This window comes from Cucumis melo, chromosome 3 (assembly GCF_025177605.1).
Source record: "Cucumis melo cultivar AY chromosome 3, USDA_Cmelo_AY_1.0, whole genome shotgun sequence".
Classification (NCBI taxonomy): domain Eukaryota; kingdom Viridiplantae; phylum Streptophyta; class Magnoliopsida; order Cucurbitales; family Cucurbitaceae; genus Cucumis; species Cucumis melo.
This window is the reverse complement of record NC_066859.1, coordinates 22,583,109-22,727,287: the sequence shown is the minus strand read 5'-3', so window position 1 is coordinate 22,727,287 and position 144,179 is coordinate 22,583,109. Positions and strand designations below refer to the sequence as shown.

Genomic DNA, 144,179 nt, shown 5'->3' with positions numbered 1-144,179 from the left:
AAGGTAACGTGATTGTTAGTTGTAGCCTATGTATTTATATACATTAATGAGTTGTTCTGTTGACGGCCACAGATGCCCAGATGTTTTCTGTAATTATGTTGATGGGAGGTGCCGTTAACTAGAATAGTAATGTCAATGGATTATGAAAATCTTAATGTTATGTAAAGTTGAAGTCTGTTATCAGGATACTACTTATGGAGTTATGTCGTGGAGGGACTAAGAGTTCGAAAACCTCATGTGTAGATAATGTATACGCCGTTGAACTGTGTTGTAGGCCGAATGCGACTTTATGCATAATATGAACGTTACGCATAAAATAGATTACCTGTAGATGGGCTAGGGTTTGAACTGAGACGAATTACCGTCAAGTGGATTTACAAAGTGATGATTTGCCTAGTTGACTGGATTTAAGGAAATGTCGCGATGACGTGTGACTTAGATATACATATAGTGACTGAGGAGACAGTTGTTTAAACCTAAACTGTCTGAATGACTAAGCTTATAACTAAACCGTTAACTTGAACGTTATTGTGATGTGACTATTGTAGACGGTTTAGTATGGACTTTGGGGTAATGTTTAGCTTTATCTATGGGGTAGCATACCTTACAGGCACGGTGTCCTTCAGGATTCCTCGACTGATATGTGTATCCTTCGGGATCACGAGACTGATATGTGCATCCTTCGGGATCACTAGACTGATATGTGCATTCTTCAAGATCAAGAAACTGATATGTGCATTCTTCCGGATCAAGAGACTGATATGTGCATCCTTTGGGATCACGAGACTGATATGTGCATCCTTCGGGATCACGAGACTGATATATGCATCCTTCAGGATCACTAGATTGATGTGTGCATTTTACGAAACCACTAGAATGTTTATGTAGGGTACCCCTTAATAGGAAGCTTATTGTTATTACCCTAATGGGCCCAGTAGTGGGTCCCTTACTGGGTATGTCTTATACTCACCCTTTTTCTCTTAAAACTTTTCAGGTAACTGTATGGCGAGGGGCAGACCGGCGAGGGGCAAGAAGGGTGCGTGAACGCCATATGGACGCTTAGTTTCTTTATGCTTCCGCTGACGCATTTTTTAATTTCTACTTCTTTTGAGAATTAAATGGAGTCATGGTTAGACATTTGATTGGTTATTTTTTTTTTGATGATTTTGTGAACTATATTTTGGAACTTTTGAGAACGTGATTTAAAATAGGACCCGAAACTATTTTTCTGATATTTCGAGTGTTTTAATGAATCGTAATAGGTCTTTTATGAGTTGTGTGTTTTATTGTCGAGTCGTAGCAGTACGTAGTGACCTTAGCTTAGTCCGGAAAGTTAGGTCGTTACAGTTGGTATCAGAGCCTAAGTTTTAGGTTTTGTAGACTGACTTATGATGTGAGTCTGTGTTTTTGTGTCCCTATGGCTAAAACGATTCTTTACCACTCGTCACGTACGCTTTCATGGAATTATATGTATCACTCTATATGTATGACCTTACCTAAGTTAACCTGTGAAGTTAATTATCGTATGAGACTAAAGGAATGATTGGTGGTTGTTAGGAAAATGCCACCAAGGAGAGGTGTGCGTAGGGGTGGCCGAGGTGGCCGAGAAAGGGGAGCAAGATGTGTCCAAACTGAAGTACAACCTGTAGCTCAAGCTACCGACCCTGCGCACCAATTACTCATGCGGACCTCGCTGTTATGGAGCAGAGATTCAGGGATTTGATTATGCAGATAGGGGAGCAGCAGAAGTCTACCTCATCAGCTCCTGCTCCGGCTCCAATTGTACCCCAGGGCGTGCCAGACCAGTTGTCGGCAGAGACCAAGCACTTGAGGGATTTCAGAAAGTACAACCCCACGACATTCGATGGGTCTTTGGAGGACCCCACCAAGGCTCAGATGTGGTTGTCCTCTTTGGAGACCATATTTCAGTATATGAAGTGCCCTGAGGATCAAAAAGTTCAGTGCGCCATTTTCATGTGGACAGACAGAGGCACTGCCTGGTGGGAGACAACAGAGAGGATGCTAGGAGGTGACGTGGGTCAGATTATTTGGAAGCAGTTCAAGGAGAGTTTCTATGCGAAATTCTTCTCTGCCAGGTTACAAGATGCCAAGAAGCAAGAGTTTCTGAACTTGGAGCAAGGCGATAGGACAATGGAGCAGTATGATGTCGAGTTTGATATGTTGTCCCGTTTCGCTTTCGAGATGATAGCGACCGAGGCGGCCAAAGCTGATAAGTTTGTTAGAGGTCTCAAGCTAGATATCCAGGGTTTGGTTCGAGCCTTTTGACCCGCCACTCATGCTGATGCACTGCGCCTGGTAGTGGATCTCAGTTTACAGAAGAGGGCTAACTCGTCCAAGATTGCAAGTAGAGGTTCGACTTCAAAACAGAAAAGGAAGGTTGAGCAGCAGCCTATTTCAGTGCCACAGCGAAACTTCAGATCAGGTGGAGAGTTTAGCTGTTTTCAGCAAAGACGTTTTTGAGACAGGGGAAGCTGCCAGAGGGAAGCCTTTATGTACTGCTTGTGGGAAGCACCATATGGGCCGTTGTTTGTTTGGGACCAGGACTTGTTTCAAGTATAGGCAAGAGGGGCATACAGCCGATAGATGCCCGATGAAACTTACCGAGGTTGCACAGAATCAGGGAGCAGGTGCTCCATAGCAGGGTAAAGTCTTTGTTACAAATAAGACTGAGGCTGAGATAGCAGGCACTGTAGTAACAAGTATGCTTCTAGTTTTGGGGCATTATACATTAGTTCTGTTTGATTCTGGTTTGTCACATTCCTTTATCTCTTCTGCTTTTGTGTTGCATGTCCGCTTAGAGGTAGAGCCCCTATACCATGTTTTATTAGTATCTACTCCTTCTTGGGAGAGTTTGTTGTCGAAAGAAAAGGTGAAAGCATGTCAAATTGAGATAGCAGGTCATGTGATTGAAGTAACGTTGTTAGTTCTTGATATGCACGATTTTGATGTAATTCTGGGTATGGATTGGCTAGCTGCTAACCATGCTAGAATAGATTGTTCCCGTAAGGAGGTAGCATTTAACCCTCCCTTGATGGCCAGTTTTAAGTTTAATGGAGAAGGATCAAGGTCGTTACCTAAGGTAATCTCAACTATGAGGGCCAGCAAACTGCTTAGTTAGGGTACTTTGAGTATATTAGCGAGTATGGTGGATACTAGAGAGGTTAACGTGTCCTTTTCATCAGAACAAGTGGTGAGGGACTATCTGGATGTCTTTCCTAAAGAACTTACAGGGTTACCTCCTCACAGAGAGATTGAGTTTGCCATAGAGCTGAAAGTGCAGTTACATGAGTTGCTTGTTAAAGGCTTCATTCGACCGAGTGTGTCACCTTGGGGTGCACCAATCTTATTTGTTAAAAAGAAGGATGGATCGATGCGCTTATGTATTTACTACAGGGAGTTGAATAAGGTAACGGTTAAGAACATATATCCCTTGCCCAGGATCGACAATCTTTTTGACCAGTTACAAGGAGCTACAGTGTTCTCTAAGATCGACCTTCGGTTAGGATATCATCAGTTGGGGATTAAGGATAGTGATGTACCGAAAATAGCCTTTCATTCTAGATATGGGCACTATGAGTTTATTGTGATGTCCTTTGGTTTGACGAATGCGCCAGCAGTGTTTATGGATTTGATGAATAGAGTGTTTAGGGAGTTCCTAGACACTTTTGTGATTGTGTTTATTAACGATATTTTGATATATTCCAAGACAGAGGCAGAACATGAGGAGCATTTACGCATGGTTCTAGAAACCCTTCGAGCTAATAAATTGTATGCAAAGTTCTCAAAATGTGAGTTTTGGTTGAAACAGGTATCTTTTCTAGGCCATGTGGTTTCTAAAGCTGGTGTTTCTGTGGATCCAGCAAAGATAAAGGTAGTCACCAATTGGCCTCGACTTTCCACAGTCAGTGAGGTTCGTAACTTTCTGGGTTTGGCAGGTTATTACCGACGATTTGAGGACAGTTTTCAAAACCTTAAACAGAAACTAGTTACTGCACTGGTTCTTACCGTACCTGATGGTTAAAGGAGTTTTGTGATTTATAGTGACGCTTCTAAGAAAGTCTTGGGTTTTGTTTTGATGCAGCAAGGTAAGGTAGTCACTTATGCTTCTCGTCAGTTGAAGAGTCATGAGCTGAATTACCCTACCCATGATTTAGAGTTGGCAGCAGTAGTTTTTGCACTGAAGATATGGAGGCATTACTTGTATGGTGAAAAGATACAGATCTTCACGGATCATAAAAGCTTGAAATACTTCTTCACTCAAAAGGAATTGAATATGAGACAGTGAAGATGGCTTTAATTAGTAAAGGATTACGATTGTGAGATATTGTATCATCCAGGCTAGACGAATGTGGTAGCTGATGCTCTTAGTAGAAAGGTATCACATTTAGAAGCACATATTACCCGACAGGCACCGTTGTATCGAGATTTTGAGAGGGCTGAGATTTCACTATCAATAGGGGCAATCACTTCACAGTTAGCTCAGTTGACGGTGCAGCCGACTTTGAGACAGAAGGTCATTGTTGCTCAGAGTAACGATCCTTACTTGGTTGAGAAGCGTTGCCTAGCAGAAGCAGGGCAAGCTGTTGAGTTCTCCATATCCTCATATGGTGGGCTTTTGTTTGAGAGGCGCCTTTGTGTGCCAACAGACAGTGCGATTAAAACAGAATTATTGACTGAGGCTCATAGTTCCCCATTTTCCATGCACCCAGGTAGTACGAAGATGTATCAGGACCTGAAACGAGTTTACTGGTGGCGTAATATGAAGAGAGAGGTGGCAGAAATTGTTAGTAAATGTTAGGTGTGGCAGCAAGTTAAGGCACCAAGGCAGAAACCAGTAGGTTTATTACAACCCTTGAGCGTACCAGAATGAAAGTGGGAAAACGTATCCATGGATTTCATTACAGGACTGCCTAGAACTTTGAGGGGTTTTACAGTGATTAGGGTTGTTATTGACAAGCTTACCAAATCAGCACACTTCATTTCGGGGAAATCCACTTATACTACTAGTAAGTGGACACAGTTGTACTCGTCTGAGATAGTGAGACTACATGGAGTGCCAGTATCAATTGTTTCTGATAGAGATGCCCGTTTCACATCCAAGTTCTGGAAGGGTTTACAGGCTGCTACGGGCACGAGGTTAGAATTTTACACAGCTTTCCACCCACAGACGGATGGTCAGACTGCGCGTCTGAACCAAGTTTTAGAGGATATGTTGTGAGCTTGCGCATTAAAATTCCCAGGTAATTAGGATTCCCACTTGCATTTGATGGAATTTGCTTATAATAACAATTTTCAGGCTATCATTGGCATGGCACCATTTGAGGCCTTGTACGGCAAATGTTGTAGATCCCCTGTTTGTTGGGATGAGGTTGGTGAGCAGAGATTAATGGGTCCTGAGTTAGTTCATTATACTAACGAAGCGATACAGAAAATTAGATCACGTATGCAGACCGCATAGAGTAGACAAAAGAGTTATGTTGACGTGAGATGAAAAGATCTTGAGTTTGATGTGGGGGACAAAGTGTTCTTGAAAGTAGCACCTATAAAAGGTGTCTTACGATTTGAAAGAATAGGAAAACTGTCACACCCCCTCCCAGACCACCTGCTATCATAGCCCGAAAGACGGCGTAAAGCAAACAGACATCGTATCCTCTAACGATCCCTGCTGACCCTATTGAACGTTAAGCCCGATAAACATACCAATCTAAGATATAGAATATTCAACATGGAACACCACACAGAGGAAACCACGAAAACCTTCCAAACATACATAAGATGCATCCCTGACATCACTTGGTTTGTAAAATAACCTGATATAAACATCACAACCAAAACCTATACAACTAGAGTTTTATGACCACGACCTCCAGGACGATATTATTTAAACCTTACACAACATTTCAACATGAACGGACTCAAAATACAACTCCAACCACGTACTGGAGTTTCATTCGGAACTTTCAGCAAACGTTGGCAGTGTATCAGGCACCGGGAGCTCAATCTCTACCTGAAAAGTGGGAAACATTTTGAAAAGAATGAGCTACGAGGCCCAGTGAGTGACTAAATTTAAAACTCTAAATACGGACGTCGAAACATGTGATAAACCTTTAGACGTATAAATATGTTCAAACAAAGCATTTAACATAAACGTGTAATAAATAAGGCTTTCTAAAATATCTTCCAAGTTCATCATACAAAAAAATCTCACAAAGCATAACAAGTACATCAAACGTTTTAACTAACATGACCGATCTACGTGGTGTAGGGCACATCCAGTACAACCAACGTTTACTAGTCCTACGATGTAGTGGGGCCCGCCCAGCACTCACGACAGCATCGTTGTCACGGAGTACACTCAACGTCGACAACGGAAATATAACATGTGTGCACATGGTACCATATAGTTTCAGGCTCAATATCCCAGTCACGTAATCAATGGAAAGCTCCGCGAAGTCACATGAAAACATTTAAACATGCCTGTTTATCGTTATCTTTTGTAAAACTCAAGTTTATTCAGTTTACTCGTGAAAAACTTTAAATCATTATACAATATTTGCTAACACATGCTTTACTTTAAAAGATATCGTTTCAACTACTTTTCATTAAGCCATTAGCCACGTGCTCGAATATAACCCTCATTAGAAAATCTAAGCTCAAAACTCATGTTTTAAACCGTTCACAAAAACATGTATCATTCATAGAAAAACATGTAAAACATGTAATTACGAACAACTTTTTAATAACATTTTAGAAATTGTTTTGTCACTCACAGTCTTATCCAGTTCCTCGGTTTGTAGACTCAGCCTATTTCCTCTTGGCCTGTCAACAACCAAAATCGAGCATTAGAATCATAGATAGGTTTTGTCCTTCCATGCTCATGAATTTCTAAACAATTAGATTAAGAATCACATTACAACCCACATTTCCAGATTTTTCAGATTCGATATTCTAACTTCCAACACCCATAACTTCCTCAAAACATAACCAAAGTTAATGAAATACACATAAAAATCTTCATTTTCGAACACTCTACAACTTATCTGAAGAAATGAAAACGAGATTCTCAACTACTTCGTCCAGAATTGCCCCGAACACAGACAATACATAATTCGAGGTTCTCTACCACTCCTTATCTATCTCCTGCAATTAACCCCACTTAAAGTCATTTTTGGCTCACAAAATCTTCATAAAAGTTGTAGGATATTGAATAAGCTTTCTAACCATACCAATAGAGCTTCTGATTCGACTCGTGCACTTCCAGAATACTCAAAGCATCAGAGAACACCAGAAATCCTCCTGGTTTGCTCGAAAATCTTGTGCTCTGTTTTCCATTTCAAAAACCATTAACTTCTCATACTATTCAACTCAAGCTTCCTTCATGAAAGTTTTTGGAAAATGAACTAAATTTCAAGAAAATCAAACCTCACCTCTTAGTTCCTTCTAAATAGCTCAAACCGAACAAAACAACAAGAGGTTGACAGTTGCACCCAAATTCTGCAATGGTTGGCTTTGCATGAACTTTTTCCTATCTTCTTCAACCTCAAACCACGAAATTATTCTTCTTCTTCTTCCTTCACTCTTTTCTCAAAGTGCTCTGAAAGTTTGGATGGAAAATAATGGAGGAAAGAAATGAAATTGAGCTGAAAAAACAAATGAGCTTGCGGTGGTGGGCTTGCTGTCCAATTCCACTTCCTTTCTTTTCTCTTTTTTTTTTCTTCTTTTAGCTTAGTAATCCCAACTATGATGACAAGAGAAAATGTTCCTAGGGAAATCTCGGGTTTACAACTTACCTATCCCTTATGGAATTTCGTCCTCGAAATTTAGAAGTCCTTAGGTGAAGAGTGTCGAGTAACTCCTCCTCATTTGATCTTCTGATTTCCAGGTTGCCTCCTCTATTCCATGATGTCTCCAAAGAACTTTCACGAGCCAGATCGTTTTGTTCCTCAAAACTTGCTCCTTCCTATCGAGGATCTGAACTGCTTCCTCTCTATAACTCAAGTCTTCTTTTAGTTCAATTGGTTGTACTTGCAACACATGTGATGGATCTGAAATATATTTCTTCAACATGGACACATGAAAAAAATCATGTATTTGAGCGAGTTCCGCTGGCAATTCAAGTCTATAAGCTGCTGGTCCAACTCGTTTTATTATCTGGTACGGACCAATATATCTAGGACTCAACTTACCTTTCCTCCCAAAACGAAGAACACCCCTCCACGGAGATAACGTTAAGAAAACTTATTCTCCAATCTGGAATTCTAAGTCTCTTTGTCGCTTATCTGCATAGCTCTTCTGTCGATCCTGAGCTATTTTTAGATTTTCCCTAATCAGCTTAATATTGTCTGACGTAACTTGTACTAACTCAGGACCAACTAGCTTTCATTCTCCCACTTCGTTCCAGCACACAGGAGTCCTGCATGGTTTGCCATACAAAGCCTCAAATGGTGCCATGTCGATACTAGACTGGTAGCTGTTATTATAAGCGAACTCCATAAGTGATAAGTGGGTATCCCAATTTCCCATAAACTGAAGGACACATGCTCTCAACATGTCTTCTAAGGTCTGGATGGTCCTCTCTAACTGACCATCTGTCTGGGGATGGAACGTGCTACTGAACTTCAACTTTGTTCCCATTGCTTTTTGCACACTAGACCAAAACTTAGAAGTAAACCTCGGGTCCCTATCTGAAACTATGGACACTGGCACTCCATATTGACTCACAATCCTGTCGACGTATAACTTAGCAAGCTGATCTAGTGTAGATGTCGCTTTAATCGGTATAAACCGCACTGTCTTGGTGAGTCTATCTACTATTACCCATATACCATCATATCCTCTAGATGTACGGGGTAATCCAAACAGAAAATCCATGGTAATATGCTCCCACTTCCACTCTGGGACTGGCAGGGGATTAAGGAGTCCTCCTGGACTCTGCCTCACTAGTTTAACCTGCTGACAGATCAAACATCTATCGACATATTCAGCTATCTCTCGCTTCATACCAGGCCACCAATAAGTCTTCTTCAGAGTTCTATACATCTTGTGCTTCCTGGATGCATAGCGTAAGCTGAATTGTGAGCTTCTTTTAGTATAGCACCGTTAAGCTTACTAATATTTGGAACGCGTAGTCTTCCCTGCTTAACTATGGCTCTGTCCGTTCTTAACTCAAATTCTACCTCTGGGCCTTGCTTGGCCTTTGCAAGCATCTTCTGCAAATTACTATCCTCTTATTGTCTTCCTACAATCTCTGCTACTAAGGAAGACCTAACCTGAAATTGAGCTAAAAGACTCCCTGAGCTTTCTGCAGTCATAACTGCTTTAAAGCCTCTTCTCAAGAATCCCTAAGTGGGTTCAGGAGCGAGCCTCTGCTACCACGTTAGCCTTACCAGGATGATATTCTATGGTACAATCATAGTTTTTGATTAGTTCTAGCCATCGCCTCTGTCTTAGATTTAGCTCTTTCTGATCAAAGATGTACTTCAGACTTTTATGATCTGTGAAAATGTGACACTTCTCGCCAAATAAATAATGTCTCCAAATCTTCAGTGCTAGAACAACTACTGCTAGCTCAAGATCATGGGTAGGGTAATTACACTCATGCTTCTTCACCTGCCTTGAAGTATAAGCTATTACTTTCCCTTCCTGCATGAGCACACAACCTAATCCTTGTCTCGAAGCATCACAATAGATCACATACTCCTTTCCTGTTACAGGAAGTGTCAGAATAGGTGCTGTCACCAACTCTTCTTCAGCTTCTAAAAACTTTGTTCACATTTATCCGACCACTCAAACTTAGCATTCTTCTTTGTTAGAGCTGTCAAGGGTAATGCTAATTGTGAGAAATCCTCAACAAAACGTCTGTAGTATCCGGCCAAGCCTAGGAAACTACGTACCTCTATTGCACTGGCTGGTCTCTCCTAATTGACAACAGCTTCCACTTTCTGCGGATCAACACTAACTCCGCCTGCTGAAACCACATGCCCTAAGAACACCACTTAATTCAACCAGAACTCACATTTGCTGAACTTGGCGTATAGTTTATCACGCAGTGTTTGTAGAACAATCCTCAAATGTTCATCATGGGCTTTTTTGTCCATTGAGTAAACTAGTATGTCATCGATGAACACTATTACAAACTGATCTAAATACTGATGGAAGATCCTGTTCATGAGGTTCATAAAAACTGTTGGCGCATTCGTTAAACTGAATGGCATTACTAAAAACTCATAGTGCCCATACCTCGTTTTAAATGTTGTCTTAGGAATATCTGATTCCCTAACCTTCAACTGATGGTATCCTAATCTCAGATCAATCTTAGAGAACACTACTGCTCCCCTTAACTGGTCAAACAAGTCATCGATGCATGGTAGAGGGTACTTGTTACGTATCGTGACCTTGTTTAACTGCCTTTAGTCAATGCATAATCTTAGGGTACCATCTTTCTTCTTCACGAATAACACTGGAGCTCCCCAACACTACTACAACTTTGGGTTTCAACGACGCAAAATATGTGTCATAAAGAGTTTCAACGACACACTTTTCGCGTCATTGAAGCCACTGTCAAGAAAAGCTCTTTAACGACACTTTGGAAAATGTGTCGTTAAATATGATTCGATGACACTAAAATTGTGTCATTAATACCTTCACCTTGACGCAATAAATATGTCGCTGTCATCTATAAAACGACACCAATATAGTGTCATTAATACTCTTACATTGACGCAAATTATGTGTCACCGTTATCTATACCTTGACAAAAATATATTGTCATTAATACACTTACATTGACGCAAATCAAATGTCGCCGTTATCTATACCTCGACACTAATATACTGTCATTAATACTCTTACATTGACGCTGTAATTGTGTCATCGTTATCTATACATTGACACAAATATATTGTCATTAATACACTTACATTGACGTAAATCAAGTGTCACCGTTATCTATATCTCGACACTAATATACTGTCATTAATACTCTTACATTGACGCTTTAATTGTGTCACCGTTATCTATACCTCGACACGAATATATTGTCATTAATACCATTTTATTGACGCTTTAAATGTGTCATCGTTATCTATACCTCGACACGAATATATTGTCATTAATACCCTTATATTGACACTTCAAATGTGTCACCGTTATCTATACCTCGACCCGAATATATTATCATTAATACCTTTATAACGACACTAATATATTGTCATTGTAAATGTTTCGTTACACATAGTTTTTGCCAAGAAATGTGCTTTGACGACACTGTTGCTGTTTACTAAAGGCTTATATGTCGACACATGTTTGGTGTCGTTATTATTCTTTTTCGCAGCACGTATTTCCTGTCATATATTTCTTCCTTCAAAATAATTAATTACTACATTTTAACATTATGCACATTTGTTTGGAAAGATATTTATATTGATAATAAAAAATGTAAATTACATTGTCGGTAAAGGTTTTCCAATAATCCAAAAGATAAATTAACTGTAATATATGTACGACCTAATCTAATCAAACTAATGTAGGAATGAACTTGATCGATACCATGATCCATCTATTCTTCAATTACCTACAAAGTTGAAGAAAATGAACCTTAGTCAACTTTCATTACGGAAAATGCATAAGCATAAGCATAAACATTAAGTACATTCCAAATAGGAACTTTTTAACATAAACGTCCAAAGTTCATACAACCAAGGTTCTTTATAAAAGACCCATAAAGAACACAAAAGATAAAAGAAAAACACCGACTACATAAGCATAAGCATAAGCATAAACAGAGAATCAAATAAATATGTTTCAATTCAATCTTTAAAGACCTAACAATATTCTGATTTAAATTTAAAACTTAAGCATACACGTATCCTTAGCCCCCCTTCAAAGTCATTTATAAACTTAAACATTAACTTAGCATCTCACTCACTCCTTCCAAGGTCATTATCAAAAATAAATGTATCACTCCCCTCCCACCCAAGTCATACAACCAAGTTTCTTAGTAAAAGATTCATAAGGGAAGCAAAAGAGAAATAAAAACACCAACTTCATAAGCATAAGCATAATATATAAGTAATGCAATAATTTGTTTTGATTCATTCTTTACAGACCCAACAATGTTTCAGTTTGCATCAAAGAACAACTTAAGCATAAACGTACCCCTAGTCCCAACCCCCCGCCCCCCCAAGTCATTTCTAACCTTAGCAACTCACTCCCTCCTTCCAAGGTCATTATTAAACATAAATGTATCTCCCCCCCCCCCCCCAATTTCCCACTCCCTCACCCCTTCTAAAGTCAAAGTTGAGCTTAAACATGAACTTAGCACTCCCACCGTCCCGCTCCCCACTTCCAAGGTCATTAATAAACCTAAACTTACAACATGCCTCCTCCATTCCACAAACACCTATGCTACGAATAAAACTACATTTTATTCGTAAAACATGTGTAAGCAGAACCAACAAAATAGCTAGCTTATCAATGACTACCATAACTGCAGGATAGTCAACACAACTATGAACAGAGATCCAGAGTACATGTCAACATGATTCCTCAAACATATGTCTAAAAATCAACAAAATAGCATTTCAATGACTACCATAACTGCAGGATAGTCGACGCAACAACACGTGTTGTAATAAAATCCACACAAAAATTCATATAAAGTTGTCTCGTTTACAAATTTTACCTTTGAGATTGGGAACAGAAAATATATTTGTTAACGAATTCAGCCCACTCCGTTCTTACGACATCTAAATCGTCCTGTGAGTATGTTGAGGTTGATCCTTCCATCTATTCATCATTTAAAAATGATTTAATATGCAACAATTGTACATAACATAAGTAGTTCAAAAAGGTAAAATGAAATACTTACTACTTCAATGATTGTCCTGTTGCTTGACAATATTATATCCCGCATGAATCGCATCACATAATACCCGCACTCCACAATGCCACCTTGCTTCGGACACTATCCATCAGAGAAAAAGAACAAAATACCCATGATACAGTTGCAAAACATAAAGTATGTTTACCTATTTCTTCTACTAAATCCCCATTCCTCATACCTTGATTATCCTCCAAACAGGCTTCTTCTTGTTCGAAATGTCGAAAGCCCTAAGAATGCATATCAAACAACGTAAGTTACACAATCATTGTCTCATATGCAACATATTAACTCATTATTGTTTTATCATAGATAAAAGTTCCAACATACATCCGGACGACATCAGAGGCATCATTGTTAATTCGATTTCTCAAAGGATCCATCCAATATGCAGTGCCTCTTGAAAAATCGATGGCTATTAGACACCAATGGTTTCTATATTGACAGGTAAATGTGAGTTAAACTTAGAATGAAGGTCATATAGTTCATTAGATGCATTAGCTGAAAAAAGTTTTGCACATACCCTGAATTGTAAGGAAACATCAAAATCTGACGATGGTCGGTCCCAAGCAATCTAGCATTCAGGATCTGTGCTCGATCTTCTTTACTTATACCAACTGAAATAGAGCCAGCGTCTGCAAACTTGTAGGATCCCAACGTTCCATTCTCTTCCATCACTTTGTAGAGGTGACTACAAATATGAATAGCATACTCGACTTTACTGCGTGGTACACGTTATTATACTATGTAATTGATGTACAAAAGAGGTAACTTACAACATGAATGCATCAATGCATTGGGTTGATATAGGCTGCATTTGACAAAATTCTTGGAGTGCCTCGAGGAATATGCAACATTTTCGTTCATACCCAAAAACTTTAGCAGGTACGTGAATTTGAATTTTTGACCCAATATAATCAAGTTCCCATAGCAATAATCGTAGTGTAACTGGTGCTCTCTTTGTATTCAGTGTCAACGACGGTAATCGCGGATCAGCTTGGTACACGCTTTTCATCTGCCACAAACATAAAATCTCATCCATATGAAAAATATTTAAACCAAATCTATTGTGAAAAACACATTACCTTTTCGTCTAGGGGAATGACTAAATGACGAGGCCATAACAACTGTGAACCAACTTCTTGGGAAAGCATAGTCCTACCTTCCCTTGTTGGAACAGGAACGAAGCAATTACCATCGGTAACCATGTCCACTGATACCTTCACGTTGTCACCGTCCATGTAGTAGTCGAAAATAGTTCCAGCACCGACAACATTGTCCTTAGTCCCAATTGCAAGTCGACAAGAAGTGCCATCCTACAATATACATTGAAAGAAAATATGATCATATTACTATATTGCATCTGAGAAATTGGAAACTATAGGAATCAAATTCATACTGACCTTCACTTTTTTCAAAGTCTCAATCGATGCACAAACATATTTGTTCTCCTCACCAACCTTCGCCGCACATAAGTGTTAATTGATAAGATATTTAATCATTAAAAAAATAACGTTTGAGTTAAAAAAATAAAAGTAGATGCTTTCTACCTTATCTTCTTTTTCTATTGTCAAGTCCTCTATTGTCAAGTCTTCTAGAACTTGTCTATTTTCTTCTTTTGCGTCATGATCATTTGCATCATCTGATGTGTCAATGCTTTTAGAAGCCATTTGACTCTTGATCTTGCTCTCGTCAGTTTCTCCCTTTGTGGCCACTTCAGGAACCTTCTTATGCTTCATTAATTCTGCTTCCAGTTCTAAGATACGAGCAGCCATTCTCGCTCGCTCTTCAGCATAATCTTCTTCTTTACCGACCTTCTTTCGTTTTTCTCTTGCAGTGTGGAAGTATTTACTTGGTGTGACGTATTGACCCACCCCTCGAATCCTTCCTGGTGGATCATTCCCTCCGATGGCTTGCGATAATATATCACAAGTTACGTTGTCCATTGAATGAGACGCACGTTTTGAAACAAGTAGGTTGTCCTATCATGAAAAGGTTATAGTATTTTTAGTAACTACACAAAAAAAAAAAAAAAACAGCCTTAGAAGAGGAAAGTACTTACAATTTTATTGGCCACCTCCTTTGTGTCTATGTCTGGAATTTCTCCATCTTTAGTAGTTCGTGCTTTCTTCCATACTAAAGCACGATCAATTAACTCACCATTAGATGTGCTTGCTTTCTGAAAAAGGAAAGAACATTATGATTAGTTATAACGCATTACATGTTGCATTATGTTAACAAGCATATATACTATTCTCTGCGTACCATCTCTTCGGTAAGGTTTGCATAACCTTTTCGCGACATTCGATGGTTGTACTTGTTGTTCTTTCTCCGCTCACGTCCCTTGTTGCTAACCATCTTCACACATAAACTACATTTTAGTATAATTACTGTCATATATGAATGAAGAGAATGGTGATTATAGTTACCTCAAATTGTTCGGTTAATCTGGAAGCGACAAATATGTTCCAATGCTCACGATCGATGAAAGAGTATTCTGTTGGTGGGTCTTTTAGTTTCTCCAAATCTTTCTTATATGGTAATACATGCTTTGTAGTTAGCGACGACTTGAAGTTTCGAAAACATACACTCGCATTTTGTAAAATACTCTTTTTGGATCTGGGGTCTACTACGAAGCCACCCTATTACATTACATTATATAATGAACGTTAGTGACAAAATGCGAACAACGTTACTAACTAAAGGTCAGAAAATTACCTCAATTAGTTCGTAAATTTTATCTTTGAGCTCTGTAGGTACATCCTTCCAGGATTGGTAACTGATCGGAACATGAACCCGCACGGTTGTGTGAAATTGGAATTCATAGGTTTCCGCATAAGAGAAGTTAGCCAGCTGGGTAGGTTAGAATACCTACAAGATCTTTTTAAAATATGTATCTTCATATTACAACATGAATGCATTGGTAAAGGAAAACCAAACATCAATGGCATATTGAAAGAGAACAACATTGGCATCCAAATAAAACCTACTTGAACACCTTTAACTTATGCAGGACATAGTTCTCAAAGAGCAGAAAAACCCAAATGAAAAAGAGGAAAAAGCGAGATCTTAATTATCAATTACTCAGGCTAACTATTACTACTCAAGGTGGCAACATTCTTCTCTCTTATCTCTATCATTTGCAAGTGCTAGGATAAAGAAGAAAGTCAGTTTTCAATATTTAAAAGTAAACGTATATGATAAACATCGTTTAGTAAACATATATGAACTTAACTTTCAGCATAAAAAATGCCAATGGGAGAAAAGAGAATGATGGAAACGGACTGAATTATGTTAGGGCTCACGAATTACCTCAAATAGCTTTCATTACGGACTGAATCTTGATTGTTTTATTTTTGCAGAAACATTTGCGCTCCTCACTATTTTTGTGTCAAGTGCAGCCTGTGAAATCGAAAGTATAATAAAAAATAATCCTTTTGTATTTGTTGCTTCATGCATAGGAATCGATGATCATATATAGATATGACTTCTATCATTATACAAACAATATCTATATCAACCATTTAACCTTTGGAATTCTAACAAGGCAGCTTTGAAAAAAAAAAAGTGGCATCCTAGTAACTTCAATACATTAAATATTTCAATGATTAGAGTTAAGCTTGTTTACAATCATAAATCTTACACATATATATTTAGATTCAAATAAAAACAACATAGATCAAACTGCTTCATTATGAAATATATTGAAATTGATAACAAAAGTATACATATAGATGCAATTTAAAAAACTGAAAATCCAAAGGGACCTGATTAGAAGTTGTTATCTAAATAGCTATAAAGTTTTTCTTCAAACTGATCAAAAGTCACCAATAATGAATTGGATTAAGGAGATAAAGGGATGAGTGTCTGAAGAATATCTGTGAAATTTGTGAAAACAAAAAAGTAGTACCTGAAGAATATCAACGTCGAGTATGAACCTTAGAACTTGTTCCTCCAAATAGACCTGCTGTCAACGGAGTAAGAAATTAAATATATTGAATAACAATTGAAAAGGAGTGGGTAGACTCTTATAACAAATAAATACTTAAACAATATTCTCGTAAACTGCTCTAAAGAGGCTATATCAAACATGATACAGCAAAAATTGTACAACTATCAAATCGACTAAATAACAACAGTAGCAAAAGAATTGACAGTTACTGTTGAAATTGCAAAAGTGGTGAACGTTTTCAGATACTTTCTATAAACCATGTAGGCAGAGCAAAGTGTTTTTCATATCCTTAGTAGTTAAGCACATGTCTTGCATCTGATAGATTTAACTCCACAAAAGGAAAATACCAAACTCCACTATTCGCACTAGATTATTCCCATAGATTCACACGATGCCTTTTAAGTTGAGAGTTGGTGAAAGGTAGAATTCCACCAATATAAAAAAAAAAACAACAATATCAAACTGAAGACAAGAGAGGTAATGAGTTAACCATTATAAAGTTTCTCGATTAACATGCTAATAGAGATTATGATGTAAACACTATAAAATAGCTTTTACCTAAATCAAATAGTCTATTCACACATTCTGGAATAGCAGCTAGTTTTGGGTTATGCATTTCTTCAACTATTAGAACAACCTTCCTTGGTGTTCGTATTGGAAACATTATGGTTATTCATTAAGTAACAACAGAATGATGAAACAATGCAATTGGATAGCCTTCATTTCTGAGATCATGATTCCATTTTCCATTACCATTCCTTCTTAAATCTATAGCTTTGCCATTGCATCTGATGTGATACAACCCAAACCTTTCCCCCACTCTAAATCTTTTTTCTGATTTTTCTTTAGAGCTCTGACCAAGTAGCGATAATGGGATTTGGATACCGACCAGAAATGACTAGAGGAAATAATGTGGACCTACAACCTCAATGTTGGTGCAACACTTCCATCTAGCTATTATTGGAGATAATGCCTTGTGGCTTTTGCTTTTTTCTCTACACTGCAGGCTTGGTAAGTGAAACCATTAAAAGGGTTTAATTTCTAACCATCTCAATTGTCTCTCTGAAAGTACTAATCCAATTTCTGTCCTGTCAAGGTCAACTAGCATTTCAGGTTCAAGAAGAAGTTCCAACCAAGACATCTTTGTCTCATAAAGAGGGTTTTAATAATTACTCGAGTAAGAACAGAAAGCGAAGGTTCTTCTTAATGAAGAGTTTAATATACAATATGCTTCAAAGAGTACGGTTCTTGAAAGGTTAAAGAGAAATTATATTTTTCACAGAAAAGAACAGTACATTTATTAAAATCAAGTGTAATTATCATTCAGCTTCCACATTAGATAATAAAGAAACTCAAAACTCGAGATTGAGTTTCCAAAAACAAATTCTTTGAGAGCACAATGACAAAAAAAAAACCTCTTTTGACTTTCAACCATCTCAAATCAATCATAAATCATAAACTTAAATCGATACCCACGTCTAAGACCCAATAACATTTTCTAAGTTACACAAAACAATGCTCAAAGAGTTTACCGGAGCTATCATTTACTCTGAAACCATCTCAAACCTCATTCTTATAATACGAACCTAAACACAACAAAAGTTTAAAAGTTGGACCGAAAACCACATCAACAATAAACTCGAAAGGGATCAAAGTCTCGATACTCACCGAGAATTTACTAATTGAACCTTAACCAGGACAATATACTAACACCATTCAAAACTCGATAACTCGAATCTTAAGACACAGTACCATATGTAAATAAAACGAGTCAAATGGACTGTAGGTAACAAGAAAATAGCGAGAATAATGCTGAAACGCCACAACACGAGCTGGACATGGAAGATTAAATGAGATTATGAAGCGCGAGGAAGTTAAAAGATAGCAATTATACATTTACATATTGCCATCTTACTTTTAAAAATGAAAGGAAAAATAAAACACGCATTTTAGAATACTATGAAAAGTTCACACTGAAGCACCAAAGTTTAGAAAAGTTTCAATAGTCTTATTCTTCATACAGAAGAGAAGATAATCTTTGCATGCATCAATCACATTAGTTTCCAAGATGGTAAGTTCAATATAACATCAAATAAAAAAATGTGTCTAATGCATGAGCTGATGAGCATGATCTTGGCAGTTACTTTCTCTTGGATGGAAAATTAGAGTTTCCTTGGATGCTGGGAAACTATAAGAAACTATAAAAAGAAAGTTCCCAAAGAAGTAGAGGGGTAAATTTAAAACTGAAAACAAAACCCCGTATTAGCGTAGTTCATACGGTTAATAAGTGATGGTTAAGTTAACTATACAAGTTTAAACCGAGAATATTTCAGTTTATAGCTAGGAACCAAGCTATCATATTACTATACACCCTTTTGAACACCAGATAAGCAGAAAAACCATATCCATCTCAAGATCTTTGACAAATGTAACAACCAAGTAAATTTTCGCCTTTTTGGTGATGGTAAATTCAATAACACATTAAACCAAAATACAATGAATCTGTGACAAAGCTTTAGCATAATCTTCGAACTTGGATCATAGAAAACAAAATAACAGACCCAAAGGATGAAGCCAAAATAAGAATGATGACAACCACAATTGATCCACTAAATATGAGTGATGATCTAATGCAACCAAACACCCTGCATTCCAAGGAAGCCTTAACATGTTTGTGTAACCTAATTCCAGTCACAAGGAAGCCTTAACATTCCAAAGAAGCTTACCGGGTAGTCGGAACCAAATGCTAAGGATGCTTTGCAACTTAAAAGTGATCTAAACCAGAAGATGTTCGGGCTGCCAAGAAAAGATTAGATCATCAATAACCACATCTACTTTCATCAACTTTCATGTTTGTGTAACCTAATTCCAGTCACAAGAAAATTAAATAAATCAAGCAAAAGTATTTGAGTCATTCGGGCCAACTTCTCTTAAATCTAATTCTGGGAGTTGAAGATCTTTTTAAAATATGTATCTTCATATTACAATAGCATGCATAATTAGAGATATGAGCCGAAAGAGAACATCAATGGCATATTGAAAGAGAACAACATTGGCATCATAACATAACCTACTTGAACACCTTTAACTTATGCAGAACATAGTTATCAAAGAGCAGAAAAACCCAAATGAAAAAGAGGAAAAAACGAGATCTTAATTATCAATTACTCAGGCTAACTATTACTACTCAAGGTGGCAACATTCTTCTCTCTTATCTCTATCATTTGCAAGTGCTAGGATAAAGAAGAAAGTCAATTTTCAATATTTAAAAGTAAACGTATATGATAAACATCGTGTAGTAATCATATATGAACTTAACTTTCAGCATAAAAAATGCCAATGGGAGAAAAGAGAATGATGGAAACGAACCAGCAAAAAGGAGCGTTCTAGGAATGAGGATGAAAGTAGCACAGCTACAGGGAAATCGAAGAGAGGATGAACCTTATTATCATGTTTGTTTTCAGTCTCCTTAAAACCAAGATTCTGAGAGTTTGAAATTCCACTTCAAGTGCATTGTCAGTTAGCTATGTTTATTATATTGTGGTTTCGGGGAGAGGGAGGGAGGGAGAGAGGAAGGGAGGGAGGAAGGGAGGGAGAGGGAGGGAGAAGGAGGGAGTGAGAGGGAGGTAGGGAGAGAGAGGGAAAAAACCTATCTTCTTTTGGATTTATGAAAAAAGGTTTTGCATACCAAAGGTTCCTAGAAAGTACAAGGTGTTCCTTTAGTCTGCTTTCTTCAAAGGGTTTAATTCGATATGATTACGTTCAAGAAGTATCACCTCTTATTTGTATCCAACATAACCATTCTTTCCCAAAGTACACACCTCTTCTTGAACTCCCATATCTCTAAGGCTATAGGCAAAATTTACAAAAGTCTCGAACTTTAGTTTTGTTTGCCCTTATAATGTTATGGATTCTCTTCTTCCAATGTTGGTTGTTCAAAGATTAGGAGAACCTTACTTCATGCACCTTATATTCCAACTTTGAAAGACCAAGGAGAAAGCTTCCAGCCAAAGCACAAAGCCAAGGTTCGACACCTAGGGCCTCAATCGATGTGGCCATCCTTGCTACATTTTCAGACCAGCAAGATATAATAAGATTATTTCAACAAACAACTTTTCAATCTACAGAGTTATCTTCCTAAATGAGGTGAAAAGAGAGGGATCAAACGTACTTCTATTGAAATTCTTTTAAAATATAATTATTCCCTTTCAATTAATGGCGTGACTAAATCGAAAATATTAAATCTATTTGTGTGTAATGGTGTGACTAAATTGGAAATATTAAATCTAATATGTGTAAAGTGTGAACTTTGTGGTTCCTGACAAATGAAAAATGTACTACACTAACATTATAAATTTATTTTGTAAATTTGTTATTATGGTACAGTTAAATAATCCCCTCCACGTATTTAGAAATGTTTGTTTTCTTCACAGGAGAGTTGGGAACAAGGAATGAAAGAGTGGTCACAGCAAAAAATTATCCATAAGCAGAACTTTTCTGTTCCATCTCGTGGAAATACAAATCTTAAGGCTAAAGGTCTTTTTATTTTAATAATATGTGGCACATAGGAAGTGTGTTTGTTGAGCTATGTTGATCATTTTGCCAATCTTGATATCAAAAGTTCAATTACCTAACCCAAGTATTGCCAAATATGTGCATACATATATATATATATTGTCGTGAATATCCTAAGAGCTACAATCTTTTCTTCATTTTCTGAACGAGATTATTGATATCAACCATGACTACAAGAGATTTTAATAAGAAAGAAGGTTAGAAAACATGATCATAACTAATCGATTGACTCGATCTTAAACAGAATATCTATACAACAAACCTCAGCCGAACCACTTAGTTTTAGTTTCACACAAAACAAACACAAGTCAAAACCGAGCTCCTAGCTAGACCAAACCCACTACGAATTTTGGTCCATGTGATCGGATGTTACTCGCACTCTAAACTCAGCTATTGAAAATTGCATTAATTAGAAAAGGGTGTCAATAGATTTTGAAGAAATCCAAAAAAAAAACAACGATGAAAAACAAAAATTGCAGCCATAAGAGAAAGGTAACTAAGAAGAAGGGGAAGAAGAAGAATAAGAAGAAGAATAAGAAGAAGAAGAAGAAGAAGAATTGTTAAAATTATTATAATTTACCTTAGAGTTGAGTGTGGGATTACGAAGAAGTTGATAGAGGATTGGCATTTTTAATTTGCGGGATAATATTATGCTCTATACACAACCTTATAATTTACCTTTGCTTCCTTTTATACACAAATTTATAATTATGTATATGTGAATGAGAAAGGTGCTGTCTCACAAAGAAAACAACCACTAACTTACAAATTAATTAATTTTGCGATGCCTTGATATCTACATGGGATGAAACTTTGAATAAAAGATAAAGCATCGAAGTTAATTCTAAAAACGACAAAACAAGCAACTACACCAACCTTAGTTCCAAAGGGGCCAACAGGATGATTTATGTCAAGTATGTCTTTTCCCTGCAAACGTTAAACCAACTAAAATGAGACTTGCATCCAATACGAAAAACACATCCATCAGAAGCCAGCTTATAAAAAATATGAACATAAACCGCTCAGTTTTTGGATTGAGAGAGACGACGTCGGCGGCCGGAAATCAGATGCGAGCGGGGGATGATGGAGGGAGAAAACGGCAACGATCGATCGGGTGGTGGAGGGAGAAATCGGCGACGATGGTGGAAGGCTTATACGGCTGAGCTCGATCGGTTGGTGGAGGGAGAAAACAGCAACGATGGTGGATGGGAGGGAGAGAACGGCTGAGGTCGGACGACTTTGAGAGGTGGGTGGCGGACGGAAACGACGGCTAAGGTATGCGAGTGGTGGAGGACGGAGGGAGACGACGGCGGAGATTGGATTGAGAGAGACGGCGTCGAAGGCAGGGAGGCGGCGCGAATGGTGAAGTTAGGGCTTTTTTTTGACACTTGTAATTTGTGTCAAGAAATATTTTTTTTTTTACTAAAATTTGAATAACCTTTTAATGACACTTTAATTATGTCGTTAATTAGCGACGCAATATTTTTGTCAAGGAAAATTGTGTCAAGAATTAATAAAATTATTTTTTTATTTGAATAAGTTTTTAATGACACATAAATTTTGTCGTTAATTAGCGACGCAAATATTTTGTCAAGAAACATTAAATAACAACGCAAAAAATGTGTCGTTAAAAAGTCTGCATTTGTTAGTTTTAACGACACATTTTTCTTCCACCCCACTCTTTTTTACTTTTAACGACACAATAATTTGATTACTAGTGTCGTTGAAACTCAAATTTGTAGTAGTGCAAGGTGATACACTAGGCCTGATGTCTCCCTTGTCAACTAGTTCTTGCAGCTGCACCTTCAGCTCCTTAAGCTCGCTTGGAGCCATTCTGTATGGTGCCTGTGAAATAGGTGTTGTTCCTGGTAACAATCCAATTGTGAATTCCACTTCTCTACCAGGCTGCAAACACGATAAATCAGCTGGAAAAACATCTAGATATTCATTCACTACAGGAACATCTTCTGGTTTCAACTTTTCTTCTTGCACCTCAACCACGTGTGCAAGAAACGTTGTGCAACCTTTCCTCAACAACTTCTCAACTTTCAGAGCTGAAATCAAACTCGTAGGGATAATCTTTCTCTCACCCCTAAAAACAACTTCAGTCGAACCTGGTTTCCTAAAAGTCACCTCTTTCCTATGGCAATTCATCGAAGCATAGTGAGTGAATAAGAAATCCATTCCCAGAATTACATCCAACGCCTGCAACTCTAGGGGAAGAAGATCCACCAACATGCATAGACCTTCCACTACAACCTCACAATCACGCAACACTTCACTGACTAATAAAACGTCACCAACTGGTGTGCATATGACTAACTCTTCAGATAAAGGCTCTAGCATCCTATTCAGCTTGGTTAAAAACATACTAGAAACAAAGGAATGCGTAGCGCCAGAATCTAATAAAACACGTGCAGGTACATTACAAATCAAAATCGTACCAGTGATCACATCTGGTGCATCCTCTGCTTCCTGTTGAGTCATGGCGTAGACTTTTCCCTGCTACCTAGGTCTCCCCACAACTCCCTTTTGTCTTGCACCACTAGTTCCCTCCCCTGCAGCTGTTGAGATTCTCTACTACTCAACTGTGTGGGACTCAACTCCCTGGTCCCTCTGAACTGCTACTCTCAGCTGTGGACAATCCCTCTTGAAATGCCCTGTTTTCCCACACTGGTAACACACGTCGGCGCCAATAAGCCACTGACCCTGATGACTCTTGCCACAACTTACGCATGGGGTTCTCCTGGATTCACTAGCAACAGACTCTTGACCCATCCGCAATCTTGATACTGAGTTCGCAGACTGACTGGAAGCTCTCTGACTCTGCCTCTGATAAGCACTACCTAAACTCATCTGCCTCAATGGTTTGCCACCTGATGACGCTTAAAGTCTTGACAACCTGAAACATTCACTCCAGGTGTGAACCTCCGTTGCTCTGGACCTCGAATACCACTAGTTGTTGAAACTCCTCGACTAAGCTCCATTGCCGACTTTTCCTCTACAATACTCTACTCCACACGTAAAGCAATCTCTACTAGCTGGGAAAAATTCGTCCACTTGGCAATAGCAGTCACTAGGGTACGTATCTCAAAACGTAGCCCTCTCTCAAACCTGCGACACCTTTCACTCTCAGATGCCACAATCATTTCAGCATACCGTGAAAGCTCGGTATACTTCATCTCGTACTCGGCCACTGAAAGTGACCCTTGTTTAAGCTCTAGAAACTCATCTCTCTTTGCCTCACAATATGTGGTGGGATAGTACTTTTCCTCAAATATGCCTCTGAACGTCTGCCAATCTAACGTACGTGCATCATTGCACCTGGCTATAATGGATTTCCACCATCCCTCGGCCTCTTTCTGTAACAGAAATGTGGCTAATCTGACTTTTCGCTCCTGAGGACAACTCATTACGTCGAAACATTTCTCCAGCATATTTAACCAGGCCTCGGCGTCAGCTGGATCCGTGGAACCCTCAAACACTGTGGCTTCTAATTTCTTCTACCGTTCAATCCCATACATCTTTTCCGGATCACTAGGCCTTGCTCTCTCTGGCCTACCGATCTCCTGTGCAGATCTTGCAAATCGCTCACTCCCTACCTCATTCTGTCCTCTCGGGGTACTAGTTCCTTTTCAGATTGACCTTGGGTAGGATACTGCATCCCGTCCTGATTCTGCCTTCGTCGTCTACCAACGTGGTGGCATCACTCCTAAAACATACCAACACATTAGACATGCTATAGATACTTAACTCAGATATTTGATACTAAACTTATAGCCACATTTTAGTTTTGACTGGACTCCCTCTCAATAATACTCGAACCTTACTTCGCTAGTTCTATATGAACTGACCCAACGTCTAACTATTTACTTCCTAGATTTTTTTAACACTAACTACCATGTCTCTTTTCCCATGGAGCTAACTGCTCTGATACAAAGTTGTCACACCCCCTCCCGGACCACCTGCTATCTTAGCCCGAAAGACGGCGTGAAGCCAACAGACATCATCTCCTCTAACGATCCCTGCTGATCCTACTGAACGTTAAGCCTGATAAACATACCAATCTTATATATAGAATATTCAACATGGAATACCACACAGAGGAAACCACGAAAACCTTCCCAACATACATAAGATGCAGCCCTGACATCACTTGGTTTGTAAAATAACCTGATATAAACATCACGACCAAAACCTATACAACTAGAGTTTCATGACCACGACCTCCAGGATGATATTATTTAAACCTTACAAAACATTTCAACATGAACAGACTCAAAATACAACTCCAACCATGTACTGGAGTTTCATTCAGAACTTTCAACAGACGTTGACAGTGTATCAGGCACCGGGAGCTCAATCTCTACCTGAAAAGTGGGAAACATTTTGAAAAGAATGAGCTATGAGGCCCAGTGAGTGACTAAATTTAAAACTCTAAATGCGGACGTCGAAACATGTGATAAACCTTTAGACGTATAAATATGTTCAAATAAAGCATTTAACATAAACGTGTAATAAATAAGGCTTTCAAAAATATCTTTCAAGTTCATCATAAAAGAAAAATCTAACAAAGCATAACAAGTACATCAAACGTTTTAACTAACATGACCGATCTACGTGGTGTAGGGCACGTCCAGTACAATCAACGTTAACTAGTCCTACGATGTAGTGGGGCCCGTTCGGCACTCCCATCATCTTTGTCGTAGTGGAGCCCACCCAGCACTCACGACAGCATCGTTGTCAGGGAGTACACTCAACGTCGACAACGGAAATATAACTGGTGTGCACATGGTACCATATAGGCTCAGGCTCAATATCTCAGTCACGTCATCAATGGAAAGCTCCGCGAAGTCACATGAAAACATTTAAACATGCCTGTTTATCGTTATCTTTTGTAAAACTCAAGTTTATTTAGTTTACTCGTGAAAAACTTTAAATCATTATACAATATTTGCTAACACATGCTTTACTTTAAAAGATATCGTTTCAACTACTTTTCATTAAGTCATTAGCCACGTGCTCGAATATAACCCTCATTAGAAAATATAAGCTCAAAACTCATGTTTGAAACCATTCACAAAAACATGTATCATTCATAGAAAAACATGTAAAACATGTAATTACGAACAACTATTTAATAACATTTTAAAAATTGTTTTGTCACTCACATCATATCAAGTTCCCCGGTTTGTAGACTCGGCCTATTTCCTCTTAGCCTATCAACAACCAAAACCGAGCATTAGAATCATAGATAGGTTTTGTCCTTCCATGCTCATGAATTTCTAAACAATTAGATTAAGAATCACATTACAACCCACATTTTTCAGATTTTCCAGATTCGATATCCTAACTTCCAACACCCATAACTTCCTCAAAACGTAACCACAATTAATGAAATACACATAAAAATCTTCATTTTCGGACACTCTACAACTTATCTGAAGAAATGAAAACGAGACTCTCAACCAATTCGTCCAGAATTGCCCCGAACATAGACAATACATAATTCGAGGTTCTCTACCACTTCTTATCTATCTCCTGCAATTAACCCCACTTAAAGTCATTTTTGGCTCACAAAATCTCCATGAAAGTTTTAGGATATTGAATAAGCTTTCTAACCATACCAAATAGAGCTTCTGATACGACTTGTGCACTTCCAGAATACTCAAAGAATTAGAGAACAACAGAAATCCTCCTGGTTTACTCGAAAATCCTGTGCTCTGTTTTCCATTTCAAAAACCATTAACTTCTCATAATATTCAGCTCAAGATTCCTTCATGAATTTTTTTGGAAAAAGAACTAACTTTCAAGAAAATCAAACGTCACCTCTTAGTTCTTTCTAGATAGCTCAAACTGAACAAAACAACCAGAGGTTGACAGTTGCACCCAGATTCTGCAATGGCTGGCTTGGCATGAACTTTTTCCTATCTTCTTCAACCTCAAACCACGAAATTCTTCTTCATCTTCTTCCTTCACTCTCTCTTCAAAGTGCTCTGAAAGTTTGGATGGAAAATGACGGAGGAAAGAAATGAGATTGGGCTGAAGAAACAAATGGGCTTGCAGTGGTAGGCTTGCTGTCCAATTCCACTTCCTTTCTTTTCTCTTTTTTTTTTTCTTCTTTTAGCTTGGTAATCCCAACTATGATGACAAGAGAAAATGTTCCTAGGGAAATCTCGGGTTTACAAAAGCTGAGTCCTCGTTTTGTTGAGCCATTTGAGATTCTAGAGCGAATTGGCCCTGTGGCATATCGCTTAGCGTTGCCGCCATCACTCTCGGCGGTTCATGACGTGTTCCATGTTTCTATGTCAAGGAAGTATGTGACGGATCCATCCCATGTAGTGGATTACGAGCCATTAGAGATCGATGAAAATTTGAGCTATTCAGAACAACCAGTTGAGGTGTTGGCTAGGGAGGTAAAGATGTTGAGAAATAGGATACACAATCTACACATGAGGTTTTCGAATTCTTAGTCCCTCCACGACATAACTCCATAACCAGTATCCCGATAACAGACTTCAACTTTACATAACATTAAGATTTTCATAATCCATCGACATTACTATTCCAGTTAACAACATAGCCCCTCAACATAACCACAATACACAGAACATAAGGGCATCAGTGCCCATCAGCAAAACAACTCATTAACGTATAACTGATAAGGGTTCAACGATGACATCACCAAAATCCACAGTACAAAACGTTCCAAAGCAACATCTACCGACTAACCCAAGTAAAGGAGAGTTGGCTTCCACTGCGCTTGCCGTAAAACCCCAGAACTTGAGCGTCACCTCTCTAAAACCTTCAAGAGATCAACAGTTAAACCAACCAATAAGTCCAACATTATAATCCGAAATTTAAACCCGCATAGACTATAGAAAACGTTAGGAATTCCTTACGTTGTCCTTACCAAAACTCACCGGGACTTAGTACGGAAGGAAATGGCTTAAGTGGTTTGTTGAACAGGGAGATTGGCTTGGAAAGCCGACATGGCTTGGAAGGCAGCTCGATTTGGCTCGGCTCGACTCAGTGCTTGGCTCAGCTCGGCTCGCGGCTCAGTTCGGCTTGGCTTATGGCTTGGTTTAGCTCGACTCATGGTTCGGTTCTCGACTTGTGACTCGCTACGGCTCAGCTTGGATTCGCGGCCCAAGTACGGCTCGACTTGATCGGCCTGGCTCGGCTTGGCTCGGCTTGTAGGTTGGCTCTTGAGGTTGGCTCTTGAGGTTGCGTTGGCGGCGGCGTTTCACGAATAACTGACAGCGGCACAACGAAGGAAAGGAGGGGTGGCTCGCACGACTAAGAGCGAAAGCAGCCGGCAGCCACCCAGGTACACGAGACGGAGAGAGAGAGCATTGGAGATGAAGGTGCTTGCAAACGAGCGGATGACCGATTTAGAGGGCTCGTTGGCGGCTGACCGTTCGCAGGCGGAAGAGGGAAGCGCAGGGATGGTGGCTGCTACCCTTGTGTTTCATCCGTCGTCAACGATGGAGAAGAGACGCGGTTGAGGACGGCGACGCTCGGTTGAAGGCGAGGAAGGAGGTTAGGATGCGAGGTGCGGCTGAACGAAAGAGAAAGAGAAGAAGATTGAAGGAGGCGGCACGGTCGGCTATCGGGTGAAGGAGATGATGAAGAAGAAGAAGAAGCCGCAGGGAGGGCTGGCAGTGCGGGTAACCCCTTTTCTTTACGGTTTAAAAAAATAAATAATATATATATATATATATATATATATATATATATATATTTAAATTAAATAATAATAATAATATAATTAATAATAATAATATAATTTATATTATATTCATATTATATCATTTTATATCATATTATATTATTAAAAACTTATACCCTTCATTTTCTTTTTCTTTTCTCTTCTAAACCAAACAAAATTTAACGCCAAAAATTTTAAATTCTCGAAAATTAACATAAAAAAATGTTAAAACTTACCTCGAAATCTGGGGCGTTACATTATTCCCTCCTTAAGGAACTTTCGTCTTCGAAAGTTCTATTCCTCGAACAATTCTGGATAACGAGCTCTCATGTCATCTTCTGTCTCCCATGTAGCCTCTTCAACCTTGTGATTCCCCCATAAGACTTTAACTAAAAGGATCTTCTCTCTCCCTTGTGATTCCGTCATAAGACTTTAACTAAAGACATCTTCACCTCCTTAGCCAACACCTCAACTGGTTATTCTGTATAGCTTAAATTTTCATCGATCTCTAAAGGCTCGTAATCCACTACATGGGTTGGATCTGACACATACTTCCCCAACATTGAAACATGGAGCACGTCATGAACTACCGAGAGTGATGGCGGCAACGCCAAGAGACACGCCACAGGGCCAATTCGCTCTAGAATCTTAACGGCCCAACAAAATGGGGACTCAGCTTTCCTCTCCTTTCAAATCGTAAGACACCTTTCATAGGTGCAACTTTCAAGAACACTTTGTCCCCCACATCAAACTCAAAGTCCTTTCGTCTCACATCAGCATAACTCTCCTTTCTACTCTGTGCGGTCTGCATACGTGATCTAATTTTCTATATCGCTTCATTAGTAGACTGAACTAACTCAAGACCCCTCAATCTCTGCTCACCAACCTCATCCCAGCAAATAGGAGATCCACAACATTTGCGATACAAGGCCTCAAACGGTGTCATGCCAATGGTAGCCTGAAAACTGTTGTTATAAGCAAATTCCATCAAATGCAAGTGAGAATCCCAACTACCTGGGAATTCTAATGCGTAAGCTCGTAACATATCCTCTAAAACTTGGTTCAGACGCTCAGTCTGACCATCAGTCTGTGGGTGGAAAGCGGTACCAAAGTCTAACCTCGTGCCCATAGCAGCTTGTAAACCCTTCCAGAACTTGGAAGTGAAACGGGCATCTCTATCAGAAACAATCGACAATGGCACTCCATGTAGTCTCACTATCTCAGACATGTACAACTGTGCCCACTTACTAGCAGTATAAGTGGATTTCTTTGGAATGAAGTGTGCTGACTTGAAAAGCCTGTCAACAACAACCCAAATCATAATAAAACCCCTCGGAGTTCTATGTAGTCCTGTAATGATATCCATGGACGCATTTTTCCACTTCCATTCTGGTACGCTCAAGGGTTGTAATAAACCTGCTGGTTTCTGCCTTGGTGTTGTAACCTACTAGCACATCAAGCATTTACTAACAAATTCTGCCACCTCTTTCTTCATATTACGCCACCAGTAAACTCGTTTCAGGTTCTGATACATCTTTGTATTACCTGGGTGCATGAAAAATGGGGAACTATGAGCCTCAGTCAATAATTCTGTTTTAACCGCACTATCTGCTTGCACACAAAGGCGCCTTTCAGAAAAAAGCCCACCATCAGAGGATATGGAGAACTCAACAGCTTGCCCTACTTCTGCTAGGCAACGCTTCTCAACCAAGTAAGGATCGCTACTCCGAGCAACAATGATCTTCTGTCTCAAAGTCGGCTGCATCGTCAACTGAGCTAACTACGAACTGACTGCCCCTATTGACACTGCAATCTCAGCCCTCTCAAAATTCTGATACAATGAGGCTTGTCGAGTAATGAGTGCTGCTGAATGTGATACCTTTCTACTAAGAGCATCAGCCACCACATTCGCCTTTCCTGGATGATACAATATCTCACAATCGTAATCCTTTACTAATTCAAGCCACCTTCGTTGTCTCATAATCAACTCCTTTTGAGTGAAGAAGTATTTCAAGCTTTTATGATCCGTGAAGATTTATATCTTTTCACCATACAAGTAATGCCTCCAAATCTTTAGTGCAAAGACTACTGCTGCCAACTCTAAATCATGGGTAGGGTAACTTTGATCATGACTCTTCAACTGACGAGAAGCATAAGAGACTACCTTACCTTGCTGCATCAAAACACAACCCAAATCTTTCTTAGAAGTATCACTGTAAATCACAAAACTCCCTGAACCATAAGGTCTAGTAAGAACCAATGTAGTAACGAGTTTCTGTTTAAGGTTCTGAAAACTGTCTTCACAGGCCTTACTCCAAACAAAAGGAGTCCCTTCCTAGTCAACTGAGTAAGAGGAGTAACTATACGGGAAAAGTCTTCCACAAACCGTCAGTAATAACCAGCTAAACCCAGAAGCTACATACCTCACTAACTGTGGAAGGTCGGGACCAACTGGTGACTGCCTCTATCTTAGTTGGATCTATAGAAACACCAGCTTTAGAAACCACGTGGCCTAGAAAAGATACCTGCTTAAACCAAAACTCACATTTTGAGAACTTTGCATACAATTTATTAGCTCGATGGGTTTCGAGAACCATGCATAAATGCTCCTCATGCTCTGCCTCTGTCTTGGAATATATCAAAATATCGTCAATGAACACGATAACAAAAGTGTCTAGGAACTCCCTGAACACTCTGTTCATCAAATCCATAAACACTGCTGGAGCATTCGTCAAACCAAAAGACATCACAATAAACTCATAGTGTCCATATCTGGAATGAAAGGTTGTCTTCTGTACATCAATATCCTTAATCCTCAACTGATGATATCTTGACCGAAGGTCGATCTTAGATAAGACTGTAGCTCCCTGTAATTGGTCAAATAGATCGTCGATCCTGAGCAAGGGATATTTGTTCTTAACGGTTACCTTATTCAACTCTCTGTATTCAATACATAAGCGCATCGATCCATCATTCTTTTTAACATATAAAACTGGTGCACCCCAAGATGACACACTCGGTCGAATGAAGCCTTTATCAAGCAACTCCTCTAACTGCACTTTCAGCTCTTTCAACTCTACTGGGGCCATTCTATATGGAGCTCTAGATATAGGAATGACAACAGGCTCCAACTCAATTAAGGAATCGATCTTCTTTTGAGGCGGTAATCCTAGAAGCCCTTCTAAAGAGACATTAGGATACTCTCTTACCACCGATTCAGATAACAAATAAACCTTGGCCCCCCTAGTGTCTACCACGTTGGCTAAGATACTCCAGGTACCTTAGTCCAACAACTTAATAGCCTTCTTAACTGAGATAACTTTAATAGGACTACAGGTCCTGCCCCGTTGTACTTGAAACTAGCCTCCATCAAAGCTACTTGCTTGCTTAACAGTCTAAGCTTGCATGGTTAAAACCACATTTCATTTTCAAACTTCAAACTAGTGTGGTAAACTCAAAATAGTTTCTTAAAGTTGCATTGAAACAACTATGCACCAAAGATTTCTTTGTTTCTGCTCTAATGCCTCAATTTTAAGCATAATCCAATCCAATTCCAATCACACCGATCACATTGTGATGTTAATATTTTAAAAATTAAACTTCATATTATTCTTTGATAAAAACCTCAAAAGTACACAGCCCTCAAAGAAGATTGGATATAACCAAAATAATGTTGCATATGTCTTTTAATGTTGCATATGTCTTTTAGAGTCTTGTCATTCTTCAAAAGCAACGACGTAATCTTTGGTGGCTGCACAAACTTATCCTGACAGTCGTCAATCTCTGTCATGGCATCAGAAGTTACAATATTGACACTATTAAAGTCACCAATGGCCAAGTCCTTTTAGGCATTTTCAATATCACCAACAGCTCCATCGTAGCTCTCAACACAAGACGAATATCGTTGCTTAAGTTGAGGATTGGTGGTGGTTTTTGCCAGTGAGTTGGCTAGGGTCAAAAAAATTTTAGCATTTGCATGGGCGAGGTTTAAGATGTATACAACCAAACCTTTTATATTTGTAGTGCCTGCAGATTTCAACAGACTTGAACAAAATGGTGGGTTTGAGGTTTTTAGATAGATGGTGCAAATGACGTCGGTAGATGATGCTGCATTGGAAATGATGGTGAACAAAAGAACTTCAACGAGAAAGACAATAATGAGGTAAGAGTTTTTGGCCATTTTGATTTCTTTGTTCTATTCCAATATTGTTGTGCCCTTAATTATTGATATAGGTCATTCGATCAATACATATATATATATATACAGATGAATTTTAGAGATGGTTTTTTCGTTCAAGAGAGGAAAAACAGAAGTTGTTATTAAATAGCATATTTTTAGTCTTTTGTTTGTCTTTTTCTTATTTGTATCTTCAAAAAATTGACCAAAATCATTTCGTGAATAATCACATACAAAATTACAACTAAAAATCTTTTTCGTATAGAAAGATACAACTAATTAAGATGTTAAAATTTGAATTTCTTCACCATGTATGATGCCAAAAACTTAGTATATAAAGTGTAACTAAGTATACCCGTCAAATTATGAAGTAGTAAAATGGTTAAGAAACCAAGTATTATCTTCTCTAGAGATAAAATGTTCAAGTTGCATGTAACTATTCAAGAATTTTTTTGAATTTTATTTAAAGATTGAAACTTGGATGATGTGTTTTGTAAAATAATGAAACATAAGAAAAAAAAGTAAAGTTTTAAATTCGAGAGACAAAGATGTTCAAATGTATTGACTTTCTTAATAATTTCATTTCAACCATGCACAATTCCACATAATATGGAAAGTAGACGACACTTTCCATCATTTATTATTGTCGCCATGCGCCCGAGACAAGACAACGCGCAACGACTGACATCCTCAAAATGGTTAGTTTTAAAACAAAATAGGAGTCGCCACCAATCCTTTTTACGGTGTGACTGTGCACCAACATATAGTGAATGCTTTTTAAAATAAAATCATTAAAAAAATGATCTGTGAAAGTTGGAGTTGAGTTTAGGAGTTAAATGTGTAAGGGAAAGATGTTAGCACCCCTTAACACCCGTAAAATCGGTGGCTAATATTTTTTTCTTTTTCCTTCAAAACCTAAATTTAAAATGTGTTGTTTGAAATGTTTTTACATCCTTTTTTAAAATGATGTCTTATTTTATTTTCATTACTCCCTTATTCGAAGCAACGATCCCCTAAAATGAATGGATGAAAATTCATCAATTAGACTATATTGAGAAAACATTTCCTTTTCTTCTCATCTCAAGAAAGTTAGAAATTAGTACAATTTCTCAAAATCCGTCAACGGAATAGCCTTCTAATAAAGAGATGTGTTTTTTTAAACATTAATTAAAATCATTTTTTAATTGGGATCAAAGCTTTTATGTTTAATTATAGTCCTCTAGTTCCTTACTTCTGTTGGACAACATTTCTATGAGATTTTGTATATCCTCCCATATGTTGTTTATGCTTCTGTAACGCCCCAAAAATTAAGATAATTTTGGAAGTTAATTATCTTAATTTTTTAATTAGATTTAATTTATTAGGCGTTATTTTGAATTCATTTAATGAGAATTATTGGATTTATGTGGGAATTGAAATTAATTAAATATTTGTTGGATGAATATTTAATTAATTAGAGGTTTTGGCATGTGGTGTTTGTTGAGTTTTTGATTAAATGGTAAGTTAAGAGAATTGAGTAAAGTTGTGAATTTTTAGTGTTGTTGAGATTGAACTTAATTAAATAATTATGGATGTTATTTAATTAAATTGTGGGGTGAAAAGTTTGTTAAAGATTTGATAATTATATGTATATGTGGAAATATATATATAATTATTATGTGAAAGGGAAAGATAATTATATTTGTTGAAATATAATTATTTAAGAAAAAGATCATTGTATTTTGGAGAAAAGATATTTATTAAGGGAGAAAAAGTAAAATAATTATATTTTGGGAAAATATAATTATTTGTAAAAGGATAATTATTTTGGAAAAAGATAAATAATAATTAATTATTATGGAAGATAATTAATTATCCTGCATAAAGATAAATATTGATTATGGAGTGAAGTATGGTTGGGTTAAGATAATTCATGTGGGAAGTTATAAGTGATTTATTGGAAAAGATTTGATTGATTCAATTAATTGAGGATTTAAGTTAATTTGGGATTTTGGAGGGAAAAGCTAGTTTTGGTGGAATTGGATTTAATTGAGTATATATATATATATGAATATATATTTAATTAATAATTTGGAAAGTGAAGTTAATTATATGATGGAATATAATTATATTTGTTTGGAAAAAAAGATAATCCATGAGGAGAGAGATGGTTAATTTGATTGGACGAAAAAGATATATATTTATTTATAAGAGAGAATAATGATTTAAATAAATATATATGTTTATTGTAGATTTTTTGTGAGAGAAAAATAATAATAATAAAGAAGTATTATTATTATTATTAATGGTTATAAATGTCTAAGATTTTGTGCATTTAAGGCATTTATTTAGGAAAGATAATGGGAATAAAGACCGGCACCTACCAAACACTGACCCCGATGGTTCCTGCCACAACTCATGCATGATGTTCGCCTGACTGTACTAGCAACGGACTTCTGGCCTGGTTGCGATCTTACTGTTGATCTAGTGGGTTGACTAGGTATTCTCTGGCTCTGTCTCTGAAAAACACTACCATAACTAACGTTCCTCGATGCTTGGCCTCCAGAGCAATTCTTAAAATCTTGACGGCTTGAACAATTTATCCCAGGCGTGAACCTCCGCTGCTCACGGCCTCTAAATTCACTAGCTGTTGAAGTCCCACATCTAAGCTCCACTGCTGATTTCTCTTTTGTTATACTCTGCTCCACACGAAGGGCAGTCTGCACTAACTGAGAGAAATTCGTCCACTTAGCAATGGCAGTAACTGGGGTACGTATTTCAAAACGCAACCCTCTTTCAAACTTTTGACACCTGTCACTCTCAAAAGCCACAATAACGTCAGCATATCATGAGAGCTCGGTATACTTCCTCTCATACTCAGCCAATGAAAGTGATCTTTGTTTCAACCCCAGAAATTCATCCCTCTTGGCTTCGCAGTATGTGTTGGGATAATACTTATCTTCGAATATGCCTCTAAAATTCTGCCAGTCTAAAGCACGTGCATCACTGCGCCTTGCTAATATAGATTTCCACCATCCTTCGGCCTCTTTTTGCAACAAAAATGTGGCCAATCTAACCTTTCGCTCCTCAGGACAATTCATCACATCAAAACACTTTTCAAGCATATTCAACCAGTTCTCTGCATCAGCTGGATCTGTGGAACCCTCAAACACTGTAGGCCCTAACTTCTTTAGTCGTTCAATTCCATATGCCTTTTCTGGATCACTTGGCTTTGCTCTATCTGGCCTTCCTATCTCCTGTGTAGATCTCGCAAACTGCTCATTTCCTGCCTCACCTCGAACTCTTAGGGTACTAGATTCCCCTACAAATGGACCTCGGGTAGGACCTTGCATCCCGTCCTGATTCTGCCAGCATCGTCTGCCAGTACGTGGTGGCATGACTCCTGTAATATGTCAACACATTAGACATACAATAAATACTTAACTCAAATGCATGATACTAAATGTCTACTCACATATTAATAATAATTGGACTCACTTCTACCCTTACCTAAACCATACTCCACTAATTCCCTTTAAGCTAACTTGACTTTCAATTATTTACTTTCGAGTTTTTTCTTAGAGCTAACCGCTCTACCTTAATTCCCATAGAGCAAATTGCTCTGATACCAAGTTGTCACACCCTCCTCCCGGACTCCCTGCTATCTTAGACCGAAAGATGGCGTGAAGTCGACGAACAACGCTTTTCTGTACCTGTATCTGTCGACTCTGCTTAAAACTTTCATGTGATGAACTTGCCAATCTAGTATATAAACTATTATACATGCAACAAAACACAGTGGATCCTAGGCTAGTCAAACACATACATGAAGTGTACCTCGAAATTTACTGATTTCACGAGTCAACCTAAAGACACCTTAATCAAAATATACCAACAAAAATTTACACAACTACAGCTCCTAAAGCTTATACAAACTATGGAGTATCTATAACATACAAGGGTGTATATACATCATAACACAACAGACTCTATGCCCAACTCAAAACACGTACTGACAATCGATAACGGAGCTTCAGCAAACTAAGGCAGTCTATCAGGCACCAGGAACTCAATCTCTACCTGGAAAATGGGTAAAACATTTTGGAAATGGTGAGCAATGAAGCTCAGTGAGTGACTCAGTTTAAAACAATGAATTTAAAGATAAGAGCACGTGAAAACTTTACACATATAAATCTTTTTATACAAGTCATAAATGTAAACGTGTAGTAGTAAGAATAGCTTCCTCAAATATTCAGCATGTTCATCATTGAAATCTAGCAAGGCATATCAAGTATATCAAAGCATTTTAACTAACATGACAAATCTACGTTGTGTAGGGTACACCCAGTACAACAACGTTTACAAGCTCTACGATGTAGTGGGGTCCGCCCAGCACTCCCATCGTCTTTGTCGTGGTGAGACCCACCCAGCACTCACGATAGCATCGTTGTTACGGAGTACACTCAACATCAACAACGGAATCTAACCAGTGTGCACACGGTAATCTCTAGCCTTGGGCTCAAGATCTCAGTCATGTAGTTAATGAAAATTTCATAAATCATCTAAAAATATTAAAATATGCCTGCTTATAAATTTTATACAAAGCTCGAACTTTACTCAGCTCTTTCGTGCAAAACTGTAGTTCTTAAAACAAAACTTCTTATTAATTCATGCTTTGCTTAAAATATTGTGGTTTAAATACTTTCCAAACATTTAATATCTACGTGCTAGCATAAATTTCTTTAAGAAATCTAGTCTCCAAATGTATACTTGAAAATAGTCATGAAATTCAAATACCTTTCATGGCTTCGTAAGTAAACATTTATCGCATTCAATCATAATAACAGTTATGGAAAATATTTCAAAGTTGGTTTTGTCACTCACCGTCTCGGACTAGATCCTTGGTCTATAAGCTCGGTTTAATTCTTCTCGACCTGCCAACAACCCAACCGAGTATTAGAACTCTAAACATTCTGGTTTTCTAAAGATATACATAACATGTCGCACCAAATATGACGCTCACGAAAACAAAGCTTAAGAAATAAAATCCTATTTCAACAACTCTCTGAAATTTCCAGATTTCTAACATAAACTTCAAATGACCATAACTTTCTCAATACTTAACCATTTAATGAGAGATAAATATTACTAATAGACATTGCCTCTAATAGACACTAATAGACTTATATTAATAGATAATTACGGCTTTTTATTTTGCCAAACTTAAATTTTGGGTAATTATGTATATATAAATACCACCTAAAACAATTTACCGTTGATAATTATATTTATACCATGAATAATAATATAAAACGTGGGTTTTCTTAATTTACTCGTAACAAATTATTTTGGGTATTTTTTTTTTTTTTTTTTTTTTGCCAAACTTGAATTTTTGGTATTAATCATGCTAAATTAGAAACAATCAATTATTTCTTTTTTTTTTAGTTTTTTCAATATATTTTTAAATATACACTTAACTATTTGAAAATTTTATTCTTAAAAAAATATTTTCATCGAATTTTATATTTAAATTTTTTTAAAAAAAAATTGTAGGATAAAGGTAAGTTTACAAACTTACAATTTTTATTTTTATTTCATTTCTAATTTATAAACTTCATAATTTTCTTTTACGACAATATATTTTAAGAAATCTAGAAATGTTTTAGGTCACAAAAACTTTAATTTCATAAAGAAGATTTACATAAATTTTATTTAATGGGTTCACTTTGAATGATTTATAAAAAATTCAAGATTAAAATTGTAACTTTTGAAATAAGTTATACATTTTTAAAACAAGTAACAAAGTTTCGACTTTTTCTAATAATTGGTTAAATTAGTATATCTACTTTTCAATTTTTAATTAATATTAATAATAGTAGTAGTAATAATAATTGTAGCCACCTATTTTTTACGGTTTAATTTTGAAGCTATTTTTTTCACTTATCTATTTTTTTCACAAATTTTTAGCATTATTATTATTATTATTTTAAATTGATAAATGATGGAAAGTTGGAAAATAAAAAGTAAATATTTATATAATTTGGATTTTGGCCAAAAAGAAAAAAAAAAACTCTAATTTTCCCTCCATCTTTTGGTTCCTTTACTATTGGGGAAGATTTTTCAAATTTAAGTAAAAAAGAGAGCATAGCCTTAAAAAGCAAAATTTTGCCTTTATAAACAAGTTATTTTTACATGCAGATAGGGTCTTTTTTCATTTTTGAAAAAATTAAGAAAGAAAGCGAGTCCTAAAAGAAAAAAGAGAGAGAACCACAAATCTCAAAACCCTAAAAATATTTCAAAGCGAGTTTCTTCTCCTTCTTCTTTAGCTCATTTCTTGAAGTTGAAGGGTCTCAAAAACTTCCAACTTGAGGAAAAAAGCTCACATTTTTCTTTTATTTATAAGTTCTATTTTTGAAGTTTATAACAAAAAAAAAAAAAGCAAAGGTAGTATATTTGTTTGATTCATGCTACTTAATATGTTCTTTTTACTCTATTATATTTTATTGCTTTTTATATTTATGTACTCCCTACATTTTTTATTTATTTATTACTTAATATGCTTATTTATTTATTTGTTATGATTGTTAGCCTTCATATTTATGTATTTTATTTACTTATTTATGTTTATTTATTCACTTCATTCCTATTAATATTATATCCCACCTTATTTATCGTGATTACTTCTTTAGTTCTGTTGTACTTATTTATTTTTCTTATTAAACATCATTTTGTTTCCTATTTAAGTTTTTAAACCCTTTCTAATCAAAATTTTCAAATGTTTTAAAATCTTTCTAATTTAAAATTCTTCAAATTTTAAGAACTTTCCTAAAGACTCTTTTTTATTCTTTAGAAATTTTGTCTCTAATGTTATACTTTGTTTTCATGGCTTTCAAACTTTCAAAATTTAATCTATAATTTCATAAGGTTTTCCTAATCAATATTTTCTAATAAGGTTATGAAAGATCTTGGAGAATACAGCAGCCAAAGTGCTCCTTAGAGATCAATCGCAAAACAAATAAAGTGGTTTGAACAACAATGAAGATGGAACATTCATAATGGACGAAATCTCTGATTCTGGCATGGAAATTGGAACAACAAACAACCACTTAGCAAGAACTTTCCTCGACTATTTGCATTACAAGAAAATCAAGATGCAACAATTGAAGACCTTTGGGACCAAACATCACAAGAATGGATCCTAAAATCAAGAAGACCACTAAATGAAAGGGAAACTAGGCTATGGAACCTCATCAAAAGAGAGCTCCCCAAACCAGACACTACTAAAGGAGACAACTCCTTGATTTGGGTTCCTAATTAATGACGAGAAATATTTGTCGGTTGCATCAGTCAAAGAAGTATTACAAATAGATCAAGACCAGAACAACCAACAAGCAAATGATAGAATCCTCGAAATGACCTGGAAGACCAAACTACCAAAAAAACAAATTTTTTGTTTGGTCCACAAGACAGAAGTGTATCAATACGATGAGGACTCTACAAAAAAGACATCCAACCTCACGCCTAATTCCAAACATGTGCTATCTGTGCAAGGAAGCAAACAAAGATCTTCAACACCTTTTCATACAGAGTGCAATTTCACAAAAGAGATTTGGAACAAACTCAAAAATAGCACAGGGATCAATTCCAACAGAGAAAGTATGGATACAATTTTCGAAGATCTTTACTCCTTGAAGCAGAAAACAAGAACGGACATCATACATCTCAATGCAGGGATCGCAACTCTGTGGAGCTTGTGGAAGGAAAGAAACAGCAGGATCTTCAAAAGCTCAGAAAGAAGCATAAACAACATATGGGAGAATATACAAAATCTCAAAGGAATGTGGTCCAGTAGAAGTAAGGAACTAGAGGACTATAATCAAACAACAATCTCCCTAAACATAAAAGGTTTGTTAGACTAAAATATATAGGTTGTCCTCATGCCTATGTATTGATAACTTGGCTTTGTTTAATAAAAGGTGGTTCCCGCCACATTGTTTCCTGATCAAAATAACTTATACCGTTTTCCTTAAAAAAGTCCTACGACGGAATCTAGAAAATTTGGGAGTCCAATTTCCGAGAATTCTTAAGGTGAGGGATCACATCTTTGGGAGTCCAAGATTTAATCCCAATTAAAAATGATTTTAATTAATGTTTAAAAAAAACACATCTCTTTATTAGAAGGCTATTCCGATGACGGATTTTGAGAAATTGTACTAATTTCTAACTTTCTTGAGATGAGAAGAAAAGGAAATTGTAACGACCCAAGCTAAGACAATTTATTTTAATTGTCTTAAGTTTAATTCTAATTGGTGTTGGAATTAATTTGGGTGCTAATGGGATTTTGATTGGAGTTGTTTGTTTTAGTGAGATTTGTAGTTGGGAGAAATTTGATTAACTATATGAGATTTGGCAATTGATTAACTTTGGAGTTGGGATAATTATATTATATGGATAATATGGTTATGTGAGGATATTGTTTTGGAAAAAGGAAATATATATATATATATATATATATATATATATATATATATATATATATATATATATATATATATATATATATATATATATTTGTGGAGAGAGAGAGAATGAAATTTAAAATAATAATTATATGATAGAAAATATAATTATTATTTAGTAAAAGATAATGTTGATATTTTATTTGGAGAAAGGGTGAGGTGATTGGTGGAATTTTTTAGTAAAAGGGAAATTAGCGGGTTTTAAATGAAGAGAGAAAAGGTTTGTTTTGGAAAAGAATTTAAAAGAAAGATATTTGGGAAAGGATAGAGAAATAATAATAATAATAATGGTGATATTATTATTATTATTATAAATACCTCGTATTACGTGCCATCATCTTCTTCCTCTTTAGAAAAAAAGGAACCCTAAATGTCGCCACCTCCTTTACCACCGGCAGCCACGCACGATCTCCATCATCTCCCCCCATCTCCGACGGTCGGCTGCCTCAGCGTCAACCGTCAAGTCGATTCTCGCCTCCGCAAGCCGTCGACGTTTCACGTCACCCATCTTCTCGCCTTCGCTCGCCGATCGTCCACTCTCTGTCACGATTGTCACGCCACCACCGATCCATCGATCGTCGTCGTTCGCTGACCCAAGCCCGCCGTTGTGCAAACGGCTGTTTCGGTCAGTCCGAGCCAAGTCATTCCGATCGGAGCTTCGTTCAAGCTGAGCGTGTGGGTGTGACCCATGCCTCCCAGTCGCACGATTTCACTCAAAGCCGTACACGAACTCACGCCCAGCTGCGGTTGAGTTTCCAGCCATGCGCGCGTGTGAGCCATGTCCCCAGCACGTCCGCCAGCCGTTCATCTAAGCCGCGCGCAAGCCGCCTTTGCGTGCAAGCCACCTATCCGAGCTGCCCTTCTCTTTAGCCTTGAGCCGCCAAGCCTCTTTCAAGTCGCCTAGCCTATTTTAGTCCTTTCAATTAATTTTGGTAAGTTTTTTATTAGGTTTTTGGCATACCCATCAAAGGTTAATTTTGACCCTAAATAATTTAATTATGGACTTAATTGAATTATTTTTCGTGGTAGATCAGTTGGGAGTTGTGCTGTAGAATTTCCCTAAACTATGGACTAATTGGGTTCGTCTTCAACTTTAGGTAAGTGGAGATAATTGGAATTTGGTCCCTAGGCGACTGTTATTTATTTATTTATTTTAGATTTTGGATCCACTTATGTTTAGGATTTTCCTTGTGAAGCGTGACTGCGACTGTTAGGAAAAATATCAGTGTAACTAATCTCCAGGTAAGAGATTCTACTACTATATCTTTTACTGAATTTAAGAGACCGCATGTATTTACGGTTATGTAGTTATGGTAGCTAAGATGCATAGAGGATGTTGTAGACAATGATTGATATTGTGTTTATGATGACAACTGATGTTATAGTTGATGATGATGCTCGTTATGTTATGTTTGATTTTGATACATGCTATATTAATCACGTGAATAAGAACATTAAGACTAATACTCAGGTCGTGTTATGATGCTTATGATGACGTTACATGCTTTGGACTATGGTGTGTTTGTTAACTTTATATGATGAGTTTTCTTACCCCACCTGTATCGTGGTCCTACCTATGGGGTCACTCGTACGACTAGGGGTGTTCCTACGGGATCACTCGCATGATTTAGGGGTGTACCTACGAATCACATACACGGTTAGGGGGTAGTTATCTTGTGTATACGGGGTCACTTGCACGACTAGGGGTGTTCCGACGGGACCACTTGCATGATTAGAGATGTACCCTCGTATCGCAGATATGTTTATGGAGTGTGTACCTGCGATCACTCGCACGACTAGAGGTGTTCCTATGGGATCACTTGCACAATTTAGGGGTGTTCGTATGGTCTCGCTCACTCAGATGTGCTCCATTGGACACACGATACTGTATGTATGTTTCTAATGAAAAGTTAACAGACTACCCAGTGGGACTAGTAGTGGGTCCCTTACTGAGTATATTTATATACTCACTCTTTCTTATGTTTAACATTCAGGCTAAGGTAAAGGACTTAAGAAGCTGGCGAGCGACAGCAAGGGATCCGTGACATGGCGTATGGGGACCCAGTTCAGCTTCCGCGGTTATTTATCATTTTTTTTCTTTTTGGTATTTCAAAAATTTAATCATTTTACTCAAGATTTTATTACCTTTATTCGTTTGTATTTTCTAGAAAGTGATAAAACTCGTGGGTCACCTTTTCAACTATCTTTGTTAATTTTTATAATCTTACACTTTTATGAACAGCTTGGTATTTATTTTATAAAAATTTAAGTTAGCCCTTTTTTAAAAAAAAAATAAAAAATGTCTTTAATGTTTATCTTATAAGTAATGATCTTAGCTTAATTTAAAAAAGTTCGGGTCGTTACAGTTGGTATCAGAGCCTAAGTTTTTAGGTTCTGCAAACTGACTTACGATGTAAGTCTTTGATTTTGTCCCTATGGCTGCACGATCCTTCCTTGGGAAGCGTGACCGTGACTGTTAGGAAAAGTATCAGTGTAAAAATATCAGTTTAGGATTTAGGGGTGTACCTACGGATCATATACACGGTTAGGGGGTAGTTATCTTGTGTATATGGGGTCACTTGCACGACTAGGGGTGTTCCGACGGGACCACTCGCACGATTAGGGGTGTATCCTCGTATTGTAGATATGTTCATGGAGTGTGTACCTGCGATCACTCGCACGACTAGGGGTGTTCCTATGGGATCACTCGCACGATATAGCGGTGTTCGTATGGTCTCGCTCACTTAGGTGTGCTCCATTGGACACACGATACTGTATGTATGTTTCTAATGAAAAGTTAACAAACTACCCAGTGGGACTAGTAGTGGGTCCTTTACTGAGTATATTTATATACTTACTATTTCTTATGTTTAACATTTCAGGCTGAGGTAAAGGACTTAAGAAGCTGGCGAGCGACAGCGAGGGATCCGTGACATGGCGTATGGGGACCCAGTTCAACTTCCGCGTTTATTTATCGTTTTTTTTCTTTTTGATATTTTAAATTTAATCATTCCACTCAATATTTTATTACCTTTATTTGTTTCTAGTTTCTAGAAAGTGATAAAACCCGTGAGTCAAATTTTCAACTATCTTTGTTAATTTTTATAATCTTACACTTTTATGAACACCTAGGTATTTAGTTTATAAAAATTTTAGTTAGCCCTTTTTTAAAAAAAAAAATTTCTTTAATGTTTATCTTTTAAGTAATGATCTTAGCTTAATTTAAAAAAGTTCGGGTCGTTACAGAAATGTTTTCTCAATATAGTCTAATTGATGAATTTTCATCCACTCACTTTAGGGGATCGTTGCTTCGAATATGGGAGTAGTGAGAATAAAATAAGACATCATTTTAAAAAAGGATGTAAAAACGTTTCAAACAACAGATTTTAAATTTAGGTTTTGAAGGAAAAAGAAAAAATATTAGCCACCGATTCTAAGGGTTTTAAGGGGTGCTATTCTAAGAGTTTTAAGGGGTGCTAACACCTTCCCCTTGCACATTTAACTTCTAAACTCAACTCCAATTTTCACAGATCATTTTTTTAATGATTTTATTTTAAAAAGCGTTTACTATATTTTGGTGCCCAATCACACCGTAAAGAGGATTGGTGACGACTCCTATTTTGTTTTAAAACTAACCATTTTGAGGATTTCAGCCGCTGCGCGTCGTCTCGTCTCGGACGCGTAGCGACAATAATAAATGATGGAAAGTTGTCTACTTTCCATATTATGTGGAATTGTGCATGGTTGAAATGAAATTATTAAGAAAGTCAACACATTTGAACATCTTTGTCTCTCGAATTTAAAACTTTACTTTTTTTCTTATGTTTCATTATTTTAGAAAACACATCATCCAAGTTTCATTCTTTAAATAAAATTCAAAAACATTCTTGAATAGTTAGATGCAATTTGAACATTTTATCTCTACAGAAGATAATACTTGGTTTCTTAACCATTTCGCTACTTCATAATTTGACGGGTATACTTAGTTACACTTTATATGCTAAGTTTTTGGCATCATATGTAACGACAGCTCGGCAGGCGGCTCGCGCGTATGACTCGGCTACTGTGTAGGCGCTGGCGCGGCTCGCGATCAGCTCAGGAGAAAGGCGCAGGTAAGATCGGCTTCACGCGAAGAAGAAAACGCGGGCGCACGGGTCGAGTTCCGGGTCGAAGGCGAGAGCGCAGCTGTTCCGAACGGGTACGCGTGTGAGACTCGGGTTGCGGAGGCGCGGGCGGGGCTGGGATTTGCAGACTTCGATGGACGGCGCTCGATATGCGATGGCGTGGCTGAGCGAGCGGCTGGGCGACGTGGGCTTCGCAGACTTCGACGGACGGCGCTCGATGTGCGACGGCATGGTTGGGCGAGCGGCTGGGCGACGCGGTTCGGCTGCGCGATGGAGGCAGCGAAGAGCGGCGAATCGCGGGCGGTTGGGTAGGCGACGTGGCAGCTAGGGTTTCTTTCCCCTTTTTTTCTTTTTCTTTTTCCTTTTTTTCTTTCTCAAAGAAGGTTATGATGGCTTGCACGGGTCCTAATGGTCCTTTTTAAAGGGAAAATAATAATAATAATAATAATAATAATAATAATAATAATAATAATAATAGGCTTAATATTATTCTTCTTTTCTTTTTCCCTAATTTAATCAATTAAAACCACTTAATCTCTTTCTTATTTAAGCCCAACAATCTCCATATAAAAAAAATATCAAAAATCACCCAATCGCCTTAAGCTCGTCGGAGAAAATGTCGGGGTAATCCCGTACTACTGGCTCGGAGGACAGGGAAACTTCTGGTTCTCGGGTATCTATTACGCTTGCCAAGATGCTCCAGGTACCCTGGCTGAGTAGTTTACTAGCCTTCATGGCTGAAATGACCTTGGGTATACATACGATTCCTGCCCCCTTAAATTTGAAACTAGTCCCAGAGGGAGGGTTAAACACGACTTCCTTACGGAAGCAATCTATACTAGCATGGTTAGCAGACAGCCAATCCATGCCTAGGATTACGTCGAAATCCTGCATGTCTAACACTAGTAAGGTCACGTCTAACATCTGGTTTGTTATCTCTACCCAACATGCCTTTATCTTTTCTTTAGACAACAGAACCTCCCCAGAGAGAGTAGAAACAGACGAAACACCATTCAACAGTTCTACCTCTAAACCAACATGCTGAACAAACACAGAGGATATGAACGAATGGGATGACCCAGAGTCAAACAGCACAAAAGCATAGTGTCCCAAGATTGGGAGTGTACCTGTCACCACTGTATCAGCTCGCTTGGCCTCCTAACGGGTAGTGGCAAAAACTCTTCCCTGTTGGGAAGTGGGAGACTGGTGAGGGGTAGTCTCAATGGGTTTCCGAGGACAAGCGTCAGCGGTATGCCCTGGTTACCTGTACCTGAAGCAAACTCCACTCCCAGCCAAGCAACGACCTCCATGAACTCTCTCACATCTAGGAAAAACGGGTAGCTCTCTCAAGGTTCTCCCGGCTGCTGCAAGCTCCCGACTATGCCGCTGGAAAACACCTCCTGACCTCAGATTTTGCTGCGGTGTCAAGTCAGGCTGCAACTCCACCGTCCTCTTTTTTCCAAGGGTTGACCCTCTGCCGACAGCCTTAGACGAATCAGCTCTCTCATGCAGGCTCAAATCTAGTGTCAGGCGTAATGCATCAGCATGAGTGGTTGTTGTACGAGCTCGAACAATACCCTGGAGGTCTAGTCTGGACCTCTGACAAACTTCTCGGTCCTGGCCTCCTCATCCTTCACTACATCAAGGGCAAAATGGGACAGCATGTCAAACTCAGGGTCGTACTGCTCCACAGTCATGTCGCCTTGTTCCAAGTTCAGGAACTCTTGCTGCTTCGCGTACTTTACGTTGGCAGAGAAGAACTTAGTATAGAAGCTCTCCTTGAACTGCTCCCAGGTTATCTTCCTGACATCTCCGCCCAGCATCCTCTCAGCAGTCTCCCACCACGTGGTGCCTCTGTCCTCCAGGAAGAAAACTGCACTGGACCTTCTGGTCCTCAAGGCACTTCATGTACCTGAAGATCTTCTCTATAAAGGTCAGCCACATCTGGACCTTGGTGGGGTTGTCCATGGATCCGTCAAACGTTCTAGGATTGTGCTTCATAAAGTCTCTTAGGTGTTTGTTCTCAGCCGACAGTTGAACCGATGCGGGCTGAACTTCCACAGGGGTTGGAGGAGGGACGGTCTGGGCCTGAACAGGGGCGGCCTAGGTTTACCGGGCAGCGAGAATCTGCAGGCACTACAAATATAAAAGGTTTGGTTGTATACACCTTAAACCTTGCCCATACAAATGCTAAAAAATCTTTGACCCTAGCAAACTCACTAGCAAAAACCACCACCAATCCTCAACTTAAGCAACGATATTCATCATGTACTGAGAGCTATGATGGAGCTGTTTGTGATATTGAAAATGCCCAAAAGGACTTGGCCATTGGTGACTTTAATGGTGTCAATATTGTAACTTCTGGTGCCATGACAGAGATTGACGGCTGTCAGGATAAGTTTGTGCAGCCACCAAAGGATACGTCGTTGCTTTTGAAGAATGGCAAGACTCTAAAAGACACAAGCAGCATTATTTTGGTTATATCCAATCTTCTTTGAGGGTTGTGTACTTTTGAGATTTTTATCAAAGAATAATATGAAGTTTAATTTTTAAAATATTAACATCACAATGTGATCGGTGTGATTGGAATTGATTATTTTGGTTAATTTTTAGATGATAAAAAAATCAAGTAATAGATAATTCTAACAAATGAAAATAATTAAATAAAAAATCAGATTTAAAATACAATATTTCTAATAGACTTGTATTAATAGATACTTGCAGCAGATAGAAAAATTACCGAACTTTAATATATTTGATAAATAAAAAATTTCACTTAGAAATTCCCAATAGAAAATTTATTTTTGGATTTGGTGCTTAGACAATACGTAAACACTAATAAACCGAAGTTGTAGCAATGAAATTGGAGATTTATCACCAAAATAAGTTTTTGATTTTTAATTGCATAGAGATACAGAAGCGAACTTCTAAAATTGAATACTATGTCCACAGTTAAACATGATGATTTCTACCACTAAATTCTTTTAAAGATTAGATGTAATTTATGGATATAGAAGGTTTGTAAAATCATTAATATTTGGAAGTTAAATAAATTCATTATTTCATAATTGAAGTTGTGGATCCAGTCCACGACTCCGATCAAAGATTTCACAGTCATGTGTCCTTTTATCATGTGTAATTATATTTATATTCCATAAATAGTAACGTAGAATGTGAGTTTTTTTAATTTACTAACAGATTATTTTTTGTAACTTTTTCTTTTGCCAAACTGAAATTTTGGGTAATTATATATATAATTATCATATTTACTTTCTCATTACCTAAAATAATTTACCATAGTTAATTATATTTGTTTCATAAATAATAACATAAAATGTGGTTTTTCATAATTTACTCGTAACAAATTATTTTTTGTAACCTTTTCTTTTGCTAAACTTAAAATTTGGGTAATCAGGCTAAATAAGAAGCAAAATCAATTAGTTCAATCTTTTTTATTTTAAAATATGTACACAACTAATTTAAAATTACGATCTTAAAAAAATATTTACATCTAATTTAAAATTCAAAATTTCAATCAAATTGTAGGACAGGGATCAGGTTACATTAAACTTACAATTTTTATTTTTATTACATTTCTAATTTATAAACTTCGTTTTTCCTTGATTATTAAGTAAAGTATCTTTTCTGAATGGCTCATGCTACAATAACTTTATTGTCTCAACGAAATCCATCTGCAACTTAACTACACTTGGAGTTTGGCCATCCCTCAACTAAGAGTGCATTGAAGTTTGACTAACACATGGTAACAAACCAAGTCATTTCCAGCCGTCGTTCACTCGATCTATGTCATCAGAACTCATTGAAGGCTACTCTCTTCACCTAACTCCTTCGGTCCCATTCAATAGCAGTTACAAACTTTCCTTTTTAAGCAATAGCTGCCTCCCAAAAAAGGTACCTCTCAACTTTTTACTCTCTCTCTTTTTACTCTTTTTATACCCATGGCTTTTATCGAACAACTACCCAAGACTTGCCAAATCGAGCAAAAAGAGTTCATACTATTTTTGGATAGTAAAACAAGCTTCATCTGAATGTGGCTGACTGAGGTATGTCAACACCAGTCCTTTTTCGTGGACATCACACCTGACACGTTGGACTGGGTTCGAAACTGCTTTAAAGCCTTGTTGGATACTTCAACAACAAAATATTTCTTCACTAAAAGAAGACAAGAAGATAACTTCATGTGGTTGAGAAAGACAAAAAATAAAAGTAAAACCGACATTACAGCAGAAATATTCAGAATCGACAACAAAAGAAGGAAATGAAGCATTTTACATCTAATTTAAAATTTAAATTTCAATCAAATTGTAGGACAAGGATCAGTTTACATTAAACTTACAATTTTTAATTTTATTTCATTTCTAATTTATAAACTTCATTTTTTTCATTTGCGACAACATATTTTTAAGAAATATAGCAATGTTTTGGGTCACAAAAACTTGAATTTCATTAAAAAAAATTATAAAATTTCTATTTAATGGGTGCATTTTAAACTATTTATAAAAAATCAACATTAAAATTGTAACCTTTGAAATAAGCTACACATTTTTTAAACAAATAACAAAGTTTTGACTTTTCTTCTAATGGTTAAACTGGTGCATCTACTTTCCAATTTTAAATAATAATAACAATAATAATAATAATAATAATAATAATAATAATAATAATTATAATTATTATTATTATTATTATTATTATTATTATTGTTATTATTATTATTATAAATATTCGAAAGTCCATAATCAGATACTGACTTCCTTTTTCTCATCTTTTAAATTTCTTTTGATACTATCATTTTGTTCTTATTAAAAAAAATCACCCTTTACTAGATAGAAGAATTTCTTTCTTTTTCTAAGATGATCGGAGAATATTAAAATAAAATTTGTTACGTTACCTAATTTAAAAAGTTGATGGTAACTAAAATAACATTAAATATTGTATAATATTTATTTATTTATGTTAAAGAAATCCATATTTAAAAAATAATTTGATTTAGAGATTTCACGTGAAATCGTGCACGTGTTTTTGAACTAATTTCATTGAAAAGATTGAAACAATAGTTACATATTATCTTTTCCTAAAATGAAATGTATGCAACAAAACATTTCCAAAACCAAATATGCATTTTAATGATTATAGAACCAAAACTCATATTACGATGTTTAAACGAAATTATTAAGAAAATCAATACATTTGAACATCTTTGTCTCTTGAATTTAAAACTTTAACTTTTTCTTATATTTCATTATTTTAGAAAACATGTCACATCTAAATTTCATTCATTAAATAAAATTCAAAACATTCTTGAATAGGTTAGACTCAATTCTAACATTTTATCTCCAGAGATGACGATACTTGATTTCTTAACCATTTTATTGCTTTATAACTTGATGGGTATACTTACACTTTACACCAAGTTTTTGGCATCATACATGGTGAGAAAATTCAAATTTGAACATCTACTTAGTTGTATCTTTTAAATAAACAAATAAATAAATAAAACCCATCTTAGTTGTAATTAAGTCAAAAAAATTGACAATGTGATTATTCATGAATTGATTTTGGTTAACTTGTTGAAGATAAAACAAACAAACAAAAGGCTAAAATAGGTTGTTTAATTATGTAACTAACAAACTTCCTTTCTCCTCCCACAAGGAAAAAATTGTTTCTCTAAATTTCATCCATATATATATATATATATATATATATATATATATATATATATATATATATATATATATATATATATATATCTGTGTGTGTGTGTGTGTGTGTGTGTGTGTGTGTGTGTGTGTGTGTGTGTGTGTATTGATCAAATGACCCACATCAACGAGGACACAATATTAGGAAAGAACAAAGAAAATAAAATGGCCAATAACTCTTGTCTCATTATTGTCTCTCTCGTTGGAGTTCTTTTGTTCACTATCATGTCAAATGTGGCATCATCTAACGACGTCGTTTTCACCATCTGTCCAAAAATTTCAAACTCGCCATTTTGTTCAAGTGTGTTGAAATCTGCAGGCACTACAGATCTAAAAGGCTTGGCTATATACACCTTAAACCTGGCCCATACAAATGCTCGCAAATCTTTGACCTTAGTCAAGCTACGTGCAACAACCACCACAAATCCTCAATTTAAACAACGATATTCGTCTTGTGCTGAGAGCTACGATGAAGCTGTTGGTGACATTGAAAATGCCCAAAAGGACTTGGCACTTGGTGACTTTAATGCTGTTAATATTGTAACTTCTGATGCCATGACAGAGATTGACGACTGTCAGGATAAGTTCGTGCAGCCGCCAAAAGATACGTCGTTGCTTTTGAAGAATGGCAAGACTTTAAACGATATATGCAGCATTATTTTGGTTATATCTAATCTTCTTTAAGGGCTATGTACTTTTGAGATTTTTATTCAATAAACAAAATGAAGTTTATTTTTTTAAAATAATAACATTTACAATGTAACTGTAACGACCCAACTCCTTATACTAAGTCGAAGCCATTACTAATTAAAAAGGGTAAATAAATTTGTAAAGTTTTTTTAAAGAAAAATAGAATAAGACAAAAACCTCAAATTTTCATTAAAAGAAACATAAACAAGGAAAACGTGAAATAAGTATAAAATAAAGTCCTAACTAAGGCCCTATCTAGTTTTAAAGAAATAAAATAACCAATAAAGAATGAACTGAAAATGCAATACTAAAATCCGAATCTTGACATAAGCGGAAGCAAGCGTATCCCTATGGCCCGCCACGATCACTTCGTCAGCTTGCCCTTGTTCTTACCTCTACCTCTGCCTGAAAAAAAATGGAAATGGAAAGAGTGAGCATAAAAATACTCAATAAGGGACCCACTACTAGTCCCACTAGATGCCTGTTAACTTCCTCTTAGAGTCCTGAAAAGTGGTACCCCTGAACTGACACGTCTCCGAACACGTGCAATCTGTGCTCCGTAGGAACAAGCTAGTCTTTTGTGATTCCCAAGGAAACACCTAAGACGATCGGGCTGTGAGTGGTCTCATCGGATCACTCACGTCATGTCTATGTCAATGTCAATGTCAGACTGGTAATCCCGTCAGACTACGCAGTCATAAGTGTGAGCAACCCCGTCGGGTCTCTCCATCATGTCTGTGTCATAATAGTGGTGGTCCTGAAGAACACCCATGTGGGTACGACTCTAATAAGAAGCTAACATCCACCCTACCCATAGCATGTACACAACATCTCAACAATCACATCATAACTTATCATAACATGTCATTATTACGTCAAATCATGCTATAACATATCAAACCATAACATATTATATCACGTCATTCTCAACCACAAAAACTATATCATTAGAGCGAAGGCGATAGCGTCGACGTACTAATCACGCTAACCACAAAGTCAATCGGTAAGCACGATTTCAATATCAGTCTCTCTCTCAATAACCTCGAGTTATATACTTAGCTATCAATCGTGCGTGACCATATATTCATACATGCGGTCTCTGTAATGTAATTCGGAGGTCTAGTAGGAGAATCTCTTACCTAAAGATTTGCCCAACGAGTCCTAACCGCAAGTCACGCTTTCCCAGCAGCGAAGTCCTACTGGTTAGAAACACCAATTTTAATAACTTAATCACCAAACGACCAAAGACTCCAGACATTCAGTTGAAGTAACTTACCCTAGGTCGATGTTGCAACACTTGAGCCCTTAACTGAAGAAATTCCACACTCCAAAAATCAGTTGGTCCAAGATGTTCCTTAAGAGAAATAATTTAATTTAACCCCAAAATTAAATTATTTGATATCCAACAAATTCAAATCTTAGTTGGGTATTCTAAAACCCAATCAAACTTACCAAACTAGGTGAAAAGGATCGAAAGCAGGCTGGCGGCTCAAAGACAGGTGAAACGGCTAGGCGGCTCGGCTAGAAAGCAGAAGGCGGCTCGCGCGCGTGCAGGGCGGCTCGGATCCTCCAGGAAGAAAACGACGCACTGAACCTTCTGGTCACCAGGGCATTTCATGTACCTGAAGATCTTCTCTATAGAGGTCAACCACATCTTGGCCTTGGTGGGGTTGTCTATGTATCCGTCAAACGTTTTAGGATTGTACTTCCTAAAGTCTCTCGATGTTTGGCCTCTGCCGACAGTTGAACCAGCGGAAGCTGAGCTTCCACAGGGGCTGGAGGAGGGGCGGTCTGCGTCTCCTGGGCAGCATGAAAAGGCGCTAAAGCAGCCTGTAGCATGTCCTGGTATCACTGCTCCATCGCAGTGGGATCCGCCTGGGTGACAGGTGCGATAGGGTTGGCTGCCTGCACAGCAGGTTGCTCCTCCGGCTGGATACGTCAAGCTCCTCTGCCTGTCCTACCACCCCCTCGACGTGCACCTCTACGCGGCGGCATTTTTCCTAAATTTCACCAGTAGAAACTTTTCACCACAATAATCAAAACATTCATACTATCTATTTTTATTCAGGCAAGGTTATAATCATAACATTAGCAAAGTCTTAAACATACCTGGCGAGTGACGAAGGACCGTATAGCCATAGGGGTAAAACGAAACAAAACAAAGACTTACATTGTAAGTCAGTCTGCAGAACCTAAAACATAGGCTCTCATACCAACTGCAACAACCCGACTCCTTATACTAAGTCGAAATCATTACTAATTTAAAAGATAAATAAAATTTGTAAAGTTTGGATAAAAATAAAACAAAACCTCAAAATTTTCATTTAAAAGCATAAACAAATGTGATTAGAGATAAGTATAAAAATGAAATCCTAACTCAGACCCTATCTAATTTTAAAGAAATAAAATAACAAATAAAGTATAAAATAAAATCCAAACATTAAAACCTGAACTATGACATAAAGTGGAAGCAAAAGATCCCTATGGCTCGCCACGGTCACTTCTGGTCGCTCGCCAGCTTGCCTTCGCTCTTACCTCTGCCTCTGCCTGAAAAATAGAAATGGAAAGTGTGAGTATAAAATAGGGACCCACTACTAGTCCTGGTGCCTGTTAACTTCCTATTAGAGTCCTAAAAGTGGTACCTAAGAACTGGCACGTTCCTGAACACGTGCAACATATGATCCCGGAGGAACATAACTGGTCTCGGTGATCCCAAAGGAACGCCTAGGACAATCTGATCTGTAGTGTACCCGGAGGTCGAACCACTCGAATCATGTCTATGTCAATGCCAAACTGGCGGTCCCGTCGGACTGCGCAGTCCTAAAAAGGTGGTGATCCCGAAGGACACCCATGCAGGTACGACTGTAATAGGATAAGCTAACATACACCCTAACCATAACATGCACGTAACAAATCATCATCACATCATCAAGTCATGTCATAACATCATGTCATATCATATCGCCATGTCATATCATATCATCATTAATTTGCCATGTCGTTATGCAATCTAGTTATCAATATGCACAATTAAAAATGCATACGACCCCTTAATTCCACTTGTAGGTAGTAGTAGAATCTCTTACCTGGAGATTAGCTCACAGAAGAATTTTCCTAACAATCACGATCAAACTCCTCAACAGTCAAGTCCTAAGCACAAATGAACCCAATGACTAAAATTAATAAATTAATTATTAATTTCCTAAGGTCCAATTCCACTTATCTCAACTTACCCAAAGTTGAAGAATATTTCTGATTTAGTCTTGGTTTGGGAAAATCTTCAGTTCAATCCCCCAATTGACCTATCACGAAAATAATTCCATTAACTCCATAATTAAATTATTTAAGGTCTAAAATTCTTTATTTGACGGGAGACAACCAAAATCCAAACAAAACTTACCAAAATAAGTTAAGTGGCTCAAACGGCTAAGAAAATAGGGGTGGCTCGGTTGAGGCTGTGAAGCAGCTCGGGTAAGGCGGCTGGCGCAGGCGTATGGCTCGACTAAGGCACGCGGGCGGCTGGAGCAGGCTCGGATGTAGGCTCGGGTGCGGGTTCGGTTTGCAGAGAAGAGACGCGGGTCGGGTTTCGGTTTTGCGGAGACACGGCTTCCGGCTGACGTTCGACAACGACGGCGGCTAGTTGTTCGTCGGTGGCTACTCCTCAACGAGACGATGCAGCAGGGCTCCACGTGAACGGCTTGGAGACGCGACTCAAATCCACGAGTGACGGCTGGCGCGGGAATGAACCGGCTGAAACTTGCGGGCTGAAGCTTGGTGGCGTACGGCGGGCTGCGGGTCGACGGCGGTGACGGCGCGGCGTAGACGACGACGAAACCAGCTCGGACGGCGAACTGAGGACGGTGCAAGGAAGGGTGTGGCGGCTGATGGCGGTGGTGGAGTGGCGGCGGCGTTTAGGGTTTCTAAAAAAGATTTTGGGTTTCCTTTGTGCGCAGGTCCCGATGCCTATTTAAACACAATTAATAAACCAATATTATTCTCTTTCCTTTTCCTTATTTTATTTCAAAACAAACCAATCTTCTCCCTCCTCATTTAAATCTCAACGAATCTCTCTTATATCTTCTTTTTATCTTTTCCCAAATAAATCACATAATCTCTCTCCTCAACTAACCAATCATCTTTATCTTATCAAATTTTCATAAGTCATTATATTATTCTCACAATACAATTGTTAAGTCCTTAGGTCCAAAATACCTCCAAACATACATAACCAAAACAAACATAAATTCCAACTTAACAAAAATTTGATATTTTCAATTATCCAGTAGAATCAAATCTCCATAAGATAAAATCTTCAACATTTAAATACCCAAAATCTCAAAATTATACTTAAGATAATAAAATTAAATTCCTAAATTTTTGGGGCGTCACAATTGTTGTTGCTCAAATCTCCTTTGTTGTGTTCACTCCCTCTTGAATGTGATAATTCAATGCTAATTGTAGTTTCTTGGCTTTTGGACGTGTGATTGATCCTAGAGGTAACACAAAGGCATCTTGGTTCATATCACCAACAACATAACGAACAACACGATGATCATTGATTCCTAACACAAGGGCAGAAACAGAAGTAATGATTTTCTAGCCTCTCATCAAAACAACGATTTCAACTACATCTTAGCCTTTATAAAATTCAATGAGCAGCTGTTAACTAAATTTATTACTTCCCAAAGATGAATGCTCCGTTGAAAAAAGTTATTAATTTTAATTATTGTATACTACCTAATATTTTCTTCCACATTTGATCCACAAGATTTCAATAAATACTTTCTTCTTTTCTTACCTTTTCTTTTAATTTACACCATCTTCAATTTTTTTTTTTTTTATAAAAAATGTTACTACACCTTATACCATATATATATTCAAAACTATTTCAAATGACACATTTGTTTAGTACTTAACATATTAAAAAGTAATTGATCTGTATACATATATATCCATCTTACATATAAAACATGTTTTAGTTAATTTTATTTATTTATCACTACATTTAAAAAGAAGATGGATGAAGATCATCATGATCAAGAAGGCCCAGATATCTAACAGCTTTTATCACCAGACTCAGCATAGGTAACTGCTTGGGGGGGTATATAAACCTTTCTATCAATAAGACTATCATCTGGGGGGTATATTAACCTTTCTATCAATAAGACTATCATCAACAGCCAATACATGGAAATGGTGGTGGTGTTGTTGTACTTTCTCCTCAACTTCTGTTTTCTTCAACTCCATTTTCCTGGAGGTTCATGAAGAAGTGAGTGAAGAGAGAAAGAACAAAGAACAAATAAAAAAGAAATACTTGTAGTTGTAGATGTCATGTGTGTTTGTCGCGTTGAATGTAAATTGTAGCAAAATCTTTTAAATGATAAGATTGTTGAAAATATTTATAAATATAGCAAAATGTTACGAAGATCATTATGATGGACTACCCTATCAATAACTTCTATAACTGCTCTAATAATAGTCAATTGCGGTTGATAAATAGTAAAATTTTATTATATTTTATAAATATTTTGGTCTATTTTGCTATATTTGAAAACAACCGTAAATTTAAAATATTTATTTCAACATTTTGTCTTTATATTTTTTCTAACATATCTATTGACATTGACATTTCATAAAATCGAAATCTTTGGAATTTTTATCTATGTCGACATTTTAAACATTACTTTCAATAAATTTTAAATTTAGTTATGCAAAATCTATATGATAATACTTTTTCAGACAAGAAAATACACATCGTATGAATACATTTTGGGAGAGAAATTACTAATGAAGGTTAAATCATGTTTTTATACGATAAAATCAACCAAGTGCATGAACAAGATTTAAATTTAGTTTAAAATATATAGACTAAGACAATGTACATTTGAAAGTTGATAGACTAAAAACGAATAGAAAAGCTTATCAATAATGAAAGGACAATATTTTAATTAATATTTAATTATTTTCTTTTATTTGTTCTCCTTTTTCCCTTTTATTTTTCTTGGTTAAGATTTTGTTTGATTGCCAAGAAAAAATCTAAATATCTTTGTTCCCATTAGGTTATCATCAAAAAGAGTTGATTTTAGGTGTTATTTTGGATTTGATTGAAAGTTTGAGAATTTTCTTTTCACCTAATTTAAATAAATACCCTTTAGGTTCCGAACATTAAATTCAACCACTAGAGATGGTGAGAGAGGAAAGATCAAGTTAAAAGGAGAAATTTAAATTCTCGATTATAGTTTTAACTTCTAACAACTCGGTAAACCACTCTCGAAAAATCAATTTAAACACCGTCTCTCATAAGAGGACTTATAGAGCCATGACCCCACCCACTTGTCCACTTGGCCACTTGACCCCTACTTCACTTTACTTTCCATGATTCCAAGAAGCGTCATCATTCATCCTTTCATTTGTTTGGTAGGGTACCTTGAAAACTTAACTTGATAGAGACTTTTTATCCAATATTCGTAACCAATTCCAGATACATAATTAATTATTTTTTGTATTTAGCTGACCCATTAGTGTGTATGACCCTAGTTAATTTAGAGTTCCAAACACACCACACAATAATGACAACAATGGGCTTCTGTGTGACACTCCTTTTGGAGCTTTACCATATCATATACATATCCCAAATTTCAGATTGAGACCGTAAGTCTAGTTCCACAAGGCATTCTAAACTATTACACGCAAAACAAAATAATCATGTTTTTGTTCTGTGTTTTTCTATCTTGGTTTTTTATGCCAATCAATGCTGCTGGGTGACAATACTAGAAATTTCTAAAGAAATAATTAAATATTTCATATTATAAATAATCAATGTTAATCCTTCGTAAAATATGAAATTTTGCTATATCTAAGAAAAGTCTATTTTCATTTCTATACTTCCAATAAATCTTAATATTCTTTTAAATAATAGCAAGGCAATACGGGTTTAGATGCATCAAAACATCTCACCTTAACACATTCATCATGTCCCACTCTAACTCTTATATTTAGTCTAAAACACAAGTGTATTAATGATTTTTTAAAAAAATATTCTATTATCTATAGCCTTTGCTATAAAATTTAGAGTTAAAAATAGGAGAATTATCAAAAATGATAAAATGGACAAACTATTTGCATTTTATGGCAAAATTAAGTATAATAACTTTTTGTTCTTTAGTAATTTTTATCATAGAGTGCAGTTATTCTTGAAAAAATCTCTTAAAATATTCATGTGTTTTATTTTGTTGCATGAGAATTAATGTTATTATTTAACTAATTTTTTGTAGAAGTTAATTTTGAAGATTAAATTTTATATTTATTCAAAGAATGAATACAAAAATTGGGCCGTTTAAGGTATAAAAGACAAAATTAGTATTTTAACCATAATATAATGATTTAAATTAAAAGTTCAAATATCACTTAGACAATTAGATTTTCGAAATTTTAAAACTTATCGTATTTATCATTTTGATAATAAAATTACCTTTGTTTTAAACAAAATTAAAATAAAGTTAAAAATAATTTTTCTAAAAAGAATGGCTTAGAGATTCAAACAAACGTTTAAAATAGTTCGAAGACTAAAATATAAATAACAAATCGTAAAAACCAACTTCTTTTGTAAACTTTTAATTATATAAAAATTAAGTTCTTAAATTTATAAAACGTTACGATTTGAATCATTAAACATATAATAACGTTAAAGATTAATTTCGTATATAATCAAATTAGAATGATGAATTTTAATCTTACTCTAATATTAAAATTAATAATACAAATATTACGTTAATAGAGTAAAGTGGATGCCGGTCCACAATAAAACCTACGAAATTCTTACAATTTCTACCTACAGAAACAATTTATTCATCCGGATATTTTGTTCAGGTCGTACGACGTGTCGTTTTTTTCCCCATTAAATGCAATTAGTTTTCCACTATACACATTCGATTCATCGTCGCATGCCGGTCCACAATAAAACCTACGAAATTCTTACAATTTCTACCTACAGAAACAATTTATTCATCCGGATATTTTGTTCAGGTCGTACGACGTGTCGTTTTTTTCCCCATTAAATGCAATTAGTTTTCCACTATACACATTCGATTCATCGTCGCTTACCGTCCCATCAGCCTGTGGCTGTGTAATTGCCGCCATGAGCCTCCTGGCTCTTAGCCGCCGTGACTGGATTTCGACCACCGCCGTCCTTTTTTCCCTCTCCGTCGAACTGAAACAGCCTCGGATTCTACCTTTCCGAACTCTCCACCGTTTACCGCCGGTATTCCGGATTCCTTCTTTCTCCTCTAGCCGCGTTTCACCTCCAGTACTCGCAGTGTCCAGCGACGTTTTGCATGATGCTGGCGCAACAGCGGCTGTTCTCGTCGGTGCCTACTCGCTTGTTCGCGGATTCGACAATCTCACCCGGCGGAATTTGATTCAGCAGGTTCGTCGTCAATCTCATATTCTCTTCCTCGATTGCATATGCAACTTATTTTGGTGATAGTATTGAGCTAAGTATATGCGGTCGAGTGGAGATCTGGATAGTACATTCGGAAATAGTTTATTAGGCAAAACGATATGTACGTTTTAGTCTGTGCCTTAGAAAGGTATATTTCCATTTCCACAAATGGAAGAGTGATGCATTGTAATGAAGAAATGCATTTCTGGTTTTCCTTTCTCAAAATGAAAACGTGGAATTAAATTTTCTTGGAAGCCGCTAACCTAAATATAGAAATTCTGGCAAGATTCTCTACATTTTGAGTTAATCGAAAACCTTACGCATCTCGCTTGATTTGGCTGACGAATATGGGTATAAACAGAACCTGCATATAATTAGTAAGTAGTTCATTGCATTTAGCTAGTAGGAAAACTATCAGAACCTGAATCGGGTAATTTTACAAAAACAGAATCATAGTTCACCATAGCCCTTTTTGAAATGTTTTGGAAGCATCACTGCCATGGTAACTGATTGGTTTTAAGTATCTTCCTCTTAGATTTGATCCTCTAAGGTGTACGCTTTAGCCCTGTTAATGGATCTGTTCAGGGCCTTTTACTTTTCACTTTCTTTGAAGTTCATTAACATCTGGGTTTCAGTTGATAATCAGATTTTCTTTAATCTACTTCCTCTTGGCCTTGTATTTAATGTTCTGTTTATTGGGTTTCAAGGATGTCGATTACAATTCTATTGGATATGAATTTTTTATAATACCAACAATTAATTTGTCACTCCTCTCTGCACATCAACTAATTTTCATTTTATATAAGTAGTAGTTCATTAGTAATTTGTGGCCATGGAAGAAAATCTTATAGAAAGCATTGTATTCTTTGTTACTTATGATCATGAATAACATCAATATTTTTCTCTTTTGGTAAATGGCCTTCAATGAAACAGAATTTGAGCAGAAAACTTGTCCACATATTGTCCGGATTGCTTTTCACAATGTCTTGGCCTATATTCAGGTAATTCTAAGCTTGCTTTCCCTTGCAGAGAAGTTTACTCCCCTCATTTATTTTGCATACCAATGATTTAACTCTGGTGCTTCTCTTTCTCACCACTTCAGTTTAACGTTTTGATTCTAGAATAGCACCTCAACGGAGGCTCGGTTCTTCGCTTCAATTGTTCCTAGTGTGAATTGCTTGAGGCTTGTTATCAATGGCCTCTCATTAACCAAAGATGAAGGACTTTTGAAATCACTTACTCGGGAAGGAAAACCAGAGTAAAGTTCCCTATATCTACCTTCATCCTTTTCAAAATCCCTAAACTCCTTAAATTATTATATATAACCTCAGTTTATAACCCCTTTAATCTAAATCTACAGGGAATTGCTGAGAGGGCCTCTATATTATGTTCTAATACTGATTTTGTCAGCTGTTATCTTCTGGCGTGAATCTCCAGTTGGTTTGATCTCACTGGGAATGATGTGTGGAGGAGATGGTAAAATCTTCACCTTCTTTTTAATTAAATCCCCATTACTACTTCTATTATTAGAACTGCTAACTTGTTTCGATTTAACTAACTGCAGGTATTGCTGATATAATGGGAAGAAAGTTTGGGTCCAAAAGGCTTCCTTATAATCAGGAGAAGAGTTGGATTGGTAGCATTTCTATGTTCATCTTTGGATTTTGTGTTTCCATTGGGTGAGTTCTTTTTGCTTTACTTCCCCGGCATGATAATAATTTTGAAATGGTTAAAATTACTGTACAAATTTTTAATGTTTGGGAGTGATTTTAACGGTTTTGGTACTCTGATTTGTGGAAGTAACTCTGAGGAAATGTTTTTGTTGCTATGTGTGTAGAATGTTGTACTATTACTCGGTTCTTGGATATTTAGAGCTGGATTGGGTAAAGGCAGTGCAAAATGTTGCTTTAGTTTCTCTGGTGGCAACTGTGGTGGAGTCTCTTCCCATTGCAGAAGTTGTAGATGATAATATATCAGTCCCACTGGTCAGTATGGCTGCAGCCTTTCTAACCTTCTGTTTTTATTAGGACTTTCCCCTTTGCCTCATCACATCTCTCTCTTCTCTCTTTCTAATTTCACTTATTTAAAATCATTTTTAAAAAATAAATTAAAACAAAGTTACATGTTTCATTTGGGGATAAATGAAAGTGATATTGTAATTGCACCCTCACATTTTAAATAATAAAAATTGAACTTTCAAACTTCTGTAGGTTAAAACTAGATCTTTCTAAAGTTTTCGATGATAGTTAAAAATTCAACCCTCAAATTTATACAATTATACAAGTATAGTCCAATTTTAGCTCTTTATAATTTTGAGGGGTTGATTTTTATAATAAAGAATTTGAAGGTATAATTGCTGCGTCACGATTCTAGCTCATGGTGTGGGCTTTTGCACTTCGTCCTTTTTATTTAAAAAAGTAGAAATAAATACCTCATTTTTAGAAATGGAAGCAAAATGTAACCATGGATTTAGTGAAGTCTATGAGTGCCCTAACTTTTGAATTGAAGCCTTAGGTTTAGTTCGGCTTTGCAGTTTTAAACAAAGTAAAAACAACAACAATAATAATAATTTTGTCGAAGACAGAGATGCAGATTATCAATCCATGAATTCAAACCTTAAGAATGAAAAAGATAAAAGAATTAGCAGCTTTATGTTGGACACACCTTTTTTATAACTTATGTTTAACATGTCATAGGGCAGCACTTCTATTTTCTCTGCTTGCTTTATATGAAAACACTTACGTGGATCTTACAAGGATTCCTGTCCTATAAAAGAAGACTTGTGTCCATAGCTTTTGTTGACAAGAGGATTTGAATCATAAATCTCATCTTGTGGTTACTAATACACTCGAATGATTAAGCTTTTGATAGCAATACCATTTCAATTACTAATTAGTTTAGATAGTTGGGCCTTTGAAGTTTTATTTTCTTTAAAAAAGAATTAGTTATAAATATAACAATTAAATTCAAAATAATAGCATATAAAACAAGATCTTTGAAAAATTGTAACTATGACAACATTTGTCAAAATCTATTAATTATAGAAGTCTATTATTAATAGATCATGTTTAAAATATTGGTCTATAGATTATAGAAGTTTATCATTGTTGCAATCTTTTTTAAATGTTGCTATGCTTGATTGTCATTCCTAAAACTTTTACCTATTATAATTATCTTTAAAAAATCGTAATGAATTAAACTTTAGAATTTTGGTATTTTTGTTTATTTAGTCTCTTAAGAATTGTTAGATATTAAGTTTTTAAGTTGTTGAATTTTGTAAGACTGATCACAAATTTATAGGAGTATTATACATAAAATTTAAACCTATAACTAATAGGTTAGTTAATGCTGAAATATTTGAAGATTTATACATCTTACACACACAAAATTGATTTTTCAAAAACGTAAAATTGAATCTGAGGGACTTAAAAGCACAAACTTGTAAAGTTAAAAATATAATTTTGGGCTAATTTTTACGAGTTTTAATTGAAACAAATTGTTTTTTTTTTTTAACAAAATAAATAAATGGTGATGTATAAGAGTACCTAGGCCATGTCAAGTGGCAGAAAAGGCATGCATAAGTCAGACGAAGTCAGATGTTCATGTGATAACATTCGCATCATTTCTGAGAGCATTCTCTGTTTTTGTCAACCACGTTGCTTTTAGTAATTTGGGCAGTCATTGCAAAACACGTTTCTAAATATGTTAGCTCGTGCAGTACTTTCAATAATATCCTAAATTTTTAAAAATGCTAAAATTTACTTCATATTGGAATCACAATCACAAACAATAAAAATAGAATTTTGTAAGTTATATAATCAAAATAATTTATATCTTTATATAAGCTTAAAGGTCCAATTTTAAATTTTGGATAGTTTTTAGTTTAATTTTAAAAATTCAAATGGTATAATTGTAACCATCACTGTATTTGAGGTGGTTTTTGCAATTTGTAACATCTTATGTTTTCTCGTCCCTTTGAACTTTTTTATTTTTTTTATTTAAATGTTTGTCCGAAAAAAATGTTTATTATTTAATTAAATTATTTAAATGTTTATGTCGGGAAAAATGCTTACCTAAACTTTAAAAAAATAATAATAACAACACATGCATATATTTAAAATAGAAGAATTTTCATGAATATAACAAAACACTAAAATATTTACGATCTAGGTAACAAAATCAAAAAGCCTATAAAGTTGGTTATTTTTTAAAATATTTCATATTTGCTCTTCTTTTTCATCTTTTTAATTTTTTTTCCTTTCTATCATCTTCTTCAACAATTTATAAAGGATTTATTATTTTTTTTAACTGTTATTTGATTGTTGAAGATTGTTATCAAATATAAAAGATCTTGAAAAAAAATCGTTAGGATATTGAGTAGTCAAATCTAAACGATCGTGTACCAAAAAATCTTTTAAAAAATCGTTTAGATTTGATACGACCGTGTAGCCAAATTTAAACGATCTTGGTACGCGCATTGAGTGTCAATTAATCGTATGTTGACAGGGATATTTTTTGTATTTTTTATTGTGACTGTGGGTCTTTTACGCTTTCGAAATTATTCTATAAATATTTTGATGTTTTGTTATATTTTTGAAAAAAACTTCAATATTTAAAATAATTTCAAAAATGGAAAAAGTTCACAAACCAACAATGAAAAGTATCAAAATGTCTTATTCAACCTGTGATTAATTGGCCACTCGTTAGGGTAATTCAAATATCCAAATTGTACCAATGTCCCAACGATTTTTTTCAAGATCGTGTACCAAATAAATATTCAATGTTTTTTTTTTCAAGATCATGTACAAAAAATAAAAGAATCTACAAGATCGTGTACCAATATCCCAACGACTTTTTTTTAATATTTTTTATATTTGGTACACATAGCTAAATCTAAACAATAGTGTACCAATATCCCAATGATTTTTGTTCAAGATCATACATCAACATCTTTTATATTTGGTATACAATCTTGAACCAAATAACACTCTGAAAAAAATAATACATTATTATGATTGATTGAAAATAAAGAATGATTTCAAAAAATATATGTAAAAGAAAAATTGTAGAAGAAGGAGAATAAAGAATATGGAAAGAAAAGAAAAAGTGAAGAAAAATAAAAAGGAAAGACAAACCTGTAATACTTGAAAAAATAGCCGACTTTACGAGCTTCTTGATTTTGTTATAGTTATTTTAAATATTTTGATTCAATTCAATACTAAAAACAGAAAACATATCATTAAAAAATTATCAAACAATTTTATAACATTACAATTTTCATATCTGGTTATCATTGGGTTTTTCTTTTTTAATTCTCTCTATGATTTCTTTTCTTTTTAAATCCTTGTTGATGTTGAGATGATAAATAGTAATCTTTTTATCGCTAATTGAGAGGCAGAGATAGTTGATGAAACGTACACTGGATAGTTAATTAGTACAACTTGGAGTGAGATCAAAGATGTATTTTATGAAAACTAGTTGTAGAACATATTATAAATTATGTTCAAATAAAATGTTGGTCCTTGTACTTAGAGATTTGTCCAATTTATTTTCTATATTTTCTATTGACCGATGTTAGTTCATTAAATTTCAATAAATCTTAATTTTAGTGCTTGGTCTTAATTTATTATCGATTTCTTAAGAATTTTTTTTTATCTATTTGTATTTTTATATAAAATTTGAAAAAATATTTGCATGTTATATTTATTTTCGCAAAAAATATTATTATATCATTGAGGGTATATAGACTACTATTAGATAATTGAATGTACATATATCAAAATTGAACCAACCTCAAACCGTAGGGATAAAAATAGTATTTTAATTTTTATAATACATTTTAGAATATATATATGGGTGTATGTATGTATGGATATAGATATATGTAGATGTATATGTATATACATATGGATGTGGATATGTATATGTATATATGTGTACATAAATGTATATGTGTACAGATATGTACCTGCGTAGAGATATGTAGATATAGATTTATTTTAAAAAATGAATTGCATCTATTTATATCGAGACCTATTATCTCTCTAAATATTTTTATTTTTATTTTTTTGTTTAATATAATTTTATATTTATGTTGTAAAAACATGAAAAGAGAGAAAAATACAATTTAATAAGATTGTTTTCTTGAGTACGATGACTAGAGATCAAACCTTCAATTAGCTTAGAGGACTATGCTAATTACTATTTAGCTAAGTTTACGATCTACTAAAATTAAAATTTAAAACTATGAAATGTAACTTTTTTGGGACATTTACTCCAATGGCTAAATATTTTAAAATATTACATCGATATATATATATATTTAATTATTTAAAATTAATTCAATACTTATTTTTTATTATAAATGGTATATTATTGAAATTATTTTTGAATGTGAATTTGTTCTTAAAATAACAAAAGATGGTTTTAATAAAAAAATTACTTCAAAACATATCCGTATTCTTGCTTTAATGGTGCCACTGGTCAGCATGGCAGCAACCTTTCTAACTTTCATCACGTAAACTTTATGGGTGGATGGTGTCCCTGATATACTTGCTCTCCTTTTTATGTTTTTAGTTCGAAATTTCCAACACACCACCTTTTATTAGCTTGAATTCTTTTTTATTTATTTATTTATTTTAAATATTACAATATTGTAAAGTTTTGGAAAATTATGTAAATTTTAAAATGGTTAGAGAACTATTGCAATATAAAAAAAATCATGGCCTTTTTACATTAGAACACGTCTAATATGTCTGTAAAATTTTATAGTTTCAATTAGTTTTTTAATAGTAATTTTTTAGCGTAATAATAAATAAAATTAAAAATTAGATGATGTAATAATCTTTATTTAATGTTTTCATATCATTATCATTTCAAACAAAAAAGAAAAACCTTCTGTCTATTTTAAAATATCGCAGTAATTAAATTATCGAATTAATAGGTTATCATTCCACTATTGTAGTGTATATAATGTTTTTAAGCTTGAAATGATGCATTGTTTTGTCGTATCAATTATTATTTTTATTAATTAAATCATTTGTTTTTAATGTTTTTTCTAAAATTTATATCTCAATTTAAAGAATATAAATGTAATGTATTGCTTTTGTTTTTCTTTTGCACATTCATCTCAAACAAACATTTGAAGAATCAATGTCTTAACGTAACACATTTTCACCTCGAATAGATGCATCCTATCTCAAAGAGTCGTGTTCTATCAACATTAAATGCACTAAGTCACTTAAGATTCCACTCTAAAAGTCAAGACCACTCGACGAGGAGTAGTATAAGAATTTATGAAAAATGTAGGGATAAAAGGAGCATGTAAAGATTCTTCCTATATAGCCTTTTTAATACAGTAGAGACTCGAGAGAGATAAAGATAGAGACTAAAAAAATTATTGCAATTTTTAATATGCGACTTTCTTAAAATCAATAATGCACAGGAAAAATCTAGTTTCTTGTTTGAAAAAAAATAATAGTTGCAAAATGGTATCTTTTTTATTCTCAACATAACCTGTCGTTAATTTCAAACTACGTAGACCATTTATAGTTAGTCACATGAGTATATTAGTGAGAATGACTATCTCTATTGGTGTAAGGTCTATTTGGGTTAAACAAAAAGCAAACTATGAGAGTTTTATGTCCAAATTGAATAATATTATATCATTGTAGAGATAATTAGATGGTTTGTTGTCCGTTGAGAATCTCACATTGGAAAAACCAAGTGAATTCACACTCCTTATAAGATAAATGAGTTAATCCTCTCATTTGCTAATTGGTTTTGAGATTAAATCTCATATTATCAAATATGGTATCAGGTTTCCTAAAATCCAAACAAGTATTTGACTCGATAGAAAGAAATTGAGATTTCACCTAGATTGAAAAAATGAAGGAGAATTACTCCTCTACATTGCTATTGGTTTTGTAATGATAACTCTACTATCAAATATTATATTGTCAAGTTCGTTTTAGATCATTGGACAACAAATGATAATAATAATCGGTTAACCACAAGTCAATGATATATTCAATGTGGAGAATAGGAAGCATAATAGAGTATCACAATAAAGCCTTAACAAAATTATTAATCTAGGTTGGGAATAACTATCATTGTAATAGTTTATAATTAATGTTTCAATTGGAAATATGACGATAATAATAATAATAATTATTATTTTGATCATTGTAAATATTGTAATTGTTTTGTGGTTATAATGATACATTTTAGTGCATTAACACTTATAGATATAAAATTACGTTTAGATCTAAAACCACTATTCTTTTTATATTATTTGAGGAAATTTGTGTTTGGGGGTTGTTCTTCTTCTTTTTCAAAACTTTGATTTCTTCTCTTTCTTTTTCAAAACTTTGATTTCTTCTCTAAGCAATATTTATTTTTGATTACATTCCTTACTTCAGCGAGTGCACACAGTTGAGAAGTTGTGTTAATCTTAAGAAACAACCGACATATGCGATTTAGCACGTTGAGGTCGCTCTGAATTTTGTGTTCAAGATAATGGTTCAGCAAGGCACAACAATCATTGACATTTGTTTTTCCAATAATGTATACTATTCGACATTAACTTGCAATGTATATTAAAATTACAAAATTGATAATTTGAAGGATATCTGCCCTTGTCTTACACAAAGATAACTATCATGGGAAATAGTTTAAATTTTGAAATCTATAAAGATAATTATATATTGGGCTTTGAGTTAGAAACATGTGAATTAGATTTTAAAATATGTTGGAATTTCAAATATCTCATGAGTTTTTATTTTAAATATCTTTTGATGATAGAAAAATTCATTTAATGACAATCATCTAACTTTCGCGTTCCATGGAGGACGAAATCACCTACAAAACAAATGAGAAAAACACATTACGGAATGTTTGTCACTACACCTCCAAATGGAGAGTAAGCTAAAAAAAATATGTGGAACCTACCTCTATTTTGGAGCCATGATCTCTTTTTTCACAATGGGGTGAACCCCCAATTCCCAACCTAAAAGGTATGAAGGCTAAAACCATGAGGGAGCAAGAAGTTTGTCTTTGTGACAACAAAATTTGCCTCCATTTTGGTTGCTAAAGTCGAGATGTCCATATTGGACTGATCTACCTAATTTTCTCATTTATTTTGATCATCCCTTGATTTTATGTACTCATTTGGCACTCATATGACTTTATGTACTCATTTGGCACTCATATGATTATTATTATCCCAATTTTCCTCGTAATGTTATGTTCTTTCTAACTTGTGTCTTTGTCCAAAATGATCAATGAACAAGATATCTCTTAAATTGTTATTATTATCTTTCAAACAAAATCAACTACGTAAAATTGAGCTGTAATTATTTTTAAAAAAATTAATAAGTGACTTAATAAAAAGTGTATAAATTTTGCAATTTTAATATCCATAAGTTGAAATTTAAAAGAAAAAATCAAGTGAAAATTGATGCAAGAAATTTATAGGTAAAAATTAATTTTCATCAAATTTACAATATGGCATTGAAAAGAAATGCACACAAATTTATTTCCTTTTTTTTATTTTATGTTTTGAATTTTCTAAACATATTCCGGAATTAGAATATGGAACATTAAAAAAGCTTTGTCTAAGACGAAAAGTTTGAGCTTAAGACTCCTGATATGTTCTTATGCTGAATCTATATTTTATTGAGAATCAAATTCAATCGGAAATTCTATTCACAAGGCGCCGTCCGGTGACTCTGCTCCGACCTCCGCCATTGGGGTCTCTCAGTTTTCTTCATATTTCCAAGTCAAAATACGCGATTTCTCCATCTGAATCTCTTCTCTGAAGGAGGATCACTATGTCGCTTCATCGGCTTCGCGATCCGGTTATTGGTCGCGCTCGCTCTCTTCTCCAGGCTCGCCTGGGAGCTTTCCATCCGTCTTCTCCTATCTCGTCCAGATACATTTCGCGGTATGGCTTTTAGACTGAATCATTTTTTATATGCTCGATATTCTTGGTTCAAGTTGTTTTTTTTCCTGCGTGGACTTTGTATGCGGTTTGCTGGTGTGGTGGTTGTGAAATTTGTTGATGTTTTGACTCGTTTTGGGAAAATTTCGTTTGATTGAGTGTAAGATGTCAAATGTCAGTTTGGTTTAATGGTGAAGGAACCGTTGAGGAACAGTTTAAGACATAAGGAATTTGTATGATATCTTGGTGGTCAATGTCACTGTCCTCCTTGAGATGCCCCAAATGTTGAAGCTTCATCCTTCCTTTGATATCTTTCCTATCATAGCAGAATATCTCTCCAATTCTTTCCTGACCACGTGGTTGATTTAATTTCAGTTCAATTTATTCTGATAGAGCTATTGTTCCTAGACTGTGTTTCGTTTTCTTGTGCCTTTTTGAATCTCTCTAATAGCTCTTCAACCAAGAACAAGCGTTGGTTAAACTTTAAAGTTTGTGGAAAACTTGTTGGTGGAGATGAGTAACTTGAATGAATTGTGTCCATTGGAATTGGTGTGAACACTTGAAACTAATTTCACTGATGACAATCTTAATGGTGAAGCCTGGAAGAACGGCTGAAACTAACAATAACCTATACAAATAGAAAGTTATATTAAATACATCAAAATATTTTTAGTGCACCACTGAAACGTAAATACAGGTCAACTTGTATGGTCAGATTTTCTGCTAGAATGCAAGTCACTTCATCCTTCTTAGACATTATTTTGGCAATAAAATATACGAAATTGATCTATGAGCTCTGAAGGAAAATTATTGGAAAATCAAATGATGCAATTGTCGAGTAACATTTTGGAAAGCTTAATATGATTCTGTTGATATTTTGATTCTTACTAAAAAGAGGTTCAAATCGAAGTATCAGAAAATGGTCAGCTCTAGCAAACTATTAGAGTATATGGAAAGCCAAAGAAATAGCATTCTAAAGTACATAACATGGGCATATTCAATTAGATAAAAGTTAAGTTGCTAAAGTGAATGAAATCTGTTGGGCAATATCTTATAGTCCTCGACTTGGTTTTTCTCTTCATGCAGTGGTTTAACTCTTCTTCTTCTTTTTTTTTTAGAATTATTCTCTAAAATCAGCAAATGGCACTACCTTTTTCTGATGCTGAGTGCATCAAAAAATGGGAAATTTTTGTTACTAGTGTGAAAATTGATTTATCCTTATGGATATAACTTTGAGTTTGTATAATCACGGTCTTGCAGGTATAGCACCTGGAATGTACAAAGGTTTTCGGCTGGTGATGGCTCCCACTTTAGGTTTGCATATCTACTGTTTATAATTGTCTTGTGCTGAAACTAACCCATATAATTATACCAGGCATTGTAGCTGCCATAATCTTTTTACTCTTCACCTTTTTCTCAACATTTTGACTCACCAACTGAAAATAAACGTGATAGGCCTGTGCCCTTTTCTTGTTTCACTGGAGCTTGTGGTCGAGCATTGCATCTAGAGGTTAGCCTTTAAGGGGCATAATTTTGACTTGTTTAGTTGAACCATTCTCTAATCCGTAACCATGTTTTCATTTTCAGCAGTCAGTTGGTATCAGGTTTTTCTCATCCACAGGTATTGCCTATATATGTGTTATTCACTTCATTTACCAGTTCCGAAATGCTTAAAATGTTGCAAGAGTGTTGGTATTTACAGTAACAGTTTATTCTCTCTCTAGCTTTCATAACTTTCTGTAGTTTGACATTCTACATAAGCCATTAGTATTTTGCTCAGAGGACTGCTAGGATAACGTAAATTGATGAGAAAATTCTATAATAATCTTGTTGCTTCAATGATTCTTTTGCAGCTCTATGTCAAGAACTTGGGTTGGGGTCATTATCAAAATTGTTCATAAACCCCTTAGAAATTAAAAACCTAGAAACGTGTTCATGATAATTGTACATTGATAGAACCCAAACTGCTGAAACAATATTGAAAGATTAAGAAATACAATATCTCCCATTTTATTCATGATCCTTGGTCCCTACCTCTCTTGAGTACTCTTACTCAAACCTGAAACCATTATTCAATTGTCCCTCTACTCTCGATTTCATGTTTTTTAGCAAGGTTTTTTGGATTCTGTTCATTATGTCCATGGATTATCTTCTGACTCTAAACTGACTATTACTTCAGATTCTTCACATGCCGTTCTTGAAATGCCCGCACTGTCACCTACAATGGTATATATCAGAAGTTACGAATAGTTACAACTGATTTTTTGGATTGAAATTTCCCTCAATTGTTATCCATTCATTACCAAATAATTTCTGTTTTCCACAGAATCAGGGTAATATTGCCAAATGGAGGAAAAAAGAAGGGGATAAGGTCAGTTTAACATCCTTCTATGGATAAACTTGTGTTATTGGTATATCTTTGTATGATTTAGAGACGACTGATGAAAGTGAAAATTCATCTTTCAAGACTGAACATCTTTGTTGACATCATTGGCTAATTTCTTCTTAACGTGACAGATAGCTGTTGGCGATGTCCTGTGTGAAATTGAAACCGACAAAGCTACTCTCGAATTTGAAAGTCTCGAGGAGGGGTAATCTTAGTTATTCTAACATTGTTTCAAAAGTTAGACAAATATATGGATGGGAATTAGAACCTCCATATGTTTTCATAGTAAGAAAGTAATCCTTGAATAACCCTCAACCTCAACAATTTTATAATTATTGTAGATTTCAAAATTCATCATCAGTGAATTCAGAAAGTAATTTTTTTGGTACTTGACCTTCAGACAACTGAGCATGCGTCAAATTTGTTTTTTAATGGTTTATCTCCTGTAGTTTTTATTTTGAAATTATACCAACTGCTTTGATTTTTTTAACTCTTTCCCCATTTGACTTAATGCTCGAGACATAATGACTTTTGGTTATGGCCATTCTTCAGGTACTTGGCCAAAATATTGGTTCCTGAGGGTTCCAAAGATGTTCCAGTTGGACAACCCATTGCAATCACGGTAATTGTTTCTATTTCAAACATGTCAGTATTTTTATCAAAGCTTACCATATAATTTTGTTTTCATTGCATCATAACGGGGGTAGTCGCTTTACTGTAATAGATTTGATTAAAAAGTTTGGACGCAAAATATGGTTGAAGTTTTCTCCCTAATTATTTTACAACTGTTTGGAAAACCGTTCCTTTGTGAAAATTTGGAAGACAAAAGTTATGTATACCATTTTATTGTTTGTATTAAAGTTGACTCATGGTAGAGTGAAACTTGGAGGTTAGAGCTCAAAACTAGCTTCATCTCCATTAGGTGCCTTCCGCATATTCTTTTTCAAGTATATGTCATTTCTGAGTATTTTTTGGTACATTGAACGACAATAAGATTGTTTGATAGGGTTTTTTTTTTTTGTATTTGAATCACTGTTTTATGGTGATTTCAAGCATACATTTGCAATGTATTTTATTTTAAGCATTAATCAATTATGCAGTGTGTAAGGGCTAACGCCGCTAACCAATTGCAATATCATCAAGGTTGAGGATCCAGATGATATCAATAGGGTCCTTGCCAATGATGTATCAGGTGCAACTGATGTTAAAAGGGAAAAAAATGAGGCCAGCACACAAGCAAGTTCCGTAGAGATAAATTCGGAAAAACTTCCTCCTCATATTGTACTCGAAATGCCAGCTTTATCTCCAACTATGGTAATAAATTTGGTTTCCCGTTTCTGCTAAGTTTATCAACTTATTATCCCTTCCTCCTGTTGAAATTTGAGATTGCTGCTCACACGTCATTTCTTTCAGAACCAAGGTAATATTGCTACATGGAGAAAGAAAGAGGGAGATAAGGTTTGTAATGTGCTTCTCAAGATTTTTTTTAAAATACGAATGCTGATGAAATTTCTATTTGTTGTTGTTCCTCTTGCAAAATTTCACTCTACTGTATTCCCTTAATTATCTCACAGATCGAGGTGGGTGATGTAATATGCGAGATAGAGACAGACAAGGCAACCCTTGAATTTGAAAGTCTTGAAGAAGGGTAATATCATTTCATATGATGGGTTTACCTACTTTCAGTAAAGCTTGTGCGCATGACTTTGTATAGAATTTTGAGTGTAGTTTGTAGTTTCAACAGCATACGGTTTTTAGGACTTCAAGTAACCATGATTACATTAGAGTATCATTAATCCATTTTGAATAATCATTAAAGTATAACCTAACACATTACGTTTCTTAATTTAAAAAAGAAAAAGTATTTCCCAAGACGGAAAATTACACTTTTGGTCCTTGAGGTTTGTTACTTACGAAATCATAAGTTGCCTTCTCGTTCCGTTTTCTTGAATTTTAAGCAACTTTTTTTTGTATTTTGTAGTAACTGTTTCTTATTAGTTGGTTCATCTTATAATGGCACTGTTACATATTCTCATTAAGAATAAGAGGGGCTTTTTTAAAAAAATAAATAAATAAAAAGAGGGGCTTTTCTTTCTATGATAAAACTCCTCAATTATTTTTGTGTAACTTAACCTGTAGGTATCTGGCTAAAATACTAGCACCTGAAGGCTCAAAGGATGTGGCTGTTGGAAAGCCGATTGCAATTACAGTAAGTGTTAAAATGCCTGCTCCCTATAACTTAACTTTGCTGTTTCTTGAGGATGAATTTATATCCAACGCAATCAAATTATACTGGTGATTGATGATGAAGTGTTATTCTCATTTTTTTTACATATTTAATGTATGAGAAATTGTACACATGTTCTTAATATTGTGGACAACTCTCTTCTTTCTGAATCAGTATGTAACATTAAGTTGTCTGTTTGGCAAGGTTGAAGACCTGGCAGATATCGAATCTGTAAAGAGCGCTGTCAGTAGTCGTTCCGGAATTAAAGAGGACAAACCTGCCGATAGTACTGTTAAAAATAATGTTGAAACATTAAACGGAGGAGGTGCTGTTGCAAGAATAAGTCCTGCTGCAAAGTTGTTAATTGCGGAACATGGTCTGGATGTATCATCATTGAAGGCTTCGGGTTCTCATGGAACACTGTTGAAAGGGGATGTGCTGGCTGCCATTAAATCAGGGAAAGGCTTGTCAGAAGTTTCTTTATCCAGAGAGAAAAAATCTCCCGAGGTCCATGCACAGGCTTCTTCCGCAGTCTTATCAGAAACAAAACCGTCAACAAAGCAATCTGATTCTTTTGAAGATTTACCTAATAGTCAAATTCGCAAGGTACACACTTTCATATTTCTTTTGTTTTAGCATAATTCTTTTTTTAGTACCACGACTGATTTTCCAGAGGCTTTGACATTAATGATTCACCACAGAGACCAATAAAAAATGGGTTTTTCAAAATAAAAAATTAATAACATTTCTTGCTGTGCTTTCAACGGGTATTTACAATTTTGATTAGATCCAATTTATATTTAGAGGAATGTACGTGGCTTCTGGATCTCGTATAATATCTAGCTTCGTTAGGGAAATCATTACCTAAATTAAATATATGGTATAGTAGTGACTCATCCTCTTTAGTTGATGCTTGTCTCTCGTGGAGTTTTCTAGTTGCAAAGGATAATAGTATTAACTTTTGTTTGACGCGTTTGAATAAGGATGTAAAGTTTCTTTCATGTTTCTCAAGACGTGCATTATAAGATTAAGAAATACAATGGAGTATGAACTGGAGTAATATGGTACAATCAGCTCTAGAATACATTCTTTCGTTAGATGCTATACACGAGTGTTATTGTCCAGTAGTAATACTATGCATGAAGTAATTGGTTGAACTAGGAGCGAAAACATGTCATTGTTATTTCTTCCCTTGCCCTCTCATGCTTTTGGCTTAATAATTGTTGTAGTATCTTATAAAATTGTTATCACAATATGGGTTTTGCAGGTGATCGCTAAAAGATTACTGGAATCAAAACAAAATACACCACACCTATATTTGTCCACAGGTGTTTAGATTTTGGCACTATACATTCATATTTAGAATCCAATTCATCTACTTTTAATGTACTGACCTTTTTTTTTTTTTTTTTTGCTACCAGATGTCGTGTTGGATCCTCTTCTTTCACTTAGAAAAAATCTTAAAGGTTTGGGATCTAAACTATTACTTAATTTAATTGGTTTTGTTGACTTACCCTTTTGGCAACATTTTACCACTTTACATTATTTTTTAATTCTACAGAGAAGCATGATGTCAAGGTTTCCGTGAATGATATTGTCATCAAAGCCGTAGCAGTTGCTCTAAGAAATGTTCATGGAGCCAATGGTAACTCTAATTCATCTTGCAAAATGTTATTGGGACCGAGTACGTTGTGCATGCTTCTGAAACTAAAATGTCCATTGCATGACAGCGTATTGGGACGATGTGAAAGGAGAAGTTGTTTTCTGTGACTCTATTGACATATCAATTGCAGTTGCTACTGAGAAGGTATATACATATATCCAACATTAGTTGTTTATGATTGATAGGCAGGCTGATCACTAAATATTTAAACTTCTGTAGGGCTTAATGACTCCAATTGTGAGGAATGCTGATTTGAAGACCATATCGGCAATTTCTTCAGAGGTACCATTATTACTTATTTTATTTCGTCAGAGATTGAGATTTACTAATTGTTATATATGTAGCAAACTGTGTATTCAGTAAAAGTGTAAATTACTTCAACCTTTTGTTTGTTCACTCTTAGTAATCATCCATCTGATTTAGGTCAAGGAGTTAGCTGAGAAGGCACGGGCAGGGAAGCTCAAACCGGATGAATTCCAAGGAGGCACTTTCAGGTGATTATGCATATCAGCTGAGCCTGAGCAAATACAATACTCTGATTATAATAGCATGATAATATTAATATCCAACTGTATTCCTCAAACTAGGATGTTATTGGTGTAGCTCTCATCTATTACGGCTGCTACAACTCAACCCTTCTCCTTGTCAGATGCATCCATAAATTACATACTTTTCTATTGCTTTAAGACTTTGTTGGAAGCATCAACGAGCTAACTTACATTTTTTGTCCTTTCTGCAGCATATCAAATCTAGGGATGTTCCCGGTGGATAATTTTTGTGCTATAATTAACCCTCCACAGGTTCTCCTCCATTCACTCTCTCTCTCTCTCTGCAGTTAGGATTGCCTTACACTTATTGAAGAGGCATGTAGTTCGCAGTTTCCAGGTTTAGGGATCACATGGAAACGTATTTTTTTCTATTTCGTTCTTTTTCCTTCTCTGATCTGTAGTTTCAAATGGTAGGTTAGAATGTCAATCTTTTTTCCTTTTCAGGTTCTTCAAATGAATTCATTCTGTAATTGAAAACAATTGTATCACATTTCATGATTTACCTCGTTTTGATGATGAACTGAATATCAATATGCTATCATATATTCATGTTTCTAAGTTTTATCTTAATAAGATCGCTATTTAATTAATATGTATAGTTGGCCCTATTGAAAGCAATTAACAACAACCCGAGACTTACGTGGAAACCCGAGAACCGGGAGAAAAACCACGATACTTTAGTTTTTATTATTTTTCTTATGAACTGAATACAATAGGTACAAAGGGAGAATAAATAGAGTACAATAGGAATAAGAAAGGAAAAGATCTAGGAAATATTTAGGAAATAAAATCTTATATATTATTCTTTCCAAAAGTACTCTAGGGCAAAACCCTACTAATTCTAACACTCCCCCTCAAGTTGGGACGTAAATATCAATGAGTCCCAACTTGCTAACGCAAAGGTCGAAGTGTGGTCTGAGATGCCCCTTGGTAAGAACATCAGCAATTTGTTGGCTTGAAGGAATGTACGGAATGCATATGTTTCCACTGTCAAGTCTTTCTTTGATGAAATGCCGATCAATCTCAACATGTTTAGTTCTATCATATTGAACTGGATTGTTAGCAATACTAATAGCGGCTTTATTATCACAAAAAAGCTTCAATGGTGTCTCACATTCCTGATGAAGATCTGACAAAACTTTCTGGAGCCAAATTTTCTCACATATTCCCAGACTCATAGCTCTGTATTCAGCCTCAGCACTGCTCCTGGCCACAACACTTTGCTTCTTACTCCTCCAAGTTACAAGATTGCCCCAAACAAAGGTACAATAATCGGATGTAGACTTTCTATCAATAACAGATCCTGCCCAATCTGAGTCAGTATATGCCTTAATGGTCTTTCTATTTGTTTTTCTAAACATCAACCCTTTACCAAGTGTATTTTTCAAGTATCTCAGGATTCTGTTAACAGCTTCCATATGTTTCTCATAGGGAGCCTGCATAAACTGGCTGGCAACACTCACAGCAAAGGAAATATCAGGACGAGTATGGGATAAGTAAATTAATTTACCTACAATTCGCTGATATTGTTCTTTATCAACTGGAACTTGATCATCAGAGTTTCCTAGTTTACAATTGAATTCAATAGGAGTATCAGCAGGACGACATCCCAACATACCTGTCTCGGTTAGCAAATCAAGGGTGTATTTTCTCTGAGACACGGAAATACCTTCTTTAGATCTGGCCACCTTCATTCCAAGGAAATATTTCAGATTTTCCAAATCTTTGATTTCAAATTCATCACCCATTCTCTGCTTTAGTTGACTGATTTCTGTTTGATCGTCTCCAGTCAAAACAATGTCATCCACATAAACTATTAGAATAGCAATCTTCCCTGTCTTGGAAGCCTTTGTAAATAAAGTATGGCCAGAGTGCCCTTGACTGTACCCTTGGGACTTGACAAAGCGGAGACTGTTTCAGACCATATAGGGATTTTTGGAGTTTACACACATGCTGACCAAATTGGGCTTCAAATCCTGGCAGGGGGCTCATGTAGACTTCCTCCACAAGGTCTCCATTCAAAAAAGCATTCTTAACATCCAACTGGTATAGAGGCCAATGTTTGTTCACAGCAACAAATAGCAGGACTCTAACAGTATTCAATTTAGCAACTAGAGAAAAAGTTTCTGAATAGTCAATACCATAGGTTTGAGTGAATCCCTTTGCAACTAACCTTGCCTTGTGTCTATCAAGCGTACCATCTGCTTTGTATTTGAGAGAGAATACCCATTTGCATCCTACAGTTTTATGTCCCTTGGGTAGAACACAGATCTCCCAAGTTCTATTCTTTTCAAGAGCCTTCATCTATTCCATAACAGCATTCTTCCATTCAGGATACTCTAGAGCAGTGTAGATATTTTTCGGTATTATGGTAGAGTCAAGGCTTGCTGTAAACGCTCTAAACTGTGGAGAGAGATTATCATAGGAAACATAGTTGCAAATGGGATGTTTAGTGCATGATCGGTACCTTTTCTCAATGCAATTGGAATGTCAAGAGAGGGATCATACTCATCAAGTTTCCTTGTATGACTCTGTTTAGCTTCATCGTTACTGGTTTCTATTCTAAACTCAGTCTCATCATCACGGTTCTTTTCTTCCATATTTTCAAGAACAACAACATCAGACTTGTCATTCTCACTCATCGTATTATTAGTACAAGGTTTTGTAGGGTTTTCCATACCTTGGTCTCGAGGAGGTTCGACATCTTGGACTGGAGCCGGCGGTTGACTAGTAGGGGACCCAACTTCCTTTCTGAGATTCCTCCTGTAATATGTTTTCCAGGGAACTTGGTTTGTGGGTAAGATTATGGGATGAGGATCAATGTTAGACACGGTAATAGGAGTAGATTCAACAAATTCAAAGGTGCTGTTAGACTCTTCACTCACACTCTCCCCTTGAAGATGGTTAACGGGAAAGTAGGGTCGGTTTTCACAGAAAGTAACGTCCCTAGTGACAAAGTATTTCCTAGACGGCGGGTGAAAACATTTATAACCGCGTTGGTGAAGGGGATACCCAACAAACACACAGGCCTGAGCTCGAGTGGTAAATTTGGTTTGATTAGGGCCTAAATTATGGACATAAGCGGTGCTCCCAAACACACGAAGAGGAACCTCAGAAACAAGACGAGTAGAGGGGTAAGACTCCTTAAGACAATCTAAGGGAGTCTGAAGGTGGAGGATACGAGAAGGCATTCTATTGATTAAGTGAACGGCTGTAAGAATAGCATCTTCCCACAGGTATGATGGAAGGGAAGTGGAAAGCATAAGTAACGGGCTACTTCCACAAGGTGACGGTTTTTTCGTTCGGCCACTCCATTTTGTTGAGGAGTGTAGGCACACGAGGTTTGGTGAACAATCCCCTTGGAGGCTAGAAATTCACTAAGGTTATGATTTTGGAATTCCCGACTATTATCACTTCGAAGAATTGCAATTTTTGTATGAAATTGTGTTTTGATAGTATGATAGAAGTTTTGGAAAATGGATGGAACCTCGGATTTATCTATGATAAGGTTGACCCAGGTAAGACGGGTATGGTCATCAATGAAAGTTACAAACCACCGCTTTCCCGAGGAGGTGGTGACCTTGGAAGGACCCCAAACGTCACTATGGATGAGGGTAAACGGTTGTGTAGGTTTATATGGCTGTGAGGGAAAAGAGACTCGATGTTGTTTAGCCCGGAAACACACATCACAAGATAGAGAAGAGACATCAAGTTAGAAAAAAGGTGGGGAAATAAATATTGCATATATGTAAAGTTTGGGTGGCCCAGTCGAAAATGCCACAACATACAGTCTTGTTTAGAAGTGCTAAAGTAGGATGACAGTAAACTAACCCTAGACAAACTACTACATGAGGTATCATCACCAAGGATGTAAAGTCCCCTGCTATGTCGGGCAGTGCCAATCGTCCTCCCCGAGCTCATGTCCTGAAAATAAACCGATTCTGGTAAGAAGATAGCTTTACAATGCAACTCACGAGTGATCTTGCTTATAGATAACAAATTCTAAGACAGTTTAGGGACATGCAAAACATTCTGGAGAGCAAAACCGTCAAAGGGAACTATTTGTCCTTTGCCAGCGATCGGAGCTAGAGAGCCATCGGCTATTCAGATTTTTTCATTACCGGCACACGGGGCATATGATATAAAGTGTTCCAAAGAACCTGTCAAGTGATCTGTAGCCCCCGAGTCTAAGATCCAGGGATTCTTCCCATCAACGCTAATAAGCCGAAGGGACTGAGGCATACTTGATTGAGCAATGGCACCCAGAGTTGGAGTCTTGATCTGGCTTGCAGTAGGATCAGTTGATTGAGAAGTGCTAGCAGGGGTAGTCTCACTAATGTAGGCACGTCCTGAGTTCTGTTTCTCGTTGGAGGACCGTTTCTTACCTCCTGGGGGACGACCGTGGAGTTTCCAACACTGATCCTTGGTGTGCCATTGTTTCTTGCAGTGCTCACACACAGGAATTGACTTCCCATTATTCTTGTCACTGTCATGATTTGAGGACCGAGCGCTAAAGGCAGCGGAGTCAATGGTAGGGGTAGTCAATACACCCGTGGCATTAGTGCGATCCTCTTCCAGGCGGACTTCAAAACAAACTTCCATTAGGGAGGTAAGAGGTCTTTGTCCGAGTATACGACCACAAACATTATCAAATTTAGGATTAAGTCCTGCAAGGAAGTCATAAACACGGTCAGCCTCTTCAAGTTTAGCATATTGTGTACTGTCATTTGTCCCAAACTGTCTCTCTGCACAAATCCATCTCTTGCCAGAGGAGAGAGAGCTTGTTAAAATAGGTAGTTACGTCCAGGGTCCCTTGTTTGCAATTATGGACCTGTTTTCGAAGTGTGAATAACCGAGAGGCATTCTGTCGTTTCGAGTAAAGGGTCTGAGTTGTATCCCACATATCTTTTGCTGTGGCTGCATATAGTAGAGGCTTGCCGATCTGTGGTTCCATACTATTAATCAGCATGGACCGAATAAGTGAGTCATCTCCTTTCCAAAGTCGTTCCAAGGCATCTCCTGGTGAAGGACGTACAGTCTCTCCAGTTAAGAAGCCGAACTGGTGTCGACCTTCGAGGAACATCTTTATTGATTGGGACCAAGAAAAATAATTTTGACCATTTAATTTTTCTCCTGAAAAACTCACTGTAGACGAACCCAAAGAGCCAGTTATATAATTTGACGGTAAATTAGGGAACAAAGTTACCGGGTTCTTGGAATACATCAGCAACTTGGTTGGTTTGGAGTGCGTCGAAGATTCGCCCGCTTCAATGTCCGATCTATTCTGGGGGTTGATCAATTCCGTTACCAGAAAACAGCGGTTGCTGTAAAGAGTCAACGTACAGCAGATGCTTACTGTACAGATTTGATAGATTTACGGTTGAAGGTTGCTGTCCGGAGCTCATAGGCGGCACGTGAGGATGCGGATGGCCGGAGGGGTTTGACGGTTGGACATCTGACGGCGCGTAAAGGGAACGGGCTGGGCGGTGACGTGAAACAGCGGCGGCGATCCCGGCGGCGGCAGTGACGGGTTCAGTTTCGATCTAGATTTCTCTTAGGTTATTTTTTAGGGTTTCGTTATTGCTTTGCTCTGATACCATATTGAAAGCAATTAACAACAACCCGAAACTTACGTGGAAACCCGAGAACCGGGAGAAAAACCACGATACTTTAGTTTTTATTATTTTTCTTATGAACTGAATACAATAGATACAAAGGGAGAATAATAGAGTACAATAGGAATAAGAAAGGAAAAGATCTAGGAAATATTTAGGAAATAAAATCTTATATATTATTCTTTCCAAAAGTACTCTAGGGGAAAACCCTACTAATTCTAACAGGCCCGTTGCTTCTCACTATTAGAGCCAAGTCTAGGTGGACATTTGAAAGTAGCATTGAGGAATTTGTTTATATAAATTATTTAAAGAACCCATCTGAATTGTCACTGCTCAAATTATTTGCTTTCACAATTATTTAGTAAGAGCAACTTCAAATGTTTATTTGTTTCGTTGTGTTTCACATTTTATATGCGGATAAACCCTTCTACTTTCCCTGAAAATAAAGTATCATTTCTTGAAGGCATTAAGTCCGGCCTCTTGCAGGAGAATATCAATAATTTGATAAAAACAGCAGCATTTTGTATGATCTTGTATGTTTTCATATCTTTCAGGCTGGAATTCTTGCTGTAGGTAGAGGCAACAAAGTTGTTGAGCCAATAATTGGGGATGATGGTACAAAACTCGCTCCTCATATTTTCAACCATGAAAGTCTTTGATTATTCAAATAACAAGTCAAGTAATCTTGGTTATTTACTTTTATCCAGGAATTGAGAGACCTGTGGTGGTCAATAAAATGAATTTGACATTGTCAGCCGACCATCGTGTATTTGATGGAAAAGTTGGAGGTACCAAAACTGCTATTGTGTTCGAGCTTTACTTTACCTCGTCTTTTGTCTTCTCTCATGTAATGGATATGAATCTTCTCAAATGTTTTAAACTTGTTGGACTGGCTCACAGTTTTCTAGAATAAGAATGATTTTCATCCTTGGTCAACTTAATAGTTACTGTTGTTGAAAACAAACGGAAATAACTTGACCTTGGTAATCACTTTAATATTTCTCCATGTGACCAATTGATATGGAGAACGGCCTACAAGAACCCCTTAACCTTATTCTGAAAATTAACAGATGGGAGATGTGGTTTGTTTTTGCTTAATCCTTTATAAACACAAAATGACCAATGTTGTTATCTTGGGCAGTAGAAATTGTTCTCAAAATTAACTGATAAGAGGTGTGTAGTTTGGGCTCTTTGGGATGAACATAACGGTAAACTTTTCAGGGACACCTCCTCTTCTTTTGGTAGATTTTTTATTCGGTTCTTACTAATGTGCTAGGGCCTCAGTTCTACTAAAATATTCTATAAGGGGTAAAAAGGAGAGTCCAAGTGAAAGTTAGCTAGAGGAGGGTGACCACCGAATTGTATGAAAGTGAGGAGGAGTCCAAGTGAAAGTATGTACGTTTTTGGTAATTAGTAAAGTAGTCGTGAAAGGAGGGAACCAACTCTCTGTACTCAACTAGGTTGCAAACTTGCAAGCTTTCAGGCACTCTTACGTTCTATCGATACTAATATTGATAAGGGATACCTTACATAATGCTTTTAATTAGCGTGAATCCATGTCTCCTTTTACATCCTATAGTTTATCTTTTTTCTTCTCTATTGGAGAGATTTCTTGTAATGAGTTTTCCCTATTTCTCATTCAATGAAATGTTTCTTTATTCTAAAAAAGAAATTATTTTCATGGTTAGACTATGAGAAAGAAGACAGTTACTACTTGATTTTTGAATTTACTTCGATCGACCATTATTACAACAGAGCGGCTGCACTATGACGACCAATTGAATAATTTTCTTTTTTTGCAGGCGAATTCCTCTCAGCTCTTCAAGCAAACTTCAGCAGTATCCAAAGACTGCTATTGTAGAGTTTCTTCAAGTTGATTGAACATTAGCAGCAGATGGATTTTGAAACCAACTTTTTCATTCCTCAAAATGTCAAAGTAATTATTGCTTTGATTTTGCATCTTTTTCAGCTTACATAAAGAATTAGTTGTTGATTCAAATTGGCCATTGTCAGTCAGTCAAGAGAACCAAACTTTAAGCAACCTTTTCCATCATCCCAAGTTATGTGTTTCAAGGAATAATGATGTACAAAAAGATGAGTGTCTTGTGTTTCGTCTTTTTGCATAATTTGTTGGGTTCATTCAAAAATTTTGAATAATTTCTTTTTTGGTTGCTTTTGGTATGGCACCAATCTCCATTATATTTCGAAGGAATAAATGAAATTGGCGATTCATGTCATTCTATCTCTCTCTCTCTCTCGTTTTCTTTCTCAACCATGAATGAGAGCGTTGACTTTTATCAAAAAATAGATTAAATATCACCGTTGACTATGAATAGTATTTTTTTTCTTTGTTTCATATATTTGTTTTTAGGCCCTACTCGTACTTAAACCAAAATAGACCAAATGGTTATAAATCAACTGTTAAGATTAAATTAAATTTTAATGCTAGAATGTTATAGTTTATACATTGTCTTCAAAATCTTTGATATATATATATATATATATTATTTTTTAATTTTATAAATGTATTAAACACAAACACAAATTTGTAGTATAATAGATTAATTGTTTTACAAAGAATTTCAAATTTGCCAACAACCTATTTAAACATAAACATAACAATCAACAAAGTTCTAAATGCCGATATCTATACCAACAATATTGCAAAGTTAGAAAACTTCATGAGGACTTGAACGTGTTTCCAGACCCAGTCTATTGATACAATCCATCTATATGACACAGATGATCCAACAACACCTTCCTCTTTCCTTTCAACCTTTCTTCTTCTTCCTCATTGTTTTTTCTTTTTGGAAAAATTATAGTTTGGAAAAGAACTTCAGCTCCATTCCCTCATTGTGGATGGAAGGTAGAATCTGTTTTGAAAGCAAGTGGTTCATACCATTGAGGGCCAAAACCAGCAGCTTTTCTAGCCACTTCATTGAAAGGTGGCTTCAATGGCCCCCTGAAGTACTTTCTCACAACTTCATGAAACTTTTTAATGGTTTCTTCCTTCTCCATTTCCATTGCATTATCCTCTGCGCCATCATCATCCTCATCCAACTTCCTATCCATTGACCTCTGGCAAAGATATTTAAACCATTTTACTCCAGCAGCACAATGGGTCACTTCTTCTGGATACACTACTTTCTCCAGCAAATCTGCAGTCTCATTGTCACCTCCATTTCGAAACCGGTAAATGGTTGTGGGAAGCACGTCCAGCCCTCTAGCCTGTCCAGACAATCATTTATTCGATAATAGATTCAAACAAAATAGGGGGATGAAAGTTCAAACTTTTAGAAGAGTTTCAAAATTGTAAGTGTGCAAGGGGTGTTCGGAGTATTGTAACTTTTAAATGAGATATTTTCCCAGTAATACTTCTCTCAATTCTCAAATACAAAATTTTAGTATTTCCTCCAAAATGCATTTTGAAGGACAGGATTTCCCATATTTTTTAAGTACACGTTCTCCTATGCTATCAACCATTACCATAAATAAATCTGTACAAACGGATAACAAAACAAGTTAGTTCTCGGTTTAAACATTGTTTGTCCCCAAAAAATCATATTTTGTTCTAATATATTTACATAATGATATATATTAGATATATTAGTCCTTGCTTCATAGATTCCCATGTTGTAGACTCTGTTCTTTAGTCTTATACAAATTCTGCCATCAAATTGGAAAATAAAAACAAAATTAGACGTCTTTAGATTCTTGTCAAACATAATAAAAAGAATAAATCTCAACAAAAACTAAATGGTAAACAGCATAACATGTGCAGAAGTTTAAAGATTAACATATCAACATCAATTCTATCATCTGATCTTATTAATAATTTCATTACTGTAGAAAGCTTGTTACTTAAAGAGAAACGGAACTTAATTGGCATCATCATTACTAGCATATGCGATAAAGCTCATTCTCTTTTACTTCATCATCAGATTGATAAATCTAGCACGCACCTCATGAACGCAATGCTCGATTGCCAAGCGTGCTAATAAATCCTTGGAAGTAGCAATAGCAGAATCCCAAAGGCCATCATGCGCAGGTAGTGCTCCATAGAAAGAGCCCAGTTCCTTAAGCCGTGCAGCCAGAAGAGTAAAATGCCTACCTTCATCCTGAGCTACCCTAACGAAATCAGTGAAGAATTCTCTTGGCATTCCTTCTTGTTTTCCAAACCGAGCTATTATATCCTATGGCATATTAAAACTTAGTCAAGGAGACCACCCCATGAAACGATAGGTTCACAATTAGATTGATGGAAGTAACCCAGAAATTGATATCAGCAAGGCAATCGTCTAAGGCATAGAAAACTAGTAAGTATTGCCAAAAACGATCTAATACTAGTATACTTTGCAAATATTATACACAAGTAACGCAAGAACACAATTTACTAATAAGGATTTCCTTCAATGGATATTCTTTATTGCAAGTACCAGCCAGTGTTTCCCACTTAGCCAATTAGGGGTGTAAATTTTCCATGATAGGAAAGGGGAAGAGAAATATCAGGCATTTCATGAGATAATCAAAACGGTCAAAATAGATGGGACAAGCACAATAGAGTTTTGGATTGCACATAACAGCAGATTAAAAATGAACAGGAAGGTTTAGGGTCACAAAACACCTCCAAAATGTAACAGATGGGGTATATAATTAAAGGCATAGTTGCAAACATACAATTCAAGATAAATCGGAATTATTAAAAAAAAAAAAAAAAGATGAAGTACCCACGACAAATCGATCGCCCAACTTTCAGTGTGGACTAGACTATGCACAATAGCCTGCCTGCTCTGTAAGCTTCCCGCCTTCCCCAGCTTCGGCATGAGACTCGGCGATACCAACTTAACCTGAACGATTTCGAAGTAGCATCAACACAGAGAATCTCCAAAGCACAATTGCAATCAACAAACGATCTATATATTAATATATACACGATGAGATGAGGAAGAAGGCGGATTAATACATTGGAAAGCCTGGCAGGGCGATCGGGGACGGGAAGGTCGGCAGAGGGATCGTAAAGGCTTGAAATGGCACCGTTAAGCCATCGAGAAGCTACATTATCGCCTAGTCCGGCCTTTTCGAAGGGATCGGAAGTATTGAGGACTCGAAGCGCAGCTTCAACCAAGGTCTCGTCTGCCATAGTCTCGTCCTGGGAAACTCTATAGCTCCAGCCCTTACTTCCATTGATGTAGCTCCGAGAAGCTTTGTACAAAGTGTGATTATGCTGTCAATGAATAAACGTGATGGGCTGGGCTGAAATTGAACTCAGTATTGGGCCTGCTATAGTCCATTTTTCGTTGTAAGCTGGGCCTGAGCCTAGTCAGAGAAATAAGAGGATTTTAACTAAAATAGCTTACAATTTTATTAAACATTATTAAAAAAATTTGACATTAATTAACGTGTATATATATATATATATATATTGTAATTAATGTTTTGGGTTTTTATTTAATGATTATTTTTTATTTTATCAAATAATATGAGATATATTGCATAATTTTAGCAAATTTGTTAGAATTACTCTAACAAGGTTTCCATCTTCTTTTTTTTTTTTTCTTGGGTGGTTTTATAGGATATATTATTTGTTATATATATATTTACATTGTATATTGTGTGTTTCAATATTAACAACATATTGTTTTAGAATTACATTATTTAACTTCATGCTTTATAGTTGAGGGATCACATAAGGGTACATTTTATTTATTATATAATCCCCTTGAACAAAAATTTACTAAAGAGTTAAAATTGTAACACCATTTTAAAATTTAGTTGCATGTTTGGGGAGGGTTTATGGGTTATCATAAATCCTCCGTTAATCCCATAATTCCCCTCCATATAACACTCCATTCTCTTTATTTTTAAATTTTCACAACTCTATTATTTTTGTATTAATAAGATTTTGTAAAAATTAAAAAAGGTATACTATTTTATTTTTCCTTCTTAAAAAAGTATTAAAATTTTAGTTTTTGTAACTTGGTATTGTAGTTTAAAATATTAGTAGAGGGTGGACAGTGAAAAATTTTTAAAACTTAGGAAAATTAATTTTATAAAATTATTTAAAAAAATATAGAAATTAAAAGATTTAGACCATTTCATACAAATAATTATTTGGTTTTTATTTTTGTTTCTTTTATAAAAATTTAGCTTATAAACATTTTTTATTAACTAGTTACCTATTTTACAAATATTTTTAAAATTAAAATTAAAATTAAAATTGGAAGAAAAATATAGTTTTTAAAAAATTGTTATTACTTTTTACTATTCCTTTACTAAATCAAAATTTGAGATACTACTAAAAAAACAAAGGGTCAAGTTTTCATAAATATTATATAAAAAATAAGCATTAAATTTAATAAATATTATAAAATTTTGTAAAAAATTAATTTTAATAAAAAATAAAAAAACAGAAAGTTAACGAATGAGACCTACTTTTTTAAGCACAAGAAAACTGCAAAAGATTTTTTGTAAAAAAAAGGTAATTTTTTATAGCTGAAATTATTTCATAATATGATTAATTAAAATAAATATATTAAATTTGTTCATTGGATATACATTTTAAAAAAATCATAACACTCGTAATCTTTCCCTCAAACACATATTATCATAACACTACCAATAATAGACATTCTCTCAAACACATATTATCATTAGTTTTATCATATCCCTTATCGCAAATAATCCTCCCCAAATGCCCTCTTAAGGTTAAAAATCAAGGTATACAACACTTAAGTTTAAGGTATTATCGGAACAAATAAACATAAACAAAACAACAGTAAAGAACAACGTTAGATCTTCAAATTGATAGCATAGGTATGAAAAACGAGAAGTCGGAAAACATGAGTTATGAACAAAAGTTGTAGAACCAAAACTTGTTAATGGTCGAGTCGCGAAATTACACTCTCTTTTAAGACGTTTCACGACTTTGTTCGATGTGGAAGTAGTTCTTTGAAAGATGTCACGTTTCACCTAGGATAGAACAACCTAGATGATCTCATGTGTCTTGGTCATATATACATTGAAACTCACCAGAATACTAACACCTTTGGATTGTACTTAAAAGAAACTAAAATCAGATGGAAATATTATTTAAAAGGGAATATAAAATAGAGAGTAAAAATGATTTTTGGTCATTCTTAATCTGAATAGTTGGTTTACAAACGGTTCACATCAAGGATTCGAAACATATTTATTTTAATGAAGAAAATATTAAAGCCACTAATCAATAAATAAATAATTTTTTTTAAACAAAATATAATAATATTATTACGTACCACACCACACACCCGAGGAAACACACATAAGGTGTTATCAAATCTACATCTATCTATCTCCTATGCCTCTATTGGATATATTATAAACGGGTTGGGTTGGGTTGGGGTTGGGTTGAGGGGTTGGGTTGAGAGGCATTTCCAACCCAACCCATATTTTCAGGTTGGTTGAGTTGACAACCCGAATAACCCATATTATATTCCTAACCCAACCCAATCCTTAAAATATGGGTTGGGTTGGGTTGTCGGACTGTATTATTATTTTTTTTCATTTTTGATGTATGTACGATTTAAAATTGTTGTACGATGTCGATAACACTCATATCCAAAGTTTCAAATATCCATAAAAGTTCAACATTTTAAACATTATCCATAAATATTAGATAAATAATAAAATATCTATAATATAATTATAAATAAATATATATAAAAATTATTAATTCGGGTTGAGTTGGGTTGACCAGAATTTTTCAACCCCCAACCCGAGACCCAACCCAACCCGAAAAAAACCAAAATTTTCAACCCAACCCAACCCACATTTTAAACTAACCCAACCCAACCCATATATATGGGTTGGGTAGTCCGGGTTATCGGGTTGTTCGGGTTATTCTTACACTCCTATTATAAACCAATTTATTAAATATCTTCCATGTTTTGAAAAGATTATTAAACACAAAGTCAATACCTAATCTAGTAATCATTTTTATTTTTTGTTTTTAGAATTTCAGCATTTTACATTCACTTTTCACCCAATATTTTAAAAACCGAGCCATAATTTAGAAACTAAAACATAATAGTTATTGAAAAAGTAGAACTATAATATAAAATTTAATAAAAAATGTGAATTATTGTCAAATATAACAAAATGAAACAAACTATAGTAAATATTATATTTTATCTATGATGAACTACCATAAACCAGATAATAGTTTATATTGGAGAAAAATGTAAGTTTCTTTTTTTTCCAAATACCAATTATATTACTTGGAGAAAATCTCTTACTCTTAATACGAGTTGTTAGTATGTATATCAATTTATATAGTTTGAAAGACTATTTTTAAGTATAGCAAATGAACCTAAATATTTATAAATTATAACAAAATATTAATAGTATATGTATCTATTTGTATCTTAATAGACACAGACAACATAGTAGCTTATTATAATTTATCACAAATAAATTGTAATATTTTTGGCATCCGGATAGATACTTTTAGGAACTTTGTTATTTAAAATAATTTGGGTAGCATAAGCTTAAAAAATAAAATCATTACACAAATCAAAGTCTTTGCTCTTATTATTTAGTTTGTAATAAAAGCTATTTATTTTTAAACCATTATTAAGTTAGGGATTGGTTCGAAAATGACAATTGTTTTGGAAGAAAAGAAATCGTTGTATTATCCGCCGCTTCATCCACAAAGACGATGACTGCTACCAGTATTCGTAGTTGATCGATCGCACTTTCCTTCTTCTTTTTCAGATTACAACAGAAATGGAAGACAACCCAAAATTTGTTGCCATGAAAGAAGACGAGAACAACCCAAAATCCCCCTTTCCCTGGTTCTCTTTTCTTCCCAAGTTCGACTTCCGATTGCCTTTCCCGGTCAACGGCGGCAAGAAACTGCCGCCTGTGGTGGTTGATGAAACTCGAAAGGCTGACATTGATGCTCAGAAGCCGGAGTTTGTGAGGTTTCCTAAAGCAGAGTTACCCGTCGCTTCGGTGGAGGCTGAAGCCGATGTTTCCGGGAAGACTTCCAATCCAGCGGTCGTCTGGCAGGTTTGTCTTCTCTTTTGTTTTTATGAACTTGCTGCGCTTCTTATTAATATTGCACACAAGGTGTTTGTGAATTTGACCGAAATGGGAGTAACTGTTCACTGTTAAAACATCTCATTAAATGGTTTATATGAGGGTTAAGGAATGTTTGATTTTTCTTGCCCTATGTTTTGCCTTTTCTGTGGGTTATGGTTTCACTTTTGGCTACCTAGTTTTCCTTTCTTTTATCCATTATTGATTAGTCTGGAACTTTGGATGATACCTTGGCATTGGAAGCATGTAAGGATTTCTTTCATGTACTAATGCAAAGAGATATTTAAACCTCAGGTGTCATTGGGTTGAGTTTCCCAATAATTCCAATACACTACTGAAACCTTTTGATAGCTTTTAGGATATAAAGAATATTCAATTTTCATAGGACATAGATAAAACAGAAAGGAATCTGGAGGCCTAAATGCAACATAGTAAAATGTAGGGGTGAGACCAAACAGACCAAAACTGAAAAAACAGACGTGGATCGATCGGTTTTAGGAGATAAGCGGTCGGATTTGCTGGAAAAATAATTCCAACTGATCGATCAAATATTAATAATAGGGGAAAAACAATTTCCTGTTGTATCAGTATTTGCTATCAGGTTATCAATGCGTTTTATTTCTTCATATTGAATTGCCCTTTCTATTTCTAATAATTGGGAACTTGAAAGCCAGTGTTAGGAAGTTGTCAAAATTGAAAAAGAAGGTGGATAAAAAATCTCTAGAAGAGCAAAGTGATCAGAGCGATTAAGAATAAGAAGCATCAAAAGAAGAGCAATCATGATATATATTCAAAGTATCCAGCCATATATGTTTATTTGCTATTAGTTTCAATTTATATTCACATGCTATATTTTTCTGTGAACGAGCTATTTAAAAGTTAAAATAGATCAAGAGATAAAGGAAGTATGAAAGTGAACTGGGGCCACTGAACTTTGTTGGTATATTCGTAAACTGAGGCATTGTAAAGTTATCACTATATCAGATGTTGTGTTCATAAAGTAGAGAATCCCATTATTGTCAGATTCAGTCCTCAAGTTTATCTCATAGGTCCACGATCTTTAAAAAGCATAGCGTTTCAATTTTCAATCATGTTTCAATGTGATTGACCTTTAAAAGTATCTAATTGGTCTTTCAACTACGTGTAATGAGACTCTAAATTGTAACTGATGTTTAGTCTCTTGCCTTGCTATCATTGTTGAAGTTTGAGCTTTTATGACTCCTTGCTTATAGCATGAATCATTCCATTTGTATTAGGTATATGCCCTGGGTGGGTTTCTAATATTGAGTTGGGCATGGGCAAGATGGAAGGAGAGAAGGCCCCAAAGACGTTCAAATGATGATGATGAGGACGAGGACTCCGGTGATACATAGTTATGTGTTTGCCTTTGAACTGCCCCAATAAATGTTGAAGTTAAAATTCTTAATGCTAGAACCAATCTTGAGTTTATACCGTTTATTTGTAATTTCAAGTTCAATCCGTCATTTCCTAACCCTTTGTCAATCCTTGCAAATGATCTTAACATAAAATTAAACCCGTCTCCATGAGTCTTCTCTAATGCAAAAGCGACATCATTTAAAGTTAATTCCTGCTTGCAAAAATCATTCCTATACCACATACATTAACATACAGAAATTTTAAAAGGTTATGAGCAAAAATGGGCAATGAACTGAAAGCGAGCATTTGTTTATTACTATTGGTTGTCATAAAAGAATGATACATCTTGTGTAAAACATGTACAGAGACCAAATTTAAAAAGAAAACCAATCAGTTTCTAACAAGCTATCGAAAAAACTCGTGACTAACTAAACCAACTTTTCCTTGTTGCCCTGGACAAGTGTGGTAGTTTTGATTTACGAGCTAACTCAACATTCTATGTACACCATCCTGACACCCTTTCCTAATAACTGGGGCCGTGATATGCAATTGCTACCTCATATAACTTAATGTTATATCCTTTGTAAGAGCATGGTTCATGTTGTTAGTTTGACTTGGAAACCAAGTGCAAAAAGTAGTTCACTCTGGCTTGAAATAACCATCATATATGGATAGTTGATCGAATGCTTCGAAATTTGCCTTCATTCCAATAAATTGGCTACCCAAGTGAGCACAGCCAGCATCAGGCCACCGGCACCCTCCATCCCGAGTGCGTAATGGGCAAAGAGCTTCACAGATGTGACTGAGGGGGTTACTTGGCACATCATCTGCTGTAACTGTTATAGAAAGGGAGAGATCATTCTCTTCACTAGCGGATGGCAGTGAACGATGTGAAGTTCTTCTTGAAGCAGGATGACTTTTCTGGTTGGATTTTTTCATCGGGTCGCCATCAATGTCAACAGTACAATAGCCATTACTAGAGACTTGAACCTTGCAACCTAGAGACTGAATTGCTCTCTTTATGGCTTCACATTCTTTGCTTGCACTTTTTGCAACATTCCTAGCTGATATACTTAACTGTTTCTCGTTTTGCAACTCCAATTTTAATGATTCCATGGCAGCCGTCACCTCCTGGGCTTTTCTCTCGGCTATTTCTTTGTCCTATTAGGCATTTTACGGTGTGCAAGAATCAATCAAGTTGACACCGAGTACAACAAAACATTGATACATAAACAACGCCCATACATAAAATAACTTTTGAAAAACATCAGCTTTACCAACTATGTACGAAATCGAATCTTAAGTGGTTATAGAAAGACATTTTCCCCTATAGAACTACTTCAATGAAGTCAGGAAAATGCGCATTGCAACAGGAGACCATATAGTTTAGTAAGTCCCTTGGCTTGGGAGTTGGAATTCTTCAGCTATCCCCCCTCTTTTTTTAATTTCATTCCATCAAACAGAACATAAAAAATGCAAACAATTTTTTCTTATGCAGAAACTCCCCCCAAAACAACTGGAGCTGTTTTTTCTTGTTTTCTAAAGATAAATTTTGTGCAAACCAATTTTGGAAAAAGAGTTGTTGCTTTTTAACCCCCCCCCCCCCCCCCCCCCCCCCCCCCAAAAACAAGGTTAGAAAATACAACCACCCTATGAGTCAAATTTCTTCAATGACTGTTTCCAAAGTCCGGGACATTTATTCATCATCCAAGTACGAGAAAGAAAACGTACCTTCTGCATTTCAGATAATTGTATAGCCATTTTCCTGCATCTGACTTCAAGTTCCCCTGCTTGGGATTCTTTTGGGCAAGCCCAACGAAGATGGAATTGTGGCCAGAGAGTGGGAGCTAGAGCTGCCGCAGGAGGTAAGAGAGCACCATCATGTTTGGTAGGAATCGTTGGATCATAGAAAAGGTTATAGTGCACATGTGAACCTCCTTCTGAGGCTCGTAAATCCGCTAAATATGCCCATAGACAGCCGCAAACTTCAGAAACAGCACATTGCTGACGTTCCTTCTCACTGAGACATCAGAAAACAATCATTCGCCGAGTAACTCCAACAAGTGGTATTATTAGCGTTTAACAATATAAGGTCGTTAGGGCCAGTGGTACCATTAGCGTTTAACCTTTTGTTATTTTAGTTTTAATTTTAATAATTTAAAATTGTAGAGAACATAGAACAAGGAAGGGCTACCAAATCCTATTTGTTACACTGTCTTTGGAAGGAAATTAGCAAAGTGACGACAACAACTAGAGGACAAGAATTTAGAAATTTCCAAAACAGACTCCTGCTATCAATTTACATCTCCATTTACACCGGAAAGAGAACAATTTCAAGATATATACCATCTTAATGGTTCTAGTTATGGAATAATGATCTTTATCAAGAAATAATGGTTAAACAGGAAAATTATAGTGGATCGATCTAATCAAAGAAAATTACCAATTGCATAAGAAGTTCCCAAAACGACAGGAAAGCATACAATCCAACAGATCCACAAGGAATGCCTAACAGAAAATGCCAAACTGGTCAGCATGTTAAATTGTTAATCAAGTAGATAAAAAAATCGTTAATCAAGTTATGCCTGTAAAGAGTGAAGAATAATTTCCTCACAAAAGAAAGAGAAATAAAAATTGTTTCAAGATAAAAGTCCAGCTCCATCAAGAAGGTTACTTACTGAAGAGAACTCAAAAGCAAAGGGATACATGCGCAGAAGTTGTGAAACACAATCAACCCACTGCAGATAATTAAGTAGTATTCTGTTAAACAATTTTGCGCATTGAGAATAAAAATGCCACTATATCTACATTGTTAATCACATTAAGAAATCCCAAAATAATCACACAATATTTCACACATTATATTCAAGGAACAACAAACCTGTAAAAATATGGGAGAACAGTTGTTGGATGTTTGTGCATGAGGACTGGAAGCTTGAGATATGAATGCTCCAGATGACTGACGCATAGGTGAAGAAGAAAAACTTCCAGTTGAAGACTGCCTAGATAGTTCATATGGCATGTTACCACTTCCCGATATGGTTGGCATGCCAGATCGATCTGAGAAAGGATGACCAAATGCTAGCCAATCCTTTTCAACCAGTGCCTGTGTGAGGATACACATCAAAATCAGACAGATGGCTAAACATATCTGAAAGCAATGAATAAATGGAGAAGAGTCTAGGGAGCCATTGACAATTCAAGGGATAAGATAAAGAGTCATTCATGTATATAAAGAGATGAAATCTTATCAGTGTAAACCAAATCAATTAAAGTAAAACAATGGGGAAAGATGAGAAAATTTATCTGACAATAAAAAAGAAGAAAAAAGATAAATCCTACAATTTTAGACAAATCAGAGTGAAAAAAAAAGTACCCAAAGAGATCTATAGTGTCCAACAAAATACCTGAAATCCAACAAATGTCCGATAATATGGATCAAGCAGTAAGCTAGCAAGTGAAACTAGTTGTGTTGTTCTGTCCCAGCCATCACTATGCAAACAACGACACAAGAAGATGGAAAGGTAATCTTTTGAACATTTCACACAGCAGAAGTTTCAAACCAAAATAACAACAATATATGTTCATAGTCAGCTACAATTAAATGATAAAGAAACAATTACTTCATACCTGCAATGAACTAACACCGTTGCTTTTTCCAAAGCAACACGTGCAGCAATCCATGCTGAACCAGCCAGGACGCTTTGAACATGGATTAGCCAACCGCTATCTCCCAGAGTTGATACAGAAGCAGACATGCTACTAAGATTACCCCCACCCCAAGTCCATCCACCATGTCTCTGCGAATGCATGTGTGAGTGAGTTTCTTTAAAATCAAAATTAAAACTAGGGAGGGAGACAACTTCAAATGCAATCTTAAAGACTTCTGCATTATTAGTCACTATAACTTTGGGGATTTTTACATCTACATTTTCAAGTTTATCTGAGGGAAAAAGATGAATATGAAGGTGTTTAAAATTATCATGAAGTGGATTTAATGGAGGCATGCTCAAGCCTCTAGTGTCATAGGTTGATTGGAGGAAAAAACAGTTGAACATTGAAGGAGTTAAACATATGAATCTCAAGGGAGGACTGAGGAGAGAATAACGACAGTTAACCAAGAATGATGACATTCCATCAGATGATGTCAGGAGGAAGAAGGAGATTTTCTAAAAGACCAAAATAAAATGGGTCAGCCGTAAAATACTAACCAAGAATGATGACATTCCATCAGATGATTTTTCACCATGTGTATCCAAGTACTCTCTTAGCCGAGTAAGACTTTCCCTCATTGCATGTATGTTGTCAATCCCAAAAAAGACTATCTATTGAGGAAAAGAAAAACAATTCAACGTTAGTCAAATACCAAATAATAAAACTGTGAAAAAAAACAAATCAGACCACAGAGGCTCAAACTAACCTCAGATCTTTTTTTCTCTCTCTCTCTCTCTTTTTGATGAGACACAGTTAGAAACTAACCTCAGATTGAAAATAATTTGACGAAGACTCTGAGCCACCTCCCATGGCTCCATTTGCTAAAGCATTTTTTCTAGGCCTTGCATCAGCTATATAAAGCTTCCTAAAGCATCATTTACAAATAAGATGAATAAATAAATAAACAACACTCTGCTGCGCCTGCTCTTAACTTGATGAATGAAATATAAGAACAGAGAGAATTCAACAACACTCTGTTAGACCTCCCATAATACTGCAATATAGTAGGAGAAAGAAGAAAGAGAAGTTGGAAGTTATTGGGTAGTTCTGATGTAATAACTCGGAACAATCTCGGGGTGATCTCGGGACGAACTCTACTAACTCAGGACTTTCTCGGGGTGAGCTCGGGGACTGTTTTACTATTTAGTCTTTGGTTACACACATAGTTCTAAGGGTAGTGTGGTTATGTTTACGGTTTTTGAGTCTTACAGTTATGTAGAAGGGAAGGGGTAGTTTAAAGGGAAGGAGAGGAGTTCGTCAGTAGGCGAGAATTTTCAGTCTACGAGTGGGCTGTTTTTCCTTGAGAGGAGAACAGAGTGGTATGTTCTTGTTGTTTGGTTGTACTTGTGTGTTTTATTTCCAGGATTGATACTCTATCAATCTGTCTTTGTACTTGTGTATCTTTTACCAAGTTGAATAAAGAACTTCTACACAAGTGTTCTATCACACTCCTTTGGTGCTTAGAGCAAGGAGAGTATTGTCTATACCCGTTCCTTTTTATATATTTCAAAACTTTTCTTTTTTGGAATAATGTATAGACCAAAAGGAGAAATGCACAAAAAGAAGATAATGTGCCACCAAAAGGATTGACATCCAATGGTAATGGATTGTAATTAAAAAAGAAAAAATATATTTCAGAAGGAGGCACCGATTCCTTCTCAATTATTCCATAATACCATACTGAGGGAGAAAAACACGGAGGTAGATTTGCTCTCTCCTCTCTCCTCTCCCATCCTTTCTCATTTCTCTCTCCTCCACGGTCTTCCTTCTTCTCCAGTTAGTACTTTCCGGCAGCCTCCGTCTTTTCGTTCAGACAGATCCAAAGCCTTTTCTAGCTACTCCTCAATTCGCAAGATAAAACATGGAAGTTCAGAGTTGCAAGATTAACGGCTCATATTTCTGCATTTGGTTTGAAGAGGGTAAGTTCTTCGTTCAAGACATTGAATACAAAAAAAACCTTGTCATTAGTCAAGTCCCACTTAGACGGGACTACTCCTCAGTCCGCATATTTGGTGTTCCCTTACAGTCATTCAGCAGCAAGTCGTTTATTGTTTCTTCTGATCAATTAGCGCCACCTTCAGTTGCAATCTCAGAGACCAACAAAGGCCAGGACGGTAAGGAAACAAGCAACTCTTGTTCTTCTTGTTCAACTACTTTTTCAGCCATCTCTTCTTCGTTCAGAATTGGGGTCAAACGAAATTTTAAAACACAGAAAGTAGCACATCCTTTCAAATCTTTCCCAAAGCATTTTGTTAGAAGAAGGAGAAGGAAGGTGATACCCAAGAAGAAAACTTCCAAGACAAAGTTCATTTCATAATCTAACCCAGATTTTTTAGAAGAAATTTGCTAACGGATTCAAGCTCCCAGCCAAAGTAACAGAACAGAGGCCCAAAAGTCTCTCTCTCCTCAAATTAAGAACCCTAAGTGGACCTGAACCAGATGGTTTCCCCGTTGAATTCCTTGTTAAATATTGGAATTTAGTTGGACCAAACTTAATCTCTATTTTTTAATATTTTCATCGAAATGGTAAGATTGAACGCTGAAGAACTTTGTTTGTTCGATCCAGAAATAAGTAGATGTGGTGGCTGTAAAAGACTTCAGACCAACTAGCCTCACAACTTTGATTTACAAGGTTATTGCCAAGGTGCTGGCCAAAAGACTCAAAAAGGTAATGCCTTGCATCATTGCTCCTTCACAAAGCGCACTTATAGAAGGTAGGCAAATTTTAGATCCTATCCTTGTTGCTAATGAAGCTGTTGAGGATTATCGTGCCAAGAAGAATAAAGGCTGGATCCTTAAACCCGATATGGAAAACGCCTTTGACTGGGTCGAATGGGACTTCCTTGAGAAAACCTTGAAAAGCAAAATGTTTGATCACGAGTGGATTTAGTGGATGATGGGCTGCGTTAAAAACCCAAGATTTTCAATTTTTAACCAGTTTAAATGGGACTGCATGAAAACCTTCAGCATCTTCCATTGTATCCGTCAATCGAGAATCTGAGTCGTGTCAAAAAACAAGCGCCAAAAAGGTTACCGGAGAAGAGTTGGAGATGATGTCAAAGGGTGGAAATGGAGCAAAGGGACGCCGGATAGTTTTCCGAAGAAGACGGGTTGAAGAGAAAGGACCAGACAGAAGAGAGTGAGAAAGGAGAGAATAACTTACCTCAATCCTAATAACCAATAGCATGGAAACTTTTCTCCAAGGACAGTATTTATGGGATCTTGTTTCCGGCGATGATTCAAAATGATACTTCGAAGAATGTTGAGGCACGGAGCTCAGATGGCTAGATGGCTAGATGCTTATGAAGTTGCTCATGCATCCTCTCTAAAGATTTTGCCAGCTACAGCATCTCAGAGTTCAACATAAATTGGACCGTTTTTATCTCCTAAGCTTAATTATGAGTCGGTGTTGATTGGTCGTCTCACTCGCTTCTCAATTGCCCCTAATAGATTCAATAGTTTTTGTTTTATCAAGGATTGTCTCTTTGTTTTCCACGTATTGATATCCTATGTTGTAAAGACTGTTTGTTTGGTTCTTTTAGTCCTGTTTGTTATCGTTTATTTTGGATAAGATGAGGTGCTAGAGGGGTTGTCAACCTGGGTTCGCCTACTGATCCTTAGGTTCTTTTGCTTAATGTATAACTCTTTTGTACTATGAGCTTTAGTCTCATTTTATCTAAGAAAAAAGACTTGTTTCCCTTTCAAAAAAAAACGGAGGCATCAACTGGACTGCAAGTTTTAACTAATCCCATACAAGAGAAATTCTTTTTGTTTCTTTCAAACCACTCTCTCTAAACATTCATGGTAATTGTTTGATTCTTTCCGACGGAATTCTAGGGGAGGAAAGCTTTTCTACTACAAGTGCAAAAATAGTTGGTTAGTTCTCACGTATTGATATCTTATGTTGTAAAGACTGTTTGTTTGGTTCTTTTAGTCCTGTTTGTTATCGTTTATTTTGGATAAGATGAGGTGCTAAAGGGGTTGTCAACCTGGGTTCGTCTACTGATCCTTAGGTTCTTTTGCTTAATGTATAACTCTTTTGTACTATGAGCTTTAGTCTCATTTTATCTAAGAAAAAAGACTTGTTTCCCTTTCAAAAAAAAACGGAGGCATCAACTGGACTCCAAGTTTTAACTAATCCCATACAAGAGAAATTCTTTTGTTTCTTTCAAACCACTCTCTCTAAACATTCATGGTAATTGTTTGATTCTTTCCAACGGAATTCTAGGGGAGGAAAGCTTTTCTACTACAAGTGCAAAAATAGTTAGTTAGTTCTCACTGATTTCTAGTCCAGGTGGTTAACAAGCTTAGCGATGTGACTAAAGTCAAAGAGAAATGTTGAAGGTAGAAATATGATCGACAGTATGTAAATGAGAAAAATGATCACTTTTGACATCGTCCAGATGCGACTAAAGTCAAAGAGAAATGTTGAATTTAGAAATATGATTGACGGTATGTAAATGAGAAGAATTATCACTTTTGACATTGTCCAGAAGTCAGATTCCATGTACGTGTATCTAACCGAAAGCAGGTAGAGAACTAGAATCTATTACTCTTGCACAATCATATTCCATCTCTTATGCGGGACAATTCTAACAAAGCTGATAATCATTCTTTGATAAGCAAATACCTGGCATTGGTTAGTTTTTTTTTTTCCTGAAACGGAGACAAGCCTCTTTATTAATAATGGAAAATGAGACTAATGCTCAAAGTACAAGATAATTATACTAAGAGCAAAATAAGAAAAGACAAAAACTTCCAAACAAACTGCCCAAAGATGATCTCGGCCAATAAAGGGAAAACGACCAAAACAAACAATCACAAAGAACACGCTAAAAAGGCAAATTCCAATGGAAAAATGAAGCTAAAACAGAACCAAAACGAAGAGATGCTGAATACAAAGCATAACAAAATAACTCTCTCAAAAGGAAAACATTCGAATCTAGAGACTAGCAAGAAGATGCAACCTGCGATCTCAAAGCTAACATGCCAAAGTAGTCCAAAAGCCAGAAGAGGCACGAAAAAATCTTTCAAAATATCAGGATCTGCAAAAGGTTGTACTTCCTTTCGGAACACCTCAACACTCGATGTTGAATCTTCAAAGACAAAGTTTGATGTTCCAATTGAAAACTCATCCCCCAGGCGTGTAGAAGTATTAAAAATATTCACCAAAATATTTGTCTCGTAAGCAACTCTAATATATTTCATACCTTTTTCGACCATAACACAATTCATGATGGACAAGATAATCTCAGAGAATAGGCTTGAGAAATATTAGAAGAGCGGCCATAGTTTCTGGCAATGAAGACTTCCAAAGATGAGTTGCACGAAACATTAACATTCTCTCCTACTTAACTAAATACTTCTGGGCAATTAACATAAAAAGCCAGCAATACTTTACCATAGGAACCACGAGCAAACCTTTTCTTCAACACATACCTCAATACAGATGGTGAATGCTCAAATAGATGATAATTTGGACCAGGATCATGAGAAGAAATTGATTCAAACAAACCAATAAAACTAGCGAAGCCTTAAAGATCAAAGCACTGAACTTTAGCTCCAATCTTTTTTTTTTCTGAAACAAAGAAAAGCGTCCACCCCGAGATCGTCCCGAGAAAAGCCAGTCCAATCTTTCGGAGATACATCAAAACTGCCCAAAAACTTCCGACTTCTCTTTCTGCTTTATCTTACTATATTGGAATAATATTTGAGGTCTAACAAAATGGGAGGATCGAACTGCTAATTTAAGCCAAAATAATTCCACAATCATTGACATCGGTTAGTTGAAGCATAGAATAAGTTACGTTCAAGCTAAGCTTCCTAATAAACTTGAAGATTTGCAACACTTGGAACTTCAAAAGTCATTTTGACACCCAAAAGTCACAATGAATCTAAAAGTTCGCATTCATTTACATCTTTAATGAATTATGTACTTATTTAATGTTATGTATTTTCATTTATTAGAGTAGTTGAAATGGCATAAAATTAAATGTTATGTCCTTTCACAAAACATTTTTAATTAGTACAAATAGGGTTGTAGTTTCAACATCTTGAACGACACAACTTGAATTTGAATGAAATTTCTCCACTCTCAAGCTTTATGCTTTTCTTTGTATTCATGTGTCAACATGCATGTTTAGGACTTTCAATCTAGTTTGATCAATTAGATTGTGGAGAGTTCAAAATCTTAAAGTTAGGAACAAGTTCTCTTTTTTTCGTGATCTTTGATCAACATTTCCAAGCAAAAATTATTTAGCTTTCTTGGGGTTGTTTAACTATTTGTTTAATCGGGGTTACTTTTATTACTGTTGCGGGATTTCACTTAGAATAAGAGGAGTTCTCAAACGTGATTGAGGTAGTTTCGTTTATCATTGTGTTCTCCCCTTCTTTGAGAAGATTCGTCCTCAAATCTTAAGTTTGCCTTGTAAAGCCATTTTGTAGTCATCATCTCAAGATCACTTTGATAGTTGAATGGTATCCGCTTCTTTTGTATTGAATATTAACTTCATGAATGTTGCATTCAACTCATTTTTTAAGGTCTCCTCTAAACCATCAATATCAAAAGAATAATAACAGCACAAGATGTTAGAGTGCGTACCGCTCTCATGATTGTTATATTTTCTTTCACTTCCTCTCTTAATCAAACAGACTTTCTTTTCTCTTATCATCGATGTTTCACTTTTCTTTTTTCTTTATGTTTAGAGTCTCTTCTTTCTCATCACGTTTTTCTAGAGTCTTTGTCATGACTCCGATCTCAGATATCTTGTCGCTCGCCATATGCAATTCACATTTTAATTCTTCTCTCCAACTTTGATAACCACCTTCATTTATCTCAAAACCCCTTCATTGAACCTTCCTTTTCAGCTGATGGATCATTTCTCTCATCTTGATTTGGTTGGTCATCTTCAAAAATTGGAAATTCTACTTGACTTGTAATAAATTGTGTGATTTGATTCTTCCTTGCTTGCTCTTGTAACTTTAATTTTTCCTTCAAATGAGTTATGTAATTCACAGATTTACATAATTCAACCAAGTTTTCTCAAATATCCTTCCCAAAATTATCATCGTCATTGTTGGTAGCACAGCGATTTCTTCTTTTGTGAAACAGAGCATAAGATTTCTAAATCTCAAACTTAAGCAAATTTTGCAGTATTTTGATGAAAATCATGCAAAAAAGATTTCATAGAATGTGAAAAGTCAAACAATTGCAAAGTTTTCTTTTAAGAAAAAGATAGGATTTTTTGGATTTTTTTATTTTCCAGCTAGCACAATAAGTATGAAAACAAAGAGAAGATGAAAAGTCACTCTTTTTTTATATATTACTTTTCTAGAAAATAATTTGAAAGATGAAGAAAAAAAATGAAAGGTCACAAGAAAAGATGGATAGATTGATATTTGGTTGGAAAACAAAGATGAAAAAAAAGGAAAGGATATAACGAGCCAAAGCTCTGATTCCAAATAATAAACAAAACTAGCTTAATCACGTTTGAGAACTCCTCCCCTTATTCTAGTGAACCCCCACAACAGTAATAAAAATAACTCCGATTAATCAAACAGTTAAACCCCAAGAAAGCTTAACAGATTATTGCTTGGAAAGATTAATCAAAGATTAAGAAAAAAGAAAATTTTGTTTCTAACTTAAGATTTCGAACTCTCCACAATCTAATTGATCAAAGATCGAAAGTCCTAAAATGCATTCGAGGAGTACAAAGAAAAGCTTAAAGCTTGAGAGATAACACTCTACGAGAAATTTCATTCAAATTCAAGTTGTGTTGTTCTCGAGATGTTGAAACTAACCCTATTTATACTAATTAAAAATGTCTTGTGAAAAGACTATTTAATTTTGTCATTTCAACTATTCTAATAAACGAAAATACATAACATTAAATAAGTATAGTTTAGTAAAGATGTAAATGAATATGAATTTTTAGATTTATTGTGACTTTTGGGTGTCCAAATGACTTTTGAAGTTCCAAGTGTTGCAACTCTTCAAGTTTATCGGGAAGCTTAGCTTGAAAGTAACTCATTCTATGCTTCAGCTAACCAATGCCAAGTATTTGCTTATCATTCTTTCTTTAAGTCTGGGTTGTGGTGGATACTTAGATGCTACTCTAATGCCACTTCTTGGGTACGAAGAGATTTCTTTGTCTGAGAAAGATCATTACCTTTTTTCTTTTTTTAGGGAATTTGACTAGGGAAAAATAGGTGAATTTTTCAAGAGATAAATTTTGTTAGTGAGAGGACATTGGAGTTTAGTGCACCGTAATCTTAAATCAGGTTCTAGCAACAAACTTTTAGACTCTGTACTTCTTTTTAGTTGGTTTAGGTTTTCTAATCTTCTCTTGCTCTCATGTAATTATTTTCCCCTATAGAGCAGCCCTTAAATTTATGATTACATATGTCATGGGGAAAAAAGTAAAGCTGCAGAAACCTTTCAAACCACAAACTAAAAGGGAAAAATTTTAAATTAAAAATAGTTGCTATCCATGAAAAAAGAATGTCGATATACTCACCTACGTGATGACCCTCGAACACCAGCAAGATTCGAGCAAAGCGCAGCAACAAGCTTTTCATCGGTATTACTGCAACATGCATAAAAATGCATCAACTTAATGACCTAATGTCCTATAAATCTATACCAAAAAAATAGGCACCAACATTAGAAATAAAGCATACACCAAAAACTGAACCTCACATCTATTCCCCGCCCTCATAGCCTCTTACAATTAAAGATTTTAAGCTTCCTCTCACCTCACATTCCCAAAGGTTTACGCTTGACCATATGGTATTACCTTCTCATATTCATCATAAGACCAACTAAAGGTTGAGATGAACGTGCAAGAACAGCTCCAGTCCCTAAGAGTTTTCATCAACATTAGATATATAAGTCCGGACAAGAATGGCAATTAAGAATCTTAGTTTCATGTCCTACCAGGATTGCACCACGAAACAACAGGCAAACGACATCTAGCACGGAAGGTAGAAGCCTGCAACATCTCTTCATCACTAGCAGCATAACCACACAATTAGTTGCTAAGACGCTTCAATGACTAAAAACAATAATCTATTATGAGCATTAAATGAACCTCCAAAAAAAGAGTAGAAATTACGGCATTGCCTTAGTTTCTAAAAGAAAGATCACACTTGACTTTATATATCTCAAAGAAACAAAAAGTAAGTGCTGGAAAATCTTTGATCAGAAAGTAATACCTAAAGTGTTTAGGAACAACCAATGCAAATGGATAAGTCTGACACAGGGTATAACTGGAATTGATTTTAGTTATTCTCCAAAATTCATTGGACAATGTAAATGATCCATCTTCAATCATGCTCATTGATGCATGTAGGGAACCCTTTCCAAGAAGCCGAAAATACTCATTTAGCAAACGAACTTTTGGGTCTGTATTACTGTACTTGGAAGGCCCGCACTGGAATGCATATAGATCCCATATTCTTGCCGGTTTCATACACCTCGATAATGCATCATATACATTACGCCTCTGTAAATTGTAACCATACAGATCTCGGGTTATGTAAAATACAATATGCAATATATTAGGACTTCTCTTCCATGCTGAATAAAAACATGTCAAGCAATTGTATATGCAAATAAATACTATGGTATGATCATAAATTATGATAGTTTAAGGAAGCTCTTAACGCCATTGATTTTAAAATTTAAGTGAAGTTTGAAAAAACAGGAAATTTTATAGACTAGGAGTTCCAGCAAAGAAATAAGCAACGATGAAAAGAAATCACAAACTCTAATTCTAAAGGTTCTTGTGACACTATGGCATGACACAGATCTTTACCAGTTGGGAGTCTTTCTTTAACCCTTTTGTAATTGTGGCATGATACCGATCTCATCATACTCTCTTTTGATAATGAAAGTTTCAATTCTTATCCCAAAAAAATCACAAAATGGCTCCTCAGTCTTCGGTTATAGAAAAGAGAAACAGGCAGCCCAAGAAGCTATGAAGCTATTCTCCCAACCTATCCCTCCAATCCCAAAATTATGTTTTGTTTTTCCGTATACTAGCTATGCAAATATCCTACCTCATGGTAAAAGTAGATTTGTTCCACATGGTCTTGCTCCTGACTTTCTAGTGGCCAGTGGGGCCAGCCACAATGAGTGTGACTACAAATAAGTTGAAACCCATATTAACTTTTTACGGGCCAGTGCCAAATAGATTGTCAAATAAGCTCAATGGAACATATCAAATTAAGATTAAATGGTAGATAAACTCTCAAAAAGTCAATGTATACAAATTAATAAACAAAAGATTGTTTTTTCTTTCTTTAAAGCGGAAATATGTCTATTCATCAATTCAGTGGTAAGAGTGGAACAAATATTATCACCCCATAAAGCTACTCAAAACTGCACTCCAAGTCAGATAAGTTAGATCAATTAGGAAAAATCTAACCCGCTGCACATCTCAGTTTACGTATTAAATAAATAAATAAAGTGCTTGGGCCCTTTTCATCTTGCCAGCTTGTATTCTTATACTTACTTAAAAAAAATTATATATATATAATGCGGTATATTAGCACTCTGCTTTTTCGTGCCAAATATAACATAAAATATGCAAATTTATTGTAGGTTAAATACCATTTTAGTCCCTATACTTTAAAATTTGTTCAATTTTAATCTAAATACTTTCGATAAATCTTAGATTTAGTACTTTAGAATTATCTTTTTCGAATTTGATTAAATAATAATAATAATTTTCATGCAAGAAAATACAATATGCATCAAAATTTATAGTAAAAATGCTAATAGACGACAATTTTTTTTTTGTTTTTGAAGAAATCAACATTAAATTAACGATGGGGACTAAATTTAAGAAATATTAAGAGGTTGTTTAGGGAACCATAACGGAATGGGTTTATAATGTAATGTTTCAATTGAGCATTTTAAGCTTGATTTGTAATATTAAACTATTCCATTTCCCCAGTTTTCAACCCAACCCTCTTTTTCACCGTTCTCACACTTCACGATTCCACTTCGATTCTGCCTTTGATTTCTCACGCATTCCAACACCCCTCAAATTTTTAGTAATCCCAATTACGTTTCATCCTCTAAACAGCCCCATAAAGTACATCAATTGAAATTGGACAGTTAAAAGAATAAGGATTAGAATTGAACAAACTTCAAATATATGGACCAAATTAATATTTTAACCTATATTTTTTAAGTATCCATATGATTAAATTCACCATAACTTATCGATTTAAGTTTCTGGATCAATCGATGGTTTAACATGACATAAGAGCACACACATTACCCCAAAGATACATTCAGTCCAAAAACAAAAATTTGAAGCCAATCCCAAAATGGTGAACACAACGAGGCACCATTTTAAGAGAATTAATATTGATTTCCACTTGTTGGATCTTCAACAAATTTTAAAGCAAACAAGTGAGGAGTAATATTAAAGTGTTTGATATAATTAAATTTACCCTAACCCATCAACAACTAAAATTTCCACATTTTTTACTTAGTCAATGAGGACACTGTAAACCTATTCATAGTTCTCCTGGTCCTTAAGGAGGCTTTAATCTCTGTTCCTCGCAGCATCTTAAAGTCAAAACACTGTCAAACCACCAATTCGCTCAACATATTCAAACCACCAATTCGCTCAACATATTCAAACCACCAATTCGCTCAATATCTTGGCATAGACTGAGAAGGACCCACAAGCGAAATGAGAAAAGCATGAATAGGATATAGAAGTTTCTCATATCGATTTTGTTTAAAAATAAATGATGGGGGATATACCAAGCTTAAAACTCTGTGATGAAGGGCTTAAATCATGGTGTGATTCCAAATGGTAATTTTTATCAAAGAACTCTCTGCCTTCAATTGCTGAGAGAGTATGTATTTATTGATGAATTTTGAGTAGTTATTAGGGGTAGTTACAAGTGGTTAGGCAGCTGGATAACTAATCAGTTACAACTGATTAGTTAGCTTATTTAACGGCTTATAACAGTCCTTTTAACAGCTTATCAACAGACTGTTTAATGGGCTGTTTAGTAACTATTCTAATTACATTATTTAGATCAAATCAACTCATAGGAACTTGGTCAAGAGCAACAATTTGCAGCTTTCCTTCTGGAGAGATCAGAACTCTCGATGTGCATAAGCTTTGTAACCTTCCCCCACTTAAAATATAGTGCTTCTTCCCTAGATTTAATATATCTGTCGTAATTAAATGAACTGCTCATGATGTAATTTAAGGGCCATCATGGGGAACATGCCCAATTCACTAATGTCTGCAAGATAATACCATTTGGAATAAATTAAATCATGTACGGGTTTATAAGAAAGAAGCCTAAGGAGGTGTTTGGGGTAAGGAGTACAACAGTGAGGAGTAGGGAATTATGAAGTCTAGGGAGTTGTGAATTCTTTGACCCACAATGTAAACAGTTGGTCAGATATAAGATGGCCGTTTTTAGTAGTGGGACTCACTCAACTCCTTGGACCAAACAAGGAGTGGATTTCCCAACTCCTACTTTCCAAGCCATGGGGCCAGACACACTGTAAGAGACTACAATTTCACAAGAAAGGCCTGGAAGTACACACCTGTTTTGTTCTTGGACGGAAACCAAAGACAATAATTCTCATGTCTTTTCCTGCAATAGACAAAGGAGGAAGAAAACTTTTAACTGTTGCATTCAGCTAGTATGCTACATATAGAATATATCAAAGAAATAAAAGAAAAAGAACTAGAAGACAAACAACATATGAAGCCATCATTCCATCTATTAGAAGTTTACAACTATTTAAACCAAAATTAAACCAATAAATCAAGTGATTGGCTAAGCAACAAATTGTGCAATGAAGCAGCAAATCCCTTAAACCATGGACCCACTATGCATGTACAGATCTAGACAGTCCCTAACCCCCATCAAATTGATTTTTATGAGAACAAAAGTGCTTCCTCCATTTTTTTAGAACTCAAAATTTGTTACTTTCCTGATAATATAAACCATTCACACAACAAATATGCATCCACAACAGCAATTATATAACAAAGCATACCAATGACCTGAAGAAGTCGCCTAGATGGTGAAGACTTTTCAGATTGGCGAGAGATGGCATTTGACTTCACAACCTAAATCCATTAAAACGACAAGCACAATATTACTCCCAGTACAAATTTTCAAAAGTGGAAAGTAGAAAATGCAACAACTTTTTGCAGTCTGAGTGCAATGATATCAAGAAATTATATCCAATGGAGCTTAAACATATGAAAAACTAATGGATAGCCAACTGAATAGCAGGTCATAAAAGTTTTGGAAAGGAGAACCCTGGATAATATGTTCCAAACAATAAACCGTGATGAGATTTTAAATACTTCAGGATGCGCAATTAAAAAGGCAACGATGCATGTTTGAGGTGTTAAGCTTATTTTCTTTTGGGGGCTTATCTTTCACTTAAAAAAACAGTTATCATAATAACGTTCAGTGCAGTCTAGAAGTGGATAATTAATGTACAATAGTAAGTGGAATCCACCATAATCAGCATTGAACTTGACACAAAACAATTTCCAACTCACTAGCCCGTCAAAGAGAATTGTGAATAATAAACTAAGTGGTTGTGAATGATTGTCCCTTGCTCAACGAGAGAGACTAGCAAAAAAAAAATGCTCAAGTGTTGAGCCAAATAAGGACAACAGGCTTCAGAACATGTCTTGATTTTAGATTATGAATTGGGAACTTACAATTTTGTTGAATTTATCAATTGTCGCCAGTGGTATAGTGCCAAGGGAAATAACATCCATGGTTCCTTCACTCTAGAATAACAGCAAAGAAAAGTTATTAGTATTGCTCATTCAAATGGTCGAGTGCAAGAGATTGTATAGTAATAATGACACCTTTGCTAAATCATGCTACTTTAAAATAAATGAAAGAAGGATGAAGAGATGCCATCAGAATCCTAAAGACAAAGCATACATGAAATTTTTGGGAAAAACTAATGACATGTCGGCTTAGTTACGAGGAAATGAACAAAACTGATAGAATTCATGCCACCATGCAATAAGTGCAATTATCAGGAACTTGTAAGCAGTTCCAATCACAAAATTGTTCTTTCGGGATTTTTGTTTTTTTATGGGCAACAAACTTTGTAGTAGAAAAAACAACTACTTAAAAAGGTGAGGATATGAGGCATCATATGAACCGAGGTCAGAGGAGGTTAGGAAAAAGCCCTCTAATCAGCCTATGTTGATCTGTTTACATCATCCTTATTTCTCCTCTACCTTTCAATTACAAGTAAAAAGTACACCAAATCGAATAGGATGGTGGCACATCTTTATAATTGGAACAGATTTTTAACAAAAAACAGATAAATTCATTTAAAAAGATGTAAGCACTGCACAGCAGGCAACTAAACAGAAACAGGAGATAGAAGCAAAACAAAGAATGTAACCACCCCCCCCCCCCCCCCCCAAAAAAAAAAAATGTGTACAGTCAGATTGTGACGAAATTTTTCTGAGCACAAACAGGGCACTAAAGTTAGAGATGTTTCCACCATACACTGCATTACAGTAATCACCAATCTTAGCCCTAAATGATAATTACTAAACTCATGAGACAAAATAAACCGCATTCTCGAGAAGAAAAAGTAATAAAACTATTTGAACAAGAGATACCAATTTAATGCTTACAGTGGCTATTAGATAATTATTAAGATAAAGTATGGATTCGTTGAAATACTTACTAGAAATAGAAGACGAAAATTGGTTACAAACAAGGTACCAGCCTCATCAGTATTCACAAGAACAACACCGTAGCCCTGGAGGTAAAACTCAAATGATCAATAGCCCACAAATACAGAAAAATAATATTGAAGATGTTTCCTACAAATGTGGTTGTTTTATTATTGATATAATTAAATTTACCATGACCCGTCAGCTTAAACTTTTGAGTTCAATGGTGATTTAGTGGTGATATTTCTCCAAAACTTAGCAAATGCGTTAAGGTGTTCCCTTCACAGTCAAAGCATGCAGAGTAGGTGGAGATTTGAATAAAAACAATATTTTAGCCCTTTATTCATCCACTACATTACAGAACGGATCTGATACAAACATTCTCAAGTAGCCATGTAAATCTGATATGTAACCATTCTCAAGTAGCCATGTATGCTGGGGACGATTCCTCGTTTGGATTTCTCTCGAGTAGCCCTTTAAACATACCATAATTGTTTGATTTTCATTTCAACATGCTGGTTGGGATAACTTTTGGTTTGCTCCCTTGACCTTGTGTAGATGGAAAGCTTACCTACCCACTTTTGTATGATTTTATTCCTTTTTAATGGAAGCCTTTGCTTCCTATCGAATTAAACAATAGTTGGCTCATGCAATATTGCTTCAATGGTCATCATTCCACATGAATTCTAATTTATCAATAGTGTCTAAAGAAAGGTACAAATAAAGACCATGGGAAGCAAATGCAATCGTATTTGGAAGACAAATAATAGTGTTTGCTATGTAGGTCTATGAACTGTTGATGCTAAACAAGCAACCATTGACTCTCCAAAATATAACGATTTTCACAGGGTACTGTGTTCGATGAAGTACAGCTTCTGAATAACCATTTCATAAACACTTTCCAAACAGTATTGATTTAAAAGAGGGAACTCAGGATGTATTTCTTCAAACTACGATCTCAAAATAATCAATTCCATGGTCAAGATTTCTTCTTTTTCTTCCAAATACAATTCATTGCTTTATCAATTTCATTTTCCAATAAATTATGACCCACCATTCTTGCTTCGGGGCCGTTCTTTAGAAGCAATGCTAGTATTTTGTTCAAGAACTACACAGCATCCCCAGAAGTGAAACAGCTCGCAACAGATGGTGACAATTCTATTGGTATGCCTAAAACTACTCAATTACAAAATCATGTTAAGCGAGTGTCAAATAAATCAAACACGAAAAACTCAAATCCCCACAATCCAATTCCACATTCCCCCCATGTAGTTCACTCGTCTACACATTTAAAATACGCACAACTACAGAAACATTCCAAGAATAAAAGACGAATTCAGTACACCCCAATAAATGAAACTTTCCTAAAGTCAAACTTCAACAGAAATTGAACCCCGAAATCCCGACCCATTATAGAATTAAAATTCTAAAACCAAAATTGGACCTGTACGAACCTCAGCAATCACTTGTTCAGCCTCGAGCAAGCAATCCAAGTTGACACGCGAAACCGACCGCGTAACAGGCTGCAACAATAGCGAAAAAGAAAAAAGAAAGAAAGAAAAAGAACAGTGCGTTAACAAGCGGAGTGCAGCTAAACTCCCAAAAAGAAGACAAAAAGCTAGAAGGAACCTCAATCTTGGTCCATTCAAGGGCGTCCCAACTGTAAGCAGCGTCCATCTTCTCCAAATCAGGAACATCCCTGTGAGACCTGGACCGAGTGGTGCGAGGCTTCGGCGCTGCCATTTGCGGCGAAACGACTGAAGAATCGAGATTCCCAATTGTACGATACGATGAAGGAACAAGAAAACCGGGTAGAATTGAAAAAACAAAAGCTTAAAACCGGTGAATTTTGGGTGGAAGCGTGAGGGTAAAGCTGGTGCGTGTTTGTTCAATTGTTCTTGATTTTTAAAGCATTTCGAGGGACTTCCGTATCTGTTGCAAGGTTGAGTTTGTTTGTTTGATTGTTTTTTTAAATCAATACTTATAAAGAATATCTAATTTTTCCTTTCTTGATATTATTAATTTTGGGTTGGAATATTGATGAAGTAATTTCTTATTTCTGTCAATATTCCTTCTAAACTTTTCTTATACGTCAAATTAAGTATAGTTTAGTGAGTTAAATCAAACTTAACTTTGACATTTGAAAAATTAATAACACTTTGTAAGAATTGTTATTTTAATTTATTCATAAATTTTATAATGATATTATGTGTAACAAATTTGTTTGTTTGATTTCTTATTGTGTGTGTTGAAGGTGTATTATTTATGCATTTTAGCATTTATAATTGGAAATATATGATTTTGAATTACACGATTTTAGAAAATGGAAATGATTTGATATTCTACGATATTTGGAATATCCCAGTTTTTAATAAATCTCAATCATTTGGAAGTAAAGTTCAGTATAATCTTTTAAATAACAAAACTTATCAGAAATAATCACAAATATATCTAGATATCATGATATATGGTATATATCCATATATGGCACTAAACCAAGGTATTTTGATATACTTTATTATATTTAAAAATAATTTTGAATATTATTAGAATTAACTAAAAATTGGCATATTTCTCAAATTAAATATAAAAACAGATTTGTCACGTGTCTTTATTATGACAATTTGATCAAATTAATTATTTTGGTTTAATTAAATATTATTTACTTGCTAAAATTCAATTAACCCAAAAAAAATATGACTAAATGCATGTGATTGAGCCCATAGTTATGGTCCATGGACAAGTACATAAAATCCCACCATGGTTATGGTCCATAGACAAGTTCGTAAAATCCCACCACCAGGATAATTTTGAACTTAATTCAACACCTCTAAAAAAAATTTGACTTAACATTTAGAGATAATTATCCCAAGACTCCAACTTCAAGAACATTCTCAAGACTCAACTTCAATAACACTCTCGACTCCAACTTCATTCGAAGAAGATTGAAGCAAAGATACAGTCTTTCTTACAAGACTCCAACTTCAAGAACCTGTTTCGCTTCCTCAAATCAAGCATAAGCATTCAGCTGAAAGAGAATCATCAAATTCTAGAGATGGAACCACATCGCATCAAATCAACGTAAATACAACATCAACACAAGTTAAACTCCACGAATTAAATTTCTCCAGAAATCTCGTGTGAACAAATATATCCTTATACATGATTTGTTTTTAAAATCTCATCGGTAACGACTCGACTCCTATCTTTCTCTTTTCATGTTTTTATTTGATAAATTTAGTTTATTTTCTCTTTCATGATTTCAAAAAGAAATTAAAAGGGTGTTTGAAACATTGAGTTAATTCTTATAGTTAATAATTATCGTGGAAGTATAACAATTTGTTTAAGTTCTAGAAGTTTGCGTAATTTATAGTGCACATTATTTTTGTGTATGATTGTGTTTGAAAATGCAATGTAGAAAGTAGTTTTCGTAAAAGCTTAATCGTTTTTAACGTTTAGTAAAAACTATCACTTTTAAATTCTAAGTAACGTGTGTGAAAGTTGATAAGTACATACTTGTATCTTCGACACCTTGAAATTCTTTTATCTTTTTAACATTTGAATAAATATATTATAACAACATTCATCCATATTAATATATTTTTCACGTATTTTTCAATTCTTAATTGATTAAAAAAAATCGCAATTATTTTCCTAAACTTGATCTCAAATAATTTGGATTCAACAAAATTAGATGAATTTATATCATATAGAAATTTAAAAGTTTTTTTTAAAGAAACAAACTGTTTACTCTAACTACTAATAAAAGACATAAAGTTCATTGTACTTGATTTTTTTAGGAGCGTAAATAATTTATCCATTTGCTATTTTTATTGATTAATTATTGCCGTGTGAAAAAAATTAATTATCAATGTGAAAATGATTAAAATAGTAAATTTACTTTAGTTCATATAATTAAATTACACCAATTTATTATTAATTTATCTAATAATACAGCTTGTTTTTCTAATTTTAAATTAAAATTTATCAAAACATTATTTTATTCCTTTCACAACGGATATACTAACAAAAATTATATCAAAAGCTACAAACATACCTAAATGAAGCCTAAATGAAAAATAGTAAAACACTACCACGAAAGAAAAGAGACAAGTGAATAAAAAATAGTAAGCATGATAGAAAATTGACATAATAACATGGGGATTAATTATAAATTATATTAGTTATAAACACCAATTTTTAAGTTGAAGTCGCAAAGATAGAGTGACCTAATAACCCACGTCAAAATGAACCAATGTTCAAAACATCATAATATATATATATATAGAGATGTAGATATAGATATTCTACGATTTTTCTATTTCTTAAAATAAATATTTTTTACATCTCAAATTACCAAATAAATATTTTAAAAAATCAACATGTTTCATATTCTCAATTTCCAAATTTGAAAATCAACACATTCCAAATTCTTATCTCAATTTATAATCTAAGATTTACCTTTATTAAATTGATTTTTTTTAGAAAAAAACATATATTAACCCTAAACTAAACATTTTCTTTCACATCATCTAAAAAAAAACAATAATTTGAGAAACAACACATCAAGTTCTCACATAGTCCGAAATCTTTATAATGAGGATTTCACATCAATATACTACTACTTGGAATTTAATTTCCAAGAATGTAAATTTGAAAAAGAAAAGTTGTTTCTTTTGTTTTCACCTTTTTCGGAATCTTTATAATCAATTTTAACATCAATTTACTGTTTATAATTTCATTTACAAGATAAGTAATTTGGAAAAAATATAATATTTATTCAATTTTTACCTACTCCAACATCTTTTCCTTGGTTTTTCACATCAATTTACTATTTAAAAGAACTGTGATTTGAAAGAAAAAAAAAATGACATTTATTCATATTTACTTCTTCACTATTTCGAACCTTGAATAAAATCGTACGCTCTCAATAAATTATAGGCAATGTTTGAATGCTCTCTCAGAAAGCCAAAGGCGATTTTGTTGCTATTACCTAAAACTAAAACCAAAATATTTGAGAAAGCTAAATGTCAAAAAGCACTTTTAATTACTAAAATCAAGAATCATAAGATTTGAGATAGTTCAAAGTGCTTTTTAAGGAAAAAAAGAAAGAAAGAAAGAAAGAAATACTTGCAGCTGTAGAGTGCTTTTAGCATGCATTGAGCTAAGAAAGCTAAAAGCACTTCAAAAGCCTTCAAAAGAGTGTAGAACAAAGCACTTTATGAAGTATTTTTCTACAAAAGTGCTTTCACTTTAGAAGTTGTTCTAGAAGCACAATTGAAAAACTAAAAATTTCTCAACTAAGATAACAACTAATATAATATGTTCATGTCTCCCTTAATTGGTGGGATAATTGTGGTGCTGCAATGATGAAGTTCTCAGATCATATCTTCCTTCATTGTTCCATGTTAAAGGGTGCTGATTCATTTCACCACTAACACCACAAGTGGAAGGCAAGTCAAGACTCGAGATTAAGACTTGTGATGTCCTATTTTCCATGGGTCAATGGCTTGAAAGGACCACAAAGCCAAGGAATTAGTGGATTCAGTTTGTGGAGGTGTATTGTTAACCAAAATAACAAAACTGATACTTAAAAATAAACTTCTTGCTTAGCTATAATAGAGAAAAATGAGAAGAAGAAGACAGTATAGACTTAGATAAAGCACTAAAGCAATCTCATAGTAACCGTTGAATGTAGATTAAAAAAACTTGGTTTGCTCCCGATTAATCAACAGATATAAATTCAAAGTACTTCTCTTGAAAAACTGTTAGCCACATTGTAGGGCCTCATCCAATAATTTCACCTAAAAGACTGCAGGTAGTGTAGATAAGAATGAGAATTAAAGAGAGCACCAACAAATTGATATATACCTATATAAGTCAATATCAGTCAAACACGATAATGAAATACACAAGAAATGGCCACGCAATAACCAAAGTTCCTGAGATAAATGGCAATGCAGGCCAGAACTATTTAAGACCAAATCACAAAATTTACAGCCATATGTTGAAAAGAAATAGAAAGGACAATAGCAAATCGTGACAAATTCTACTTAGATGCAACAAGCTCGGTCTTGAGCAATTTTCTGTATGTAATGGCAAGCCTATAAGAGTAGATATTTTACATATCTGGAGAACGTATTACTGATACATATACAGCTTTCACGTAATGACAACTTAATAGCGGCAAACCATAATTTTACGGGTATGGGAGTAGAGCCCATTAGCACAAGCTGAATAATACCTCTATAAGAGTAAAAGAATGTTGAAAAGCTCAAACCTAAATCGTCAATGACTTCTGGCATTGATGTATTGATAATACAACCGAGTAGCGATGGCTCTCTCTCTCTCTCTCTCTCTCTCGTGCCGCTTCCAATTGGTTGATATCGGTCTTGTAGAGCTGAGGAGGCCTCCAGTCGTTGGACGACTGAGCTGCAATTCAGTGGGCAATACCAGTAGAATAGAAAATAATGTTACCCAACGATATCCAAATATTCATCATGTACTCTACTGCTGGCACACTCATTGAGAGCTTTTGCATTTAGTTCTCTACCAAAATTCCATAGGTAATTCAGACCAACAAGAAGTTCCGTAATGATCGCTTCAGTCTTTTCTTGATTTGCAAAGAAAAGAGTTTGTACAAGAAGCATATTGGTCCTGGAAACAAAATTCTGTTGTTCAAAACTACGTTCAGATTGCCATCTAACCATGTTGTGAGCCAGTGGAGCAAGCCATTCTAATATCCCAGCTATTGCCTCATTCCATTCTCCTGCAAGACCCGTGTCATACACAGATGAAGCCAAGCTTTTGGCATATGGCTTTAGGGCTGCCCTAAGGCTAGCTCGAACTTTAGCTGGCAACATATTGTATAAATCATCTCTAGCATCCAGGCCAATCAAATGAGGAGATGCAGCAAGCTTCTCAATTACAATAATGACATTTGCATAGTGCAGTGCCAAAGCAGCAGCACCAAGAGTCTCAGGTGGGGCATCCAACAATCGGCACTTGGTGCTGAGCAACTGTTTGCAAGGACTGGCTCTGTTGCAATGTTCAACAATCTTTCCAGTATCTTTGGCTCCATTGATGAGCTGAGAATGATACCCATTTGAACTAATGTGGCAATTGGCAACCATAGAACTAGGGCCAGATATCATACATCCTTTAAAAGGTCCAACTTGAGTTAGTCTGTTTGGCTTCTGATGAGATTTCTTCCCATTAAATAATGAAGAGTAGCCACCGACAAGCCAATTCTTCTGATTGGTTTTATTGTCTATTCCAGAAGTTGGACCTGATCGTATTGCTGAACTTGTGAGAGGACCTGAATAAGAGTTGAAGTTCCTGTTGGTTCCAGAAACAGGCCCCGAAATAGGACCTGACTTCGTTATAGAGCCTCCAAGAGGACCTGAATAAAAATTGGGTTTAGCTGTCTTTGAAATTGGCCCTGATTTTGTTGTAAACCTCTTAAGGGGACCCGAAGCAAATTTAGTAAGACCACTCTCAGAGGGATGGACCATGGATTGCATTAATGAAGATACTGATTGACTACGTGCTATATAGTCAGAACTCATATCTCGTGAATCATCCGTTCCATCATTGTCCATACTCTGCTCAATTTCAAATACATGTTTGATCCTACTGAATATGGTGAATAGGGATCTAGCGAGAAGAAGAATTGTGTAATCATAGGTTCGTTTCCAAAGTGACATCTCTCGCAAATTTTTAACCTCCTGCTGCTTCCATGCAACCTTCTTTCGAAACTCAACTAGGTTTATAACATCTGAGTCCTCATTAGCCTTCATCCTGCTAAAAGTTTGTTCAAGATCTGCAAGCATCTCCATCTCCTGATACAAATTTGCATTGACTGAAATAAAGGTCTCCATCTTCTTCACTTTCTTTTCCATCTTCTTCCATGAGTATATCCAACCGTAGGGATCAGCACCAATTTGAATTAAAGCATCAAAAACATGCTCGAAATTTTTTAAACTGGGATCACTGCATTTCTTTCCGAGCCTGGCAACAGATTTAGCCACATGAGCTAAATTCTCTGTCATCTCTGCACATATTAGACGTATAATATATTCATCATCATCTGACACAAGTTTCTTGATGCCCAATGAATTGTTTATCTCTTCCCTCAACCTCCCGACTTGCTTATCGCTCAAAGACTGCCACAAATGAACCAACTTGGACATCAAGCTGGCAATTTCAAAAGCTAATACTCCAATAACAACCTTCTGCGTGGATTCACGCTTCCTTGGAGGCTTCCAAAGACTGCGAAACCAAGATTCTGAAACCATCTTTCCCCAATTTGAAATTTAAGATGCTCACAACCACATCCCTTGTTCTGTACCAAAAAGAGAAAAGCATAAACTTCAATCAACTTCATATAAGCTGAGAATAAAAAAAATTCAGTAGAAGAGCAAGGGAAACATCCATCATCCGATGGGAGTTAAGGCGAATGAAGATGTCCGTTAGATCAATATACTAAAACTACACAGTACAAACAATACCAATTACACTCGAAGTCATAAGCAAAGCAGGCATGAAATCGCAAGATCGACAGATAAAGATGAGAAATCAAATTAACCTTCCATGTCTTAAAAATATTCATTCCACCAACTCAACCGATCATCTCAAAATTCTCTAAGCTTTCCTCTCCTTTTTCAGCTTCATTAGAAAACGAAAAAGCAAGAAAATGAAAAAGAAAAAAAAGAAAACCCCACAAGAACCCAATTCCGATTGAATCTTTACCAGATTTCCAAACCCAAGAAACAGAAATTTATAATCCCCTAATATGGCAAAAACGTACGGATTCACAATCTCCAAAGCAAAAACACAGGATCCAAACACCACTCGAAATTCCATCACCTACACTAAGCAAATTAATAGCAAGGCAGCAAAAACTCCCAAATCCACCAACCTTCGTTGTTCTGAAAGGGCGATTTGCGAGGTTAAACATGAATCATCAGTACTCAGCTCCCGAAGTAGAAAGCAGATTCAGGAAGTGGATGAATGAATGATGAATATCCTTATATAGAGAGTGAGATGAACAAGAAAAAGACAGAAAAAGCAGAGGACTAACCGATCACATGCAGACGGAAAAGCTCAACCAGAAGTCTTCAAGCAGAGACGAAGGATAAAAGTTTAGAGAGAGAGGGAGAGAGAGAGAGAGAGAGGAAGAAGAAGAAGAGAATGAAGTAGCGACGAAGCTGCAGTGAGGACTTGGACCACATGGAAGAAGTGAAAAAAGAAAATTATAATAAAGAAGGGGAGAAAACGAGTAGAATTAAAGTGTCGCTATTTTAATTTTATTATTATTAATTTCATATAAAAATAGCTTTCTAACTCTACATATAATCCTAATTCATATATATTCTTCTTTTTTTTTTTTAACTTATGAAATTAAATTTCAACTATAAATAAAAAACAATGAAGGAGAGATGTTTATTATGAATATTCAATATTAAAGTTAAATATTATTAGATGTCCATAACCTCCTTAGGTTACAAATTCATCCAATAACCTCCCATCAATATCCATATCTTTCTTGTCTCCTATTTATGTTTGATTTTGTAACCATTATTCTCACAACCCTATAAATAGAGGCCGTAGAGATCATTTGTATATACACCAACATTGAATTCAATTGTCTTCTCTTCTCCCTCTCTTCTCTATTCTTCTTTTGTATTCTTATCTAGTCTTTTTGTTCTTTATTTCATAACAATATTGACGTTTTGTCCCATTCACACAATTTAGTTTTAGAAAATTGTTTCAAACCCTAAATTTTTTCGTGCTCATATTATTATATTATTATTAAACTAATCTTTCTTTATTGTTATATTCTATTTGTGACTCTTCGAATTTCTATTATATATTCTTTTTGTGTTTTTATAGGTGTAAATAACAACGATATTTATTTAATTTAGTTACATATAAATTTTGTGTTTAATCAATAACTTGTTTTATGTTTATCATATTATATCATTTGAAATCTAATATGGCTCTTATCAACCATAAAAGAAAAATATATCTATTATACATTATTTCCAAATATATATGTAATATGAAGAAATATTATATATATAACACTTGTATAATTGAAAACACTTTATTTTTATGAACAAATCATTGAAAATTAAATTGCTAAAAGGTTAATATATAGTATTTCTTCAATACTTAATAATTATGATCTTTATAAAACAAAAAGATAATATAATTAAGAAACTAATTTATAATACATTTACGTTCGTCCTTTAAAATGCTACTAATAAAATTGTATCTTACGTGGATGGCACGTGTTCAATACTAGTAAATAAATATAGGTGTATTAGTATATATCAATATTTATAATCAATAGATTTTGAAATTTTGATACATTTTTGTAAATATTTTGGTTCAATTTATTATATTTTAAAACAACTCATTTAGTTAATGTATATTAAGTTGTAATGTTCTAATTTATGAGATAAAAATCCTATGAAAATCACATAAAAAATGTCTCATCCTTATTCTCAATCGTTAAGAATACCTTAACACAGTGGAGGATTGTATCACAACCTAACCGTTACTTAAGTTTAACTGAAACTCAGGTTGTCATATCAAATGATGAAATTGATGATTCATTATCCTATAAACAGACAATGAATGATGTAGACAATGACCAAATTGGTCAAAGTCATGAAACTTGAAATGAAATATATGTTCAATTCAATGTGGTAGCTTATAGATCTACCTGAAGAGCTGAAACTTATAGGGTCCAGATGGGTCTATAAGAGAAAAAGAGATCTGCTGGGAAGGTATAAATCTTCAAAACTAGACTTGTAGCAAAATGATATACTCAAAGGGAAGGGGTTGATCACGAGGAAATTTTTTTCCCTGTTGCTATGTTAAAAGTCTAAGAATTCTCTTGTTTATAGCCACATTTTATAATTATAAAATATGACAAATAGATGTCAATATTGCTTTTATGAATGACAAACTTGAAAAGAGTATCTTTATGTCTCAACCCAAGGAGTTCATAACAAAGTTTGTAAGCTAAATCAATTCATTTATGGGTTGAAGCAAGCATCCAGATCCTAGAACATTAGGTTTGATATTGTTATCAAATGTTACAGTTTTGACCAAAACATCAATGAACCTTGTGTTTACAAGAAAATCGACAAAGGTAAAGTAACTTTCTTTGTACTTTATGTGAAATTGCTTCTCATATTAGAGGTGATGTAGGATACTTAACTGATGTTAAAACTTGACTAATAGCTTAATTATAAATGAAAATTTTGGGAGAGGCACAATATATTCTTGGGATCCAAATCATAAAGGATCGTAAGAATTACAAAACGCTAGTGTCTCTCTCAAGCGACCTATATTGACAAAATGTTAGTTCAATATTCGATGCAGAACTCTAAGAATGATTTAACCTTTTAGGTACTGGGTTCACTTGTCTAAGGAACAATGCCCTAAGACACCTCAAGAAGTTGAGGACATGAGACGTATTCCCTATGTCTCAATTGTGGGTAGCTTAATGTATGTTGTGCTCTTCTCTAGACCAAACATTTGTTATGCAGTGAGAATCGTCAGTAGGTACCAGTCCAACCTAGGGTTACAAAACTAACGACGATGGTTAAAATTAATTATTCTCAAGTATCTTAGGAGAATGAGAGACTACATACTTGTGTACGAAGCCAAGGATTTTATCCTTACAAGATACACTAACTTTAATTTCCAAACCAATAATGATTTTAGGAAATCCACATCGAGATTAGTGTTCACCCAAACGGGAGAACTGTGGTATGGCATAGCATCAAGCAAGGATACATTGCAAATTTTACTATGGAGGCTGAATACGTTGATACTTGCAAAACAGCAAAAGAAGCAGTTTAGCTCGTAAAGTTCCTACATGATTTTTGAAGTTGTTCCAAACATGAACTTAAATATCACTCTATATTGTGACAATAGTGGGGCAGTAGCCAATTCTAAAGAATCTTGTAACCATAGATGAGGAAAACACATACGCAGGAAGTATCACCTAATACGAGAGATTGTGCAATGAGGGAATGTGATTGTAATCAAGATAGCTTTGGAGCACAACATAACAACATTGCTAATCCATTTACAAAGACTCTCACAACTAAAGTGTACGAAGGCCATCTAGGAAATATAGGTTTATGAAATATGTACATTAGGTAATCTAGGGCAAGTGGGAGATGTGTAATAGGTATGAAGATGCCCTAGTTTATTGTATTTGTATATATACGTTTTATGTAATATACTTTTACATTTTACCATTTTCAATATATATGTGTTATTTTATTATACATCCCATAGACTGCCATTAGACTAGATATCTAGTTTAGACGGGAGTTTGTTAGGTTTTATGTCCTAAAATTCGTAAATAGTAAATGTAATCTGTTGATCGTCATTAATACAGTGTTATTTTTGTAATTGCAATAAAGTGTAATTGATTATTAGTTTTTTCTTAATAGACTAAATCCAATAAACTAACATCTTAAGTTGTTTTACGAGTCTCGAACAATATGTAGAGACATACAGGGATCGATGTTCGAGATACAACCTGAAGGATCTATAGTATAGGGATAAGGTTAGGCAACTTATTCTGGTTGCTAAGGATATGACTCACTTTGTATTTGATACAAATGCAATAATCCAATGTGTTCGTGTAGGTGACATGCGAACGAGGGTATCCTATGCAATGAGTTTGCATAAGGTTGGATCAAGAAATAGTAATCAACAGATGTAACTTCGTTAATTAACACCTTTTATGTTATTAGGATGACTTAGGTAACTTAGTTTTTATCCTGAGTGTATTATGATCTCATGTTCACCAGGGATTATTCTTTGATTTGTACGTGTGAGAGTGGTCAGATTGTCGACTCAATAAGCTTATCATTTTGGAGACCAAACCCGACTTCAAGGTAAGTACATGAGTGTTCTCTTAAATGATGTATTCAGAACTTGAACAAAGGGTCCTACCCTCTTTATGACACGAGATGAGTTTCTATTTATTTGTTGAACCATAAACATATTGTTCATTATATGAACACTGGTATTTAAAGACTACAAGTAACCCATGGGTAAAATAGTAATTTGACCCAATTGCCATTAAAGACACTTGTGAAGGACTAACTTACTGTTATTGGTCTTTATCCATGGACACAAAAATATATCTACAATAAAAAGAGTTCATCCGTGTGTCTTTAGTGGAGACCACACACAATTAACGAATATTAATTATTGTGGTTAATGAATTTAGTCAATTAATTCATATCATTGTAGCTTCTGATATGTAGATTCATTAGATACTCTTCAGAGCTCGTAAAAGGTAATGAGGTTTAATTTATGTTGTATGTAATTTAAAATGTTCAAATGAACTTTGTGAATTAATATGATGTATGGGAATACATTATAATATAAATTTTATATTTTAATTAAATTTATTATATACATTTAATTCATTATATAATTCAAAATTAATTTACGAGAGAATAAATTATTTAAATGGGTTAAATAAGATTCATATTAAAACTATAAGTTAAAATTTAATGTGTATATGATACACATTAAAACTATAGGTTATAAAAGATTTTTATATAAAAATAAGATTCAAATTTAGATTAAATTCAATAAAAGAACAATGAATTAATTCTAGTTTAATTTAATTTAATATAATTAAATTACTTAAATTAAACTATATATTATATGAGAGTAATTAATTTAAATATGATTTAAAATGTTAATTAAATTAAATTTAATTGACATTGAATTAAATAATTAATTAAAATTTTATTTTATATTTATTTTACTAAATAAATAAAGTAACACTTCCTTACATGGGGAGTTACTAAATATCGTGGGGTAATTATGTTCTCTCTATTCTTCAATTTTTCTTTACGTATACACACTAGAAAGGCTGCATGAGATGCAATTGGGGTAAATTGATATGAAAAGTTCTCATTTCAGTCTTGGTTTTCATAAACTAAAATCTCAATTGCTCGTGAATTAAGAAATGCCGATAACCTCAATCTTGATGTTATTATCGTAGATACAAAGACTTTAACTATTCTTTTTCTATGCGACTCTTTTCAATTTCTATTTTTATGTAAAAGCATGCTTAGCTTTTAGTTTGAGCTAATTTAGTTTATGTAGTTTCTTTCCACTGTACTAGTTTCTAAATCCTAATTAATTAAATTTGAGTTTAATGATTATGTTAATTACTTTCGCAGTAAAGCTTATTTTAGAATAATTGTATTTTTAAAGAACTTGAGTTTCAAGAAATGGTACATTCCGGAGTAGGAGAATTCTCTACCAGATATCTAAGTAGAATTTTCTTAACCCAACAAATGAGAAAAACTCATCTATTTATAGAGTTATTTAGTGGATTTTGCGAGTTTAAACTTAGTTGGTATATAAACATGATCGACCCAATTAATTGAATTTAAATTTTATTTAATTTTTTGGCCACATTAAGTCCATTTCAAACTCAATTAAACTCGAGTCCAAATTTTAATAGATAAAAAAAAAAAAGAAAAGCAATATAAAAATAAACGATTGGATACAAAATAGAACTAAATGGAGAGGGTAGAGGTAGAAAGTTTGAAAATGAACAATTTTGTTTTATTATTAATCTTATAGGAGTAATCTATAGTTTATAGTAAGGTTGAGTCCATCACTTTCTGCCGCTCTCACATTCACTCCTCACCTCCTCTTTATGCTTTATTTTCTTTCCCTTTTAGTTTGTATTATTACTCATAATTCCATTTAATTACTTTGTGTGAAGATGTAATAAAATATTAGCTAATATGTCAACATTTCCGGAAAGGGACTTTCAATAATAACATTAATAAATCCATTCTTTAATAATATTGACATTGATACTTACTATATAAAGCTTTTTCCTTTGATTCTCTCTCTTACTTCTTTTTAGTTAACTAGAGTTTTATGTTAGTTTCAAAATTATTCAAGGTTTGTTTACCTCTTTTTTAAACATAATTAGAATGACGATGTTAAAATAGAAAAGTACAAAGTAATATCTTTAAAGATAGGAAATGTATACCACTCTGAATAAGAAAAAAAATAGAAGAGTGCTTGGACACCTTTATGCATAAGTGAGCTCGCCAAGAAGTGTAGACCTGCACTATCCAGTAATTCGTTTAAAACGATGACTTTCAAATTTAAACGATTACGTAGATAATAATACACGATCTCAGGCCTTAGTGGCACCAAGATGGTTCGGAATGAAAAAATTCTGCTTTCATTTTATTCGATCTCGAGCATACATTGTTCGAGATGCCTCAGGATGAAAGATTTATGCATTTAGTTATTCGATCGTGAACCTTATTTGCACCGAGATGACCCGAGATTGATAAATTACAAGGGCATATATGGAATTTGTGAAAAATTGATCGCGTGCATGATAAATTGCAAAGATTTCTGTCATGAGCTTTTCTTATTTTGTTACACGGGTCGCAAATAATTTTGAGTCTTGTTACATTTATGTAAATTTTTCTTTTTAAATATAGAAACAAAAAAAAAACAATTAGAACAACGACATTGAAATAGGAAAATAAAAGGTAATATGTTTAAAGGTAAGAAATGTAAACCACTCAGGATAAGAAAAAATTAGGAGAGTAATCGAACAATTGCTATAACCTCTACGTGGAAAAAAGCAACATACCATAAATCCATCACCATTCAACTTAACTCCCTTAACAAAGAAGGATATGTCTAAAAAATCCTCGGGTGTGTCATGCATTAAAAAGAAAACTACATGTGGCCACTACAAGACATATTTCGGGTGTTTGATAAACCAAATACAATCTACACCTATTGCAAATAGTCATATCATTAGAACCTTGATCACGTCAACTTAATTAAAACCAACCTAATGAATAGGTTCCATAAGATCTCGGACCACTCAATCCTTGCTGACTAACGATATTAATTATACTAATTATTTGAAGAAAAAAAAAAGAAGAAGAGTTCATACCTATGAGAAAATTTGGAAAGTCAACAATATTATATAGTATTGTAAAATTTTTAAAATGCTTGATTAAAAAATGTTTAATTGTGGTGACATTGTTTTAAAGGAATGGACAAAGTCTTTCAAATAATAATAATGAAAGAAGAAATGTATTTATTAGGATAAAGTATCATTTTTCTGAAGAGCAATAGTATATGAAACTGACAATTTTTTTTTTTCTAAATTATATTTTGATGAGACATTATTTTTAGTCATCAAAAACAATATAAAAACTACTTTTTCCCAATCATTGTTTGGGGATTTTAGTTTAGCATTGGGACAATTTTAGTTTAATTTTAATTATTTCAATATTAATTTTCCCTCTCCGTTTCTTTGTTTTACCCCAATAGAAAACTATTTTTTTTCTTAATTATCATAAAGAACAAAATTGTTAAAAATATTTATAAAATATAATAAAAATTTATATCAAAGTAAATGATAAACCCTTGTCTATTAATATCTTTTATTAATTGAATATGAAATATCGTTGAGTTTTGTAAATATTTTGGTTCGTTTTACTATATTTAAAAATGTCTAATTTTTTTCAATAAATGTCATAATAAAAGAGATTAAGAAAAAAATCACCATAAACTCAACTTATATATTCTTAAAACTAATAATCGAAAACATAAACGAGTTTGTTTTTTTTTAGTATAAATTTGATCGAAAGATTTAACCTCAAAACTTCTTGATTCTTAATACATATAAATACAAATTGAGTTAAGTTGTTGTTGGCTTTGAAACAAGAACGTTATCGAACCATTAGGAGAGACAAAAATAACATTTTCAAAGTTGAATTAAGAATTTTGTTTAAGAAACAGTTAAAAAGAAAGAAACATACAGAGAAGTGGAAAAATGGAATGGAAATGAAGAATTGAAAGGTGTGAAGGAGTCAAGTGATGATAGGGTTTCATAAAGACACTTGAACACGTAAAAGCCAAAATATTTGACCGAAAGATTTATTGGAACACTTGTTACTCACGTCTCCACCTAAGCTTTTAGTCATATGAAATATATAATCTCATATTTTAGACTCCACTCTCCTAAACTATGAAATGTTTTTTTGAATTGACTACAAATAATAACATAATCAAAAGATATCTACTTTGAAAGAGATATAACATTATCTTTCTTTATATATTGACCCATAAGACTTCAAATGAAATGCAATTTAAATAAATTTGGGTGTGAGGTTAGTTTAATTATAATTGTATGCACTCATCCACAAATTTAGTATATAGTCCATGGAGCTAAGCTAGAACCCTTTAACATTATGTTTCTTATATATATAGATATAAACATAAATAATACTAATTCCAATAACTACCATAGTGATAAAATTGTGGTTTAGCCCTCTTTTGACACATGTTTAAGTTTCACTGCATACATTTTTTTCAAACTATTTTTACTAAATTATAAAGCCTTTGTAAACAAATCAGGCTATTGGTTGTGCTTGAAGGTGAAATACTAATTAATAATTATTGTAATAAATAACTAAGATTTGTAACGACCCAACTCTATACTAAATTGAGGTCATTACTAAAAAGAAACAATAATAGTAAACACTTTCTTGAAAAGAAGGAAACTAAATTTTCAATAAAAACGGAATGTTGAAACACTGATACATATACGCGGAAGCAAAATTGAGTCCCCATATGGCATGTCACGACTTCTCTGTCACTCGCCAACTTTCCTCCACCTAATCTTCGCCTGAAATATTAAACATACAAAGAGTGAGTATAAACATATACTCAGTAAAGGACCAACTACTAGTCGCACTGGGTATATGTTAACTTTCTATTAGAGTCCTGTAAAAGGTAGTACCCCTGAACTAGCACGTTCCCGAACATGTGCAATTTGTGGTCCCGTAGGAACATATCTAGTTTTCGGTGAACCTAAAGGAACACCTGGGACAAACTGGTCTTTAGTGTACCTGAAGGAAACACTAAGACAATCGGGCTGTGAGTGACCCCGTCGAATCACTCATAATCATGTCTATGTCAATGTCGATGTCATAATGAACTGATGATCCCGTCTTACTATACAGTCATAAAAGGTGGTGATCCCGAGGGACACCCATGTGGGAACTCTAATAGATGAAGCTAACAGTACATCATATCCATAGCATGTAACATGTCATAACATTATCATAAACATGACATAACATAACAATCATAACATACTTATCCAAATATCTTAATCATAAACATAATGCAGTCGTCCTCATCAACATACTACTAATCATAACATAACATCAGTCATCATCATCAATCATCAGTATAATGACAGTCATTATCAATAGCATCAAATTATGCATTTTAGCTACCATAAATGCATGACAATAATTACATGCGGTCTCTTAAATTCAATTCGAAGGTCTAGTAGGAGAATCTCTTACCTGGAGATTTTAGCCAAACAAAGTACTCCCTAGTTGACAGTAAAAAATTCTTCAATTAACTTGATCCTAGTCATAAAAGGAAAAACTCAGTATCTTAAATAATGAAATTAGCAATTGGCTAACATCAAAAAGTTCTCCCAAATTAAGATAATTAATTATTTTGGAGAAAGATAAATAATAATTAATTATTGTGGAAGATAAACAAGTTACATGATCCCACTTGGTAACCATTTTATTTATTTATTTTTCTTTTGAATATTAAGTTAGACATTATTTTAATATCCAACTTTCTTCCTTTGTTATCTATATTATACGGATAGTTTAAAAACCCAAACTAAAATTTGAAAACTAAAGAAAGTAGCTTTCAAAAAGTTATTTTTATCTTTAAAATCTGACTAAAAATTCAACTAATATTTAGTGGATAACTACAATATTAATTTTATAGTTTATAAGTATATATTTTAAACCCTTTTTTGAAAAAAAAAATAATTAGAATTTAATTCCTCAATAACATGAAATACAATTTTTTTTTAACCACTATTATGTTTTCATAATGCCTACCAAATGAACTCTTAAATATTGTTATATATCTAATGTGGGTGAAATAACTTAGATAAGAATCACATTCAATTGTTTTTTGAGATGTAATCCATTTGTTGAAGTAAAATATATTTATTTGATTATTTATTTCGCAATATAATAATAATAGTATAAAACATTTCAAACATTTTGATGGATTTAGCTTTTAAGTGCATGATGAGAAGTGAAGAATTAAGTAGGTTGATTAAAATCTTAGTTGGCATTCATTACCCACAATGTATCTTTCCTCTTTATTGACTATATCCTTTTTCCTTTCTATTTTTCTTACATGATGTGTTTGCTACCAAATGACCCTAAAAAAATGTTAAATGTATTAAAAAGGGAAGCCTTTGAATTTCTAACAACATAATTAGGATGCCTTTAGCCATCGTGTGATGACCCATTTCCTCACTAATTTTGGGGTGTGATTGCCAAACAAGGAATTAACATTTTGTTATATAAGATAAATGAATGTCAAATTGCATAGCTTAGTAGTGACGAACATATAGTTGTTCCTTTGAGATTGAATGTTTAAACTTACATATATCGATCAGGTTTACAAAAAAAATTGATCAATTAACTTTATTGGTAATAGTTTGTGTTAAATTGACAAATTTTGCTATGGAAACATGTTCACATGGCGGCGGTAATAGGTAGATTCGAAAAATGATCGCTTGCCAAGTTTAGCCACGGAAGCCCGACATCAACTTCGACATTGCAAAAACCACATTTTGTGGGATGAGGGAGCACTCCCTTTCACCATGGGATAATGAACTTATATTAAAGTTCAAAAAATAATGTATAAAGACAACACATAAGTGTACGGATCAACTTGCTTAAACCATTCCCACAGACCCTAACACACATTTAGTTATCAAATAAACTACCAAGATATTGAATCCTTGATGGATGGTCATGCTGATGTGAAAAATTTATAGACTACTAAGCCAAAACTCAATTGAAAATGCAGTAAAAGAAAAAAGAGGGTAAGTAGCAGATAAGCAGGGAGAGTGCAACCAACTAAATGGTAGGGGAAAAGGAAATGGTAACTATCAGAAAAATACAACACAATTCTTAACTGTCTAAGACAAAACACTTATTGAATAGTAAAAGTAAAGCCTTTGCTCTTCTTTGGCATGGATCATGTCCAAGGAACTTAAATTAATATTACATTTTTCAGAGCATATGTTTAATTTCCGCTGGCCACAACGACAAAAGTCTCTACCATCAATCTGCACATGATACACAATTAAACGAGTCAGCGAAAAACAAAACCAATCAAAACGACACCTAAAATAACCACAATACTTCAGTGACTACAGCATCTACATGCCTTGTATTTATGATTGAAATGGATCACCGCTAATTACACCATTGCAGATAAATAAGAAGAATGTAGTTGAGCTTAAGATAGCACATGAATTACGTATTCCAAGTTACTTTCTCCGCAATAGAAAAAGAATTCTTATTATAGCAAGATAAATATACAGAGTGTTGAAATTTTCTTAGTTGATTTAGGGAGGAGAAGACCTTTTCTTTTTAGAAAAATATGAGATAATTACAAAGACATAAAAAGAAGGGCAAGTAGGTGCATCCCAAGATGCACCATCTCTATGCTTCCCTCCCCTATCACCCGCACCAAAAATGTAATTAAAATATTTTAAAATATTTCCACATGTAACGTTATGATAGGACAATTTGGTGGGATGCACAAAAATATGTACACCCTGGAATGCACCTAAGTATTTTTCTAAAAAGAATGAACCCGAAAAAAAGAAGAAGCCCAATAACAAACTACATGAAAGAACTCCAATCCAACAAAATCAAACCAAGATCGTAAATACAAAAAGACCTAGTGATGCTGTTAGGATTCTTAACCTGAAACCCAGAAAATTCCCAACAAGACAAAACAAAGGCAGCACTCTGTTATACTATATTGATAATAGAAATCAAAATGTATCACAAACTTATACCAACAGTCCAGAAAACAGTAAATAACAAGAATAATAACCAGCTCCTTTGAGAAGGCTGGAAACTTCTCCTATGAAGGCTATGTAAGCTTTCACCTAAAAAGAAAACCTAAAACAGCTATCCCCAAAACATTCTCTGTAAATACTCAATTCCCAAAGTGGGCCCTCAGTGTTGTTTTCTTTCTCTCTGCTCCCTGAATTACCATCAGCACTGTCAAATCCCTTTTCTGCCCCTTTTCTTATATGTATGTAATATCGGGGGTCTAATAGATGCACACTCAAAGGAGGCAATAAATCTAGCAAACTCCCAAACCTCAGCCACACGACCTTTCAACCAAAGATCCCATTATAGTATTATTACCATTAGGCTCCAGCCAAATACCCCAAATGATAACAAAAAGAGGGTGAGATATCTTTTTTTTTAGTACAAAAACTGGGGGTTATAGGATTGAACCTCCGACCTAGAGGGATGGAGGTCATACCAATACCATCAAGCCAACCTCACTTTGGTGAGGTTGAGAAATCTTCTTATAGAACTGGAGAAAATATAAAGAATATTGGAACCAAGTTATACATACTCTAACAGCTGGTTCGTATATATCTTAAAAATAAAAAGCTTTAAGAATATTGTACAACACTTACTTCTAGTGCTATGGTGGGAGAAAACTACAGAGAAATTCAGATCTGTAGATTTGAACTAGCAAATATCCCTCTCCTTATCACTGAACCTAACTAGTTAAAACTGTAAGTCAGAAAACATAAATCTACCCAGCAACTGAATCTTACTTTTAAAGGAAAATACCGCAGCTTCTAGTAAGAACGGCTAAGCTAACAGACTCCAATGTTACTGTTTTGCACGGTGAGTAATGAACCAATGGATTATCATAATCAATTTCACTGGCGATAGAATAAAATCAAGCTTTCACTGGCAGAGTATGTCCATAAAGGAGAACAAATAATCATGGCCAACCCATCTCAGACAATGTTTCCAAGACAATGATTACTAGTCTAGCCTATCGTTAAGCCAGCCCGTTTATCATAAACACGTATCAACACTATATAAGTGGAGCCTAACCACATATACAACAAACACACACACACACATCTTATCGCTGCCTTCATTTTCATACCCTGAACATAGATAGTGAAGAACTTTTGTTTTTGGATAAGAGTATAGTTGAGAATAATTTCATACCAATATCTACCAAGAAGCTTTCTTGACACCCATTACAAGACCTTTCTTCGCCAGTTCACGGAAAACGATACGAGACATACGGAAAAGCTGGTAGACACCCCTAGGTCGACCGGTGAAAATGCAGCGATTCCTCAATCGAGTGAACGAACTATTTCTTGGCAACTTCGACAGCTTATAACGATGCTCCTCACGAACATCTTTGGGAAGACTCGGATCATTGCAAATGGCTTTGAAAAGATTCCGCTTCACCTCAAACTTGGCAGCAAGCTGTCGGCGATAATTATCAAGAATGTTTCGCTTGTCCCCCGACATTTCGCTTCACCTAATTTCTCGAATTTCACGATTTCAAAATTTCAGTAATAATTCAAAAACCTAGAAAGATGCTGATTCTAACTATCTAAACAGGCGCTCGTTGATCCTTATTCATCCGTTAGAATGCGGAGAGCGAAAACTCATTGTGGAAAACAGGGTGAAGAACGAAAGGAAGATTGAATTACCTTCAAGGGTTGAAATCCTCTGCAATGGCTGTAGCTGCCTTTGAGTTCTTCGAGTTTGAGCAGACAAGGGAATTGAGGTCGATGGAAGAGAGCGAAATCGGCTGAAGAACCGACAAATTCGCGACGAGGGAAAAGGAAAGAAAAGAAAATGGAAGCGGGCAGTGGCAATTCATTTGGGCCGGCCCAACACTTGTACGTGAGTTTTTAGTTTGGGATAGTCGGAAATGTAAGTATAACAATTTTTAAAAAAATTACATAGTAAAATCTAAATCCTTGTCCGCGGTACATTGTTTGCGATAAATATTGATATATTACTGATAAATAATGTAAATATGTTAGTTATATATGTAATTATTATTTCTAAAATTATTATCCATTATAATTTTTATTAATACAATTTATTTATTTAATAAAATCATACTTGTTTTATTCCAACTCATTATACTAAGTCGAAATCATTACTAATTTAAAAGATAAATAAAATTTGTAAAATTAAGATAAAAATAAAACAAAGCCTCAAAATTTTCATTTAAAATCATAAACAAATGTGATTAGGGATAAGTTTAAAAATAAAATACTGACTCGGGCCCTATCTAATTTTAAAGAAATAAAATAAAAAATAAAGAATAAAATAAAATGCGAACATCAAAATCTGAGCTATGACATAAAGCGGAAGCAAAAGATCCCTATGGCTCGCCGCGGTCACTTTTGATCGCTCGCGCAGCTTGCCTTTGTTCTTACCTCTGCCCCTGCCCCTGTCTGAAAAATAGAAATGGAAAGAGTGAGTATAAAATACTCAGTAACCACTACTAGTCCTGCTAGGTGTCTGTTAACTTCCTATTAGAGTCCTGAAAGTGATACCCAAGAACTGGCATGTTCCCGAACACGTGCAATATGGATCCCAGAGGAACATAACTGGTCTTCGATGATCCCAAAGGAACGCCTAAGACAATCTGGTCTGTAGTGTACCCGGAGGAAACACTAAGACAATCGGGCTGCGAGCGATCCCGTCGAACCACTCGAATCATGTCTATGTCAATGCCAGACTGGCAGTCCCGTCGGACTGCACAGTCCTAAAAAGGTGGTGATCCCGAATGACACCCATGCATGTACGACTCTAATAGGATAAGCTAACATACACCATAACCATAACATGCACGTAACAATTCATCATCACATCATTAAGTCATATCATAACATCATGTCATATCATATCATCATTAATTATCATGTCGTTATGCAATCTAGTTATCAATGTGCACAACTAAAAATATATGTGACCTCTTAATTTCATTCGTAGGTCTAGTAGTAGAATCTCTTACCTAGAGGTTCGCTCAAACGAATTCTAACAATAAATCACGCTTTTGAAGGAGCAAAGTCCTAAATAGTTAGAAAACACCAATTTACATAACTTAACCATCAAACGACCAAGGACCCAAGAATTCAGTTGAAATGACTTACCCGAGGTTGAGGTTGCAACGAATAAGCCTTTAACTGGAGAAATCCCACGCTCCAATATCACTTGGTCCAAACTGTCCTTTAAGAGAAATAATTTAATTTAACCCAAATTAAATTATTTAAGATTCAAAAAATTTAATCTTAATTGGGTATACCAAAACCTAATCAACTTACCAAAATAGGTGAAAGGACACAAAATAGGCTTGTGGTTCAAAATAGCTTGATAGCTCGGTTGGATGGCGCGGCTCACGGTTGGAGGAAGGCGCAGCTTGGTTGGGAGCAAGCGCGGACGCGACTGGCGTTCGGCTCACTGAGAAGGGTGCAGGTTGGGTTGGTTTGCAGTGCGGAGCGACTGGAGGCACGGGTTGGATGTGCGTTTCGCTCAGGAGTGATCGGCTGGGTAGGCGACGCGGCAACCGGCAGAACGGTGGAGATGACGGCTGCTTACGAAGGGGCTCGTGTTCCACGACGAGACAGCAGCGGCGACCGACAGTGTGAGGAAGGATGCGACGACGGTTTAGGGTTTCTAAAAAAAAAAAAATTTAGGGTTTCCTTTGTGCACGAGTCCCAAAGCCTATTTAAACACCATTACTAAACCAATATTAATTTTCCCTTTCCTTTTTTTTTAATTTATTTCAAAACAACCAAATATTCTCTCTCCTCATTCAAATCCCACAAAATCTCCCTTTTTATATTCTTTTTTATCATTTTCCAATAAAACACAATTATCTTTTACCAAATAATAATTATATTTTTTATTATATAATTATTATTTTAAATTTCCTTTTCTCTCTCCACAAAACTTCTCCAACACAACTGACATAACATAACCATACTATTCACATAGTATAATTTCCCCAAATAATTACATTAACCTTATAATATAATCATTTTAACTTTACAATAAATAATCATTGCACAATTAGGCAACTTTCCACAAACACAACAATCGAATATTTTCCAATAAGATCCAATCTTCAAAATCAAATAAAACAGCAAATTAACATCCAAAATTACAACAATTTAACTTAAGATAATAAATTACCTTAAGTTTTGGGGCGTTACACCAACATCATTCATTCAACGCAATAAACTAAAATAAAATTTAATATGATATTATTTGTAATTCATGTAAATACAAATCGTTCATGTTCAAGTTATAATTTAAAACATATGTAGAAGATAGATAGTAATTGAATGCTTTATTCTGGTAACATTCCCAATATGATCCACTTTGTAATTGTTACATAGAATGTAAATGTTACAAACAACGTCAATCATATTTGTTTGTGTTAAGACACATGAATGAGGCACTCTATATAAAAAAGAGTTTGTATATAAATTGAACCACGAAATAATTGATTTATCTTTACAACGTCGTTGCTTAAAGAACCAATAGTTCACTATGACGACCACAAAAGACTTAACTTTAATATTGAGTGAGTTGTGAACTTTTATTTACAACAATCATTTTGATCTATATGACCGAATGGTGATTGTAGAATACTTGACTTTAATGTTGAATGGAGTTATGGATTTTATTTATGACAACAATCATTTGATATGCATGGATGATAGTATTTTAACAAGAGACTTAACAAACATACCATTTAGGAATTTGTAAGGAATCGGAACAAAATTACCCAATATGAAAATTACTTATTTTTCATTCATGGAGATAATAGCTAATTGTTTCCTTAATAGTATTATGGGTCTTGAACAATAAGACCTCTATCGTCAACTGGTTCAAGAGGTGTTAGTTTGTAGTTGAACTATAAATTATTTGTTCGTAAGAAATTCACATAGAGATGTTAAAAATAAATTTGTTTCCTCTTTCCTTCTCAATTTGTCATTTTATATTAAATTATTATTATTGTAAGAAAAGGACCTTCTAAACCTAATTGAATCAAAATAAGAAACCAAAATGACCAATTGAAAATTTGATGAACTATGTAGTCATCGAAACTTGAGGACAAACCAAAATGCATGTATTCGACCAAAAAGTACTTCTCTCATTATTTTTTGTTCTTGTTTAGTGTAGAATTACAAACGTGCCCTCATCTTAGAATCGAAATGACCACTTTACTTTACACAATAACGGAACAACATCGTTTCCTTTGTGTTGCCGCCTCCTCTCGCAACTCGCGGCGGCACAACAAAACCTTTGGCTCTCGTACTTCTGAGTACCAATGGCGAAGGGCGACGATGCATTGACGAGAAAAAGGAACAAAGCCGCCCGGAAGAAGCTTCGTAGCAAGAGCGGAGACTCTTCGTCCGTTTCTGCAAGAATCGCCTCCATAATCGCCGCCAAGAAGCGGCGTATGTCCGGGAAACGCAGACAATGCCAGGTAACTTCGGAACTATTCATTCTTGTGCTATTTGATTCATATTCTAGGGTTTACGAAGTTATTGAGTACCGTTCTTTGCTTGAGGAGTGAAATTAGTTGAACGAGGGCTATTGGATTTATCCTGCTTTAGGGATGATATGACTTATAAATTAGCGTTGTTCGTTTTGCAATACAATATGAAAATGCTTGTTACATCACACTTCGTAGCTCGTAAATTAAGTTAGCTGCTCAACCCGCCGGAATCTTACTTTTGTTTTGCTAGTCGTCTGTATCAATTACTCTGTCTGTGTAATTGATATTTATACTCATCTTAATGGTCGTAAATATACGGAGTTTGAATTTGTTACATTTCAGGGAATGTGTTTTAGCCTTCCTACTCCTGATGATCCCTACAATGACAGAAATGGGAAAAAGGACACTAAGGTCAAGCCTTCAAAGGGCTCCAAGAGGGAATTTCCAAAGGAGAAGAGTACTTCAGCACCTAATGGAACCCTTCGAGACGTTGGCCGTGAGAATGCTCGGAGTTCAAAAGAAGGGTCTGGAGGTACTCTCCCTAGTGGCCGCTTAGCAAAAAGAAGCAAGACTGATCCTGAAAGAACAAAAGAATTTGGGAATGCGAAAGGTAGTGTACAAGGCTTTCAAGAAGAAGACTCTGAAAGTTCTGTCGCTCCCTCAAAGTTTCTTATACTTTGCTTAAATGCAATAGAGAATGCCCTATATCATGATTCCATCAAAAGAATCAACAAGCCTCTGTTTGCTGATACTTGGGGAATTGAGTTTTGGAAATGTTATTCTTCTGGGAAGGATATTCTTGACACCAGTGGGTTGTCTTCTACAGACGAGAAAATTGCATGGGTGGTTTCTTCAGCTGCTGACAGTATTGCCAGAAAGGACAAAGAAGGTTCATCTTTTAGTAGCCCTTATCTTTTATTTCTTGTTCCTAACCAAGAGAAAGCTACTCAGATTCGCTCCATGTGCAAGCCATTGAAGGCTCTTGGAGTACATACAGTGAGCATACATCCTGGGGCATCCCTAGGTCACCAGATTCAGGGGTAAGCTTGTTTGTGTGTCAATATATTGTAACAGATTTTTTGTTTGTGCTTGAGGTGTGAAATATTTTGGAGTATCAATTCTTTGTTCATTGTACAACTTGCCGCTGTTTATACAATGGATCTGGTTGTGATTACTTGATTCTGTACCTACCCTGTATATGTATTTAGCATTGTAAGCAATTTGGACTATGTTTGTTTTTTCTGTTTTATATCTAATTTGGAATTTGTCTCTCTTCCCGTAGTTTGAAGAACTGTGAACCTGAATTTCTTGTGTCCACACCAGAGAGACTCTTGGAGCTTGTTGCCATGCAGGCTATTGATATATCTGGTGTTTCGTTGCTGGTAATTTGACAGCCCATGTTTACTATTTGAGTATCGTTTTGTATTTTGTTCTCTCTCTCTCTTTTTTTTTGTGATGAATTTTAATGATTAGAAAATTCAATTACTGTTTCAGACTTGTTTCTTCCCTCCTTCAGGTTATATAGATGTTGTTTCTACAATCAAGGATTAAAATATCAATTATGACGTTGTTGTCGTTGGAATTTGAATGTCGTGGATTATTTATATATGTTGATATTGATGGATATTTTTGTAAACAAATAATTTATAATTTTTAAATTAATAGTTAAGTTCAACGATGATGGATTGACTTAGTGGTAAAAAGAGAGACATAGTCCCAGTAATTAACTAAGAGGTCATGTGTTCAATCCATGGCGACTACCTACCTACCTAGGTATTGGAGATATCAATTAAATCTTAGATACATTGACATATCGATGAATATTTTAATCCTCGACTACACATATTGCTCAATTATAATTCTATCAAAGTGTCTGAAGATGAATAGGCAGCTTGTTTTTACTTACCGTATGTCACTAAATTCCTATTGCAAGTGTTATTCACATTCTGTTTAAAGATTTGTTTTCCTTGATGTTTTATTAGGTGGTCGACGGACTGGAGTCTCTTTCAAAAGGTGGTTATCTTGATATGACACAGTCCATTAGGAAGTCCATATCAAGCAAACTGCATACCATTGTTTTCAGTGATAGCTTCAGCCGTGCCTATGTCCCTGTTATACAAAGCCTCCTTGGGGGCCCAGTTCGAAGGCTGTCTCTTAATACTTCTGTGGCCTGTCAAAGTGCCTGCATTATTCAATCGATAAACTTTTATACTTCTTTAAAGGAAAAACTATCAAAGGTACATATGCACATCATTTTCACATATTTGAGGTGCACAGCAGCCTTGTGAAGCGCTGGGAAATCTCGGCTTACTCTTACATAACCCTTTTTAGAAGGAATCTTTTGTTGATGAACTTTATGTCACAATTGTGAGCCCAATTTCTTAAGCCTTGAGATAGCAGTTATTTGCCTAATAATGATTCAAAAGGGATAGATGTCTTATCCAAGTTTCTAGGAAACTTTTGGTTGTGGATGAGATCCTCGCATTCTGATTCTGGTCAATCACTTTTGAGCTTTTCACTTTTTATTTTGTAATTCTTGCTCCTAAAGTCATAGCTTGCACTTTGCAGCAATGCTAGGAAAATAAGCTTCTCATTAGGATTGTTTATTAATAGTCATATGTTAGAACACTTGCTAACAAGAACAAAATCTTAATTTATTATAATGAACTATAAGGAAAATACAAGATAAATCCAAGTATAAGGCACTTGATACCTCCCTCTTGAGTACTCTCACCCTAGCCCTAAATCACTCCACATAATAATCTCCCTCTCTCACTTACCCTCCCTCCATTTATAACAAGATGTAACCACCCTAGTAACCACGCTTGCATAATAACTACTAGTAACCACACTTACACAATAACTACCAAGAACTTCCTAAGTATCTAACTACCCTTATAACCCTAACCCTATACTAATCTAATTACCCTTATTCAAGATAAATCCATGTATACTCATCTAGGTATCTAACATCATCATTAATGATCTTTGAAGGTCATCCAAGCTTTGGATCGAGCCAATGGTAGTCCGCTCTGCCCACAACCGTTGAAGATGCTTTTTATTCTTGGGAAGGAGTGTAATGTTCACGAATTAGCTGCTGCTCTTAAATCCAAAGGCCATGATATCGTAGCTGGAGCATTATGTGGTGTCCCAGAAATTAAGAACAAGTAAGCATGCGCTAAGCAATAGATTTTTTATGCCATTCTAAAGGGTTGTTTTATTTTATTTATATTTTTTAATTAAACTTTTTATAATAAAAGAATAATTATTTTTATTTTATTCTCCCACCCCAACCCCCCAATCGAATGCATGGGTCTTCTTGACAACCAACAAGTGCGTATTTACCATTTTTCTTTTATTATTTTTACATCACAGCATTAAGTTATGCATCGATTATTCAAGTTTCTTATTTTTTTAAAAAATAATTTATCAATTAGTTAGTAGCTTATTTTTTATCTTCCTACTAGGATTTGTGAGTCTGTAGAAGTTAGAGATTACAAAACATGCATGTAGAAGTAGAATGCCTAGGTGCACGTGAATTCCATTTGGTAAATATTGTCATTAGAACGGTGGATTTCAGAAAAATGCTGGGGTAGTCTACCATTTTGCTTTTGAAATTTAAGCTTACAAACATTACTTCCACTTATTGATTTCTGAAAAATGCTGGGGTAGACTACCATTTTACTTTTGAAATTTAAGCTTACCAACTATACTTCCACTTATTGATTTCTTTGTTTCGTTATCTACCTGCTTCTTCTTTCTTCTCCTCCTCTAAATTTCTTGCATAATAATATGTAAGGACTGATTTTGTCCTATAATTATCTGGACATTGAGTTTTCAAAATATACCTTTTTAGTTATGGTTTAAAATATTCCTCAAACTCTTGACCTCTTGGCCATTTTCGAGTTCAGGGTTCAATTCATGGTGACACCTATTAAGAAATTAATTTCCCACGAGCTTTCTTGACATTCAAATGTTATAGGATTAGGCGAATTGTAAGATATTGAGAGGAAACAGACTCGATTTTCAAAAACTAAAAATCGTAAAACTTGTTTTTGTTTTGGAAATTTGTCTAATAATTCAAATGTTTACTTTGGAAATTAAAAACCGTGATAAGAAAGGGGCAGTGCTTCCTAGCTTATCCATTTTATACTTCTATGTAGGAGAACTGAACAGATCGGTTCGCGTTGGGTCGGTTTCTACCATCGTTCCAACTGAATCAAACCCTTCTTCTTTTAGGATTTTAAGTTCTACTCTACTAAAAGAGAACTAATCTATTTTTACCCTTTTCTTTCTTTGTTTAGTTCGAAAGTAGATGGCAAATTGAGGTACGTAGTAGCCAAGACTCACATAGAGCAAATTAGCACCATAGATATTGGAATCTATGAAAGCATATTCATACTCTCAGCCTTTCCACCAATGGACAAATATGTTGAGATTCTAACAGGAATGGCTCGACACACGGTCAACGGTGTGCTGCACAGCTTCATCAGCAAGGAAGAAGCATCTGTTGCTGGTTCCTTAGTTGAAATCCTTGAACAATGTGGGCAGGATGTCCCTAAAACTGTAAGAAACTTATCCCTCACACAAGGCACATCTCATTCTTGAACATTAACTGCCTCTTCTAATTATCGTCAATATGTCTGTATAAAAGAAAATTTTGACCATTGATATCTATTTTTCATCATACACTGGTTGGTTTTTAATGTTTCATCAAAGAATTCTACACCTTGTCTACTTTTTCCTTCTTTCTTTTTTTTTAATCCATGTTAGTCTTCATCTTGTAGGATGACGATTGCATGTTTGAGAGTGATTTTGAAATTGTTAAAGTCAAAATTTTCAGGTTTAATATCACTTCAGAACTTGTCTTTAATTATTGTGAAGTTAATCATTATGGATAGGGTTAGTGGTAACAATGAGACAACCTCAATAAAATGACTAAGAGGTCAATGGTTTAATCTATGGTTGCCATGTATCTAAGAGTTAAATTCCTACGAGTTTCTTTGACATCTAAGTGTTGTAGGATCATGCAGCTTACCTTGTGAGATTAGTCGAAGTGCGCGTAAGTTGGTTCAGACGTTCATTGATGTTAAGAAAACTATCGTAGAGTTTACAATGTAGTTTGACTTGTTTTTGGAGTTGTAATACTTTCAAACTTTAGCTTGAATAGGTAAGTAAGGAGTAGTGAGCCAAAGCTATTAAAATGAATATGGTTGCTTTAGAATTCAATCTATTTGGGGAGTGGTAGTAATGCATGACTGGACTTGATGGTCTCATCTTTATGAGAATATCCATGTCGACTTTTGTGGAAGTCATGAATATAAAAAAATTTAAGAAAATTATTTCAAATGATAAAACTGTTAAAAATATCTATAAGTATAATAAAATTTTAAATTTAGAATCTATCATGTCTATCACTATCTACGATCGATAATTTTGCAAATATTTTGGTAGTCAACCATTTGAATATCTTATTGGATTAAATTATAAAACTCTTTTTATTCGCATACTTACAAATTTATTAGGGTCAATTAATTTTGTCAAGTAGGCCAAATTATTCGTTAGGGCGTGTTTGGGGGAAGTAAAGGAATAAGGAGGGAAAGGGATAAGGGGACAAAGGAATAAGAAAAATGAAA

At 35.0% G+C, this 144,179-nt stretch overlaps 8 protein-coding genes and 1 non-coding gene across 18 annotated transcripts; 4 read left to right on the top strand and 5 right to left on the bottom strand.

The window, feature by feature from the left end:
* Positions 1–11,469: 11,469 nt before the first annotated feature.
* On the bottom strand, positions 11,470–23,915 carry LOC107991494 (uncharacterized). The gene is made up of 17 exons (XM_051082887.1): positions 23,274–23,915; positions 22,305–22,355; positions 16,812–16,865; positions 15,620–15,754; positions 15,331–15,543; positions 15,167–15,259; positions 14,964–15,080; positions 14,452–14,883; positions 14,305–14,361; positions 13,987–14,217; positions 13,678–13,916; positions 13,425–13,592; positions 13,232–13,336; positions 13,083–13,131; positions 12,890–12,985; positions 12,704–12,807; positions 11,470–11,593 (listed from the first exon to the last, which is right to left on the bottom strand). The coding sequence occupies exons 1-17, from the start codon at positions 23,913–23,915 to the stop codon at positions 11,590–11,592; spliced, it is 2,790 nt and encodes a 929-aa protein (XP_050938844.1). The 3' UTR covers positions 11,470–11,589.
* A 36,156-nt stretch (positions 23,916–60,071) lies between these two features.
* On the top strand, positions 60,072–69,415 carry LOC103496482 (probable phytol kinase 1, chloroplastic). 4 transcript variants are annotated; one of them, XM_051082833.1, is made up of 7 exons: positions 60,072–60,773; positions 61,722–61,789; positions 61,915–62,046; positions 62,149–62,264; positions 62,353–62,467; positions 62,626–62,773; positions 69,209–69,415. In XM_051082833.1, the coding sequence occupies exons 1-7, from the start codon at positions 60,486–60,488 to the stop codon at positions 69,236–69,238; spliced, it is 897 nt and encodes a 298-aa protein (XP_050938790.1). In that variant the 5' UTR covers positions 60,072–60,485; the 3' UTR covers positions 69,239–69,415. The 4 variants fall into 4 exon arrangements, with proteins under 4 accessions (XP_050938790.1, XP_050938788.1, XP_050938789.1 ...); XM_051082831.1 differs by lacking the exon at positions 69,209–69,415 and adding an exon at positions 63,490–66,319; XM_051082832.1 differs by lacking the exon at positions 69,209–69,415 and adding an exon at positions 63,485–66,319.
* Positions 69,416–70,386: 971 nt separating this feature from the next.
* LOC103496483 (dihydrolipoyllysine-residue acetyltransferase component 1 of pyruvate dehydrogenase complex, mitochondrial) lies at positions 70,387–85,404 on the top strand. Of its 2 annotated transcripts, none has more exons than XM_051082830.1 (23): positions 70,387–70,731; positions 71,989–72,042; positions 72,184–72,238; positions 72,319–72,349; positions 72,908–72,954; positions 73,055–73,099; positions 73,246–73,319; positions 73,667–73,736; positions 74,258–74,428; positions 74,528–74,572; positions 74,689–74,762; positions 75,254–75,323; positions 75,546–75,947; positions 76,609–76,669; positions 76,763–76,807; positions 76,903–76,986; positions 77,072–77,148; positions 77,224–77,286; positions 77,428–77,498; positions 77,744–77,804; positions 83,722–83,782; positions 83,875–83,955; positions 84,970–85,404. In XM_051082830.1, exons 1-23 carry the CDS (start codon positions 70,619–70,621, stop codon positions 85,026–85,028), a joined length of 1,914 nt encoding a protein of 637 aa, XP_050938787.1. In that variant the 5' UTR covers positions 70,387–70,618; the 3' UTR covers positions 85,029–85,404. The 2 variants fall into 2 exon arrangements, with proteins under 2 accessions (XP_050938787.1, XP_008456567.2); XM_008458345.3 differs by having other exon boundaries at positions 72,316–72,349.
* A 291-nt stretch (positions 85,405–85,695) lies between these two features.
* LOC103496484 (uncharacterized) lies at positions 85,696–88,369 on the bottom strand. Its single transcript, XM_008458346.3, has 4 exons — positions 88,131–88,369; positions 87,895–88,014; positions 87,130–87,360; positions 85,696–86,395 (listed from the first exon to the last, which is right to left on the bottom strand). The coding sequence occupies exons 1-4, from the start codon at positions 88,305–88,307 to the stop codon at positions 86,018–86,020; spliced, it is 906 nt and encodes a 301-aa protein (XP_008456568.1). The 5' UTR covers positions 88,308–88,369; the 3' UTR covers positions 85,696–86,017.
* A 3,350-nt stretch (positions 88,370–91,719) lies between these two features.
* On the top strand, positions 91,720–93,737 carry LOC103496485 (uncharacterized). The gene is made up of 2 exons (XM_008458347.3): positions 91,720–92,215; positions 93,502–93,737. The coding sequence occupies exons 1-2, from the start codon at positions 91,931–91,933 to the stop codon at positions 93,616–93,618; spliced, it is 402 nt and encodes a 133-aa protein (XP_008456569.2). The 5' UTR covers positions 91,720–91,930; the 3' UTR covers positions 93,619–93,737.
* A 173-nt stretch (positions 93,738–93,910) lies between these two features.
* LOC103496486 (phosphatidylinositol-3-phosphatase myotubularin-1) lies at positions 93,911–114,010 on the bottom strand. Of its 4 annotated transcripts, XM_008458348.3 has the most exons (19): positions 113,680–114,010; positions 113,505–113,573; positions 112,062–112,136; positions 111,064–111,135; positions 110,382–110,454; positions 109,923–109,972; positions 106,550–106,839; positions 106,272–106,345; positions 106,132–106,195; positions 105,853–105,921; positions 98,102–98,201; positions 97,834–97,947; positions 97,253–97,422; positions 97,030–97,114; positions 96,504–96,728; positions 96,301–96,360; positions 96,066–96,130; positions 95,354–95,642; positions 93,911–94,783 (listed from the first exon to the last, which is right to left on the bottom strand). In XM_008458348.3, the coding sequence occupies exons 1-19, from the start codon at positions 113,791–113,793 to the stop codon at positions 94,262–94,264; spliced, it is 2,580 nt and encodes an 859-aa protein (XP_008456570.2). In that variant the 5' UTR covers positions 113,794–114,010; the 3' UTR covers positions 93,911–94,261. The 4 variants fall into 4 exon arrangements, with proteins under 4 accessions (XP_008456570.2, XP_050938785.1, XP_016901988.2 ...); XM_051082828.1 differs by lacking the exon at positions 113,680–114,010 and having other exon boundaries at positions 113,495–113,549; XM_017046499.2 differs by lacking the exons at positions 112,062–112,136; positions 113,505–113,573; positions 113,680–114,010 and having other exon boundaries at positions 110,389–110,454.
* Positions 114,011–117,897: 3,887 nt separating this feature from the next.
* Positions 117,898–121,333, bottom strand: LOC103496487 (protein PSK SIMULATOR 1). Of its 2 annotated transcripts, none has more exons than XM_008458352.3 (2): positions 121,133–121,333; positions 117,898–120,394 (listed from the first exon to the last, which is right to left on the bottom strand). In XM_008458352.3, the coding sequence occupies exon 2, from the start codon at positions 120,345–120,347 to the stop codon at positions 118,524–118,526; it is 1,824 nt and encodes a 607-aa protein (XP_008456574.2). In that variant the 5' UTR covers positions 120,348–120,394; positions 121,133–121,333; the 3' UTR covers positions 117,898–118,523. The 2 variants fall into 2 exon arrangements, with proteins under 2 accessions (XP_008456574.2, XP_050938784.1); XM_051082827.1 differs by having other exon boundaries at positions 120,971–121,290.
* A 10,755-nt stretch (positions 121,334–132,088) lies between these two features.
* Positions 132,089–134,894, bottom strand: LOC103496488 (uncharacterized). The gene is made up of 3 exons (XR_007819738.1): positions 134,726–134,894; positions 134,229–134,550; positions 132,089–132,295 (listed from the first exon to the last, which is right to left on the bottom strand). It is a non-coding gene; the product is annotated as an uncharacterized LOC103496488 (transcript).
* Positions 134,895–138,279: 3,385 nt separating this feature from the next.
* On the top strand, positions 138,280–143,271 carry LOC103496489 (pre-mRNA-processing ATP-dependent RNA helicase prp5). Of its 2 annotated transcripts, XM_051082826.1 has the most exons (7): positions 138,280–138,531; positions 138,886–139,153; positions 139,370–139,583; positions 139,826–139,925; positions 140,526–140,780; positions 141,538–141,710; positions 142,848–143,271. In XM_051082826.1, exons 1-7 carry the CDS (start codon positions 138,373–138,375, stop codon positions 143,149–143,151), a joined length of 1,473 nt encoding a protein of 490 aa, XP_050938783.1. In that variant the 5' UTR covers positions 138,280–138,372; the 3' UTR covers positions 143,152–143,271. The 2 variants fall into 2 exon arrangements, with proteins under 2 accessions (XP_050938783.1, XP_008456577.2); XM_008458355.3 differs by having other exon boundaries at positions 138,886–139,583.
* Positions 143,272–144,179: the final 908 nt, after the last annotated feature.

Coding starts and splice junctions, on each gene's coding strand:
- LOC103496487 (XM_008458352.3), bottom strand. CDS start 120,347: ATGGTTTCAGAATCTTGGTTTCGCAGTCTTTGGAAGCCTCCAAGGAAG.
- LOC103496486 (XM_008458348.3), bottom strand. CDS start 113,793: ATGGCAGCGCCGAAGCCTCGCACCACTCGGTCCAGGTCTCACAGGGAT. Junction 106,346..106,549: donor GTTGTTCCTAAACACTTTAG/GTATTACTTTCT, acceptor TTATGCTGCTAG/TGATGAAGAGATGTTGCAGG. Junction 106,196..106,271: donor TGTTTCGTGGTGCAATCCTG/GTAGGACATGAA, acceptor GAAAACTCTTAG/GGACTGGAGCTGTTCTTGCA.
- LOC103496484 (XM_008458346.3), bottom strand. CDS start 88,307: ATGGCAGACGAGACCTTGGTTGAAGCTGCGCTTCGAGTCCTCAATACT. Junction 87,361..87,894: donor GGGCGATCGATTTGTCGTGG/GTACTTCATCTT, acceptor AATATGCCATAG/GATATAATAGCTCGGTTTGG. Junction 86,396..87,129: donor TCGAGCATTGCGTTCATGAG/GTGCGTGCTAGA, acceptor TTGTCTGGACAG/GCTAGAGGGCTGGACGTGCT.
- LOC103496482 (XM_051082831.1), top strand. CDS start 60,486: ATGAGCCTCCTGGCTCTTAGCCGCCGTGACTGGATTTCGACCACCGCC. Junction 62,265..62,352: donor AATGATGTGTGGAGGAGATG/GTAAAATCTTCA, acceptor AACTAACTGCAG/GTATTGCTGATATAATGGGA. Junction 62,774..63,489: donor ATAATATATCAGTCCCACTG/GTCAGTATGGCT, acceptor GTCATAGGGCAG/CACTTCTATTTTCTCTGCTT.
- LOC103496483 (XM_008458345.3), top strand. CDS start 70,619: ATGTCGCTTCATCGGCTTCGCGATCCGGTTATTGGTCGCGCTCGCTCT. Junction 74,763..75,253: donor TTTGAAAGTCTTGAAGAAGG/GTAATATCATTT, acceptor CTTAACCTGTAG/GTATCTGGCTAAAATACTAG. Junction 75,948..76,608: donor CTAATAGTCAAATTCGCAAG/GTACACACTTTC, acceptor TGGGTTTTGCAG/GTGATCGCTAAAAGATTACT.
- LOC107991494 (XM_051082887.1), bottom strand. CDS start 23,915: ATGACTCAACAGGAAGCAGAGGATGCACCAGATGTGATCACTGGTACG. Junction 22,356..23,273: donor GAACAACACCTATTTCACAG/GCACCATACAGA, acceptor TAACGTTTGCAG/GGAAAAGACATACTTGACAT. Junction 15,544..15,619: donor AAATTTACGAACTAATTGAG/GTAATTTTCTGA, acceptor GTAATGTAATAG/GGTGGCTTCGTAGTAGACCC.
- LOC103496485 (XM_008458347.3), top strand. CDS start 91,931: ATGGAAGACAACCCAAAATTTGTTGCCATGAAAGAAGACGAGAACAAC. Junction 92,216..93,501: donor ATCCAGCGGTCGTCTGGCAG/GTTTGTCTTCTC, acceptor CATTTGTATTAG/GTATATGCCCTGGGTGGGTT.
- LOC103496489 (XM_008458355.3), top strand. CDS start 138,373: ATGGCGAAGGGCGACGATGCATTGACGAGAAAAAGGAACAAAGCCGCC. Junction 139,926..140,525: donor TATCTGGTGTTTCGTTGCTG/GTAATTTGACAG, acceptor ATGTTTTATTAG/GTGGTCGACGGACTGGAGTC. Junction 140,781..141,537: donor TAAAGGAAAAACTATCAAAG/GTACATATGCAC, acceptor TGATCTTTGAAG/GTCATCCAAGCTTTGGATCG.